The 121,167-nt window shown below is 43.8% G+C and overlaps 1 protein-coding gene, 1 long non-coding RNA gene and 1 other non-coding gene across 7 annotated transcripts; 1 reads left to right on the top strand and 2 right to left on the bottom strand.

Annotated features, from left to right (window-relative positions):
* Positions 1-1,726: 1,726 nt before the first annotated feature.
* SMURF1 (SMAD specific E3 ubiquitin protein ligase 1) lies at positions 1,727-108,785 on the top strand. 4 transcript variants are annotated; one of them, XM_042921064.1, is made up of 18 exons: positions 1,727-2,066; positions 79,093-79,131; positions 80,298-80,406; positions 81,693-81,826; positions 81,992-82,057; positions 83,326-83,401; positions 85,342-85,583; positions 86,305-86,389; positions 87,974-88,120; positions 89,453-89,651; positions 91,399-91,502; positions 99,655-99,769; positions 100,538-100,716; positions 101,895-102,032; positions 103,057-103,177; positions 104,086-104,287; positions 105,754-105,829; positions 107,351-108,785. In XM_042921064.1, exons 1-18 carry the CDS (start codon positions 2,012-2,014, stop codon positions 107,448-107,450), a joined length of 2,187 nt encoding a protein of 728 aa, XP_042776998.1. In that variant the 5' UTR covers positions 1,727-2,011; the 3' UTR covers positions 107,451-108,785. The 4 variants fall into 4 exon arrangements, with proteins under 4 accessions (XP_042776998.1, XP_042776996.1, XP_042776999.1 ...); XM_042921062.1 differs by having other exon boundaries at positions 105,745-105,829; XM_042921063.1 differs by lacking the exon at positions 1,727-2,066 and adding an exon at positions 3,149-3,707 and having other exon boundaries at positions 105,745-105,829.
* LOC122210384 lies at positions 41,700-41,806 on the bottom strand. The gene has a single exon (XR_006198034.1). It is a non-coding gene; the product is annotated as a U6 spliceosomal RNA (small nuclear RNA).
* On the bottom strand, positions 103,963-118,044 carry LOC122209327. Of its 2 annotated transcripts, XR_006197555.1 has the most exons (5): positions 117,356-118,044; positions 116,316-116,785; positions 110,061-110,113; positions 104,867-105,125; positions 103,963-104,567 (listed from the first exon to the last, which is right to left on the bottom strand). It is a non-coding gene; the product is annotated as an uncharacterized LOC122209327 (long non-coding RNA). The 2 variants fall into 2 exon arrangements; XR_006197556.1 differs by lacking the exon at positions 110,061-110,113 and having other exon boundaries at positions 117,356-118,043.
* Between the last annotated feature and the right edge of the window lie 3,123 nt (positions 118,045-121,167).

Here is a 121,167-nt window from a genome sequence, read left to right as displayed (position 1 = left end):
GGTTAAATGACAACAGCAATTACTTGTTAATGAGTAAATGAAATGCCTTTCAATAACCTCCAGAAGTGACCTCCTGCCTCAGGTGTTGAGGAAACAAATGATCAGGAAAAGGAAGGCCCAGACATCTAGGCAGGTGAGAAAACAGGAAGGTTAAGAAATGGAAAGATTTTAGGGCAGGAATAGTTGGGGATCAGAACAGGGGCCACCACTCAGGTAAGCAGAGAGAGAGAGAGAGAGAGAGAGAGAGAGAGAGGTTTAGCTTGGTTGAGAAAGAAGGGACTTCTTGAATGTGGGAATGAAAAGAAGGGTGAGATACTGGGGTGGACTGAAAGAAGAATGGAGATCACTTGGAGGTGAGGATTAGAGACTCTAAAAGGATTTATTCAGACCCCAGGGACTCACTCATAGTGACAGTCGCCTACAGAGAAACTGCTAGATTCTGGGACTACTGCTCTGTTGCTTGTATTCTTGGATATTTCGCTAGAATTATTGAACGTTTGAGCTGCAAGTGGGCCATAGAAATGATCTAGGCCTGTCTTTTTATTTGAATGACTGAGGCTCAAGAAGCAGCTTTGAATCCAGCCCAGCACACACTCCCCTCTCACTGGGCTCAGCCTGAGGCAGGGGGGCATGTCAAGGGGCGCTAGAAAAAGGGCTCTAGTCTGAAGACTGTGACTCCAGGAAAATTCCCTGGCTGCAATGGCTCAGAGCCTGGTTTCCTTAAGACACAAACCAAATAAAGGCTTTCAAAGAATTAGGTAGTTGGTCAAAAACAAATTTGGTAAACACGCCCAGCTTTTCCTCTCTATTAACATAGTATTTCCTCTCCATTACAGGTTAACAAAGAGAGGAGTTTGTTGGAGAAAGCCTAACGAGATTTAGTTCTACCCTGCCACTCGGGAGGAGGGGAAATGTTAGCTTTTAGTCCTACTGTGCAAGTCTGATAGGGGGAAGTGTTAGCGGAAGGTAGGCTGTAAAGCTGCCTTTGTGTTGGGTTGAATTGTATGCAGATTGGATAATCACAAACATCTACCTCTCAACTTTATCCTTCTCTCCCATCTTGTTTACCGTGGCCATAAATGGCACTTCCTGCGATTCTGGAGACTTTGTCATGGGTCAATAGAGCGCACTAGTTGCACAGAACACACCTAGGGGACTGTGTCTTTGAGAAATCTCTCCGTTGAAAGTGCATTATTTAAAAGCCCTTTGCTCAAAAAAAAAAGTGTTGCATGACTATTTGCGCAAGGTGCTTGGTGTAGTGACAGGCCACGGTTTCACGTAATCCTCTTTTCAATAGCTATCGGGGGCCCCGAGGCTTGAGACACAGACCTGGAAAATCCATTCTGTCCGCATCTGCAAACCCGTTCCCTCGGAGAACGTGGCGAAGACCGAGGGTAACGGTTCGCGGGCCCAGGCGGACCCCGTTCCTCTTTCCGCGGGCCTCCAAGGCGCGCTCGACTCCCAAGTCCCGAACGCCTTCGCTCATCTCCCAGCGGGAAGACGCGGGAAGCCGGGGGCCCCGGCTCCCAGAGTCCGCGCGCCCGAGGCTGGGCCGGCAACGCAGCCCCGCAGCGCGCCCCGCCCCGGCGTGTCCGCGGGCGCGCGCACGCACGCAGGCGCGGGGGCGCACGGCGCGGGCGCGCGCAGGGCCGGGCCGGCACGGCGGCGGGAGCGCGCGCGGCTCCGGGAGGCGGCGGCAGCGGCGGCGGCGGAAGCGGCGAGGGCGGCGGGCGTCCGGCTCTGAGGAGGTGGTGGTGGTGGCGGCGGAGGCGGCTCCGGACTGGGCTCGGCTGGGAGCGAGCGAGGGTCGGGGGCGCCGGGTCGAGCGCGGATCCCCCGGCTCGACCGTCCTCCCGCCGCCCGGACGCCTGGGCCGCGGAGTTTGTGTCCCGGCTCGGACCCCGGCGCCCAGCCCGGAGCCGTAACCTTGAGGCGGCGGCGGCGGGGCCGGGCCGGGCCGGGCCGGGGGGCGGCGGCGCTGGATCCGCGGCTGCCCGATCGTTGGCGGGAGATGTCGAACCCCGGGACGCGCAGGAACGGCTCCAGCATCAAGATCCGTCTGACAGGTACGGACGGTGGGAGGCCCACCCGCCCCCCCCCCCCACTCTCCCGACGCCCCCTGGCGCCCCGCACGGCCCCCCAGCAGCCCCGGAATTTCCCGCAGAGCGCCCCGGTGGAGTGGCCCTCCCCCACGCCGGCCGTTGTCCCAGGACCTCGTCACCCCCCTCGGCGAGCGCCCCTCGCTCCTCGCTCCCGGCCCCGCCCCCTCGCTGCTCCCGGCCCCGCCCCCTCGCTTCTCACCCCGATTCCCCCCCGCGGCCCTCTCGCTTTCCTCCTCCTTCCCCCACCTGCCCCTTCGCTTCTCCCCTCCTGCTTTCACCCCTCCACCCCGGTCGCCCCCCTCCCTCATCCCCGCCTTGTCCCCTCCGTTCTCCCCCTCGTGGCCCCGCCCCTACTCCTCATCTCCCCCCCCCCTTTCCTACCCCTCGCTTTCTTCCCTCTCCCCTTACCTGCCTCCTCGCTTTTCCCTCCAGGCCCCGCCCCTTGCTCTCGGTCCCGCCCCTCGCTTCTCACCACCTTCCCGTCGTCTCCCGCTCCCCTGTCTGCCCTCGGACGTGCCCCCTAGCTTCTGCCTCCTGCCCCCGGCTCTCACCCCCTCCCCCACACTCTGTACCTTCCTCCCGCTACCACCCCCCCACCTGCCCCCCGGCTTCTCCCCTCCCGGCCCCGCCCCTTTATTCTCCCTTGGCCGGGCTCCCTCACTTTCCCCCTAAGCCCCGCCCCTCATTTTCTACCTAGTCCCTCCCTTGCTTATCTCCCGGCCCCGCCCCCTTGCTTCTGTCTCGCTGCCTCCACCCTTTCCTTCAGCCTCGAATTCCTCAGTCCTATCTCGTGGCTTCCCCCGGTCCTGTTCTCCTCACTTCCCCGCTGGTCCAGACCTCTTCGGTCTGCTCCACTTCCTTTCTCCCTCAGGCCAGGCCACTATCTACTCCTGACCGTGCTTCTTCAATTCTTTCCTTCTCTGCATTGCACTTTGCCGTCACCGCCCCCCCCTCCTCCCCCAGCATCCTTGAGCCCTGCCGAGGCGCTGAGGGACCCCCGCCCCGCCCCCCACTGGAGGCTCTGGCAGCTGCACTAACGCAGGCTCCTTGATTCGCTCGCGTTGAGTCTTTTCAATGAAATGCCCGCGTCTCCTAGGAGCCTCTGTAGTGCCACCTTCAAGGGTGAGCGCGAGGCTCTGCGGGCCGGCGACGCGCGGGTTTGGAGGAGTGTGGACGCGAGCTGTCTGGGGGAGGCGCCCCTCGCTAGCGGGCCCCGGAGATCCCGGGCCGGTCTGCGCCCTCGCCCGCCCCTTCTCGGTGTCCTCAGGGCTTAGGGCGCTGCGGCCGCGCCTCCCAGCTCAAATTCACACCTGAGGCGGGATTGTAGGGCTGCAGATGCGGTTCTGCTGCGGGACTTTCCGAACTCGAATGTTTCCAGCCCTGGAAAGGAAATTAAAAGTTCAGGCTAATTCCTGACTGGGGCTTTCCCCTGGATTTTTCTGTTCGGTGGCCCGTGTGGTGAGGATTCCGAAGTCAGAGTCTGGTCAGATCCTTTCACAGACAGAATGAGCATTTTGGACACTTTATGCGTAACACTAATTCGTCGGTAATAATCCATGAAAACAACAATGGGTGATCGTTCAAAAACTAAAGTTTCCTTTGAAGGTACATAGTTGTTGCATGATTTTTTGTTTGTTTCGAGAGAAGAGTTATAATTTTTATTTTTGTATAAAGATGTCACATTAGGTTATGATGAGATGATATGTTCAGATCAGATGATTTGGACCCAAATCCAGACCCTGGTTTTGTGGAGTGACAGCCATATATTCCAGGGATCTTTACTTCTGGGGAAACATCATCCTTTATTCCAGGACTTGTAGGAAACACTTCTCACTATGGAGATACAATGTATAACATTGTTATTTTTATGGTTACATGAAAGCCATGTTTTTGACTTTGTGATGCTTGTAAAACTTTAATTACTGACAACTTTAATTTGATTCTCATTTACAGTGTAAACTGTAGTTGACATCAGATTGGTTTCATTTTGTTAAGATCAGAAGTAACTGACTTCATGAGTTTTGGTAGAAATATGATTAATGTTTCAGAAGGAATAGGTTCTAATGAGAGTGTGTCAGGTGTAATATATATATTAATCAAGCCTAATTGGCAGGTCTGGGCCTTTCCCGTGTGAAGGGGGTGGGGGGGACTTGGTTTGTCCTCCCAAATTATTTTTGGATTCAGAAATTTAGGTGCCACAGATGTAGAAATGCTTTGGAGAGTTTTGGATGGCATTTGATATTGAAGGCTCAGGTAAAGGGTGTTGTTTCCAAAGCACCTTTTCCCTTCACCCCTGGTGATGTTATTGGCGGTCTGAGATGATCTGTGAGTGTGGTCATCCCCGCAACAGGATGGAGAGTTGAGTGGTCATTGTAGACCCACGTGCAGTTGTCTGTTGAAAGTTCATTTATGTTGTAACGTTGGAACCAGATATTTTGTTGAAGAGGGGGTGGTTTTGGCCTCCTCTTCAAGCTTTCAGGGGCAGTTTGAACTCCCTTCACTTCTGGCCTGTTGGATAGCCATCTTGTAAAAGTTGTATGCTTTTGTTACAGGTTTCAGAGTTTATTTCTACCTGTGATATTTGAAAAAAATATTTTTTAAAAATGAGGGACATTCCAACCAGTCAGTAATATCACACAGAGCATAATTCAAGGCGACATCTGATGGCATGGGAGTTATAAAAGAGCATTTAGAACTTTGGGGTCCACAGTTGTATTTGGTGATGAAGAGAGCATTGGATTTAGAATTAAGAGACTTGAGGGGCACCTGGGTCGGTTCAGTGGGTTCAGTGTCTCACTCTGGATCTCAACTTGGGTCTTGATTTCAGCGTCGTGAGTTCAAGCCCCACATTGGGCTCCGTGGTAGACGTGAAGCCTGCTTAGGAAAAAAAAGACTTGATTTTGTTCAGCTCTATCCTAAACTGCATGATATGGAACCAATTATGTGACCTTTTGGGGTCTCAGTTTCATCATATAAAATGAGATTTCAACTTAAAAATTTTATTTAAGTGTTTATTTATTTGGAGAGAGAGATTTAGAGAGTGAGCAGGGAAGGGACAGAGAGAGAGAATCCCAAGCAGGCTCTGCGCTAACAGCTGAGCTCGAACTCACGAGCCATGAGATTGTGACCTGAGCCAAAATCAAGAGTCCAACCGCTTTACTGACTGAGCCACCCAGATGCCCCGAGATTTCAACTTTATTCTAACATCTTTGATTCTCCATTTGGCTACCTACTTATTCTAAATTATGTTGGGTACTTATGCTTTGTGTTATTAAATCTCAATGCTGATATTCAGAAATTTGTGTTAAAACACAGCTCTTATGTTTGATTTATGCTAAGCATTAATTTTGTGTATTGATTATGATATATTTTTTTTCTTCCTCTGGAGCCCTTTCAGCTTTTGAAAACTATTGAGTAGTATATGGAGCTGCTTTGGAAGCCTGGCCTATGTAGTAGAAGAATATTTGAGTCTTTATATTTAAAAGAATTTAACTTTAATGAATGTCTTTGTGATGTTTTAACAGGAAAATAGTTTTTAAATAGTTTCAGTAGGTTTGGGGCATAATATGTGCAAAATCAAAGTGATCTTAACATTATCTTGCAGACATTTAGAGTTCACTGGCAAATCAAACACTTCGGAAACCGTTTTAAGTTCAAGCAGGATTTGCAAAAACTTTTGTTTCTTATGTGGTACACAAATGAATCCCAGATACATTATTTAGGCCACTTTGGGTAAAAGAATGGAATTTTGGGCTCTAAGGGTTCCACAGTGCTCTTCAAGCAAATTAAATTTTATTCCAATGTTAACCAGTTAGTTGAAATAGCAAATGCCTAAACTTTTTTGGGTATTTAGGCCTTGAAACACTCTCAGACTTCCTTGTGTTTTTATATCTTTTGAAGCGTGACTGCGTGTTGCAAAGAGAAAAATTCTAATTCCAAGTAGAGAGAGGGGAAGAGGCCTTCCTTGATAGCATATGGAAATGGAGGCTATTTTTAAAGTTGTAGCACATGGAAAGTAAGGCCGACTTGGGGTTTGGCGTCCAGATGATGCGACGTGGAGAGAAACAGTTGTAGTAATAACTGTTAATAACTGTAATTGATCAATAACAGGTGGTCTAATTGATTTGAAATAGTCTGTTTCTCTTAAAGGTTAAGAAGGCTGTTAAGAGAGTTCCCTTTATTGGTTTATGGCAGCAGAGAACCTCGCTTATGTAAGGCAGGCAACACTTTGGTTTTTAACGACGAAACCGGGATAAGCTGGCATAAGTCATCAGTGTTTAGCCCTGAGCTGCTTCTGAGTTTTCCTCGGGCTCAGCCTCAGGTTTATGAAGGTACTGTGAAGGCACTTCTTTGGCTGGATTAATGCTGGTTAAGGGTGTGGGATGTGCTACCTCAAGTAACTATTGCAAAACTTAAGCTTCAGTTTTACTTGAAAAGGAATCACATTCTGCCAAATATAGGTTGTATTTGTGATTTGACCACATTGGAGAGGTCTTAAGAAAAACCTTCCCCCCCCCCAATCCGTTTTTTAAAACTTCTTGACCCCCTAACTGACCTGAGAGACGAAATACCTTGTACACTTTATTTCTGTCTATAGCTCGATAGTAATTGTAGTGATATCCAACTAGAATTTTTGACTTCAAGTCTAATTATTTCAGTTCACAACTCCTATTTCTGCAACCATAAAAGTGGTGTCTGAACTTTGAGTTTTTCCTTCTAGTCCCCAAATTTTCATTTTCTCTGTTTGGTCGAATTTGTCGGGTTCTGGCATGTTGTGCTGTGTGTAAGGGGAGGTTCTGGGGGCTGAGTCACTTGGGAAGAAGTATTTCCTCATGAATTAAAAAAAAAAGACTGACCCATAATATTTCAACATCAGCTCAATGATCCACTTAACTAAACTGGCTGTTTTGTAACATGTTTGTGGACACTGGTTAAAAGTTAAAGTAGCTGAATTGTGCATTTTATTGAGTGCCAAGAGCAAAAGGGAAGTTCAAAAACCTTCGGAAATAGATGAAATAATTTAGTATCCTGGCAGTGCTCTGATTCTCTGGTTGAGAAACCCTAACTTTTAGGATTCTTACTTGGATCAAATTGTTGTAATTTCAAACCGTTTTAGAGGTTAAATATTTTTAAACCAGTAGAGAATTAAAAATATGTGGTTATTTATTTATTTATTTTATTTTTGTCACTGAACAACCTAAGTGACTGGTTTGCTTGTTGCTCTGTAAGTGAATGTTATTGAGAGACAACCCCTAATTTAAATTGGCTTGTCATCCACCGCATTCTAGCTGACCATGTCCCTAAGGCATGCTACTTAAAGATGAGCTGGAAAGCTCTGTTGAAAACACACACACACACACACACACACACACACACACACACACACACACACAAAAGCACCTAGCCATGTGGACTGGAAATATCTTCTTTTTAAAATGTTAGAATTACTGTTGTGTCTATAGATGCAATGTAATCCATTTGGATATTTAAACTAAGTGGAATGTTGTTTCCATGCTTCCGGATTAAAGTGGGGGGAGGTCTTTTATTGTTTTAAAACAAGGCTTAAATAATGTACAATCAATGCGCCTGGTGACGCGCCCCAGTCTCATTCCAGCTGTGTTCACCTCCATTGCAGCTGAAAGGAATTCTAATTGGCTGAGGAATGTCAGCAACATCGTGTATCACTGAGCATGAACCTATTTTGCCGGCTGCTGGGTGATGCATTTCAGATGTTTTCAGCTCCCGAGTCCAACTTGGAGGTTGCTTTCAGGAGTCTGGAAGAGAACGTTGTGAGACTGCGGGATGTAGACAGCGGCCTGCGTTTTTCTTTGTACGTTGGGCATTCGCTAGGTTCTCTAAAGGCCACGCACGGTACTTTCTTGTGGCTTAAACACTGACTCGGGGAGTCAGAAGGTCTGAATTTGATTTTTAACTCACGGAAGTGAAGAAAGGGGGTGGGTGGAATTACAATCTTTTAGACTCCGTTTGCCTGTCTGTGATGCAAGATACCTGCCTTTGCATGTTGCACAAGGACTTGATGCGGATTAAATATTTTGATGCGTAGTTATGGGTTATTTATAGGGTAGCCTGGTGTAAATAGAGGGCCATAGGTTCCTGTTATTTCTTATTCCCAAATAATTATGTCAGTGCTAACACTAATGGTATGCTTTGACACTGAAGAAAATCTATAAAACCTATTGATAAACATGAAAAGTAATACTCAAGAACAAATTGTTAAATTCTCTATGCATTCAGAAAGTTCCCTGGAGAAATAGCATTAGTTGCCAAAGCCAGCCTCATCTTTAATTGTGAAACCTTGGAAGCATTCCCATTAAAATCGGGAACAATACAGGGATGTGCTCTGTCAAAATTGTTATTAACTAGAGAAAGACAGCAGAAAGCAAAATTGCTATTATTTGTTTTAGAAGTCCAAAAGAATCAGCTGATAAACAATTATAAGCAATTAAAAAGACTTAAGTAGTTGGATAGAAAATTTCTCCGTGAGAAAAAAAATGGATAGAAGTTGATATGCAGAGACAAACTAGGAAAAATAATTTGCAGTCTATATGAAAATGAAAGTCTAGCTTCTTTAATATATAAAGAGCTTTCAAAATCAATTAGAAAAAGGCCAATAACCTATTTGCAAAGAATACAAACACTTCAGAAAAGACAGAGAATGGGTTTCAAACATGGGAAAAGATACCCAGCCCTACATACCAAACAAAATACCAGTTGAAACTGGGAGTGAAACAGTTTTTCACTAAGCAGATTGGCAGAGACCAAAGAGTTTGAAAATATGTTATGATGACAAAGGTGTGGAAAAGAGGAAGCTCTTTTCCACTGTTGGCTGAGAATGTAAATTGATACAATAGAGTAAGGACAGCAGCTTGGTACTATCAGATAATAAATGTCTATGCCTTTGATTGACCAATTTTGCCTCCAGGAATTTTTCTTACAGATATATGCAAGGGGCGCCTGGCTGGCTCAGAAGAGCATGAGACTCTTGATCTTGGGGTCACGAGTTTGAGCCCCACATTGGGTATAGAGATCACTTAAAAATGAATAAGTAAATAAGTTAAAAAAACATCTATGCAAAATCATTGCAGCATTGTTTGAGACTAGGAGAGAAAACAACCTAAATGTGCCATTAATAGAGCACTAGTTAAATCAATTATGTTATATACCCAAGGATGTGTAGCTGTTTAACAGAATAAGATTGTGCTTATAAGATTCTGATACAAAGCACTTTCTAAGACACATTATTGTGTGGGGGAAAGAGATTCAGAGGAGTGAATGTTGTAATACTATTTGAGTAATAAGTAAAAAATAAAAGGGGAAATTTATTGACCTATTTGTATAGGGTATCACTGCAAGGGTACTGCTGAAAATACTGATTGTGATTGTCCCTGGGGGAGAACCAGGGCCTGAGGATCTGGGTGAGAGGGACATGTTTTCACTGTATTCCTTTTGTACTGTTTGATCTCTCCCCTCTTTCCTCTTGAGAATAGATTGCTTTTCAACAATTAAAAATGTTGAAAACAAAAAAAAATCTACAGCTCTTAACAATCTCTTAGGGCAACTAGTACATTGGTTGAAATTGTTTTCAAATGCAGGTGTTCTGAAAATTCAAAATAATTGTGTCAAATATATTTTAAAAGGCTAAAATAGTGTCTAAAGGCATATAGCCATGCTTATATGTATTTCTTCACAGGAAGATTCCTGGGTTCTGGAGAGTGAAAAATACTCTGCATACTTTGTAGATCTGAACAAACTTTTTTCCCAGAGAATATGTTTATTCTGATACTTAAACACACACACAAACACACACACACTCACACACAAATTGTTCCCGCATGAAACTAAGTAAGCCCAAATTTTTTCCAGATTGAGAAATCTGGTCCCGAAATCAATCTTTTTTCGTTCTTCTTTTCTTTTTGGTTTTCTTTTCTTTTCTTTCTCTTTCTTTCTCCCTCTTTAAAAATTTACCTTTTTCGGGGCGCCTGGGTGGCGCAGTCGGTTAAGCGTCCGACTTCAGCCAGGTCACGATCTCGCGGTCCGTGAGTTCGAGCCCCGCGTCAGGCTCTGGGCTGATGGCTCGGAGCCTGGAGCCTGTTTCCGATTCTGTGTCTCCCTCTCTCTCTGCCCCTCCCCCGTTCATGCTCTGTCTCTCTCTGTCCCAAAAATAAATAAAAAACGTTGAAAAAAAAAATTACCTTTTTCTTTTTTTAAGATTTTAATTTCAAATAATCTCCACACACCACGTGGGGCTCAAACTCATGACCCTGAGATCAAGAGTTACATCCCCTCCGACTGGCCAGCCGGGTGCCCCTGAGATCTACTTTCTATAGTGAGCCCTTTGAAAGATTGGGGTCTTGGTTCTAAATAACAGTGCTGGTTTATATCATTTATTTGGAATATCATTTGGGGTTACCTCTGACCTATTTTCAGAAAATAACCTCATCCCTAAAGTGGGGACAAAAATGCTAACTTGCATAAACCAGCATCAATAACTTGGTATTTTCCCTAAATATTTATGATCAATATTTGCTTTAAACTTTTTATGGGCTTGCTTATTAATTTTAGCTGTGCCTAAAGAAGAACTAACTGACTCGATAAAAGTAGAAAAGGTTGTAACCACCTGTCATTTATTGCCTTATAGTTCTCCTAGATCTTTGGGATAAAAAGTCTAAATTTTACTGAATTGTATCTCTACATATATTACCTACAAATGATAGATTTGAGATTTGCTTGATGCTTGCTCGTACATGTCAATAATAGCAATGCCTTCTCTGTCTGCGTTTCTTCATTTCCAAAGAGTTCTCAAGTATATTTCCTCACTTGAGCCAAGCTGTCAAACCAAGCCCCAAGAGCGTTGTGTGTTTTGTTTTGTTTTGTTTTGTATGTGTTTTTATTTCTAGGTTAAAAAAGATAGCATGCAACTTGTTTTACTCTTTAAAAACACATTTTACAGGACAGAAAAGGATAGTTCCTCTTGTCCTAAATGGATAATCATATCATGTGCAGTTACGGAAATACTCAGAAACACACTTAATCTAACTATAATAAATTCATATACTTTACAATATCAATAATCCTATGCAGGAGAAGGCCTACATGTTCTCATGGGATGTTGATTTAACTCTCCTTAGCCTTCAGTGAGGATAATCCACAAACTCACAACATTAGGTAAGGTGTTTTCTGTTTGTTTGTTTGTTTTTTTTTTGTAAGGTAGCCTTTTTTTTCCTCCTTGATTGTGCAAGATTGGAAAGGTGACGTTCTTGTTCCCACACACACCTAGTAGACACCTTCAGCTTTACATGTCCCAGTCTTCCTGATTTTCTCCTCCCCAGAAACCTTCCTGTCCCCAGTCTTGCTCGCTTCATTAAATCCACTCAGTTGCTCAAACCCCAAACCAAGACATGTTGTCATATCCTTTGTATCTAACTCCTCAAGCCCTCTCGTTTCTGCAGCCATGGTTCATCTGGAGCATGTCTTCTCTCTATGCCCCTTGCCTCTCTCTTAGTTCAAGCTGCGAGCATCTCTTGTTTGGACAGCTGCCTTGTGCCCTTTTCGATTTGAATGTGACTTGCATCCAAAACCATCCTGCTACAGCATCAGCTATTTCTCGATTTCCAAGATGTTAAAAGATTAACTACAAAAGCCCTCATTTTCACTTCTTCTAAAGGGGAGCTGGAAAGAGATTTGTTCACATTGTCCTTTCTCTTGGCTAGGACAGCTCCATCACCGTCTGCTTCGGTGTTCACTGCCTCTGGCTTCAGCTCCAGGAGCATTGGTGAAGATGGCCGGGTGTCTTTGTCAGGGTCGTGGAGCTTCTCGTGGTCGGATGATTTAGGGGTGGACACTGGCAAATTGAACTGTGTACAACCACGGAGGGAGATCAGGAGACCGAACTAAAGACTACTATTTGAAAGAACCGAGAAGGGGAAATAGATAGTCTTTATGGTTCAGAGCGCGCATTACATTCTCTTGCACAGGAGCAGCCAGTTGTCTCTGGATAGCTCATGATTTTATCCCCACCCCCTTGCACGACAGCCATTCCCCAAGGCGCTCTGATCCTAGTCCACACCATCTTAGTAAGTGACATCGTTGACCAGGTAGGGTATTCACTGAATTTTACCCTGCCTCCTTTGTTCAGCCAGTTTCACGTTTTTATTTCTGCCATGTATTTACAATACCACACTTCATGACATTGAGGGTTTTTTTATTAGTTTTTAAAAACAAGATGCTTTCAGATGTAAGTGGTTTAAACCCTAGCTTAAACTGGTTCAATAGAAAGCATTTTATTCAGTAAGTTAACTGAAAAGTCCAAAAGTAGTTTCACTGTATGACAAGGACCCAGTTTCTCTTTGGTTCTCAGTGCTGTGACCTCAGAACCATTCTTGGCTGTCTCTTTTTCTCGTGATCAAAAGATGGCTCTAGATGCTCCCATAGTGATTTCCTTCTGGCTTTAACCAGCAGAAATGTTAAAAGTCCACTTTTCCAATAGTTCTTTGCTGGAGTAGAAGTCCTGGAGTTGAATCCTCTTGTTGGGTTGGCCTGATTTGGGTCATGTATCCATCTCTGAACCAACCACTGTGGTAAGGTTGATGGGATGTGCCGGGTGGGCAGTTAGGATCCATCTTGGAATCTAGTAATGGTGTTCGTCCTACCCAGCATACAGGACTGGGACATTTTGAGGGAACAGAAAAATGGATGCTGGGAAGGCAACCAACAACTAACTAGATGATACCATTAAAAAAATGTATAATTCTGGCTTTGTGTATGCTGAACATGCGGATGAGAAAGCTACCATTTAATGAACTTCTGAAAAATAAGTATGCCTTCTTTGTGTGAAGCAAAAGATGTATTTCTGTAAAGGTGCCAAATATTTTTGCTAAGAGTTAGGAATGGTAGCTTTATATGTAAACTTACCCCAACAAATGTTATTGATTTATGTTATAGAATGTTTCTGGATTGTTGTGTTATTTGGGACTATTTCAAGTACGAAGACTTAAACAAAATTCAGGTACAGATTCTAGAAATTCTTATGTCATTTCCCTAGAGATGATAGGGTATTTTTTGAGAGGGGAAAAATGCATGTTAATTATTTGTTCATTGAATTCAGGATGAATAGAAAGGAAAAAAATTGTTCTTTATGCAAGAAAATAATTTTTTATAAGGCAATTACCAATCCTTCTTTATAATAAAGTCTTTGAAATAATATCCATTGTGATACTTGGAGCCCTGCATTTTCTTTGCCATTTTCCTAAAAAACAGGGAGGGGGGCTTATAAACAGGCTTAAAAAATGGAGGGAGGGCGCTCATGGCTGAGCTTTGAACCCATGTTCCAAGGAATGGTTGGCGCTCTCATCGGGAGTTCTTTCCTCTGTGGAGCCAGCCAGGTAGGGTGGTTAGGAGCTGGGCTGGAGCCAGCCTGTGCCTTTAGATGAGTGACCTCATCTCTAAGTTTTCTCAGCTTAAAAAAAAAAAAAAAAAAAAAAAGAGGGTGGGAAATAGTTGGAGCCACTTTAGAGTTTATGAGTATTAAATGAAATAATCCACATGCAGTGTTTGGTACATAGTTATATGTTCGCTAATATTAATATTGTCCTCTTTCAGTGAATCTAAGGTGACTTTGAAAGTCACACCATTGCCTTATGTACCACTAAAAAAGAAACACTACAGCATGATTCATTTGAAGATTTCAGAGATGTTAAAATAAGAGAAAATGTCTTCGAATCAATGGTACACGGTATTATGGCTACTCTGACTTGCAAGTCCTGGAAATTGTGTGCACACCCACAAAGTACCACAAAGTAATGCCATCTGTCTTCAGACTGAAGACACGGTGTGATCTGAAGTTTCTCTTCGTTTTGGTGTTTGTCCTAAGCTTATGTTGGTGTTGGTCTCATGTGTTGCGATATTGGTGATTTAATAATTGCTACTTCATTCTGTAGGTTTAGTAATGGATTATACAAGACCCATGATAGGCTTGGAAACTGGTGCTTCGCTTTCTTCAGCGCTTTAGAAAAAAATGGAGATAATGTTTTTGGAAATCATCAAAAATTGGTTGGATAACACTCATCAGAAGTTCAAGGTAGCTGAAATGATAGTGCCCGGAACGTTTTAGAACAGCACAGGTTGTTGGCAGAGAGCCTGCTTAGGAAGGCGCCTTTGATACACGCAAACACATTCAGTTTGGAAGGCATAATATTGATATTTGGAAGCAATGCGTGGTATTTGATTTTCCACTAAAATTTAAATGTGGAAGTACATTGTAGAGTTTGAGCGGTAGTCACAGGCTCTTTAAGTACCAACTTGGTGCAGTAAAAAGTTGCTATGTGATACGCTACGCTGGAATTTAGAGTAAAATCTATGAGGATAGCACATAGCCTCGATAGCGTGCTGTTTCTCTTGGAGCCTGATATTTCGGGTGTTGTGACGGGAGCAGTGTAAGCCTGTTCTGGCTCGCTTTCTCTTTTTTTAGGTCTATTTTTGATATTAACTTTGAAATGAATCACGGAAGTCTTTTTGGAGACTTGTCATACCTGTTTACTTATTGCATTATTTATGGCTTACTTCACGAACTGAATGTCAGCGGGGTTCCACTTTTGTTCACGACAATTGCAGGAGAGGAACAGATGTGCCGATGGCTTACCTCGAGCCTCGTCATAAGCCCCAGAGGCTGTCCTCAGGCACATCTGGCACATGAAGTATTTAAATAGTATTTGAGGGTGTTGGTGATGATTTTGGAAAAGACTCACTCTGCGCATTCCATAATTTCATGCATTCTGAGACAACAGTGTGTGTTTTCTTTTTGGAAACCCAGGTTTGGCTTCTGGATTTTGTCTAGGGTTCAGCCTAATGGTAGGGAAAGAAAAGTTTTTATGTTTTATTTCAGACAAGGAGTTTGACTTTAGGAAATGGTACCTCTGTTGAAATACCAACAAAAAATATTCCCAAAAGGAAACAGTTTATCAATGTCAGCACTTTTCTTATCACCTGTACAGTAGCGATGTTTATGTTTAGAATAGACAGGAGCCAGTCAAAATCTCTCAGCAAGGCTTTTCAAAAGGGTATGACGATGTCGGTGTTACTCCAGGTGTTTAATTTCAGGCAGTGTGAGTCAAGGATTTGGCGTTTCTTATATTAGAATAGATGAGACTTTATTCAGAAAAGAAAAAGAAAACAACTCATTAACTTGAAGTGTATACATCACAGCCTAAAAACTTCAGTCGGAGTTTTTAAATAGATGATGTACGCGTATGATATAAAAGGGTATTCATTAAAAATAAGTCTCCTACCCTCCTTGTCCTTTGTCAGCCAAGAACTTGCCTCTAGAGAAGTAGCTGTTATTATCATCGCACTACTGGTTTCTCTTGGATTCTTCCAAAGGGTCTCTGTTCATTTCCCTTTGTCCCCCGCCTCTCTCTTTAACACAGATGACAGTATATGATGTGCACTTGTGTTCACCTTGCTTGTTCACATAATATAGATCAGGGATCGCTCCATTGTCCGTACACCCAGAGCTGTCTCTGTAGCAGAAACATCTCTGTTGCTTAGGTGGGGCCACGTGACTTGTTCTGGCTAGTGAAGTGTGAGAAGTGATTTGTCCCACTGTGGGGCCAAAACAGGAAGAGCCTCCAGCTCTTCCGTGGAGCACTGGGGACCATGTGGCGCATGGTGGGGCCTTTGTCAGCCTGGGTCCCTGAATGATTACGTGGCACGGAGAGTCCCCTTCTGCCCTGGTCCATGTACTCCCCGCCCCCCCCCCCATCCCGCCCCGACAATGACAACACAACCTGTGTTGGACATGTAGTGCTGGCAGGGAATAAAACCTCTGTTATGTTCATTTGTTTTTACATCATGTCAGTCTTTCCTGATTGGTGTTGCCTATTTCTTTTTAACAGCTGTGAAATACGTAGCACCAAATAAACCCAGTTCAGATTATCATGAAAGAACAAAAGGGCATCTCAATAAAGAATAACCATTTTAGAGGCGCCTGGGTGGTCCAGTTGGTTAAGCATCCAAGTCTTGATTTCGACTCAGGTCATGATCTCATGGTTCGTGAGTATGAGTCCAGCATCGTGCTCAGCACTGACAGTGTGGAGCCTGCTTAGGATTCTCTCTTTCTCCGTCTCTCTGCCCCTCCTCCATTTGCATGCACGAATAAATAAAGTTTATTTTATTTTGAGAGAGAGTGGGGGAAATGTCAGAGAGGTAAAGAGAATCCCAAGCAGGCTCTGTGCTGTCAGCACAGAGTCTGAAATGGGACTTGATCTCACAACTGTGAGATCCTGACCCAAGCCCAAATCAAGAGTCGGTCGCTTAACCCACTGAGCCACCCAGGTGCCCCCAAAGAATAATCATTTTAAATAAACAAATACCAGAGAAATTGTGGCTACAGTGTGTTACTACATCATTGTAGCCTATCTATCCTTTAAGGGAATATATATCTATTGAAAAATACAAAGGAGAAATAAGCACTTTATTATTTGAGTGAGGCTTCATTCTTTAACATTATAGTTTATAATTTTTGCATCCGAATTTGGTATTAATTTTCTAGTCAGATTATTTTGAAAGGAGGGTAGGCACCGAAGTCAATTCACTGTGTTACTCAGGATTGAGCACAATACTTACAGGTGTTAAGGATGAGAGAAAGGTTACAAAAATAGTCTCTACCCAGAACTTAACAGTACAGTAGGGAGTGAGACAGGCACTAGAAACAGTTAAGCATTAAAAAAAAAAAAACAAAGGTGCTAGATTGAAAAGACAGCTCCTTGTGGGCCACAGAGGCCTAGCGCTGGGGAGGCCAAATTTGAAGTCGCTCTGGAAAGATCTGCATGAGACAGAATGGGGCAAGAGGGTGGCCAAACAGAGGGAACAGAGGACACAGGCTTCAGTGACAGGCCGAGGGGTCTGGGTAGCAGTAGAGAGATTTGATCTGGAACTGACCTGATAAATTCTGATGTGTAGAAGGGGGTCTTTTGTGTCCAGAGGGCAGCACAGGATCCAGTGAATGTAGTACCATGGCTAAGAGCCAGCCACGCTAGAGGCCTGTGCTCCAATTCTGGCTTTGCCACTTTCTAACTCTAGAAAGTTCTAGAAAAAGGGTCTGCAGGGTAAGTGCTTAGAGAATGACAGTTGTGATGCCTACTGTGTGCAGCTGCCTCTTGGAGGGGAACTTGGTAACAGTGAGAACTGTCTAATGAGCGAATAAATTCGGCCCCTTCACAAAGTGAGTGTTGCGTGTTGCTGTTTTATGCAAATACTGGATGATAGTCTTTCTAGAGGCTTTACAAGGAATCCTTTGTGGGGGCCAAGTTTAGACTAAATGGTCTACAAAATTTCTTTTTAACAAACATTTATTGAATAACTACTAGGTGCTAGGTTGTCTGGAAAGTAACATACTGGACACCAGGAAGGGGTCAGAGACCAGATGAAGGGAAATACTTGTTGTTTACCCAGTCTGTGCATTGTTACAAAGTTAACGTCAGACTCCCTGTATGGCCCTTGAAAAACCATTCCAATTGGGTGGGTGTGTGGGGGGGGGGGGTCGGAGATAAGTGTCTGTGAAGCAAGTTAAGTGATGTAAATACTAAATGATCTTGAACATCCTGATAAAACACAGCAGGTGTTCAGGGAAGGCTGCCTTAGCCTTTCCTCTGATGTGCTCACTTTAGTATCTTGCTGGTTTATTGCAACATGCTTTCTGAAAATCCTTCTTAGAAGTTCTAATTGGAGCCCAACTATGGCTCCTCCAGTATGGATGGTAAATTCGTGTTTGTGGAGTGATTTTTTTAATCTTTTTTTTTTTTTTTTTTTTTTGACACTGGAACTATTTCCATTTACAGTCAGGTACTGTTTAAAATCTTTTTGCGGGCAAAATAGGTTAAACTTAAAGTGCACGGGAGGGAATTCCTCGAGGTGGGGAGGCAGATCCCGTGGAAGGTCCAGGGCTCTTGCCCCAGATCACTTATGCTGGGGGCTGTACAACCTTCACACCCTGTTTGGAGTCTCTCCAAAGAGATTCTAGATTGAGAGTCTGACAAATGCCAGCTTGAAGCTTTAGTGTTGGGACGTTATTCTTTGGAGTGCCTCTTCTGGCCTTTGGCTCTTTTTATGGAAACTAGGTCAGGTATACAAACTACATCCTGTGGAATTCTAAGGTGAGCACTGTGGTTGGATGTGGGTTTTAGGATACACCTGACCGGGGTTTCCTGTCCAGATTTGCTGTTCAGGATTGGGGTCACTCTGGGCAGTAATGATGAAGCTTTTTGTCAATTATTGAGGCTTTTACTACTCTCCAGGAAGGCACGATGCTAGGCACTTCTCACGAGTTTCCTCTCAGTAAACTTACTTAGGTAGGTACTACTCCTGTCCTCATTTTGGAGACTGTGGAGTCAGTCCTCCCAGTTTCCCCGCATACCAGTGTCCTTGGGCAAGCCCTGCATTTCAGCTTTAAGCCTCAGATAAGACCTACCTCCTAAGGCTGTTGCAAGGAATAAATGAAGTAATTTGGTGCCCAGCTGTTGCCCAGCATATGGTAGAGGCTCCCTGGCCTAAGGCTTCACTGAGTTATCTTGTAAGTGGATTAAAGGTGACGGCTTCGTGAAGTTAACTTTGCTTCTTACTTTCTATGTTGGCGTAAACGTTGTTTCTGAAGCTAGTTCTTTTCTTCAAATTAAAATCGCCGTTAAACGTCATTCAGTTAGGAGCTCACTTTTTCAGCCAACCTTCCCAGAAAGTGATCGCTTCAAGATTGTTTATGGAGGGGGCAAATGGCACTGGCATTATTGTGACAGAGATGAGGAACAATATAAAAAGGAAAGTGAATCTTCTCAAATTTCCACCACCTCTTACTAACTTAATATTTTTTATTGCCGTTTCCTACTTGGTGTACATTCCTATTGATTATTTACTAAAAATCAGAATAAACTGTGCCTTGTTATTATGTGTCATGTATATTATCACTGTAACATTACTCGGTAATTACACTTCTGAAAAATAAATACAGCTGACCCTTGAACAACATAGGTTTGAACTGTGTTGAATTATATATATTATTATATATAATAAACGTAGTACAGGACTGTAAATGTCTTTCCTTCCTTAGGATTTTCTTAACTTTCTTTCTCTAGCTTACTTTATTGTAAGAATACAGTATATAATACATATAACATAAAAATACGTGTTAGTTGACTGTCTATGTTATCAATAAGACTTCTAGTTAATAGGAGGCTACGAGTAGTTGTATTCTGGGGGGAGTCAGAAGTTACACAGAGATTTTCAACTGCACAGGGATAGGGGGTGTCAGTGCCCCAACCCCCCCATCCCCTCATTTCAAGACTCAACTGTAAAATTTTAGTGATTCCCAAAAGTTTGAACTCACCTTTTTTCCCCCTCTTTTGTTAAATGAAGTATAGTTGACATACAATATTACATTAGTTTCAGGTGTAAATATAGTGATTTGACAACTCTGTACATTATGCTGTGCCCACTACAAATGTCGCCATCATCTGTCACCATACATACAACGCTATCACAGTACCATTGACTATATTCCCTATGTTGTACTTTCTCCCTATGACTTCCTCCTTCTTGTGCTTTCCTCTCTCCTTCACCCATTTTGCTCATCCCCCATCCCCCACCCCCCATCCCCTTTTCCCTCTGGCAACCGTCAGTTGGTAAAAGTTGGAGCATTCTTGGTTCAGGCTGTGCCTGTGCTGTTTTTCTATTTGGTTTGGTCCTCAGGCCTCATCACCACCCTCTCCGTGTGAAAGAATGGTATGTTCTATTTAATGGTATCATGAAACTGGTTACCCCTCTGAGATAGAGCGTTTTGTGGTTCCACTTAACCCAGCGTTTGAACTCATGAACCAAGTTTAGGAGAGAATTTGCGAGCGTAGATAATGGTTGGGTCTTGGAGACATTTTTAACAGAAACCGAGTGTGACACCAGTGGTTAGCCAAAAGACACAGGAGAAAGGACGTGAAATCGTGATTATGGAAAAAGAAATATGGTTGATGTCTGTGATCGAGTCCGTCCTTTTGGTAGTGCTGGGCCAAGGACATTAACATTTCAGAAATACTAAAAACAGGTCCCTGTAGCTGTTTCCTTGTGTCCCACCAGCATCAAGCAGCCGTCTTGGAGGAGTTATGCGCAGAGGCGATGTTAGTGGACACTGCTCCCCTTCCGGCTCCCTGATTTCCACAGGGGGTAAACGACATGGGGAGCTCACTGGAACCATAGTTTCCCTGAAGTCTCAGGAGCTTGTTTTGGGTGTGGTGCTCTCTCCACCATTTGTATAGTTGCCAGACTGCTATGATTTTATCACTCAGTAATGTTCCAGGAGGTTTTAGTGAAAATCTAAAACTGCCTGCCCACCCTATCAAGTGGAGTTTGAAAGAGGTCTCTTGGGAGAGGATAGACCGAGTCTTCTAAGTGGTCTGTGATCCAGAGCATTTCCTGGGCTATGTGTTTATCAAGGCTGAGCTTTACTTCCAAACTAAGCTTGAGAAGAATCTGGGAATGCTTCCCAGCTGATGGGGGGTGGGGAGAAGAGGAGGATGCAAGGCGGAAAGAACAGAGAAAATTTCACTCTCTTTTTATCTTTTACACAGTTATCTGCTGAAATCTGTCTACAGATACGGCTTGCAAAATAGAACCTTTCTGGGGTATGAAGTAGGATAGGCTGTTGAATGTTAACTTTCAAATTATATATAGTATTTTAATTTTATTGGGAGAGTGGAACATTGGGAAGATTAGTTTTTAAATGGATCAGACAAGGGGCGCCTGGGTGGCTCAGTCGGTTGAGCGTCTGACTTTGGCTCAGGTCACGATCTCACAGTTCATGGGTTTGAGCCCCGCAGCGGGCTCTGTGCTGACGGGGTGGAGCTTGGTTGGGATTCTCTCTCTCTCCCTCTTTGCCTTTCCCCTACTCATGCTCTCTCACTCTCAAAATAAATAAATGGATCAGACAGACTCACCCTTCAAGGTGAAAAAAAAATGCCGAGGAGAGAGGGCTATCTCCCTGTTAATTGCCATTAATATCAAGCCATCCCAGTGTGACTGTTATCTCAGAGTTCAAGGTCTAAATTGACACACTTGGGAAGAGTGAGGTGTTGGGGAAATAGTAGTGTTAAGTAGGTGGTTTTTCCTTCCTGTCTGACTCAGTGTTAGAGAACTCTTTTTAGGCAATATGTTGATCTTAATACTTCGATGCTGGACTTAAGTCATTACAGACATCCTGGTATATACAGTAGTTCCTAGCTCTCTTAGTAGAAATCTCGTAAAGAAAACCTGTCTCCCTTATGTCACTGCTTCTCTCCCTAAAAGTTTCTGTAATCACTACTCCTTTATCAAAAACTAAGATGTTGGTGGTACCAGAAGAAAATTTCTTTGGCCTGAATAATTCTAGCTTCAATCCCTCGATGATGACACTTTTATGTGTATTTTAAATTTGTTGTTTTCCCCCCTTACTGTGCTGCTGTGCGTGTGGGTTTCCTAGCTGGAGAGGCTGGCATTGGTGGTGAAAGACTTCGATCTAAATTTAGATTCTTTTTGGAGGTTTCATAGAATACTTCCTTAAATTAAGTCACAGACCACAAAAGCAGCTGCTATGTGGGGCTTCCAGGTTTGGTGTTGTTTTTTTCCCCCCGTTCTAGAAATAAAGAAGATGGGGCAGGAAGGGACTGGCTGTCACCCCCAGCTGCTTCAGGGGGTTCTGTCATGGTAGCCAGAATCACTAGCAGCTTCTGTGGTGAATTTAAAGGTTAGGAGGCAAGATTTGATGGTAATCCAACAGAAATGGGAAACAGTCACCAGTCCAAGGAAGTACGGCTAAAACCAGCACTTTGTCTGGGTTGTATTGTAGGTAGTGATGGGTAATGATAGGACTTCCTTGTGTATGCTTGTAAATGTACCTGGAGACTTAGAAGCCATGAGTTAATAAGCCAGTACATTTAATTTTTCCGGAGAACAATACAGCTGCAAGATCTTTCAAGCTGAAAGAAAGAGTTGAAAGGGGGTCGTTGATGACAATCATGGGTGTGCTGCACAATCTCCCTCTTTCTCCCAGAGTCCGAGAAAACATGTTTTTACATCCTTTCAACATGGGCCACCTTACTTGTTGGTGCCCACAGGCCCCAGCTGGAGAGCTTGATCTGAAGTGGAAGGAGGGAGGAACCAGGCTTCCCTGCCCCTAGGGAGTCAGGGAGCCTGAGGACGGCTTCCTGGGCAGTATTTGTAGCTGGACCAGCCAAACTCAGGCTGGTCATACTGAGGCTGTCACATACTCAGACAGCCATTCAGTGTCTGTTGTGCAATCATCACACTATCCATATGCCCTTATATTTGGGATTTGTGTAATTATATTCTAAAACAGTATACCAGTCCCTTACATTGTCAAACACATGTAGAATCTCATTCCCACCCCGCTTTCTCCCCCAGTGTGGGTCAACAATCTTCCCATTAGTGTATTTTCATTATATAACCACCCCTTTATTTAAATATTTCCCTTTTCACAAAGGTCAATTTGTTGTTGTTGCTGTTTTCTGGCAGGGGTTGGGGAGGATCTATACATGGAGCAACATGTAGACTGTACAAGATGGCTTATTTTAAAAAGGAAGTGTTTTCACACCAGCCCCTATCCTTGAAGTTCTTTTCCCCAGAGACAGTCTGGTGGTAACCTTCTTGTTTATCTTTGCAAAGGTGTATTAGGTAAAAATGCTTATATATTTTTCCTCTCCCTGCACACCCCTTCTTCTTTAGGGGGAACATATACTCAGTTCTATGCCTTGCTTTTTCACCCAGTAATATATCTTGGAAAGCTTCCATATATATCAGTCTGATTGATACATACTGGTGTCATGTATGATTTAGTGGCTTTGGTACATTCCCAACGTATAACCGTCATCACTGTCGAACTCCAGAACATTGTCATCATCCCAAAAAGGAAATCCAATGCCCACTGCGCAGTCACTCTCCATCCCCCTCACCCCCCCCCCCCCCCCCCCCCCACCAAGCCTCGCCCTGGCAACTACTAATCTGCTTTCTAGCTCAATGAATTTGCTGATTCTGGGCATTTCAGAAAGATGCAGTCCTATACAATATGTGGCCTTTTTTAGTCTGGCTTCTTTCACTTAGCATAATGTTTTCGAGGTTCATTCATGTTGTAGTGTGTATCACTACTTCATTCCTTTTTATGGCTGAATAATATTCCATTGGATGGATGGACCACATTTTCTATATCCATCAGTTGATGGACACTTGGGTTGTTCCCACTTTTTGGCTGTTATGAATAAAGCTGCTGTGAACATTGATGTGCAAATTTTTGTGTGAACATATGTTTGCAGTGTTCTTGGATATATACCTCAGAGTAGAAATGCTAGGTCATATGGAATTCTGTGTTTAAAAAGCAACAGCTAAATTGTTTTCCATAGTGGCTGCATCATTTTACCATCCTCCCACCAGCAGTGTATGAGGGTTCCGGTTTCTCCACATCTTAGCAAACGCTTATTCATTTTTTCTTTCTTTCTCTTTCTTTCATTCTTTCTTTCTCTCTCTTTGTCTCTTTCCTTCTCTCTCTCCTTCTCTTTTTCCTTCCTTCCTAAGAGTTAACTATTATAGCCATCCTAATGTTACTGTGGTTTTGATTTGTATTTCCCTAATGACTAAAGATGTTGAGGGTCTTTCCATGTGCTTATTGGCCATTTGCATATCTTCCTTAGAGAAATGTCTACCAATTGTGTTGTTTGTATTTTTGTTTTGAGTTATAAATTTTTTTTAAACATATTCTGGATTCTAGACCCTTATTTGGTATGATTTCCAAATATCTTCTTCCAATCTGTGGGTTGTCTTTACACTTTCCTATAGGGTCCTTTGATGCACAAGATTTTTTAACTTTGATAAAGTCATTTATCTGTTTTTTTTAATTTTGTTGTTTGTGCTTTTGGTGTCGTATTTAAGCAACCATTGCCTAATCCAAAGTAATAAAAACTTTACCCCTGTGTTTCTTCCTCAGAGTTTTATAGTTTTTGCGGTTAGATAGAGGTCCTTGATTCATTTTGAATTGATTTTTGTATATGTTGTGAGATAGGGGTCCAAATGTATCCTTTTGCAAGTGGATATTTAGGTGTTCCAGCACCATTTGTTGGAAAGACCATTTGTTGAAAACCCTTATTGATTGGACTTGGCACCTTGTCAAAAATCATTTGACCATAAATGTATTGCTGTATTTCCGGACTCTGAATTGTATTCTGTTGGTCTAGAATATCTCTTCTTATGCCAGTTTCATACTATATTGATAACTATTGCTTTGTAGTAAGTTGAAATAGGAAGTGTAAGTCTTCTAATTTTATTCTTTTTCAAGATTGTTTTGACTTCAGGATCCTTTGCAATGCTGTATGAATTTTAGGATGAGCCTATTTCTTTTTATTAATTTTTTTAATGTTTATTTATCCTTGAGACAGAGAGACAGAGCATGAACGGGGGGAGGGTCAGAGAGAGAGGGAGACACAGAATCTGAAGCAGGCTCCAGGCTCTGAGCTGTCAGCACAGAGCCCAACGCGGGGCTCGAACCCACGGACCGTGAGATCATGACCTAAGCCGAAGTCGGACGCTTAACCAACTGAGCCACCCAGGCGCCCCGAACCTGTCCATTTCTATAAAAAGGCAGGTGGGTCTTGATAGGAATTGCTTTGAGTTTGTAGATTAATTTGGGAATTATTTCCATTTAAACATTATTGAACATTACAATCCATGAAAAGGGATATCTATTTATTTAGGTCTTTTAGAATTTCACGTAACAATGTATTGTAGTTTTCAGTGTCTAAGTCTTGTACTTCTTTGGTTAAATTTATTGCTAAGTATTTTGTTCTTTTCAATAAGGTAAAGTGGCATGTTAGCTTTTTTTTTGGATTGTTCGTTGCTAGCATATAGAAATATAACTGATTTTAGTATGCTGATTTTGTGTTCTGCAGTTTTGTGGAGCTCATTTATTAGCTTTCATAGCTTTTGTGTGGACTCTAGGGTTTTCTGTAGATGAGATTATGTCATATGTGAAAAAGATAGTTTTATTGTTTCCTTTCCAATCTGGATGCTTTTTTATCTGGCAAGAGTAGACATTCTAATCTTAGTCCTGTTATTAGGGGAAAACCATTCAGCCTTTCATCACCAAAGATGATGTTAGCTGTGGGTTTTTCATAGCTGCCCTTTTCCAGTTGAGGGAGTTCCCTTCTGTTCTTAGTTTGTTGAGTGTTTTTATTTTTTGTTTATCATGAACAGATATTGGAATTTGTCAGATTCTTTTTCTGCATTAATTCAATGATACTGCAGTTTTAAAAATTCTGTTAATATTATATATTACATTAAATGATTTTTTATTGTTCAGCCACCCTTGCATTTCTTGGATAAAACTCACTTGGTTCTTGTATAGAATCCTTTTAATATGTTATTGTATTCAATTTCCTGGTATTTCACTGAGGATTATTTGCATTTCTATTCACAAGATTTTGGTCTGCTATGTCTTTGTCTGACTTTGGTATAAGGGTGATAGAGGCTTCACAGGATGAGTTAGGAAGTATTCCCTCTTCTAGTTTTGAAAGAATTTAGGAAGGTTGGTGTTAATTTTTATTTAAATGTTGGGTGGAATTCACCAGTGAACTCATCTGGTCCTGGGACTTTTCCTTTTTGGATGTGTTTTGATTACTGAATCTTTACTTGTTCTAGACTTATTCGGAATTTGCTCTTTCTTTTCTAGTCAGTTTTGGTGATTTCTGCGTTTTTAAGATTTTCTGCATTTCATCTAGGTTTTCTAATTTGTTGGCATACAGTGTTTCATAGTGTTCTCTTATCCTTTTCATCTCTCTAAGATCAGCAAGAATGACCAATCTCACTTCCATTTCTTATTTTAGTGATCTGAGTAGTCTTTTCCTTTGGTCAGTCTAGCTAAACATTTGTTGGTTTTGTTGACTTTTTCAAAGAACCAACTTTTTGTTTTGTTGATTTTCTTTTTTAATTTTCTACTTCACTTATCTCTGCTCTGATCTTTATTGTTTCATTCTGCTTCCTCTGGGTTTAGTTTGCCCTTCTTTTTCTAGTTCATTTAGATGGAAGGTTAGATTATTAACTTGAGATCCTCCTCTTTCAATCAATGTAGGCATTTACAGGTATAAATTTCCAGTTCTTTGCACTGCTTTTGTTGCATCTCCTATGTTTCAAAACGTGGTATTTTTATTTTCATTTATCTCAAAGTATTTCCTAATTTACCCTGTAATGTTTATGTGACCCATTAATTTTTTAAAAGTGCATTGTTTAACTTCAACACATTTGTGAATTACGAATTTCCTTCTATTATTGATATCCAACTTCATTCCACTGTGTTTGGAAGGGATACTTGGAATTATTTCAGTCCTTTAAAGTTTATTAAGACTTTTTGTGGCTTAATGTATAGTTAATCCTGGAGAATGCACTTGAGAAGAATGTGTTTTTTGCTGTTGTTGGATGGGATGTTCTATTTGTCTGTTAGGTCTAGTTGGTTTGTAGTGTTAAGTCTTCTATTTCTTTGTTCTATCCATTATTCTAATTCTTCTATCCATTATTGAAAGTGGGGTGTTGATACTTCCAACTATTAATGTGGAACTTTCTTTTTTTTCCCTTCAATTCTGTCAGTTTTTCCTTTGTATATTTGGGGCTCCATTGTTAGGTGCATATATATTTATAAATATTTATAATTATTTTATCTTCTTCATGAATTGACTCTTTTATTATTACATAAGGTCTTTATTTGTCCCTTGTTACAGTTTTTGTCTTAAAGTCTATTTTGTCTGATATTAATTCATATAGCCACTCCAGCTGTTGAATTTGGTTACTGTTAGTGTGGAATACCTTTTTCTATACGTTCACTTTTAACCGATTTGTGTATTTGAATCTAAAATGAATCTTTTGTGAACAGCATATAGTTGGATCATGTTTTGTTATCCATTTCATCCATCTCTGCCTTTCGATTGAAGAGTTTAATATACATTTATGTATTTGCTGATAAAGAAAAACTTCTACCAATATCCGTGAAGCTTTTACATTTGTGTTACATAGCCAATTATACTAAGGAGACTATAACCAGGTACAGCTTTTAGACTTGGGCTTTATTGTCGGGTCCATAGTGAAGAAAATAAAATGCTAATTATTGTCACTGGCCAAAAAAAAAAAAAAGTTACAAAGATGTCTATTATTTTTTTAAAAGCTTTTGTTTTTAAGTAATCTCACACCCACTGTAGGGCTCAAACTCAACCCTGAGATCAAGAGTTGCAGGCTCCTCTAACTGAGCCAGCCAGGCCCCCCTGCCATTTTGATATTGGTTTTCTGTATGTCTTACGTCCCTTTTTTTGGTTACTCTATTCCTCCATTACTGCCTTATTTATGTTAAATTGCCTGACCATCTTTAACGGACATATAGGGTGTCTATAATCTTGTACTTTTACACACGATGCTGTAATGCATGTGTGTCAGTTTACCCATCAGCAAGCCTATCTGTGGATAAATTTCTACATTTGGGAATTCAGCTGCTGCTGGAGCGATGTTAACAGAAATAGGGAAACAGGCAAGAAGCCTCTTTTTCTTCCTCATCTCTCACCCTCTCTCTAGAACTTTGCATTGCAGAAGTGAACAGGGAGCCTGCCAGCATGGGATCTGGGAGTCCTAGCCCCAGTATCACAGGATGGAGTATAACAGAGTAGGGAAGAGGAGAGAACATGGGTAAATAGTTGCACATAAGAAATCGTCCTATTCCAGGGGTGCTTGGGTGGCTCAGTTGGCTAAGCGGCCAACTCTTAATTTTGGCTCAGGTCATGATCTCTCGGTTCGAGTCCATGTCAGGCTCTGCACTCATAGCAAGAAGCCTGCTTCAGATCCTCTGTCTCCCTCTTTCTGGCTTGTGGCTTTTCTCTCTTTTTCTCAAAAATAAATAAACGTTAAAAAAAATCATCTGATTCCCTTAACATCTTATTTCCAAGGGTGCAGACTGATTTTCAACTTCCTAGAATTAAGTGAAATTAGGTTCTTAATATCAATTAGAAGAAATTAATCTCTTCACAACACAGGTTTGTTAATCTTGTAGATTGAGAATCCCACCCATGGTTCTTAGTAACCCTCTCTCTTGATTTAAGCTGTGTATATTACTTTAGGCTTACAGTTGTGTCTTTAGTGATTAAATTGAAAAAATGACTCTGGAAAGTGATGTGCATCTAATGGACAATGCTTCTGTGTCCTTTTCAAATCTTGGATGAGCAGGAATGCTATCAGTTTCTGCATTAGTCTATTGGACAACATATTTCAAGACTTAGTCATATCTTGCCTTCCTTTTCTCCCAGGTTCTAATTTATCTGCCATTATCAAATAGCATGCCTAAGAGAAAGTGATTTATTGCATGTTTTGGCATCTATAGAACAGTAGAAATGTCTCTTGGAAGTGGAAAAAAATTTCATCTGGTGGGCATATTCTAGGGTAACTGTATTTTTTGTTTCTGTCTGGAACAATTCTGTTTTAAACCTGCTGTCCTGGCATAATCAATAATAGTACCCTTTCTTTTTCTAAAACGTGCCGTAGTTTGGTTGATACGGTCACTGGATAGGAAACTTACCCATCTGACTGATGTTTAAGCCATCTTCTCTGGTATAGTTCTATTCTAGGAAATTTGAAAACTTAGCCTCTGAGATGTTAGCTGTGTCATTCATTGGTCACCATGTGGGGAAGTCATACAGAGAGAGTAAAATCTGGGGTTGAGGTTAACAAGAGGGGCCTGTGACTGCATATGTAGTTGCATAGACATAACATATAAGGATCTTTATTTAACTTATGTGCTTTCACAGGATTTAAACACATACCTCCAGGCATGTGCACATCTCTAAAAAGAGGGAGAGAGAAAATCCCAATCAGGCTCAGAGCCTGACGTGGGGCTAGACCTCACGAACCATGAGATCATGAACCTGAATCGAGATCAAGAGTCAGATGCTTAACCCACTGACCCACCCAGGAACCCTCCCCCTTTTTAATGTTCACTTATTTATTTATTGAGGTGGGGAGGAGGGACAGAAAAAGAGGGAGACAGAGAATCCCAAGTAGGCTCCGTGCTGTCAGTGCAGAGCCCGATACGGGGCTCGAACTCACCAACTGTGAGTTCATGACCTGAGCTGAAATCAGGAGGTTGATGCTTAACCAACGGAGCCACCCAAGCATCCTGGTGTTGTTATTCTTTATTAAAAGAATGCTTCTTTTCAAGATGAGAGATCCTATTCATCTTTTAAAGATTGAAAGTCCTTGTTGGGATGAGCTCTGGGTGTTGTATGTAAGCCAATTTGACAATAAGTTATATTAAAAAACAAATTGAAAGTCTTGAGTGCAAGGGTGTAACAGGGAATGCCTGGTATGGACCAGCTGTTGAGACTCCACACAGCAACAATGGCCGAGTGTTCTTTAGGTTGTGAGCAGGGTTTGACTTTCACTGTGGTTTGATTAGCTCTGTTGTTAGTGCCTTTCACACATTTTCATGGGATTTTCTTAAAACTTTTTAAGTGAGTTTAGACATGTCTATTATGAATCCTTTTTTTTTTTTTTTTTTAAGAACAATTTTGAAAGTGTTCTCAGGCAAATTAGAGTGACAACCTCAATTTTCCTCCTTTTCACTCTTTCGGGATATTTGTCACATATTTTCTGGGCCAGGTGTAGATAAGTGCAAATAAATTTTCTGTTGAGGTGGACAATCATGTGTCTCACTACCCCTGTGTTGTTACTAATACTCAAAAGAACAAGTGCGATTTCATTAAGGGTAACCTCTTTTCTCTGGGAATACCATTTGGTGCCACTTTGGAATTGGCTTTGGAAAGGCTGGGACCAGCTTAATATTGCTTGCTTCCTATAACTGTATGCTATTTGGCACAGGCAATCTCGCAAATCGAACAGAAAGATCATCTCCGGTGGAAACTGTTGGAGGTCATGTGTATGCAACTTTCTCTGAGTTTGAAGATAGTTGTTTTCCTGTTTTTAGTTGTCTTATATGCAAGGGATTTCCAGGAACTCCTAATGAGTATGAATCAGAAGGAATCAACCAAGTCCAATCAGAAAGACCTCAAGGTGGGTTTTATTTTGGGGGTGAGAGGTGATGGGTGCCTGGCTGGCTCAGTCAGTAGAGCAGTAAACTTATAAGTTTATTGCAACTCTTGATCTTGGGGTTGTAACTTTGAGCCCCACTTTGGGTGTAGAGTTTGCTTAAGAGGAATATCTTTACAAAAAATAATAAAAGTGAGGCTTTAGTTTTCTGAAAAGAATGCATTCTTTCAGATGCTCCTTCTGGCGAGGGTTCCTCATGGTGGCAGAGGACTTCATGTGTCAGGTGGTAAGGGTGGATTTCATTTCTACCCCTTCCTACAGATGGCACAGGAGGGCTCCTTCTGTGTTTGATCCACAGGTGGTGTGGGCAGGGAGTTGTCTTTGTTGATGCAGGAATCTTCTTTTCCCCAAAACTTATCATAGAATCAACGGTAATAGTACGTTAGTTCCATTTGGTTAATAATTACAATTATTTGGATTTCTTCCTGCCATTTTCCACATTTACTTTTCCAATATGGGAAAAACTCAAAGGGAATATTTCATCTTCACTGTAGGAATGAGCAGTAATTCAGAAAATGCAAAGAGCTTCTTAGCTTTGATTTAATCCATAAATGACTTGAGGAAAACCAAAGAAGGAAGATAAGAGATACAGAAGGCAATGGGATTCTATTTTGAGAAAGAGAGCATGAGCTGGGTAGGGGCAGAGAGAGAGTGGGACAGAGTGAAAGAGGGAGAGAGAGAGAGGCCCAAGCAGTCCATGCTGTCAGCGCAGAGCCCGACGTGGGGCTCGATCCCATGACCTGAGCCACAATCAAGAGTCGGATGCTCAACCGACTGAGCCACCCTGGCACCCTGGCAATGGGTTTCTTAAAGTGAGAGCTGACCACCTGTCTGGTTTGCCTGCAGTTATAACCCTCACTGCTTACTGTGGTGGTGGCCAGAGTTTCGACTTTTTCTTTGTGGTTCATATGACCTTGTGTTCCCAGTATTTACCAAATGTTTTAAATAGTTTTCCAAAAAATTTCCTTGTTCATTTCCCATAGTGTGCACATTCAGACCATAAAAGGACCTATTGAGATACATGTTAAAATTCCACAAATGATAGTGTCTCTTAATGATAGGTGTTGAGATTTCTATTCACAGGGATTTACAGTAGCTTAATGATAAGCTAAATTTTTCTAGATCTTTGATATTTTCCCTTTTGCTTCTTTGGGATAGTCTCTCTCGATAGATTTCCACAGCCTGCTTCCCTTAAGCTCAGTCATCATTAATGGAGCAACTACTTCTTGCGATAACTTTTTTCTGTATGGTGGAGGGTACCAAGTAAAAGAAGAGAATTTATCAGATGTAGTCTCTGCTTTCTAGAACCTTACATTGGGAAGGGATGGATGGGGAGAAAAAACTAGCAGATTGTAATTCATGCTCTACTGGAGGTAAACAGAATCACAGGACTATGGGGGCAGGCGGATTCATTCCATCTGGATAGGCTTGAGGGAGGTGTGTGGGGATTGTGGCATTTGAGATTGCCATTTCGTTCCTGGATGGGAATACGCAGGTGGGTGTTGGGTTCGGAGGGTGTTTTAAATAATGGAAACCGCTTGAGGGAAGGCTTAGAAACGGAACAGCACTTGGCATTTGTTCAGGGAGGAAGGGGAATGATAGGTTGTTTTGTTTATTTTTATTTTTTTAAATGTTTTTTATTTATTTTTGAGATAGAGGGAGACAGAATGCGATTGGGGGAGGGGCGGAGAGAGAGGGAGACACAGAATCTGAAGCAGGCTCCAGGCTCCGAGCTGTCAGCACAGAGCCTGATGCAGGGCTTGAACCCACGAACCGTGAGATCATGACCTGAGCTGAAGTCAGACGCTTAACCGACTGAGCCACCCAGACGCCCCATAGATTGTTTTAGGTACTGGGATCATACATAACATAGTCTTAGCAGGAGAAGCCACGGTAGAAGATGAAGTACTTACTGGAGTTCATCTATGTGGGAAATCTCCCTTTGCCATTTACATCCAACTCTGACACATAATAATGAAGATGTAATATGAGATCATAATTAAAAAATCTGTCGTTATGAGACAAAAATCAAGAAGCAGTATATATGGTGGTTGAAAACATAGGTTTTGAAGCTGGATTGCCTGGGTTCAAATCCTGAATAGCTGTGTGACCTCGGGCAAGTTACTCAGTTTCTCTGATGCCTCACTTTCCTTGTGTATAACATGGGGATAACAATAGTGCTTACAAATTTATTGCCACGATTAAATGACTAGCAGGTAAGGTATTTACAACAGTATATAAATATTACCAGTTATTAGTAGTAATAGTAGTATTTGCAATTTGATTTTTTTTTCCTCTGAGAAAGATTGGATTGGTCTTTTTATAGATTATATACTCTGTGTAATTAATTGTAGCATCCCAGGCCTATAAGTGTATGAAGACTCTCAGAGCAGAATTTTCACTGGGATAAAAATGTCTATCTTTCAGAGAACTTCGGTGCTTTGCACTAGAGCTGTCTGGTTTTACCTACTCCTTCCTGGGACACAGCTGACTTGAAGAGGTTGGTTGGTGGCGTCATTATTTGTGTGTGTGTAATGGAATATTATGGGAGAGAATGTTATCGTGTGTATCAGGAAAGTGCTTTGGTGACAAGTAACAGAAACGGACTTTGGCTAATTAAAGCATAAGAGAATTTATTGCAAGACTGTTGGGGACTCACGAATGGCCAGGAGGCTGGGCACCAAAGGTGAGAAGCCTAAGGTGGCTCAGGTGGCCGGGAGGCACAAAGGCCATCTCCTAGGCTAATGGCCTGGTCTGTGTGTGCATAGGGTCTCTGTCCCTGAGATTTAGGACGTCTACCTCCCAGCCGTTCTGGTCTCGTGTAAAGGCCTGTTGGAATAGCAGACATACTGGGAATGGTTAAATGCCTGGCTCTGAGGGTCAGAGTACATTGTGGAACAACTGTGTAATGGAATGCACTGTGGCCCTTAAACATAAAGGGTATTTAATGACATGGAAACTGGTTCACGCTTTTTTTTATTAAGCGAAAAAGCAGGTAGCAAAACTGTATGTGTGGGATCGTTATATTTAAAAACTTGATGAAGGAGCTTCTGTTATTCCTACTTGACAGACAGGCACAGAACTGTTGCCTAGTTGGCCCATGGTCACTCGGCCAGTGAGCAGAAGAGGTCGGACTTGAATCTGTAAGTCCGGCCCAGAGCTGGGCCCTTGGGCACTTCATCGCTCGCTCTCTGACATGCACAGAAAGGCTCCACGTGACAACAGGAGTGGAAGTCAGAGCTAGGTGGTGAGATTATGGTGCGCTTTTATTGTTTACTCTGATTTCTGATGAGCATCCGTCACTTCTATAGTGACCCAAATGATTAAGTTATTGTAAAAATGGAAAGTTTTGCAGTACTTTTCTTCCAGCTGAAAAGTTGCGTCCAGGTGTATCCGCTGCAAATTGCTTTTTATATGCAACAAGAGACCCCGATTATCACCTCCATCAATACGTGGGTTTCCCCTGAACTTGTATATGTCCTGCAGTGATCATTGACCATTAATTGGACAGGTGATTAGCATCATCAAAACCAGAAAAATGTTCCTGGGCTTTTAAACTCTGTGGCTCCTGCAATTTCAAGATTACATCAAAGCATTGATAAAATAGTTTGTGTTTTAAATGGGAGATTCAAATCTGTGAAGCTTTTTAAGATTTGTGTTTGTCACGTCTTGGCACGAGTTTCTCGTTTGTAGTCTAGTTATGAAAAGACTCTGGTTTCCATATGTATTTTTAAAATACTCTGAGTCATGGCTCCAAATGAGTAATAGACATTATATCTGTATTAGATTTCTGCTGTGTCATACCTCCATGTGAAGCCAGTGCCTTCTTTGAGTGCTTGCAACAGCCAACACGGAATTTGGCCAAATGGTATTCATTTCACATATTCTTCCTGGTGCTTTTTTATTTTCAGAAATTACTGTTTGGGAATGCAAATGTGTGTTTGATTTCACAGGTTGCTTAGGGAAAGGGCCCGTGTGTGTGTGCACGTGGGCCCATATGTACATGGCGCTGTGAGTGGCGTGTGCACACTGATTGCGAGACGCGCCGTTACAGGTGCCCCTCGATGAGCAAAATGCTGAGAGTCAAACAGTGACGTGGCTTTCTTATGATCTGACATTTTTATTTTACAGTCTTGAACAGGTAGCTCACTGAAATATAGATTTTTATCGTGTAGTGTTCTTGTGCGTTATAATTAAAACGAAAAAGCAGGAGAGATGAAAGAATTCCTAAGGTATCTTCATATTCAGTGTCCATCTCTCCTCAACCGTTTGGCACAGAATCACCGATATTTGTATATTTCCACATGCTGTGCCATAGTGTTGACACTGACACTTTTTCAGAAGGATGGGCTATTCTTAGCTCCCCAAGTTTTAAAAACCACTTCATTGAGATACAACTCACATTTCATACAGTTTACCCATCCAGTGGGTTTTGGTGTGTTACATTAGTAATTTTTACAAATTGTGGTAAAAATATCTAACAATTTACCATTTTAACCATTTTTAAGTATACAATTCAGTGGCATTAACTACATTCATAATGTCACCACTGTGTATTTACAAACTTTTTTTTTTAAATCATCCCAAACAGAAGCTCTGTGACCATGAAGTCATAACTGCTCATCTCCACTTTTCTCAGCTTCGTGGTAACCTCTCATTTACTTCCTCAATGCATTTGCCTGGTGTAGATATTTCGTAAAAGTGGGATCATACAGGGGCACCTGCGCGGCTCAGTCGGTTAAGCGTCTGTCTCTTGGTTTCGGCTCAGGTCGTGATTTCGTGGTTCCTGGGATCAAGTCCCACATTGGGCTCCGTGCTGACGGTGCAGATCCTGCCTGCATTTCTCTCTCCCTCTCTCTCTGTCCCTTCCCTGCTCGTGCATATGTGCACTCATGCGCTCTCAAAATAAATGGACTTAAAAAAATAGTGGAATCATATAGTATTTTGTCTTTTTGTGTCTGCCTTCTTTCAACTTAGCATAATGTTCAAGGTTCATTCATGTCTGTGTGTCAGAGTTTCCTTCCATGGTATGACTGAATACCACTTCATTGCACGGGTATGCTGTAATTCGTTAATCCGTTAATCAGTTGATAGATACCTGGGCTCTTTCCACCTTCTGGCTATTGTGAATAACGCTCCAGTGAACATGGGTGTACAAGTATGTATTTGAGCCCCCGCTAACAATTCCTTTGGGTATATACCCAGGAGTGTAATTGCTGGGTCATATGATAGTTCTGTGTTTACCTTGTTGTCTAAGTTTTACTACTGGTGCTTTTTTTTTTAATGTTTTAATTTTTTAAAATATTTATTTAGCACATGTATGAGCGAGAGAGGGGCAGAGAGACAGGGAGAGAGAGAACCCCAAGCCGGCTCCACACCCAGCAAGGAGCCCATCACTGGGCTTGATTCCACGAACCAGGAGATCATGACCTGAGCTGAAATCAAGAGCGGGATGCTTGGGGCCCCTGGGAGGCTCAGTCAGTTAAGCGTCTGACTTCGGCTCAGGTCATGATCTCACAGTTTGTGGGTTCGAGCCCTGCATCGGGCTCTGTGCTGACAGCTCAGAGCCTGGAGCCTGCTTTGGATTCTGTGTCTCCCTTGCTCTCTGCTCCTCCCCCACTCACATCCTGTCTCTCTTTTCTTCAAAAATAGATAAATATTTTAAAAAATTAAAAAAAAAAAGAGTGGGGCGTTCAACCCACTGAGCCACCCAGGCACCCCTAGTGCTGGTACTTTTGATCGCCACACGCATCCAGGCAATGACAACTGTATCCCAACTGTCACTGGCTGATTGTAAGATGCATCTTGATTTCAGAGATGTTAATATGTAGGCCTTAGAATTGACGAAATATTTATATGTTGATATTCCATAAAGCTGGATACTTTTAAGGAAGTGGTGGGTCAACATGCCTATACTAGAAGATTCTCATCTGAGTATATTCTTAAAAATCGTTTGTAAAAAATACAAGTTCTCCATTATAAAGGAATATAGCTGGTTTGTATGATATTTGGGGCAAAACCCAGAAAAACATGAAGGGAAAAAGTAACCTGCCCATTCTTTCTTTCTCTCAGAAATACTGCTATTAATCTTTTACTCTGATTTTGTTTCTCAGTTACTTTTCTAGGCGTACGTGTTTTAGTTTATATTCTTTATCTTTAGGATCCCTGACAAAAGTAATATATATTCAATTTTATAGAATATTTTTATTTTTTTAATGTTTATTTTAAAGAGAGAGAGACAGAGCATGAGCAGGGAAGGGGCAGAGAGAGAGGGAGACACAGAATCCGAAACACGCTCCGGGCTCTGAGCTGTCAGCACAGAGCCCGACACAGGGCTCGAACTCATGAACTATGAGATCATGTCCCGAGTTGAAGTCGGATGCTTAACCAACTGAGCCACCCAGGCACCCCAGGGTATATTCAATTTTAAAGTTACAGTATTACTTGGTATAGGAGTTTGAAATGTGAGCCTACAGGGGCGCCCAGGGTGGCTCAGTCCGCTAAGCATACGACTTCAGTTCAAGTCATGATCTCACGGTTTGTGGGTTCAAGCCCTGCATCAGGCTCTCTGCTGACAGCTCAGAGCTGGAGAATGCTTCAGGTTCTGTGTCTCCCTCTCTCTCTGCCCCTCCCCTGCTTGTGTTCTGTCTCTCTGTCTCTCAGCAATAAATAAATGTTAAAAAAATTTTTTTTAATTAAAAAAAAATGAGCCTACAGATTTTGTTCTGTGCCTGTATCAACATTTCTTACTATCATTGTTATTATGTTCTATTGTCATGGGATCGTATGAACACTGTTTTCGAATGTTTTTCAGATTAGAAACAGATCTACTGTGTGTATAAGGAGATCGAACGATGTCATTTTCTTTCATCCTTAATTAAAATTTTTGGTCTTAAAAATTGAATATCTGCATTTGGTAATAAATAAAATGGTAAAGTAGTACCGAAGAGATTAGGTTGAAAAATTGACAATACCTTTTCCTTCCTTTGTCCGCGCCCCTGAGTTTCCATCTTTAGTTCCTTTGGTAACTCCAGATAATACAAATACACTTCTCAGTGTTTACTTAATTTTGCAGAATGCTGTGACTCTGCTGTGAGAACTTCCAGGTTTGTGTAGATTCTGCTAGAAGATAGCTGCCATCTGTAGTTTTAATTTTTCCATCACTGCCCCCTGCCCACTTTTGTTTGTAAGTATCGCACCTGCACATCAGACCAGCACATAGTCTCTGCTCTCAGTGAATTTCTACCAGACCGTTTACTCCCTAGTCCTTGTTTTCTTTAATCACTGAATCCAGAAATTTATCCCCACCCCACCCCCCGCCACCGCCATACAGCATGCCTTTGTTATAATATTGATTTGGCTACAGTAGATAAATTCTCTTTCAGAACTCCTAAGAGACAAATGTATGGGATGTTAGTACTATGTACAAATAACAGAAAAATATTATTTATTTTTATTTTTATTTTTTTTAAACATTTATTCGTTCTTTTGAGAGACAGAGAGAGACAGTATGAGTGGGGGAAGGCCAGAGAGAGAGGGAGACACAGAATCCGAAGCAGGCTCCAGGCCCTGAGCTGTCAGCACAGAGCCTGACATGGGGCTCGAACCCACCAACTGTGAGATCATGACCTGAGCTGAAGTCGGATGCTGAACAGACTGAGTCACCAAGGTGCCCCTAAAGAACAGAAAAATATTGAGATGACTCCATTAAAATGTTAGTGACATTTTAGAATAAGATATAAAAATTGCAAGTTTCTGTTTATAGAAAATCATATTTTGCCTGTATTTTGTGCAGAGTATAGATTTAAATGGTATCAAAATTCATAATCCTAGTATGCTCCTATAAAAGGAGCCAACTTATGGTTCTTTATCTTTTTTATTTCAAATCCACCCCATAATATATGTATTTTTATTTCCCCACCCTCTCCAGTATCATATTAAAATAGTCTTTTAAGCTTGTCTAGACATGGGAATGCAAACTAAGAAAAACGAAGTTACTGTATATTTTTGTATATATTATTTTCCTCTGATGTAAAATTAAAATGTTTGGATCTTCAGATGTGGAGTTCACACTTCTAATGCAAAAATTGATTGCACGTCATACAATACATATATCTATTGCGTTTCAGCTTGAAATTTAATTGTGCATGTCTCCTGTAGTGTATTTAAAAATTTTTTTAAATATTAAATATTATTTATTTTTGAGAGAGAAACAGAGTGTGAGTGGGGGAGGGGCAGATAGAGAGGGAGACACAGAATCTGAAGCAGGATCCAGGCTCTGAGCTGTCAGCACAGAGCCTGCTGTGGGGCTCAAGTCACAAACCTCGAGATCATGACCTGAGCCAAAGTCAGATGCCCAGCCCACTGAGCCACCCAGGCGCCCCTCCTGTAGTGTATTTATTTGCATGTTTAAACCTCTGCACAAGTATGAGCCAGGAACATAGTATCCCACTATTTAAGTTAGTGGAAATGGCATGTTAACATTGCTGGAACATTGTTACTATGACTGCCCCTCCCCCCGCCCCCAATTTCTTTAGGACGTAATAGTAGCATTGTTCATTGGTAACTTTTCAGAAGATTGAACTGAGTTCTAACATGAAAATAAATGGCAGAAAAATTAGAGTGCAGTTAAAATTTGGTTACCTCTTCATCTAATTGCTTAAAAAAAATTTTTTTTTAATGTTTAATTTTGAGAGAGAGAGACAGAGCGTGAGCCGGGGAGGGGCAGAGAGAGAGGGAGACACAATCTGAAGCAGGCTCCAAGCTCTGAGCTGTCAGCACAGAGCTGAACTCAGGGCTCAAACTCACAAACTGTGAGATCATGACCCAAGCTGAAGTCGGATGCTTAACCAACTGAGCCACCCAGGTGCCCCATAATTATTTTTTTTAGTCTCAAAATCACTTTACTGGGGTGCCTGGGTGGCTCAGTTCATTAAGCGTCCGACTTCAGCTCGGGTCATGATCTCATGATTTGTGAGTTCAAGCCCCGCATCTGGCTCTGTGTTGGCAGTGTGGAGCCAGCTTGGGATTCTCTCTCCCTCTCTCTCTCTCTGTCTCTCTGTCTCTCTCTCTCTCTCTCTCTCTCTCTCTGCCTCTCCTCTGCTTGAACTTTCTGCTCTCAAAATAAATAAATAAACTTAAAATCACTTTACTAAGTAAAGATTTCTTTGGCCTGCCAGATTTATCTCTAGCCATAGTTTCTTGGATTTGATTTGAAATTTGATGAGTATTATCTTGTGTCTGTCTTTGATTCTGAATATTCTTGTTGCTTCACAGAGTCTATCTACATTTCTTCTCTCCTTCAGTCCACATCGTGCAGTCTTCCTTGTCTAATCTTTGAGTTTGGTCTGTTTGATCATTGATAGAATGTGTCCCGTATTAACTTATAAACTATTAGTGGGAGCTAATAATTGTCTTCTAACAAAGATCTAAAACTTATTCAGATAAATGTGCTTCTTTTCATGCATTCCCCAAGAAGGCTGGATATATATATATATATTTCTATAATGTTTGGCTCAGAATTTGGAACTGTATTTTTATTTATTTAGTTTTATTTAATTTTTATTTTTTATTTTGAGGGAGTCCAAGAGAACGTGAGCAGAGGAGGGGCAGAGAGAGAGGGAGAATCCCAGCCAGGCTCTGCGCTGTCAGCACAAAGCCCTACTTGGGGCTCGAACTCATGATCCGTGAGATCATGACCTGAGCCAAAATCAAGAGTCCGAGGCTTAACTGACTGAACCACCCAGGTGCCCTGTCACTGCATTTTTAAATTGAGGTGCTGGTTGCTCTCTTTCTTACTAGATGAAGTGCAACATCTTTCCGGCACCAAATTCACAGATTTCCTGCTATCTGGCTTGTTAACCTCGGTGTATTTTAAGTGAACGTTTGAGTACGTTAACCTTAAAAATAAAAGTTGTTTTACCAGCAAAAATAGGTTTATTTGGTAATAACAGAGAATTGCATTTCAGGACAGACAAGCTACAATAAAGCCATAGGCCAGTCCAACAAAGGACAAGAAGGTTATTTTATGGAGGAGAAGGAGGAAGTTGAGAGGAAGTCCAGTGGAGAAAGGCAGGAGTTCAGGGTGACGATTTCTCATGGGCCGAGTTGCTGGGATGGTCCATTTCTTGTAGGAGATGCAATGCATATTTCAGTGTTGGGGCCTGGAATCCATGATTCTTTCCTGTCAAAGATTCTTCTGTTAACGGTCTGTAATTGACATTGAGTGGTGTCCCTCTAGCCTCCTCTTCTGGCATCCTGAATCCACTTTCGTGGGATTTCCCTTCATTAATTTTCACAAGTATTTATAAACTTAGTTGTTAATAATGACCCAGGACTGATTGTTAAAAATACAAGGCAGAGACTCGTTTAGTTTCAAGCATCGTTTGTTTCAGTCCCTCGGAAACCATTCTGGTTCAGTTGTTACAGCCCACGTTTTCACCATGTACTTTTCCTTAGCCCACATGCCTGAATAGCTCTGGACTTCGTAAAAACAGACTGTTCACGCCGAAGAGATTAACCTGACAATTTTAAGATAGATCTTAATTGCATATGTTTAGAAAGAGAATAACATGTTGGTGGTATTTAAGGTGAAAAATCTTCATAGAGTCCTATCTCTATGCTGTCCATCCCACCTTTGTGATGATTTTCTGGTTTAGTATTTTTCTAAATAATTTTTAAGCTTATTGGTAATAGAACAAAAAATAAGCCATTGATGCAGATGCCGATCTAGTTGATAAACCACAGGTGGGTACTGTCTTAAAAATATATACATGTGTAACAGCTTTATTGAGATATAATTCATGTGCCTTTAAAAGTATACAATTCAGGGGCTTTTATTATATTCATAGTGGTGCGTAACCATCACCATGTCTTGTTTTAGACCAATTTTTGAAGTTTTTTTTTCCTCTTTCTTTCTTTCTTTCTTTCTTTCTTTCTTTCTTTCTTTCTTTCTTTTTCTTTGCAGACGGAAGGAGAGAGTTTGCAAGTAGGGGAGAGGGCAGAGGGAGAGAAAGAATCTTAAGCAGTCTCCTTGTTCAACACGATCCTGATTGTGGGCTCGTTCCCATGATACTGGGGTCATGACCTGGGCCAAAATCAAGAGTTAGACACTCAACCGACTGAGCCACCCAGGGCCCCCCCAACCTTTAAGTTCTAATTTTAATCACCTGGTGCTCACTCCTTAATCCCGATCCCCTATTTCACTCGTCCCCCCACCCGCCTCCCCTCTGGTAGCCATCAGTACTCAATAAATAGTTAAGTGTCTTTCTTTGTTTGTCTCTCTCTTTTCTCCCCCCTTTGCTCATTTGTTTTGTTTCTTAAATTCCACGTATGAGTGAAATCCTATGGTATTTGTCTCTCTCTGACTGACTTATTTCACTTACTTAGCATTATACTCTCTAGTTCCATCCATGTCATTGCAAATGGCAAGAAAACAATGTAGAAACCTTCATAGGTGTGTGTGTCATCCTTGTGCAGGGGCCGTGCTAATCTTCTGTGTATCATTCCAGTTTTAGTATATGTGCTGCGGAAGTGAGCACGAGCATTTTCATGGCCTAAAAAGAACTCTGTACCCACTGGCAGTCACTCCCCATATCCCCTCTCCCCGGCCCCTGTAATCACTAATCCGCTTTCTGTCTGTATGGGCATTGTCTGTTTTGGACGTTTCATAACGATGGAGTCATACAATATGTCATTTTTTCTTTCACTTTAGGGAAGTCTTCAAGATCACCAATTCCTTTTTATTGTTGAATAACAGAGTAATATTCCACTGTGTGGGTATGCCGTATTTTCTTAGTTCATTCATCACTTGGTGGGCATTTGATTTGTTTCACTTTTGGGCTATTGTAAGTAATGCTGGTGATAAAAATTCATGCACACGTTTTTATGTAGACCTACATGTTTTCAGGTCTCTTGGGAATATACCTAAGTGGGGGAATTGCTGGGTCATATGCTACTCTGTGTTCAGCATTTTGATGAACTGCCAAACTATTTTCCCAAGTGGCTGAAACGTTTTACAGTCCCACCGGTAAAGCTTAAGTGTTCTGATTTCTCCACATTTTCACCAGTACTTGGTATTGTCATTTTTATTTTAGCTATCCTAATGGGTGTGAAGTAGTTAGTGTCTGTGGTTTTGATCCATATTTCTCTAATGGCTACTGATGTTGAGCATCTTTTCATGTACTTACTGACCATTTGTATATTTCCTTTTGAGAAAAGTCTTCAAATCCTTTGCCCATTTTGAAATTGGTTGTCTTTTTATTACTGATTTTTAGGAGTTTTAAAAACATTTTTATTGAAGTAATCAATGTTATATTAGCTTCCAGTGTACAGCATATTGAGTCAATAATTCTGTATGTTATTCAGTGCTCACCACAATAAGTAAAGTCCCCATCTGTCACCAAACAGCATTATTACAATATTATTGACTATATTCTCTCCTGTACTTTTCATGTCTGTGACTTATTTATAGCTGGAAGTTCATACCTCTTAATCCCCTTTAGCTATAAATAGATATCTTTACATCTATTTTTTATTTTTATTTTTTTTAGTTTATTTATTTATTTTGAGAGAGACTACATGAGTGGGGAAGGGGGGGGGGGGGAGAGAGAGAGAGAGAGAGAGAGAGAGAGAGAGAGAGAGAATCCCAAGCAGGCTCCACTCTGCCAGCACAGAGCCTGATGTAGGGCTCAAACTCAAAAAGCCGTGAGATCATGATTTGAGCCGAAATCAAGAGTTGGATGCTTAACTGAGCCCCCCGAGCATCCCTCTTAACATCTATTTATATCTACATAGATAAGAGAGGCTTTTTAAATATATTCCATATACAAGTCCCTTATCAGACATTTTCCAATAGTTTTGAAGTATTCTGTGGATTGTCTTTTTACTTGATAGTGTCTTCTGAAAGACAAAACTTTTTAATCTTGATCAAGTACAATTCATGTATTCTTTTGTCACTTACACTTTTGGCATCATATCTAATAAGCAACCATTGCCAAACCCAAGATTGTAAAGATTCAGTCCTATTCTCTTTCTGTAAGAGTTTTATAGAGTTTTTTTCATGTTTATTGTGAGAGAGAGTGCGCGAGCATGTGCCAAGTGGGGGAGGGGCAGAGAGCAAGGAAGAGGGAGAATCCCCAGTAGGCTCTGAGCTGTCAGCACAGAGCCCACCCAACACAGGGCTCGATCCCATGAACCATGAGATCATGACCTGAGCCAAAATCAAGAGTCTGATGCTCAACCTACTAAGCTACCCAGGCACCCCAAGAGAGTTTTATAGTTTTAACTCTTACATTAACTTTGGATTATCTACTTTGAATTAATTATTATGTACAGTATGAGGTTAGGCTCCAGCTTCATTCTTTTGCATGTGGATATCCAGTTGTCTCAGCACCATCTGTCGAAAAGACTATTCTCTCGTTAACTTATGTTGGCACTCTTGTCCACAACCAGGTGACATAAATGTAAGGATTTATTTGTGGACTTCCAGTTCTGTTCCATTGACCTATGTATGTTCAGCCTTACATCAGTCCCACATCAGCTTGGTTATCATAGCTTGGTTGTGAGTTTTGAAATTGGTAAGTGTGAATCTCCAACTTTGTTCTTTTTTTTTTTTTTTTTCAAGATTGTTTTGGCTTCTGGGTCCATTGAATTTCCATGCAAATTTTAGGATCAGCTTGTCAATTTATGCAAAAAAAACCCCCACCAAAACCAGATGGAATTTTGATAGGGATTGCATTGAGTAGATGCTATCTTATTTTAAATCGTCTACCACATCTTTACGATTGATTACATTCAGCTTCTGGAACAGTTATTGGGAGTATCCATTGAAGATTTATATCTTGATGGATAAATCAGTGCATATCCCAAACTGGCACTACCTATATATTGACCCCCTTCCTTGGTTTCATTATTTGAAATGTGTATGTGGCATGCTCTGGCCAGGGTATTTGCTTAGCAGGTTTTTTCGAAACTCTTTCCACTAATGTTTTGAGATGAGTGAAAATGTGAAAATGAAGACAAGGAAAATCTGTGAGAACCCAGATTCTTAAGGATCTTAGCTGTATATTAGGATGGTGTGAAAGGCATTGGTTATGAGTGTACATGATAATGTTGTGGCTTCTTCCTCCCCTCCCCCCACCCCGTCTTGAGGAAGGAATTGTCTCAGGAAACAGAAAAGCACGTTGTAAGCAACTTAGGTATTTTCCTTCTTGAGTTAGTTCAGTCCAACATTGTTTTTGTTTGTTTGTTTGTTTGTTTGTTTGTTTTACTATGCATAAGGTTACTGTGCACTAGCTGCTGCAGGGGGAGGAAATCGAAATAAGATCTCCCTAGACTATTTAAACAGCCTCCAGATGGGTCAGTCTTCCCGCTTCCTGCCTCTTCCCATCCATTCCTTCTCATTTTCTACTCCAGTACCAGAGTTTATAGCTTCCTAAAAAAGCCAGTCTGATCCTGTTTGGCTCCTCATTGCCCACAGGGTAAAGTCCAAATTCTTGAGCAGTTGCTGGTGAGACCTTTTCTAGTATGGCCCAGCCCTTTCTCTGCCTCCTAAACCAACATCCCATAGAAGCACACCCTTGTCCCTGAATGTATCAGCCTCTCCAACATGTCCTCGTACATGTAGGATGACCTCCCTCTGTGTCTGCACAACCTTTTTCACATTATACATGTCTTTGCTGCTGCCAAAGATGAGAGGCGGAGACTCAATCACCTCTATTTCTCCAGTGGCACAGGGCTTGGCCAAAGCAATTCTTAAATGTTATTTTAATTTTTTGTAATATTTAATTATTTTTGAGAGAGAGAGAGAGAAAGAGAAAGAGCCTGAGTGGGGGAGGGCAAAGAGACAGGGAGACACAGAATCTGAAGCAGGCTCTAGGCTCTGAGCTGTCAGCATAGAGCCCTAGAGTTCTAGCCCACGAACTGTGAGATCGTGACCTGAGCCGAAGTCGGATGCTTAACCAACTGAGCCACCCAGGCGCTCCTTAAATGTTATTTTAAATGAAGGAGGTAGAGTAAACTGCTCAAAGGACCTTATAATCTTAATGGACAGGGAAGATGTTCAAAGGGTTGAAAATCCCTAATACATGGCTGGATGGAAAACTGTATTATGCAGTTAAGTTTATCTGCAGTTTCTCTTGACCAGATATGGTACAGACATGAATCTGTCCAATTTTAATCAGTCACAAAGCTTATTAGTGTTCAGTACACTTTTTTTTTTTTTTAATTTTTTTAGTGTTTGTTTTTGGGAGAGAGAGACAGGGTGCCAGCGGGGGAGGGGCAGAGAGAGCGAAAGGGAGACACAGAATCCGAAGCAGGTTCCAGGCTCCCAGCTGTCAGCACAGAGCCCGACACGGGCTCGAACCCAGGAACCGTGAGATCATGACCTGAGCTGAAGTCAGATGCTTAACCGACTGAGCCACCCAGGCGCCCCTGTTCAGTGCACTTTCTAGGTGCACTGTGTCATTTTCTGTTGCTGTCCTTTGTTCCATATAGCTCCAGGCAGAGTATTTGTGAATAGGGGGCTGATGTGTGGTGACATGGGACAGAAATATGCATCAGTTAGTGATGAAAACAAGGAAGTGGAGTGTTCTGTGTTATAGGCCCAGTCATAAAATGTCAGAGTTCTAAGAATTATTCCCTTTACATTGTAAGACCACCTGGCATACTGTGTTTTATGATCTCTCTGCCTCTTTCTTTGGTTAGCATGTTCATAGATGTCCTTCTAATGCAACTGCTTTTTGTAATGTCCATAAGGTATTCTTTTGGAATTAAAATATTATAGTTTCCCTTTCCCAACCTCCATTTCTTTACTAAAAATAAGGCAATTATCTGTTATATTTTATTTTTTTAATGTTTTATTTATTTTGAGAGCGAGCTCCTGCACGCGTGCAGGGGAGGGGCAGAGAGAGAGAGAGAGAGAGAGAGAGAGAGAGAATCCCAAACAGGCTGCATGTTGTCAGCACGGAGTCTGATGTGGGGCTTGAATTCACAAACCATGAGATCATGACCTGAGCCAAAATCAAGAGTTGGACACTTAAACCACTTAACTGACTGGGCCACCCAGGTGCCCCCATTTGCAACTTTTCTAATAAAAATTTCGTATGTAACATTTTATGGGTAATGATCATGACCTCTGGTTATTTAAAGATGTGAATTTTTTTATGTTTTATCACAAGAAGCTAGCTAATGGAGATTTTTTTTTTCAGAATTCCTGTGCCATCTTTTTCTATTACTTTTACTGTATTTTATTTAGTTTGATTGGAAACATAGCCTTTTAAATGGCATGTGTTGAAAATATTAAGCCAAATTGGTTGGGATACTCTTTGGACATTGATGTACTCAACAAAAGATACTTTCAATATTCTGTTACTGTTCTTCTTAATGACTTTTGAGAAATTGTAAAAATGCAGTTTAAATTAGAGTTAGTAGGTATTGATTTTTTTTTATTTTTTAAAGTTTTTTTTTTAAAGTTTATTTGTTTATTTTGAGAGAGAGCACAAGTGGAGTAGGGGCAGAGAGGGAGAGAGAACTGAACCCCAAGCAGACTCCGTGCTGTCATCGCAGAACCCGATGTGGGGCTCGAACTCAAAGAACTCAAAAACTGTGAAATCATTCCCTGAGGTGAGATCAAGAGCCGGTCACTTAACCGATTGAGCCACCAGGCACCCCTGATTTCTTAATCTTAATGTGATTACCTACTGGTGGGTCCTCTGCCCACTTTTACAGTATGGGATATCAAGCCCCAGAAAGTAACTAAATTTTAATTTTCAGCTATGACTCCACTGTGCCCTTTACATTAGAAAAATAGAGAAATAATTTAAAAAAATTTTTTTAATGTTTATTCATTTTTGAGAGACAGAGAGAGACAGAGCATGAGTGGGGAAGAGGCAGAGAGAGGGAGACACAGAATCCGAAGCAGGCGCCAGGCTCTGATCTGTCAGCACAGAGCCCGATGCGGGGCTCGAACTCACAAACTGCAAGATCGTGACCTGAGCCAAAGTTGGACACTCAACCGACTGAGCCACCCAGGTGTCCCGAGAAATAATTTCTAAATTTCCTTTTAAGTACTGCTTCAGCTGGATTCCACAGATTTTGATGCATTAATTAAAATTTTTTCTTTCCGTTCTAAATATTTTTTTATCCCCTCCCTTAAGATGTTCCCTTTCACCCATGAATTATTTATAAGTGTGGTGTTTACTATTCATGTGTTTGGAGGTTTTCCTGTTACCTTATGTATTGCTTTGTAGTTTAATTCTGTTATGATCAGAGAACCTAATTCTACAATTGCAATTCTTTTACATTTGTTAAGATTTTTTTAATGAATGTTCCATGTGTGTTGAAAAGAAGGTGACACTGCTGTGGTTGTGTGGAGTGCTCGATGAATGTCTGCTCGATACAGTTAGTGGAGGGTGTTCAGTCCTCTTGTGTCCTTGCTGACCTTCTGTCTGTCAGTTCTGTCGATTACTGGGAGAAGTGCTGAAGTCTCCAGCTGTAATTTTGGATTTTTCTATTTTTCTTTTCACTTCTGTCAGGTTTTACTCGATGTGTCTTGAAGCTCTGGTGTCAGATGCATACACATTTAGGACTGTTCTGCCTTGTTGGCAAATTAACCATCTTTTCCTCATGGAATGTCCTTCTTTATCCCCCATGGTTTTCTTTGTTCTGAAGTCCACTTTGTCCAAGATTAATGGAGCCACTCCAGCTTTCTTATCATTAGTGTTTGCATGGTGTATCTTTTCCCCCATGTGAGTGGCAATTCCTCATTCTTTGTATGCTGACTAATTTTGGATTACATCCTCAACATTTTGAATGTTACGCTATGAGGCTCTGCGTCTTGTTTAAATCCTATGGTGAATGTTGATGTATTTGTTTTAGCAGGCGTTGACCTGGTTGGACTCAGGGTGTGTGTTCCAAATGGCTTTCTGTGGGTTGTGGTTTCAGTGTCTCAGTTCTGTGTTCATAACCTTTGCAGTGCTATTTGTATCTCACCTGTCTGTAGCCCGCAAGTGACCACCTGGAGCTTGGCCAGCGGTTTACCCCATAGTTCAAGGGCACTAGACATTTGTATTTGAAAGTTGTCACTAGTAGTCCAGAATCAAGGCTTGAGATTTTCTTGGCCATCCAGCTAATACAAACCTGGGCTGCTCAGAATTCTTACTCCCAGCCTGCTGCCTTTTGAGGGCCGGCCCAAACTTAGATACTGTTCACCAGGACCCCATCCTTGGCAGTTAACAGATTCCAGCGCTCATCCCCCAAGTCCTAAAAGGGCAACCTTTTAGCAAATAACTGAAGGGCAAGATGCAGCCGGACTTCTTGGTTCTCTCTGGGTCAAGTACTGACTTGAATTAGGGTTCAGTACATCCTCCCTACCTTGTTAGCTATTTGGTGCTTTTAGGAACATGCTTGTCATATTCTCACAGCTTTTACTGTTTTCAGCAGATCGATTTACCTCATCTGCTGTTACCAGGCACTGAAAATACTGATGGTTTTTAGTATTTTTCCAGTTTGTGAATTAGATACAGGTTGTTATAGGTTGCATTTTGACCCTCCAAAATTCATAATATTAAAGTTCTCAGTCCCCGCTGTATCTCAAAAGGTGGCTTCCAATTCCTGGGGCACCTGGGTGGCTCAGGTAAGCGTCCAACTTCAGCTCAGGTCGTGATCTCGCGGTTTGAGTTTGAGCCCCGCGTCGGGCTTTGTGCTGACAGCTCAGAGCCTGGAGCCTGCTTCGGATTCTGGGTTTTCCTCCGTCTGCCCCTTCCCTGCTTGTGCGCTCTCTCTCTCTCTCTCTCAAAAATAAAAAAAAGAAACATAAAAAAAAAAAGGTGTCTTCCCATTTGGAAATAGGTTCATCACAGATGCAAGGTGAAAGGGAGTCAGGTAGGCCCCTAATCTAATTATGACTGGTATCCTTATCAAATGGGGAAATTTGGACGTGACGAGCCATGTGAGCATGACATGCCATGTGAGCATGAAGGTAGAGATCAGGAGTTGCGTCGGTCATCCAAGGAACACGACAGAGAGCCAGCAAACCCCCAGATGCCAGGAGAGAGGCGTCCAACAGATTCTCCTTCACAGCCCTCAGAAGGAAGCGACCCTGCAGGCACCTTGATCTGGGATTTCCAGTCTCCAGAAATGTGAGCTAAATTTTCTGTTGTTGAAGCCCCCAGCACCTGGTAGTTTTGTCACGGCAGCTTTGGCAAACTGATGAAGAGACGGTCCTTTCTCTAAGCTGAGATCTTTAAGAAAATATCTTCTTTTTAGGTCCTGAAGTTTAAGTGAGCTTTTTGTGCTATAATGGAATATTTATGTTCATGAAAAATCTTGAATCCTGCAAATCATGCACTAAAAACAGTGTCTTGGTGGTTCAGTCAGTTAAGCGCCCGACTCTTGATTTTGGCTCAGGTCAGGATCTCATGGTCATGGAATTGATTCCTGCATTGGGCTCACGCTGCCTGCTTAAGATTCTCTTTTTCTCTCTCCCTCGGTCCCTCCTCCCGCTTAGGCGTGCAAGTGTGCGCATGCGCACGCACGCTCTCAAGAGAAAGTGTCTTACAAGACGAGTAAGGAAGGTTGTGGCAGATCTCTCAAGATGTATGCTGCTTAGTAATTACTAGCAAAAGCATAATTGGTACCTCAGTTGATTACCTGGACCAGAGGCAGAGGTTGCTAAAATGGATACTAAAAGTATACAAAAATAGCAAAGTGGAAATTCTAGCAATGCTTGAATTGGTGCATGGATAGTGGGTGTCTGACGATGCAAACACAAGTCGAATTCGGAGCCAGTGGCGCCGCCCTCACAGGGAGCGTTGACAGGAGCCAATGCCACAGCCCAGCTGAGTGAGACCTTGGCCTGGCTGTGGCCCCACCCCTCTGGGGAGTGAGGCCCGGGTGCAGGCTCCCGTTCGCAGCTTGCTTAAACTACAACTTGTTGCTAAGGCAAGTTAGGTGAGGGCTTTTTTTTTTTTTTTTTGCTTGCCTGAGATTTTGCGTAATTCCATTCCCTCCCCTTCTTTGCTTTGGAAACTCACAAATGAATCGGCGACGCTTCCATGCTGTAATGATGTCATTCCCACTTACCAATCAAACATGAGTTCATCTGTGTTACAGAAACTCGCAGAACAGATGGTATTTGAATTGAATTCCCTTTTGTATTCTCCACATTCACCTGTTAGTGTCCTGTGCAGCTGCCGAGGTTAACGTGACTTAAACGACAGGAATTTAGTCAGAGCTATAAGTGTTTTAAAAATGAGTTGTGGAGGGGTGCCTGGGTGGCCCAATCAGTTAAGCATCCGACTTCGGCTCAGGTTTTTATCTCACGGTTTGTGAGTTCAAGCCCCGCGTTGGGCTCTGTGCTGACAAGCTGGGAGCCTGGAGCCTGCTTCAGATTCTGTGTCTCCCTTTCTCTCTGCCCACCCCTGCGTTCTCTCTCTCTCTCAAAAATAAACACTAAAAAAATTTTTTTAAAAAAGAGTTGTGGAGTTATTTAAAAATTGATAAGTATTGCCCTCAACTTGTTAAGTTTTAACATTTTCAATTAATAGGAGATATTCTCTTTATGATCTACAAAGCTACTCGTTGTTATAAGAGGGATTATTTGTGAATTTTAAAAATTATTGTAATTTATTATTCCATCACTATTTTATTTAATTGATGTCTGTGTGCACAGAAGATGGGGGTTCCAACAACTGATGGGAGATCCTGCAAGCTTTCCATGTAACTTATGCTCACTTTCAACCTCTAGATGAATTTTAGTTTGGTCTGATTTGTAGTTCTAGTATTTTTAATTTGCTGTCCTGAAATATTTAAGGTTACTTTTAGGTAACAACTACTGGACTGTAATTTTGAGATATATGTAATTTCAAACAGCTTTCTTCAATTATTTTTCATCTCATGCATATCAATTGGGCTACTAATGAAACTCACAATTTGACTTTTGTTATCTGTTATTTTTGAAAATTCACATTAATGTGTTACAATGTAGAAAGACTATCAAAGCTTTAATATTTTGACTGCAAAACTTTCATTTCAGCAGATTATAATCATTTCATAATTGAAAAATTGGCTTATCTCAATTTAACCTAGGGTTATATACTTGGCTTTTTTTTTTTAAGTGTATTTGTTTATTTTGAGAGAGAGGGAGGGAACATGAGTGGAGGAGGGCAGAGAGAGAGGGAGAGAGAGAATCCCAAGCAGGCTCTGCACTGTCAGCGTGGAGCCTGACATGGGGCTCAAACTCATGAACCATGATGTCATGACCTGAACCTGAATAGAGACTCAACTGACTGAGCCACCCAGGCACCCCCATTTAATTGAAGTATACATACAGCAGAGTGTACATATAGGACAATATATTTTAGAATTTGTTTTAAATGAAGACCATGTCTTCAAGAGTAGTCCTTTACATGAGGAGAAGAGAAGTCAAATTGTGCTTAGCTTGGCATAAAATGATTTTTTGCATGAGAATTTTAGGAACGAAATGACAAAAACTCTTCAAAATTTGGGTGCCTTTTCTGTAGGGCTCTGGTGATTTGGGTAATAATTTAATGTTGTTATAGGGTATTTCCTTTGGTGTATTTTATTGAATTTGGGGGAGTGAATTCCAGGGAAATCTTTGTTTTCCGGGACGAAACACAATACATCTTTGTGGTGGTAGGACTGTCTGCATTCTGTCCTAATTGCTAGAGCTAGAGCTAGAGCTGAGAGCAGAGAGGAGGTTGGCTTTGCAGTGAGAGGAAAGGAAATTTGACAGTATTGAGAATGCCAGATTGAAGGCAGCTTTAAATTTGATTAATTCGTAATTCATTTTGGGAAATGTTTTCTGAATATAGGGATTTCCGAGATTAACAAAGCTGCTTATAATTCTGGAAGTAGGAAGGAACAGCGAGTAACGGCGTATATTTTTAGTGTGTAGCTTCCATTCCCCCTCACTTTTTTTTTTTTTTTTAAATGTTTGTTTATTTTTCAGAGAGACAGAGGGAGAGAGAGCACAAGCTGGGGAGGGGCAGAAAGAGAGGGGAACAGAGGATCCAAAGTGCATTCAGGCTGACAGCAGAGAGCCTGATGTGGGGTTTGAACCTCCGAACTGTAAGATCATGACCTGAGCTGAAATCAGACACTTAACTGACTGAGCCACCCAACCCGCCACCCCCCCCCCCCCACCCCTCGCCGGTAATTTTAACAAGTAGGCAAATTCACAAATACAGAATTCATGACTAATGAGGTTCAGCTACTCCAATGACTAGGATTGGGTCCTGACCCCCACCATGCAATACATGTATTGTTATCTTAAGCAAGTTCGCCTCTCTATGTCTGTTTTCATGTTTGTAAACTGGGGATAAATATTACCTACACCAAGAGTTAGTGGATTGAAATGAGTAAAGTTGCTGTCACATTGTCAGATAAACAGTAAGTCCTTGATGAGTAGTAATGTTAGTAGTAATTAGTAAGATAGTTAATTCTAACAGCAACTGTCTTTATCGCGTGCCTGTTCTGACGCTCACAGTAACCCTGAAAAGTAGCAAGTATTATCTCTGTGGTACAGATGAGAAATTGGAGGCCCTGAGAGGTTGGGTAGTGTGCTCCATGCTACCCATCTGCTGACTAGCTGGGCTGCAATTTGAACCCAGGCCTTGATAATTTCAAGTGAAGAAGGATTCTGTATGGCTTTGGGTCCCTCGTGATCCAGCTAGGATGGATCTGTACATCCGGGTGAGGGCGGAGGTGATTAGGCAAAGACGACTGTCTTAGAAGGAGGGAGCTTATGCTTCCGGCCCAGAGTGGGAGATGTTAAGGAGAGATAGAGCCCAGAGTGATCTGCATGACGAGTCTTGGACTGCAAAGACAAAATTATCATAACATAGATTGGGGTAGAGGCCAAAGGAGGCTCCGAAGAATAGAGGTCTTAGCCTCAGTTGGCATGAAGACCTGGGCAAGGACCCCTTATGTTTGAGGGAGGCGATGGACCCAGAGATGGGTCCTTTCTTTGGGTGGTTTTGGAGAAGGGCTTCCCGTATTCACACAGTTCGTGTTTGTGGGTGGAGTGAATTGGGAACCATCCCAGTTCTCAGAGCCCTAAGGGCCTGGCATTTTGGGAAGTAAAGGCCTCCGAAAGGCAGTTTCCACTCTCCCCTCGGACAGTGACACGTTTTTCTGAGTCAAGGCCGAGCTGAGTGTTGTGAATGCCCAGACTCTCGGAGAGACACATGGACATTTTCCATCATTTTCTACTTGTAGTCTGCAAATGGTTTTCAGTAGACTACAACATAGCAATTTGAGAGGAATGCTTCATGGTGTTCTTGTGGAATGACTGTGTCTGACATCTGGTTCAAGTTCGGGGGATATGCATTGCGTAAATTTCAAATTGTTTTTGTATTTAGCATCCATATAAATAAATGAATAAGTAGTCAAAAGCCAGGGTGGTATTTTGGGGATATGTTTTTCTTCATGAATCCTTGAGAAGCTTGTCCACTGAGGTTATTCTGTGTATACAGTCAGTACCATTATAAATTTGGAGCAGGGGCTGGCAACCTTCTTCTGAAAGGCCCAGATAGTAAATATTTTATGCTTTGTGGGCCATATGGTCTCTGTCACAGCTATTCAGTTCTGCCATTGTAGCCACAGACACTTAGTAAACAGATGAGCATGGCTGTGTTCCATTTAAACTTTATTTACAAAAACCGGCAGAAGGCCTGTTTTTTACAAAAATTTGGCCTACGGGCCATGGTTAGCCAGTCCCTGGTCTAGAGCATAGCTGTTACTTTAAGACATTGCTGACTCCTTTGTAGGGCTAAACCCTAGCAGAATTTTGTGTGTGCAGCGTTTAAAAATTTGCAGTGTAACCTTGGGCAGCGAAAGTGACGTTATATAGAAAACTTGTCATCTCTTATGAATTTTGCTCTAAGAAAAAGATTCTAAACCAAGATATTACATTTATGGGACGTTTTTGGTTGGTGGTAGGAAAGGAAAATTGAAATTAAATACCAGGAACTGTAACAGCTTACTCACATTTCACCAGTTTTTTTTCTGTTACGAATTGTGCATTTAATGATAAGCTCTGGGGTATTTAATGTCTCAGGACAGAAGGCAGAGGTTGCTAATTAGTTTTCCCCTAAAATTCATTGCCTTCACTCTCCCCTTTTCCATCTTTCCCCCTCCCCACCCTCCCACCCCCCACATTGGGTTAGAGAAGCTGCCTGTAAGGGGCATGGATTTATGTGGGAAGAAGAGATGGGGGCGGCACGGGGTGGGGGGGGGCTGGCAACAAGCTGAGGTAGTGGTAAGCTTCAGGGAAAGAGGGGGCAGGCTGGTAGCTCTCAAGCCCTGAGCAGTGTGTTTGACCTTGACGGTTGCTTTAATCATGATCAGTGAGTAGAAGATCCATTTTGTGAGAGCTTTGTTCTAATGCCCCCCTCTCAAAACACCTGAGATTATACCCAGACCCCTGCACCACCGGGTCTAGGTCACAGAGGAGTCACGTGTTCGTGTGCAGCTTCTGCTGGGAAAAATGGTGCACGTTTGAGAAGCATCAACTGCTCTCCACCTGTTCCTCACCATCTCTTTCCTCCTCTTCTTTTTTTTTTTAAATTAAAAAAAATATTTGTTTTTGAGAGAGAGAGAGAGAGGGACAGAGTGTGAGGCAGGGGAGGGGCAGAGAGAGAAGGACACACAGAATCGGAAGCAGGCTCAAGGCTCTGAGCTGTCAGCACAGAGCCTGATGGGGGGCTTGAACTCACAAACTGCAAGATCATGACGTGAGCTGAAGTTGGACGCTTAACTGAGCCACCCAGGCACCCTCCCACCATCCTTTTCTAAACTGACTTTTACTAATTTATGTTCATAAATTTTTTTTTTGTAGTTTCCAGTCTTCATAAATTCATGTGGTTTTTTTTTTCTTTTCAGGAAGTAAGCTCGTTTTTACATGCTGTCAAATGAAGGCCAATGTCCTTTAAGCAGTTATAATAATATTAGCATATGAAGAATGAGCCCCTTCCTACTGCACACATACCATCTATTTGGAGATTTAAATTGAGCAGAAATTAGTAGTGTGATAAAAAGATCCATGTAGGTGGATTTGCAGAAAAGTTAACCCAAAATCTTATTACAGGTGAGTAACAGGCAGAAAATGTAGACTTTTGTGTCCATGCAAGTGCCAAATTATTCATGGGATCATTGCTAGTTTACTTTTCAATGTGATTTTCATGAGTAGGGTAGAGTTTTGAAAGGTTTTGAAGACGAAAAACCCAGATCATTGTATTTTAAAGATTCGATTTGTGTAAGTGTGTAGATCCTCCCTGTGAAACGCAAGCATTGGGCACGTGGGTCCCGTGATACGCCTCCTTCCCCCTGCACACCCCATCTGATTTCTGACACTGCGTCCTCTTCATATATCCAAAACTTGTCGCTCTTTGAAGTTCAGCCTGTCTCACCTCCACAGAAATAAGCACATGCAACCCAAGCATCCCCACAATAATGTTCTGTTTCTCTGCATTCCGGTCATCTGCACAGCTCATTTGGAAGTTCGAGTCCATATGGCAGTGTTTGTTGAGCAAGATGTTAGTCTTAGATTTACCTCTGTCATGGGTCCTACTTTCAATGAGTTTATAGTCTGTTTGAAGACTTATGTAAGTAACCAATAAAAAGTGTAACTTGACAGGGCAGTACAGGATAGGGGATGGCTGATGGAGGAAGAGAGCCTTGAACTTGAACTAGGCTCAGAGGGAAGCAGAGATCTGGATGGTGAAGAGGAGGAGGTGGTGGTGGGAGGGACCCCAGCAAAGGAGTGGGGGGTAGGGGGATGGGGACATGCAGGGGGGAGGGGCGTGGGGCAGGGAGTAATTTGTACTTCACTTTGGAAGTGGAGTTAACCTCAGAGGTTTATGTGTAGGGGAGTTACATAATGAAGAGTGTTCTATTCATTTATCCAACAAATAATTACTTCATGATTCAAATGAATCAGAGAAAAGAGATGCCAGAGCCTATTGTAAGAACCCAGACATGAGACCAGAGTCGCCTGGAATTGAGCAATGGCGCTGGGACTGCAAAGAATAGATTTAAGATACTACAAAAGACGAATTGATATGACTTGATGAGTAATTGAATGTTGGTTAGCAAAAGTGAGCTGCTTTGCACTATTGTTTGGTTTTCCTGTTGATACGTTTTGTTTCTTGAGTTAAACTGTAATCTCTTTTGGGACAGACACTACATCATCTACTCCTTTCGTTGTAGCTGGCCATTATCTTTTTAGCCCCGCCTGAAGAATTTATTTAACACGTATTATTGCACACAGTCTGCAGAACATGTTAAACAATGACCTGTAACTTACCAATAAGAGAAAGCTGAGACTGAAGGGTTTGTCTTACAAAACACAAACAACACTTAGTCCTCAAACCACTAGTGCATTTAATATTTTACTTGCAACATAATGGTCATGCCATAAACTCTACCCTTTAAATTCTACAAGTCAGGGGTGCCTGGGTGGCTCCATCAGTTAAACATCCAACTCTTGATTTCGGCTCAGGTCGTGATCTCATAGTTTGTGGGTTCGAGCCCTGCATTGGGCTCTGCAATGACAGTGCAGATCCTGCTTGGGATTCTCTCTCCCTCTGTCTGTCCTTTCCCTGCTCGTGGGCACACACTCTCTCAAAAAACAAAACAAAACAAAACAAAAACAAAAACTACAGTGTTGAATGTAGTATAGGATGTTCACAGAGTTGCACAATCATCACCATCTAATTTCGGGATTTGTCATCACCCCCCCCTCAAGACAAAGCCCACATACTGTGGCAGTCAGGCCCTGTCCACTTTATTCTCAGCCCTTAGAGCCACTAATCTACTTTCTGTCTCTATAGATGGCTTAGTTTGTTCAGGCTGCCATAAAAAAATGCCACAGACTGAGTGGATTATAAACAATAAACACTTATTTCTCACAGTTCTAAAGGTTGGTAAGGCCAAGATCAAGGTGCTGGCAGGCTCACTGCTTGGGGAACGCGGCTTCTTGGTTCATAGATGGCACCTTCTCGCTGTGTCCTCACACAGCTGAAGGGGTGCGGCAACTCTCTGGGGTCCCTTTTATAAAGCACTAATCCCATTCCTGAGGCTCTACGCCATGACCTAATCATCTCCCAAAGGTCCTGCCTCCAGCTACTGTCATGTTGGGAATTAGGATTTAACATAGGAATTTTGAGGAGACACATTCAGTCTATAGCAATAGACTTGCCTATTCTGGGCATTTCATATAAATGGGATCATGCAGTTTGTGGCCCTTTGTATTTGGCTTCACTCACTCAACATAATATGTTCAAGGTACATCCATGCTGTAGCATATATCCTATATCAGGATTTCATTCCTTTTTATGGCCGAATAATATTCCATTGTATGGAACATACCACATTTTCCTTATTCATCAGATGATAAGCATTTGGGTTGTATCTACTTTTTGGCTATCATGAATAATGCTGCTATGAACACTTGTGTGCAGGATTCTGTTTTCAATTCTCTTGTGTGTACCTAGGGGTGGATTGCTGGTTCATATGGCAACTGTATGCTTAACAGCTTGAGTAACTGTCAGACTATTTTTCAAAGTGACACCAAATGGTATCTTCTTATAGTTTTTATTTGTGTCTCCTTGATGATAACTTGATGTTGAGCATCACGGACTTATTGGTCACTTATATATCTTCTTTTTTTTTTAATTTTTTTTTTACATTTATTTATTTTTGATAAAGAGAGACAGAGCACAGGTGGGGGAGGGGCAGAGAGAGAGGGAGACACAGAATCCGAAGTAGGCTCCAGGCTCCGAGCTGTCAGCACAGAGCCCAACACAGGGATCAAACTCACAAACTGCGAGATAATGACCCGACCTGAAGTTGGATGCTTAACCAACTGAGCCACCCAGGTGCCACTTATGTATCTTCTTTGAAGAAATATCTATTCATGGGCACCTGGGGGGCTCCATAGGTTGAGCATCAGGCTCTTGATTTTGGATCAGGTCATGGTTCCAGGATTCTGGGATTGGGCCCCACATTGGGCTCTGCACTGAGTGTGGACCCTGCTTAGGATTCTCCCTCCCTCCCTCCCTCCCTCCCTCCCTCTCTCTCTCTCTGTCTCTCTCGATAGTGTCTTTTGAAGCAGAGAAGTTTTTAATTTGATGAAGTTCAATTTATATATTTTTTACTTTTGCTGCTTATACTTTTGATGCTACATCTAAGAAATCACTGCCTAGTCCCAGGTCATAAAGATTTATGCCTACAATTTCTTCTAATTTTTGTGAATGTTGTGAGGTAGGGGTCTAGCCTCATTCTTTGCATGTGGATATCAAGTTGTCCCAGCACCATCTGTTGAAAAGACTGTTCTCTTCTCATTGAACTGGCTTGGGACCACTATTTAATTTTTGTAAGTTTGACAACACATTCATGAAATAAGGTGCAGACATCTACCGTTTTAACAGATCAAATTTAAGGTTTGAATTTTACAGAGGTTGCTTAAATTAGTGGTGACTGTGGATCTGAAGAGTTTTGGGACTTTTTCATACAACACTGTGAGAACTATCGATAGTGTCCTGAAACTTAAAGTCCTTTCCAAAGCCACAATAGTTGCAGCCAGGAGATGTCTGGCCACCCATCTCCTCATGTCTATGGATTGGCTTGGTGATACCCCCGATATCTTCTGATGACTCTGGTTTGCAAATCAGTAAGGATAACTTCAAAGAATTTGTGTGTGGAATTTTCACCAGCTTAGTAGGAGTTTAGGACTCTTAAGGTCCCAGAGGTGACCAGTTCCAGCTACATGTGCAAGCTGCAGGTGTTTAGGACCCATGGTTAGCCAGGCTTGCTGTGGATTGCACCCTTAGGATCTGGGCACTTGCATCTACCACAGCAGACACAAATCTGCAAAATGACAAAATAGGGACTAGCCATGTACCCAGGCTGAGGCTTTATTGGGTTAGTTGGGGTTAAAGAGGCATGGGAACACGGGGAGCAGGTGTACTGCCTGCAAGCCTGTGTTCTTCTGCATAGCTTCCAGTGTGCCATGAGCCATCCACCTGGTAACTGATGGCTGCCACGAAATAGAAGGGCTACCCATGGTCTTCTATGTGAAAGATAAGACTTTTCATTAAATATTAAATATTTAACTATTGGGTGGTATTACTTCCCAAGGTGAAGGAGCAGTATGGCTACTCAAAATAACTTTGATATATTTAAGCTCAAGGGCACCTGGGTGACTCAGTCAGTAGAGCGGATGACTCTTGACCTTGGGGTTGTGAGTTTGGGTCCCATGTTGGGCATAGGGATTACTTTTAACAAAAGAAAAAAAGAAAAAATTAACCCGAATTTGTAAGACATAAAAATGTGAAAAATAAAAAAATAACGCAAGGGGCACAGATAGGGAGAAAATACTTTCGGAAGCTATAACTGATAAAAGACTGTTAATCCAAAATATAAAAAGAACTCTTAAAACTCAACAACAAGAAAAGAAACAACCCAATTAAAAAATGGCAAAAGACCTGAATGAACATCTCACCAAAGATCTAAAGATGTCAAATGGGCATATGAAAAGAGACTCCCTATCATATATCAACCAGGGAAATGCAAATTAAGGCAACAGTGAAATACTACACACCCATTAAAATGGCTGCAGTCCAAAACACCAGTGCCACCAAGTACAGGCAAGGATGTAGAGCAAAATAGGAACTCTCGTTCATTGCTGGTGGGGACGCAAAACGTCCACACAAGAACTTGCACACAGATGTCTGTGGCAGCTCTGTTCGTAATTCCTAAAACTGGGAAGCGACTGTGATACATCCAGACAAGTGGACTATTATTCACTACTAAAAAGAAATGAGCTATGAAATCATGAAAAGACACAAGGAACCATAAATGCCTGTTACTAAGTGAAAGAAGATCTGAAAAGGCTACGTACTGTATACTTGCAGCTATATGACATTCGGGAAAAGGCAAAACCCACAGTCAAAAAGATCGGTGGTTGCCAGGAGTCAGCAGGGAGGGAGGGATGAACAGGCAATGTGCAGGAGTATCAGGACACTGGAACTCTTCCGGATGCTACTAAAATGCTAGATACATGTCATTACAGATTTGTCGAAACCCACAGGATGTACACTACTAAGAATGAACCCTGATGTAAAACTGTGGACTTTGGGTGATCGTGATGTGTCAGCACTCTGGTGAGGGATGTTGATAGTGGGGTGGGGGGTGGGCAGGGAGGATGTGGGAAATCTCTGTACTTTCCATTCAGTTTTGTGGTGAACTTAAAACTGCTCTAAAAAAGAAGGTCTCCCCCAAGTCAAATTCAGGTAGGGTAGATTTACGTGTCAAAGGCAGGAAATACTTCAGAAGTTCAGAGAAAGGAGCAATTGCTGTCGGTTTAACAGGGAAGAGATAGGGTATCAGCTGTAGCCCAAGAATGAGTAGAATTTCTATCGCCAGACAGTGGGTCCGTGCATGTAGCCTCTCAGACCCTGGGTTTCTTCACAGGGTTTGTGGAAGGATTATAGGAGATAACGTAGGTGAAGTGCTTGGGACAGAGCCTAGCATCAAACAGGAAGTAGGGTTCTTCAACAGATACCGAGTGCCGACCGTGTACCCGCACTATTGTGAAGCCCATATTATAGGTCAGGAAACATTGGTTAGATGTCATAGAGGACAGCATGTGACACGAAAAAAGGCCCAGAGGTAAAAATTGCCATGTTGTCTAGAAACAGTTAAATGAACCGTATTTAGGTGATAAGGTTGGTAAAGTAAATCAAGAGAAACCATATGTTGTGCTTTGAACGCCAAAGAAAGCAGTTTGTAGACAGTGGAGACCCTTCAGATACTATCAAAAAGGATTTTGACAGTGTTTTAAGAACAACTGGATTCGAACCAACAGAGGAAGCAGGGATTTCAGTTGAGAGGCTGTCTGAACAATTTTGAAACCATCGCAGCTGCCTTTAGGTGGTTTGCTTAATGGGCAGGTGACTTAATGTGTCACTCTGAAATGCACTTGGTCAACATTAGAAAAGTAAACAGCAGAAGCTTTCTTTCCCCCTCCCCCTAGTTTAATATTATGGCAGTCATGGCAAACTTTGTTGCAGACCAACTTAATAGGAGTTAGTGTTTCTAAGCAACCACCAGTGTATTAACAGTGTCTTTGACATTGGCCTGGGGAAATGGAACGGTCTTTCCTTTTGAGATAAATGGGAAAGTAAAACATGCTAAGTTTGTTTCATCTACCTGATAGGATTTGTTCTATGTGTCACTCTCTCTTTCTCTTGTAACATTTTTATTGAGATAGAATTTGCATCCTATAAAATCCACCCATTTGAGTATACCGTTCAGTGGTTTTTAGTATATTCACAGACTTGTACAACCATCACAACATGCAACTAACTGTAGAACGTTCTCATCACCCCAAAAAGAAACACTGTTACCCCTTAGCTGTCATCCCCACCTTTCCTTTGCAGCCACTAATCTACTGGAAAAGAAATTTAAAAACCATTCCCCTTAAAGTAATACAAAAACATTTAGCAAGACTTGTATGCCAAAAACCACAACAAAACACCGTTGAAGAAAACCTAGGTAAATGGAAAGACGTCCTATGTTTATAAACTGGAGACTTAAAATCGTTAAGATGGCAGCACTCTCCAGATTCCTGGACGGATGCCGCACAGGACCTGCCTATCCAAATCCCAAGCGGCTTTATTTGCAGAATTTAACAAGTTGATTGTAAAATTCATATAGAAACGCAAGGGATCCAGAATAACCAAAACAGTTGTGAAAAACCAGAACAGAGTTGGAAACACACTTTCCACTTATAAAACTTACTACTAAGCTATGGCAATCGAGACAGAATGTTGTCCACGGTAAGAACAGACACATGTAGATCAATGGAATGGAATGGAGCAGTCCAGAAATCCACACATTTATAGTGAATGGATTCTTGACTGTGCTGTCAGGATGATTAGGTGGGACGAAAGAATGGTCTTTTCAACAAATGGTGCTGGGACAGATAATAAGTGGTAGTGAGGAGGTGGAGAAGTTGGAACCTTTATACACTGCTGGTGAGTATGTAAAATTGTGTGGCCACTTTGGAAAACAACTGGACAGTTCCTCAAAATGTTGGACATAGAGTGACCCTGACCCTGCAATTCACCCCCTAGGTATATACCCAGGAAAATTGAACACAGAGAGACCCTGTGACCCCCCAGTTCTCCCGCTAGGCATATACCCAGGAAATTTGAACCCATCAGTCTCCATAAAACCTTGTTACACGAACGTGCATTAGCAGTGTCATTCATAGTAGCCAAAACAGCTCTTGAAATGTAGTAATAACAATAATGTCCATTATCTGATGACTGGCTAAGCAGAATGTGGAATATCCATATAGCTAAATATTATTTGACAACAAAAAGGAATGAAGTGTCGATGTTTGCTACAACATGAATGAAACTTTCAGGATGAAATGGTAAACATTATGCTGAATGAAAGAAACCAATCATAAACGACACATGTGTATGATTCCATGTATATGACATGTTCACAAATGCACAGAGACAGCAGATTAGTGGTTGCTGGGGACTGGGGAAAAGGAGAATGGGGAGTGGCTACTGATGGGTCAGGGCTTCTTTGGGAAATGATTAATATATTGTGAAATTAAATGGTTGTGGTTGTACAACTGAATATACTAAAAACCTATTGAATTGTATTCATACTTTATTTTCTTTAATAGGTTTATTTATTTTGAGAGAACGAGTTGGCTATTCCAGGGGTAGAGGGGGAGGGGCAGAGGATCTGAAGCGGGCTCTGTGCTGACAGCAGAGAGCCTGATGTGAGGCTTGAACTCACAAACTAGAGATCATGACCTGAGCCAAAGTTGGATGCTTAACCGACTGAGCCACCCAGGTTCCCCTGTATTCATACTTTAAAAGTACAGTTTTCATGGTTTGTGAATTATATCTTAACAGGTTGGTGTATTTTAAAATGTACACTTAATGAGTGGCAGTTGGGTGTCTCAGTCGGGAGTCTGACTCTTGATTTCGGGTCAGGTCCTGATCTCACAGTTTGTGGGTTCCAGCCCCACGTCGGGCTCTGCATTTGCAGTATGTAGCCTGCTTGGGATTCCCACCCCTGCTCTTTGACTCAAAATAAGTAAACATTAAAAAAATAAAATGTATACTTAATGAGGTACCATTACTTTACGACTGTTTTCCTTTCTCTAGTTAGAAGAGTTGCCTTTTTTTAAAAAAGTCATCTTTGTTTACTTTTAAAAAAAATACATGTTTCTCTAGAGTATTTTGGCTTCTTTGTGTTGTATGTCAATTTGTCACCATAATTATACCTTTTCAAAACACACTAGCAAAATATGATGCCGTGTAGAGCTTGGGCTTCAGACTCAAGATTTTCCTCCTACAGGCTGGGTCTTGGGCAAGTAACTTAACCTCACCTAACCTTGGTTCCCTTATCGGTTGTGAATACTAGGTAAAGTATCATCTGTAAAGTGCTATTAATAGTGTTTGGCATAGAGTAGGCTCAATAAATATCAGAAATTGTGGTCAGTCTTACAGTTAATAATTATTCACTTTACCCCTAGATATAAGTCTGCACCAGGACATTGCTTCCCACAAAATCAAACCTGGAAACTTTTTTGAAAAATAAGTACCATGTTTATTTCCCCCCTGGTTTAAAAAGAAGATAAACGGGGGGAGGAGGGGGGAGTACCAATAAATCGTTTCGATCTGTTAAAAGGGTAATGTCAAAATTTCTCCCAATCCAAGATTCTACAAATACTATGCGATTCTTCTCCAGATTTGTTAAGTGAATTTCTTCCCTCTTCAGGTTTTCCTTCTTCTTTCCCTCTCCTGTATCTATTATCTTTTTCTCTTTTTTCTGGGACTGATGAGATTTAGTTTTACTTTTATTTATTTTTTAAGTTTATTTATTTTGAGAGAGAGAGAGAGAGAGAGAGAGAGAGAGAGCATGAGTGGGGGAGGGGCAGAGAGAGAATCCCAGGCAGGTTTTGTGCTGCTGGCATAGAGCCTGATGCCGGGCTTGAACCCACGAAGCTGTGAGATCATGCCCTGAGCCAAAACCAAGCGTCGGTTGCTTAACCAGCTGAGCCACCCAGGCGCCCTGAGATCTCTTTTTAAAAAGCAATATATAAATAAATACGTCCTTCTCATAGAAGAATACAAAAGTCAGGCCAAAGTCCCTCTAGTCCATTAGTTCCTAGCCTGGTATTCTCCCTGTACCATCCTCTGTCCCCTCGCTGGCCTTCCCTACCCACTCTCCTCAGGTTACCATTATTTACTTTTTGTACCTGTTCACTGTGAGTCAGTGGGGGCTGTTTTCCATATAGTCAGTCAGCTTTCTTGGCTGATAGGGGTTCTGCTGGTGTACCATCTCATGGAGGCACAGAGATCACTTACCAGTTATGCTGTACTTTGGCCCAGAAGTGACACACACCACTTCTGCCAGGAGTACTATGGTCACATGGTCCCAGCCAACTGGAGGGAGCTGGGAAGTGTAGTCTTGCATTTGTCTTAAGGAAGAGGAGAACCAGATACGGGGAGCATTATGGATATCTACCTTGGTCTGCCATTTTCTTTTCTTTTCTCGTCATTTCTGGTTTTGATGTCAGCCTCATGAACTTGGTTGGAGTGGCTTCTCTTATTATAGGGTGGGAATTATCTGTATCTGGAAATCTTGATAGAATTCTCCTGTAAAACTGTCTGGGCTTGATGCCTTATTTTTGTGGGGAGCTTTTCAATTACCGTTTCACCTAACTATGAGTAGTGGTCAGGGTTTTACTACTCTGGGGCCCAATTTTGGCAATGTATATGTTCCTAGAAGAGTTTCCACTTTAACCATTGGTTTAAAGTTGCACCTGTGTACTACTGCAATTTGTAAAATTTAGTCTTTGGGTTTTATCTCCTCCTTTTGTCTTTGCATGGGTCATTTATGCTGCCTTTCTTTTCTCTTGAGCTTACTTAAAAAAGATTTGTTCATTAAAAAAAAAAACTAATTATTTAAGAGCACTGGCTTCTGATTTTATTGGCAACTCTTTTCTTTTTCATTAATGTGTGCTGTTATCTTTATTAATTCCTTCTTTTCACTGCCTTTGGATTATTTATCTTAAATTTTTTTTAATGTTTATTTTTGAGAGAGAGACACACACACAGAGTGTGAGCAGGGAGGGGCAGAAAGAGAGGGAGACACAGAATCCGAAGCAGGCTCCACACTCTGAGCTGTCAGCATAGAGCCCCATGTGGGGCTTGAACTCACGAATTGTGAGATCATGACCTGAGCGAACTCGGACGCTTGACGGACTGAACCACCCAGGAGCCCCTTTATCTTTTTTGAGTTGGAAGCTTGGTTCACATGTTTTCCATCTTTCTGGGTTTTTAATGAATGAAGTTAAGCCTATGTATTTTAACATATAGTATTTTTTGTTTTCATTTGATTGTAAATAGCTTCTCCTTTCCACTTTGACCACAAGAGTTATTTAAAAATAGATTTAAAAATTTCCAGAAGTGAGGATTTGTTTAGGCTATATATTTGGTGTGGATGTTTTATTACATTTAGTGAATGAATGTGGACTGTTTATCAGCTTGGGAAATTTGTTTAAGTTTCCTTTGTAGCTTAGAACACAGTGCGCTTTTCTAAATTCCACGTGTGTTCGAAAATAATGGGTATTCTCTGTTTTAGAAGGAAAATGATTTTATTGAGTTTATTTTCTCTCTCATGATGCAACTTCTGTAAACATTTAGTGATTCCTAGTTATGTATTTCTTTCTGCAACTGGGATTTCCTGCTTCTCAGTCAAGGTGTGAGAGGGATGGAGGGATGAGGGAGAGACGTGCTGCAGGAGAGCTGTTATTCTGTGCGATGAATGAGCTCTGAACTTGAACCCCGCCCCCCGCTTCTGCCCACACACCATCCTGTGTCCCAGAACCACACTCTGCAGTCAGTCCGGCAGCTGGAGGCAGAGCCTGGCCCTGGGTCGCTGGCTCCCATTGGACAGTGGGCATGCCTGACGAGGAACCTTGCCACAGTGACTCGCCACTCCTGTGGCCATGCCTGGGATGCCACAATGTTGGTCCCACCTTCTGCAGTCACAGTCACCTGCCTGTGGCTGTGTCATCTGTTTATGGCTAAAGTTTCCCTCTTTTTCTTGTTTGGTCTCTATCTTTTAGAGGTTCCTTTAATTTGTGTGCAGAGCTATGTGTATGTGTGTCTTATGTATCTATTTCATCATTCCTATTGGTTTTGGAGGAAGGGGCAGACAGCAGTGTTGTGTTCTGTCATTCTGGAAACCTAGTAAGTAACATGTCAGTTTTATTCAAGTTGGAAGTGTGGTGGGATTCTATTTCTTTCCCTTTGTTTTCTTTTTCTTTCATTCCTTTTTTTTTTTTTTTTTTTTTTTTTTTTTTGAGCATTTTCTTACTTTTTGTCACTACAAGATGCTCACAAGTATATATTACATGTCCTGGTCCTAGAAGCATACATTTCTCCATGGAGCCTTTTTTTCTTTTAATGGTTGATGATAGTAGAAATGTAACATTTTGGGGTGCCTGAGTGGCTCAGTTGGTTAAGCATCGTACTCTTGATTTCGGCTTGGATCTCGATCTCGTGGTTTGTAAGTTTGAGCCCCACATTGGGCTCCACGCTGACAATGTGGAGCCTGCTTGAGATTCTCTCTGCCCCTCCCCTGCTTGTTTGCTGGTGTCTCTCAAAATAAACTTAAATTAATAGAAAAAAGAAACCTAACTTTTTCCAATTAAATATACCGATTATCTTCTCATGTCGTTCTGTATTCTTGTCCACCACTATGACTTTTCTTACTTTTAAAATAACCTTTATTGAAATATAATTGACCTAGAGTAAAGTGCACTCATTTTAAGTGTATATATAGTTCAGTGAGTTGTAACAAATGTATGGCACTCATATAACCACCACGCAAGTCAAGATCTGTAATCTTTTCATTACTCTGGAAAGTTCCTGATGACCTTTTGCGGCTAGTTTCCCCACCTGGCCCCTGGACCCAGTGACCCGGTGATTTGCTTTTTATAATGATTAATTTTGCCCATTCTAAAGTATCATATACATGCAGTCATATGGTATGTACTCTAAAGTGTTTTTAATGCTACTAAGATTTACCCATGTTTTGACTGTATCAGTAATTCATTCTTTTTTATAGAGATACCACCATTTGTCTGTTCACTTGTTGATAGATGCTAGGTTATCATTTTAGTGATTATGAATAAAACTGTTGTCAGCTTTCACGTACACATCTTTTTGTGGCTATTATATTTTCATTTCTTTGGACAAGAATCCAGGAGTAGAATTGCTAGGTCACAGGGTACATGTCTACTAAACAGCTGTCCAAAGCAGCTGTTCTGATTTACACTTCCACCAGCTATGTCTGAGAGTTGTTCTTCTACATCCTCGCCAGCACTTAGTATTGTCAGTCTTTTTAGTTTTAGCTATTCTAGTGGGTACCGTAGTGACACCTGATTGTGGTTTTCAGGGGCATGTCACCGATCACTAGTGATGTTGGCCATGTTTAATTGTGCTTACTGGCCATTTGATATCTTCTTCAGTGAAGTGTCTGAGTTTTCTGTGACTATTTTTTTTCAATTGTTTTTAATGTTTATTTATATCTGAAGAAGAGAGAAACAGAGCATGAGTGGGGAGGGGCAGAGAGAGAGGGAGACACAGAATCCAAAGCAGGCTCCAGGCTCCAAGTTGTCAGCACAGAGCCCGACGTGGGTCTTGAACTCACAAACCATGAGATCATGACCTGATCCGAAGTCAGATGCCCAACCAACTGAGCCACCCAGGTGCCCATTCTTTGCCCATTTTTAAGTTGGGTGGTTTTTCTTTTGATTATTGAGTTGTAAGAGTTCTTTATATATTCTGTTTACAAACCTTTTGTCAGATATATGTATTTTGAAGATTTTTCCCTGACTGGGGAAAAGTGCCTTTTCATTTTCTTAATGGTACCTAATGTTTAAGTCTGTGCTCCATTTCAAGTCAGTTTTTGTGTATGATGTGAGGTAGGAGTTGAAGCTTGTTTATTTTTACCCTAAGGATATCAGATTTATTCTAACTGCATATCCCATTTTCCAGGCTGGAGAAGACTATCCTTTTTTCCCCCTCATTGAATTATCCTGGCACTTTTGATGAAAATCAATTGATCTCATACCTATGGGTCTATATTTGTATTTTCTGTTCCATTGATTTTTATGATTGATTTATAAATATTTAAGTGTACAGCTCACTGAATTCTCAAACTGAACACACATGTGTCATTAGCACCCAGATCAAGAGACAGAGCCTGGCCATATCTGACTTCAACAGTATATATTAGCTCTGTGGATTCTGTGTTCTGTGTAAATGGCACTGTGTATAACATCTGCTGTGTCTTCCGTTCATATCGTGTTTGTGAGATTCCTTCCTAATTTTGTGTGTAGTTGTGTTCATCTGTCTCAGTGCTGTATAATACTCCATTTTGTGAATACAACTTCATCGTACTCTTGATAGATGTCTCATTGGTTCTTGGTCTTTGGTTATTGCTAACTGTGCTGCTACAACCATTCTATGTGGTGAACATACGTGTGCATTCCTGTTGATTCTATGCCTAAGGGTGGAATTGCTGGATCATGATTGATCTTTTTTTTTAAATTTAAGTGATCTTATGAATCCAGTGTTGGCCACATTGAATTGAAATTTTTAATGTAATTGTTATCTTAACACTCAGTTGTTGTTTGTTTGTTTTTTTTAATTAAAAAAAAATATGTATTTATTTTTGAGAGAGAGAGAGACAGAGTACGAGCCGGGGAGGAACAGAGAGAGAGGGAGACACAGAATCTAAAGCAGACTCCAGGCTCCGAGCTGTCAGCACAAAGCCCGATGTGGGGCTCAAGCTCTTGAACCGTGACATCATGACCTGAGGCGAAGTCGGACGCTTACCCGACTAAGCCACCCAGGTGCCCCTACTTAGATGTTTTAAATGATTGAGATACCTTAATTTTCTGTATTTATATCACTGTTACTCTCTCTGGCTTTTTGGTTCTTGCTTATCAGAGTCTATGTTTCGTGGCTGTCGATTGTTTGGCCAGCTCTACATGAAACCCCTGTCGAAGCCCCTCTCTTACCTGGGGGGGTAGTGGGGGGGGGTGAGGCCCGTCTGTGTGGAAAGTAACAGACAACTCAACCATATGGTTCCTAACTAGGAGCAAGACGAGGGAGTAGATTGCTGGTGGTTACGAGCAGCAATTTTCAGATCAGGCGAAACTAACATAAATGTAACATAAAATTGTCAGCTATTTATTTTGCCAAGTCACTGGTGAAACTATCACTATTTTCTCTTACCTCATTTTCATTAAGGATGGGATATCGTAATAGGAAAAAATAGAGAAAAGACCTAACACCAGAACACAGGACAGGCATTTAAAATGATTTAGTTCCCTTTTACAAAAACCACACCATATTGTCCTCACTTTTGCATTTTGGCACTAGTGAAAGTGTTATCACTGAGTGGCATTCAGGAAATACTGGCCTGAGTGGCTTCACCGACAAGGGGCCTTGCCTGGACTGTGAAGACTGGAGCTCAGCGAAGAGAAGGAGGCTGTCGAGTGGGTTGAGTGGAATAATAATGGCGTAGAGGTGGTAACAGTTGGGGTGGTAGGAGGCGGTGATGAACCAAGCTATACTTTGAAGAATGGTGGGAAACACAAGTGATATGAGGGAATGGAGCACTTCTGAACCCAGGGAGAAATTTAGATTAGCGGTAAAATATGCATTGGAATAAAATAAGCCATTGGAGCTTTTGGAGCCTTGGGACACGCAAATAGCGTCTCAGAAGGTTGATGTTGCTGTGGCTGAGTGTCCTGAAGAGGGAGGGCGCCATTGCTTTTCCATTGAGCTGTGAGTCAGTGAAGCCAAGAATGGGAGAGCAGGTACAAAAGTAGGGGAAGGGGCAAATTCGAGAGCCCTGTAGGAGAAGGAAAAGATAAGACTCGGTGACACGTGTAAGTACAGGAGCAGGGGGGAATAAAAATGACAGCCAGAAGTCTCTAGCCTTGGCAAACAGAAAAACAGTGGAAGTATTGACACAAATTAGAACGTTTCTTGGGACACATGGGTGGCTCAGTCGGTTAAGCATCTAACTCTTGGTTTTGGCTCAGGTCAAGTCATGGTTTGTGAGTTTGAGCCCCGCATCAGGCTCCTCATTGCCAGTATGGACCCTGCCTGGGATTCTCTCTGCCCCCTCTCTCTGCCCCTACCCTGCTCTCTCTCGCTCTCTCTCGCTCTCTCATTCTCTCTTTCTCAAAATACAGAACCTTAAAAAAAGAAAGAAAATTTCTAAAGTTGGTTATTATAATAAAGTACTAAATTTGTGCCATGGCCACTCATCCTGGGGGTGGGTGAAACCACAAGCGGTGTTTTAGGGAAACTGCCTTTGTCAGCGACCTAGTGAAGAGGGTGTATTACTAACTGAAGATACCTCAAGTTAAAACTTGCATGCATTTCCCGACGCGAAGTGGACATTATGTAATTTGCTCTTATCCCCAACATGAGGAGATTGTGGTATGTGATTAGGAAATTATGGAATGTAAGAGACAAGATGTGTCCACAGTAGAGGGGCAGCCAGGAGTTGGGAGTTGAAGCCACCACGTTGTGGTCTATGCTGAAAGAAGTAAGCTTCGTTTTTCTGTCCATCGTTGTATCCTCAGAGCCTCACACAGAATTGGTGTCTAACGTATTTGTTTAAAAATGAGTCGTAGTTCCAGATAGAGTACGATTTTATGCTGTGATAAATTACATTTCATCATTTTATCTCCTAGAGTGGGCAAGATCACAAAATTATTCTAGTAGGAGAAATCTTATTCCACTAACCAAACTAGATTCACTATGGCCCAAAATGATCTTTGCACAAAGTTGAGGCAGGATGATCTTTGCTGACTCTATTGAGACCTTCTCCACTTCACGATGTCATCAAATTCCACTAGAATGAGCCTTAAATTAAAACATCGCTAGTCTTGTAAATATGAGCGAAGATTCATCTTTTTGAGATGCGAGCAGAATTCTTCCATTCAGAAGCAGCCCAGCACCAGCACCTTAGAAACACGAGGGCCTGGAGCTGGTACATAATGTTTGAGGCTGGAAAGGCAAGGTAGGTTGGGGTCAGAACATGACAGATGGAATTTTGCAATGGGAAGCCAGTATGGAATTTTTAAACAGGAAAGAGATCAGAGGTTTAAATTTTGAAAAGAGTACTTGGTGATGGCCGATGTTGGGGACTTGAACAAGGGTAGAGATGGTGAGGAGTCAAGGCATTAGAGAGAGATGGAGAAGGAAAAGCATAGATTTCTGGCTTGTGCAGCTGTTGCGCGTAGCTGACCGTCTCTGAAGTAATGGATTCTGGGAGAGTAGGAAGTAGAGTAGGAAGGTTTCAACTTCAGTTTTGAACATTTTAGTTTGATGTGAGAGCCTTTGAGACTTTCAAATTGTGGGAAAGAAAAGAGAAGTTGAAGGGAACAGAACATCGCAGGTGCATTTGAAGAGAGTTGAAAATGATGGCTGATGTTAAATTAATGGAAGAAAATTAATAGCTCTCCTATATCCAAAGAACAATTAGAAATTTCAGTGAAAGGGACACTCCCATTCACAATAGTAACAAAAAGACAGTTCAGCATAAATGCAATTAGAAATGTGGAAAACTTTTATGACACACTTTAAAACATCACTTAAGAGCATTAAAGAAGAATGTAATAAATGGATCAATGTACTGCCTTCAACAATAGGAATACTTCATATGGTAAAGAGATAGATTCCCCTCAAATTTATTCATGAAGTAATTTTTTTGAATTTGCTCAAAATGATCCTAAAATTAATTTTTTTTTTTTTTTTACCATTTATTCACTTTTTGAGAGAGACAGACAGAGTGTGAGCAAGGCAAGGGCAGAGAGAGAGGGAGACACAGAATCCAAGGCAGGCTCCAGGCTCCAGGCTCCAAGCTGTCAGCACAGAGCCCCACACAGGCCTCGAACTCATGAACCATGAGATCATGACCTGAGCTGAAATCGGACACTTAACCGACTGAGCTACCCAGGCGCCCCAAAATGATCCTAAAATTTAGTGGGAATGTTAAGCATGTGTAACTAGCCAGGAGAATCCTAAGCAAAGAGTAATAATGAGATTTCAGGGGCATTCATTTTCTACTCACATTTCCAAGTTTTCATTTTTTACAAGTATTTTTGTAATTACAGAAACAAAACAGCAAGCCGGAGCTATAAATTATGATCTATCCACAGAAAAGACGAAAAAGAGAGGAAGTGTGTGTATGTGTATTTCCATTGGGAAGGAAGGGCATAAAGATTATATTGAAGAAAAAATATTACTACTGACAATATAGAAATAAAAAAGGATTATCAGGGAATGCTGTAAACAACTGTATGCCAACAAATTGATAACCTGTGTGAACTGACAAATTTCTAGAAAGACACAAGCTACCAAAGCTGATTTAAGAAGAAATGAAAAATCCGAATAGATGTATAAAAAGTAAAGAGATTAGATAAGTAATTGAAAACACTTTCCACAAGAAAAAGCCAGGTCTACATGGCTTACTGGCAAATTCTACTAAATATTAAAAATGAATACCGGGGTACCTGGGTGACTCTATTGGTTGGGCGTTCGACTTCGGCTCAGCTCATAATCTTGTGGTTCATGGGTTCGAGTCCCATGTTGGGCTGTCTGTTGTCAGCGCAGAGCCTGCTTCAGATCCCGTGTCCCCCTCTCTCTGCCCCTCCCCCATTTGTGCACACATGCGCACTCTCTCTTAAAAATAAACATTAAAAAGATGTTTTTTAAAAAAAAGAAAAATGAGGGGGGCCTGGGTGGCTTGGTCGGTTGGGCGTCCGACTTTGGCTCAGGTCATGATCTCACGGTCCGTGAGTTCAGGCCCCGCGTCGGGCTCTGTGCTGACAGCTCAGAGCCTGGAGCCTGTTTCGGATTCTGTGTCTCCCTCTCTCTCCGTCTCTGTTCATGCTCCTGTTCATGCTCCGTCTCTGTCTCAAAAATAAATAAACGTTAAAAAATTAAAAAAAAAAATTAAAAAAATAAAAAAAGAAAAATGAATACAATTCTTCACCAACTGAAAGAGAAAGAACAGAAGAGTCCACTTTTCAACTCATTTTATGAGTCTTTATCACCCTGATACAAAATGAAAAGGAAAGGAAATCTATAGACCAATATCTATTATGAATATAGACCAAAAAATGTTGATAAATTCCTAGCAAACTGAATACCAGCAGCACACTAAAAAGATGATGCACCATAACCAAGTGGAATTTATCTCAGAATGCAGGGTTGGCATACCATCTGAAAATCAATTAATGTACTACCTCATACCTACAGATACAGGACAAGCACTAAATGATCATCTTAGTAGATGCAGAAAAAGTATTTGACAAAAGCTAACAGTGCTTCATGATAAAAACACTCAACAAACTAGGAACAGAAGGAAATTTCCTCAACTAAATATGGGCATTTACGAAAACCCCACAGCTAACATCGTACTCAATGGTTGAAAGTCTGAATGCTTTCCCCTTACAATAAGGACCAAGATAAAGGATGTCCACCCCTTCTATTCAGTATTGTATTGGAAGTACTGGGCAGTTAAGCATGAGAAATGAAGAAAATCAAGAAGTAAGCTAGATCTGTAGATGGTATGATCTTACATACAGAAAATTCAAAATAATAAAAGTATTAGAGCTAATAAATGAATTCAAAATTGTAAGATACAAGTTGAATATACAAAAATCAGTTGTATTTCTGTATACTACAAATGAACAACTTGAAGGGCCCCTGGGTGCCTCAGTCAGTTGAACATCCAACTCTTGGTTTTGGCTCAGGTTGTGATATTGTGGTTCATGGGTTCAAGCCCCATGTTGGGCTCTGCGTTGACAGTGTGTAGCCTGCTTGGGATACTCTCTCTCCCTCCCTCTGCACCTCCTCTGCTCACTTGTTCTCTCTCTCAAAATAAATAAGTAAACATTAAAAAAGAAAAAAAAGAAACAATTTGAAAATGTAATGAAGGAAACAGTTCCATTTGCAATAGCATCTAAAAGATTAAAATACAGTACTTAGGAATATGTTTAACAAAAGAAGTATAAAACTGATACTCTGAAAATTATGAAACAAAGTTAAAGAAGACTTAAATGAAAGAGGGGGGCATCCCATGTTCATGGAGTAGAAGATTTAAGCTTGTTAGAATGACACTTACTCCCCACATACACCTGCAGGCTCAGTGAAATCCTTTTCAAATTCCATGCTGGCTTTCCCTCACTGCCCTTCCAAAATTAACAAGCTGATTCTAAAATTCATGACAGTTTAACAGATCCAGAGTAGCCAAAACAATCTTGAAAAAGAATGAAATTGAAGGAGGACTCATGCTTCCTAATTTCCAAACTTACTATAAAGCTAATGGTAATTACTGTGGTCTGAATGTTTATGTTCCCCCTCCCCCCAAAGGTGACAGTATTAGTAGGTGGAGCCTTTGGGAGGTACTTAAGTCATGAGGGTGGAAATTTAAAGAATAGGATTACTGCCTTATAACAGATTCCAGAGAGATCTGTAGCCCCTTCTGCTGAGGATATACAAGAAGTCTGCATCCTGGAAGAGAACCCTTGTCCAACCGTGCTGTCACCCTGATCTCAGACTTTCAGAACTGTGAGAAGTAATTGTTTTTTATAAGCTACCTAATCTGTAGTATTTTGTTATATAGCCTGAACAGACTAAGACAGTAATCAAGACAGTGTGGTCATAGTATGAGGAAAGACATGTAGATCAACGGACTAGAATTGAAGGACCACAGATAAGCTCTCAAATTTACAGGGAATTAATTTTCAGCAAGAGTCCAGACAAGTCAATGGGGAAAAAATATTCTTCTCAGTAAATGGTGCTGGTATAACTGGATAGCCATCTGTCAGGGAGTGAAGTTGGCCCTCTTCACATCATGCACAAAAATGAACCCAAAATAGATCATAGGCTAAATGTCTAGTTAAGAATTGAAAGTGTAAAAGGGCGCCCTGGGTGGCTCAGTTGGTTAAGCAGCCAACTCTTGGCTTCGGCTCAGGTCATGATCTCACTGTTTCACGAGTTCAAGCCCTGAGTCAGGCCCTGTGCTGGCAGCACAGAGCCTCCTTGGGATTCTCTCCTTCTGTCCCTACCCCACTTGCACTGTCTGTCTCTCTCGAAATAAACTTAAAAATTTTTTTTTGTAATAAAAAAGAACTGAAAGTGTAAAAAAGCTAAAAGTGTTAAAACTCTTAGAAGAAAATAAAGGAGTAAATTTCTAACACCTTGGTTAGGCAAGGCCTTCTTAAACATGACCCCAAAAGCACAAGCGACAAAGAAAATAGATACATTGGGCTTTCTCAAAATTAAAACTTTGTTGCTTCGAAGAACACCATCAAGAAAATGAAAGCCCACAGAATGAGAGAATATTTGCAAATCCTGTATCTGATGAGGATATCTTGTCTGTAGATATCTACATATTTAGAATGAAGAATTCTCACATAAAAGGGCAAATAACCCAACTTAAAAATGGGCAAAAAAAAAAAAAAAGTTTTAAATAGAAATTTCTCCAGAGAAGATATACCAGTAGCCAGTAAGCACATGAAAAGATGCTCAAAGTCATTAGTCATCAGAGAAATGCAAATGACAACCAGAGAGATGAAAAGCCACGGAGACAGTAAGTATTAGTGAGGGCGTGGAGAAATGGGAGCCCTTAGACACCGCTAGTGGGAAGATAAAATGGTGCGGATGCTGTGGAAAACAGTCTGACACGTCCTCGAAATGTGCAGCATAACGGCTCGTAGGTTCCCAACAAGAGAAACAAAAATCTATGTCTACACAACAACTTGTATGGCATTATTCATAGTGGCCCCGAATTGGAAACAACCCAAATGTCTATGAGCTGATAAATGGATAAAGAAAATGTGGTCTTTCTGTACAGTGGAGTATCGCTGATTCATGCTACAACATGGGTGAACTTTAAAAAACCTGCTTAGTGGACAAAGCCAGTCACAAAATACTGTGTACTGTATGATTCCGTTTATATGAACTGACCAGGATAGGCACATCCACAAAGACATAAAGTAGATAAGTGGCTGCCTAGGAGTGGGGTAGAGGGAGTTGAGGTTTAATGAAGAGTAATTGCTGATGAGTAGGGGATCTCTATCTGGAGGGATGATGAAAATGTTCTAAAATTGATGGTGATGGGGTGCCTGGGTGGCTCAGTTGGTTAAGCGTCTGACTCTTGATTTCAGCTTAGCTCATGATTTCACAGTTTGTGAGATCGAGCCCCACTTTGGGCTCTGTGCTCACAGCATGGAGCCTGCTTGCGATTCTCTCCCTCTCTCTCTGCCCCTCCCCTGCTCACGTTCACTCCTGTGCGCTCTCTCTCTCTCTCTCAAAATAAATAAACTTAAAAAAATAAAATAAAATTGATGGTGATGGTTGTACAATCCTGTGGCCCTGTGAATATACTAAAAAACCACTGAATCACACACTTTAAATAGATGAGCTGTATAGTGTATGAATTATATCTGATAATGCTGTTATACAAAAAATATATTAAGTGAAAAGTTTGCAGAGCAATATATCATATGAATATATTAGAATGTTTATAGTAAAACACTATATTCTTGGGGTGCCTGGGTGGCTCAGTTGGTTAAGTGTCTGACTTCGGCTCAGGTCATGATCTCATGGTTTCTGAGTTCGAGCCCCACTTTGGGCTCTATGCTGACAGCTTGGAGCCTGGAACCTACTTCAGGTTTTGTGTCTCCCTCTCTCTCTGCTCCTCCTCTGCTTGTGCTCTGTCTCTGTCTCAAAAATAAATAAACATTAAAAATTAAAAAAAATACTACATTCTTGAAAATTGGCAAAATTTGTGAAGCACTCTAAAAGTGCCATTGGTGTATTTTCCCTTGATCTGGTAAGCTTTAATCATGTGACAGATTAGGTGACAGAATTTCTTCACAGTAATTGATGCCACCTCATTATTACAATAATAACAGTAGCTTTAATTGTATTCTGTCTCTATGCCAACATTGTGCTAAATTCTTTTTTTTCTTTTAACAAAGATTTTATTTTTAAGTAATCTCTACATTTGACGTGGGGCCTGAACTCACACCCCAAGATCAAGAGTCACATGCTGTTCTGCCTGAGCCAGCCAGGCACCCCCATGCTAAATTCTTTTTTTATTTTTTTAATGTTTATTTATTTTTGACAGACAGAGACAGAGCATGAGTGGGGGAGGGGCACAGAGAGGGGGAGACACAGAATCCGAAGCAGGCTTGAGGCTCTGAGCTGTCAGCACAGAGCCCAAAGCAGGGCTTGAACTCATGAACTGTGAGATCATGACCCAAGCTGAAGTTGGACACTCAATCAACTGAGCCAGCCAGGCACCCCTGTGCTAAATTCTTTTTTTTTTTTTAATTTTTTTTTTTTTTAACGTTTATTTTTGAGACAGAGACAGAGCATGAACGGGGGAGGGTCACAGAGAGAGGGAGACACAGAATCTGAAACAGGCTCCAGGCTCTGAGCTGTCAGCACAGAGCCCGACGCGGGGCTCGAACCCACCGACCACGAGATCGTGACCTGAGCCGAAGTCGGACGCCCAACCGACCAAGCCACCCAGGCGCCCCTGTGCTAAATTCTTAATATGTATTTTCTCATTTGCTTTTCACAGCACTTGATGATGGCCCAATATTTTCTATCAATCTCCCCTTGCTTTCTATTCTCTAGCATTTGCAAAATTGTCTTATTTATTAGACTATCAAGATGCACAGCTCCTTTTGTTGCTATCAGCAGGAGCTATACAGGTAAATATTATAGGTCTTCATTTGAATTGGCATTCATGGGATCCTATGCAGTCATGAGAGCATATTGATAAATCCATTTCTGTGTGTTTCAGATTTCAAGTTTAAATTAAAACATTTTAGGGGTGCCTGGGTGGCTCAGTTAAGTGGCCGACTCTGGCTCAGGTCATGATCTCATGGCTCATGAGTTCGAGCCCTGTGTTGGGCTCTGCGCTGACAGCTTGGAGCCTGGATCCTGCCTCAGATTCTGTGTCCCCTTCTCTCTCTGCCCCTCTCCCGCTTGTGCTTTCTCTCTCTCTCTGTCTCAAAAATAAGTAAACATTAAAAAAAAGTAAAAAAAAAATTATATTTGTTATGGCTGACTCCCAATTGGAGGAGAAAATACTTTTTAGTTGCTTGTCAGTTTGTGTGTGTGTGTGTGTGTGTGTGGTGTGCTACTAAACTTGAAAGACATCATTGGCAAAGATAATTTTTAGAATTTTTTTTGTGTTGCAAATATAGACTTGTGTCTCAATTGTTTGTGCTGATATAACAGAATACCATAGACTAGATGGCTTGAACATTTATTTCTCACCATTCTGGAGGCTGGAAAAGCCCAAGATCCAGGCGCTGGCAGATTTGGTTCTTGGTGAGGGCCCACTTCTGGCATATAGACAGCCATCTTGCTGCGCCCTTACATGGAGAACAGACCGAGAGCGAGCTCTGTGGTCTCTTCTTATAGGGCACTAATCCCACCTTAAGGCCCCACCCTGATGACCCCATCTAAGTGTAAGCACCTCCTATAAAGGCCTCTTGCAAATGCTATCACAGTGGGGTTAGGGCTTCAACACGTGAATTGAGGGCCAAGGGGTGGGTCCAATACAACCCAGTCCATAGCAACTAGGTGCGATGAAAATCTTCTCCATAAATGCTAACCCTAGCGTTTCTGTTTGTTTTCAGTGTTATGTGCCAAGAACCTTGCAAAGAAAGATTTCTTCAGTAAGTACACACCCGCTTTTGCTCTCTTACAGTATTAGTATTCTTCACATATTTTTGTAATTTGAACTTAAAAAAAAAAAAAAAAAGGACAACACTGGACATACTCCCCTCAGAGTTCTGCCTTCTACCGAACGGACCCATGGTTTGACAAACTTCATTTCCAAGTTGGCAACAATGTGGAGGCTTCGAGCTCCTAGGCTTCGAGCTCCTAGCGTTATAACTCATACAAGAGAAACTGTCTCACTCCCTGTTCCGGCCGCACCCTGTCTTCTCTGTCTTTCCAGCCCTGAATCTGTTGCTTTCTGCTGGATGAAGTGTTCTCAGCTCAAATACACACGAGACGTTTTTCTGTAAAAGAGCTGGGTTTGAGTCAAATTGTTAGTCCAATTTTAGAAATGAAATCACATTTTAAAAGCCTCATAATTAAAGGAAGTGTAAAAACCAGAGGGGATCTTTTTCCGAAGGAAGAAATCACCCCTTAACTGCAGAAATTCGCCACTATCAAGTCGGTGCCTGCAGCATGAACTTCTTCACTCTCTGATCCTCATAAGAATGCAGCTCAGTTCTGAAGTGGTATTATTCACACTTTAAAGGTGAAGAAACTGAGGTTCACAGGCCTTATTCAAGGAGCTGGGAACCTCCGGAGTAGTGGTCCCCATCAAGCATGTCTCTAAAACCCTTAACTTGCCACCTCTCTGATCCTATAAATCTGTGCGACTCATACACCAGCATTTAGGAACCCACCTAATTAAGACTTGGTGAATACTTGGGTTCGTAGATAAAATAGACAAAGCCCAGTAAGTAAGATTGCTAGGTGTTATTTTTTTAGCAGGTATAAATATAATGAATTATAGATCTCTTTTCTTCCATTTAATTAGCCCAGTTGGTGATCATCGGAAATGATTCTAAATTTAAGCCTATTTTTTGTAGTTTTAGCCCCTAAAAATCTGTGGTGTCAGACTGGGTTGCCTTTCTTAGAAAGCTAAATAGAAATAACTTATTTTGCTGATCAAACTAACCCTAAATTAGAGAATACAGTGCCCCAGGGTAAAGTTCTTCACCAAATTAGATGATCTCAAAGCTCTCTGTAGCCTGTAAGACTGTGTTCTGTGTCACATGGATGGATGTGTAGTCTCATCCCGGTGTGGCCGTCTCCTCTCCTTTAGGACTCCCCGACCCCTTTGCAAAGATTGTGGTGGATGGATCTGGGCAGTGCCACTCAACGGACACTGTGAAAAACACATTGGACCCAAAATGGAACCAGCACTATGATCTGTGAGTTGAATATTCTGTTAAGCCATTTGGGGAGCACCAGGAATCTAGCTTTCAAGAGAAGCACTTAATAATAAAATAAAAATGATTACTAACTTCTCACTGATAACCAAATGAATACATATTGCCTAATTTTATTGTATACTTGAAAGTTCTTGCATTTGACGTGTTCATAGATTTTTATGGTTTGCTTCCATACTGTGTTTTTCAAACTTCTCCATCTCCTGGCCATGCTGACAGGAGAAAAAGGGGTATAGTTCAGGTCCTTTGTATGCTGTCCCCCCCCCCCACCCGCCACAGTGAACCTCTGAAGCTTGTTGTAGAGTTTTACTTTAAAAATGCATTATTATTGGGGCATCTGGCTGGCTCAGTCGGTGTAGCAAGGAACTCTTTGATCTCAGGGTTGTGAGTTCGAGCCCCATGTGGGATGTAGAGATTACTTAAAAATAAAATCTTTTTGAAAATGCATTATTATTGTACATACTTATTATTCAAATATATATTGTTTATATTTCTATTGATTTTTAAAATTTCTACTTTTTAGTAGGAATTATATTTTCTACAAGAGAAGATGAAGTTTGTTGTAGAAAATATAGCTCGGTATGATCGAATGGATGTAACATTCATTCCTAAGATGGATCGCACTTTGAAGACCATGATTTTAGATACACCTATGTTTTCATGGCCCTGCTAAGACAGTGTCATCAAAAGAACACTGAGTGATTATTGGTTTTGTATTAATACAGATTGCACGGAGTCTGGGTGGGATTTTTTGTAACCAGATTCCAAGACTCACTTTTAGTTACACTCAGGAATCCTAAGTGGCTTGGGAGATGGTTGTTGCCCCTTTTCCCGAAAACTGCCCTCTGGTTGATTTGCATGAAGAGTAGGTGGAGGTAGAAAGCACTCTTTAATGTGCTTTGAGTGCATCTGTGGTTTATAAGTAGGCCCTTGCTGCAAACTAGTATTCTACGTTAAGCTTAATTGGTGAGATTTTATGAATTATGTCATCGTCCTTTGGAACTATAAAAATATAGTGAATCTCTGTTATAAGATGATTATCATGATGTAGTTAGGCACGTATGCTTCTTACATAACTGGCTGTTGGCCTTTCCCCAGCCCCTTGAAATTAGTAGATGTGTATTTATTGAGCACCTGTTATGTGTGGGGTATATAGAGCCAACATCATTTTAAAAGGATTCCTTTGTACTAAGAAGTCAATCAGATGAAATCTCAACGAGCTATCATAATTCAAAGAGGCAATTAAAAAGGAATTTGTATGTTTTCAGATATGTTGGGAAAACTGATTCCATAACCATCAGCGTGTGGAACCACAAGAAGATTCACAAGAAGCAGGGAGCTGGCTTTCTGGGCTGTGCGCGGCTGCTTTCCAACGCCATCAGCAGATTAAAAGATACTGGATGTAAGAACCAAAATGCTCTTCTGCCTTATAGTACAACTGAAGAAGGGTTATGAGGCATCTTTTCGTTTTGTTTTTTTTTTTCCTTTTGAATACCGAATACAGAATTCCTGCCCTCCTCCCTAGTTAATATTTCCCTGGGTTAAGTTTTGAATTATTTGTTTGCAGACCAGCGTTTGGATCTATGCAAACTAACTCCCTCAGATACTGATGCAGTTCGTGGCCAAATAGTGGGTAAGAACTTTCTCATCTGTATAAAGAGATGCTTTTTCAAAATTTAACATTCAGCTCTCCATCACCGAGAAAGCACACTCGGGCACTGACCGTGGTGACATATTTTCAAAGGACGAGCCACATCCGGGGCCATCTTTTCCGCGCTAGAAACTTTCGTCTTGTGTGGTTTTATTATTTTATTGAATTCTCTTCATCCTGTCATTCCAAGTTGAGTTAAAATGACTAGGCTACAAAAAGATTTCAGGTTATAATTTTTAAATATAATTTTAATCACCACGTTAATAGACAATTAATTTGCCATGGTCTTAACCAAGTGTAAGTGAGAAGAATGGTGGCCACATGTACCAGAGTTGAGAAATAGTTTCTTCAGGAAGACCTGTAATATGCATAAAAGGCAAAGATGACTTCTGAAGACTTCCATGTGATAGGATTTTATAGAGTCAGGATTGAATTCTTTAGGATAAAAAAAAAGATCAAATGTGCTAGTGTTACAAGTGTTGACTGGAGGTGTTCCATAGGAAGTGATTTATTTATCTGTTAAGTGACTTGTTCTGTTATCCACCCCATTTCATTAGCATTTTAGGGTAATTCAAATGTTGCCTGTGTGCACTGCAAGGAATCGGAGAAAACCTAGTATTTTAGCAGTGTACCGGAGTGAATCACGACCCCAAATCTTTTAGGTATTGTCTTGAATATATCTGACCCGAAATAAGTCAACAGTGGGTATGCATCCTGAAAACTATCATAATGAGAAAGTTCTCACTTAATGCTTTTCCTGTTTGCGATTTCTTTTTCTCTGTGGAGTGATGTGCCAGGGGAAAAACGAGTAACTAGAAGCAACTTTGTAAACGGCTTTGTTGTTCACAGTAGGGATAGAGAATAAATATTTCAATTCATCTAGACTTTGCAGATACTGACAGTGCTCTCCGTGTCCTTATGAAACATGGGTCAAGATCTTCTTAAAAAGTGAGGTAACTTAGAGGAAGTGAATACCGGGAATTTGTTATTTTTACGGAGAGCGTGAAAACACAGCCTCTCCTCCACATTTACAAGGAATGTTCCAAACAGTATGCAGTGGTGTAGAGCTAATGTAATGGAGTAAATGCTTCAGACATGAAAGCACAGGACTAGCTGTGTTTATGTATATACATGTGCCTCGCTTTGTATAATAATATTGTACGTAAGTTACACCTTTGCAATGGCTCACTGTATCACACCTGTATGGAATGCCACTGGATTTTAATGCAAGACGTTCTTTTCTGTTTTAGTCAGTTTACAGACACGAGACAGAATAGGCACTGGAGGGTCTGTGGTAGACTGCCGAGGACTGTTAGAGAATGAAGGGTACGTATCCCCGTGGCGATGCCTGCTGAGTTCTCTGCTGCCTTGGGCTCTCACTCTCTATGAAACAGCCTTCACACCTTTGTGCCGAATGCTTGAGATGCAGTTTGGGATAAAACTGGGGTCCAGTTTCCTTGTTTATAAAGGAAGCTGTAAAGACTAGTGGGGTTGTGCCCCTAAGACTCAGGATCCAATTTAAAGAGGTTTGTGCTGGCCAAAGATGGGAGTTTGAGCATCGGTAAGAATTATAACCGTAGGGGCGTCTGGGTGGCTCAGTCAGTTAAGCCTCCGACTCTCGATTTCAGCTCAGGTCATGATCAGGTCTGTGAGATTGAGCCCCATGTTGGGCTCTGCGCGGACAGCACGGAGCCTACTTGGAATTCTCTCTCCCTCTCCCTCTCTCTGCCCCTCCCCCACTTGCTGCATCTGTCTCTAAATAAATAAATAAACATTACAAATTTAAAGAAAGAATTATAACTAGTGGATTGAAACAAATCAAATATATTAAAATTCTTGAGTTCATAACGACACTCAGCAGAAAAACCCTAAAACACACACAGAAAAACTTAAAAGCTCATTGGTCACTATCACAGTTTTGTGATCCCCAGTGCCTTAATGGAGCTGGGCAGTAACCATTAATAGCTGCTAAAACAGCACAAAAGAGAGTTAATCTGACATTAACACACCCCTTGGAAAGAGGACCGAGAAATTGCTGCCGAACACTAAGCAGCATCCAGGAGGGGGCGCTCCGGAGAGTGTAGAAGACAACTCTTCAACAATTACGTTGGAAGAGAAATAAAGAGGAAGAGAATCTACAAATTCATAATAAAAGAGACTTAAAGAGACATACCTACCTACTAAATGCACGTTGGGGACCTTGTTTATATTCTGAGTAATGAGACAATTGGCTGGGGAAATTTGGACACTAGTATTTGATGATATTTAAAAAATGAGTGTACTTTTTTTAGTCACGATGATGGAAGAAGTCCTTGTTTTCTCAAGACATAAGCTGAAGTAGTTAAGGGTGAAATGGAAACACTTTGGGACTGGTTTCAGAATAACCTGGCAGAGGGGAGACACTGGAGGAGTAGCTGTGAGATGCCCATTGTTGTAGCTGGGTGATGAGTTTGGGGGGGTTGTTGAGATAGTCTCTCAATTTGTGTATATATTTGAAAGTTTTCAATGTATGATTTTTTTTAATGCTAATGAGGGAAAATAGGTTTTAAGGTGAATAGTCTTCAAAAAATAGCCTTTAAGGTGAATTGTCTTCAAAAAAGTTTAGGAGGTAAAGATTTATGTTAGAGAGCACTTAAGGTCATTGCTGTATTTATGTAACCTGAAGTTCTACTAGAGAGTAAAGTAACAAGGAAAGTGGAGTATGGATTCGACTTTATATATATATATGTATATATATAAATATATAAATGTTTATTTTTGAGAGAGGGAGAGTGAGAGAGCCGGGGGGGATGGGCAGAGAGAGAGAGGGAGACACAGAATCTGAAGCAGGCTCCAAGCTCCGAGCTGTCAGCACCCCGACGTGGGGCTCAAACTCACAAACCATGGGATCATGACCTGAGCAGAAGTGGACGCTTAACTGACCAAGCACTCAGGTGCCCCCGTGGATTTGATTTTAAAGCAAGAAATATGAAATTTCATTTTGCGAGCTCCTTACAGTACAAGGTTGGGTTTTTGAATCATTCAGCTCTCCCCGAGGATGAGATCCCGCCCGTGGCCTCTATGGCACTTGACAGATGGCTCCCTCTGGCTGCTTGTTCCTCATGAAAAAGTCTACCTTTCTGTTTAGATGGGACAGAAGGAATCTCGTACAGCTGGGCACTTGGGGGCATCTATCTTGTTGAAGAAAAGCACAGTAAACGGGTGTGGTTTTGGGCACTTGTGTTGGGCCGGTGTTCCCATGTGTGCTGTGCTGCTCTCCTTTCTAGAACTGTGTATGAAGACTCAGGACCTGGAAGGCCTCTCAGCTGCTTCATGGAGGAGCCAGCCCCTTACACAGACAGTACTGGTGCTGCGGCTGGGGGAGGGGACTGCAGGTTTGTGGAATCCCCAAGTCAAGATCAAAGGCTCCAGGCACAGCGACTTCGAAATCCTGAGGTCCGGGGGTCACTACAGACACCTCAGAACCGTCCCCACGGCCACCAGTCACCAGAACTGCCCGAAGGCTATGGTGAGAGAACCCACCCAGCCACACCGGAGCGTGAGCGGCAGGGTTGCATTTCTTAAGCTTTTTTTAGTAACTTGTACGTGCGGAAACTGTGGACATTTGCAGAGTGGGGCCGTGCGATGGTCGTGTCAGAAGAAAGCCAAGTAAAAAAGGTGGTGATAAATCTGGTGCATCATGAATTTGTCAGCAATCACTCCAGTCTCCCAGTTTAGCAATCGTGTGAAAATTTTAGGCAAATGAATACCAAAAAAAATCCAAAATGATGCGTGGGCTGGATGAGGGTGGATGGAGCGTTCAGTAATTTGAATGTGGGAAGCTCGGCGTCGGGTACAAGGGAAAGAAGGGACGGAAGGGATCATCTGACCGCCGCAGAGAGGAGAACCCGGTGAGGGAGGAATATAATTTAGATGTGCAGAGAACAGCAGAAGTGAGAGCAGATGGAGGTGACGGGGCCAAGGTGAGGTCAGCACCAGGATGGAAGGGACTCCTGGGGTGTGGCCAAGTAAGGAGATCGCTGCCTCCGCAGGTGTGGGCAGGAAGAAGTGAGAGCCGCCCAGATACTTCCATGGGGCTTGTCAAGTGGGAGGTCAGGCGGAAGCTACCCACTGTCCTTTCCTCCCTGATTTTAAAGAATATTGAAAGGAAGCTTAGACTCTGTGCTTAAGAGGGTTCGTTGAAAACTCTTTGGAATTGAACTAATTGCGCCCTCTGATTTCTTGTGCAGAGCAAAGGACAACGGTGCAGGGGCAAGTTTACTTTTTGCACACACAGACTGGAGTTAGCACGTGGCACGACCCCAGGATACCAAGGTACGTTTGCTACGGACGTGCACCGTCAGCGCCCCTCCGCCAGCACTTCTTCCCTCACCCCTGCCCTCCGCGACAGGGAGCACCCCTGGGGCTTGAAGGAGTCATCCCAGGGTCTTGGACCCAGGCTCTCTGCTGCCCCCTTCAGACTCCACGTGGTCAGTGGGCGGCTACTGTACCGCCCGGGGGTCCTTTAGGAAGCAAACCTGTGTCTTGAGATCAGATCATGTAACTGAAAGAGACCCTCGCTCTAGATGAAATCACACGTGCCCTTGCTTGAAAAGCCAATAAGCCCTTCGAGATGTGCTGTTCCCATTTTACACTAAAAATACCAACGATGTATTGATATCAATATTGATATCATTTCGGGTGATGAAATGATAGCACATCTGGGATTTGCTTCAAGTAACTGGGGGGAGTGGAGGGGGGATTAGGTTTGCAATAGGGTGACGAGTTGATAATTGTCGAGGTTGGTTATTCATTAGTGGTCTCTCTCTACTTTTTTATATGCTTAAAATTTTCCATAATAAAAAGTTACAAAGGAAATGTAAAGACTCTATTACCCTTTCTCTCTTCTACTTTACTGTCCCTCTTGCCTCAGTCCCTTGGGGACCATTCCTGGGGGAGATGAAGCTTTTCTATGCGATTTCCTTCTACAAGGCCATACATCTGAGCCCAGGTCAGAGAGACCCCCGCCCCTCCCCCACCCTGTAATGGAGTTAAGTTTCTTCTTTTTTTTCTTCGTTTTGCTTTCCTTTCCAAATTTTGTTTTGTTTTGTTTTGTTTTGTTTTGTTTTGTTTCAGAATAGCATTACTACCTAATAACATTTCTAGTAATGCTCACATCCTTTTTATTCATCACTTGTTTCATCTGAGAAAGACTTCTTGTTGCTGACTTTCCAAGTCTCTGTTGAATTTAAGATTCAGTGTCTATAATTAGAATGGAAATATTGCCTGCAAACGAATGAGGTGTCTCTAGTACCCGCTGTAAGAAACGTCAGGCTTTGTGCTGATTAGACAAGCAACTTGGCCAGTAATGTTGTGTTCCCATGTGGCCGGATTGTACTGAGATCATTCACCAAGAGGTTAGAATCAGAGACACGCGTGTAACAAAGGCAAGGAAAGCACGAGAATGCCGCTTCCCGGTGCTGCTGTTCTGAACTGTGAGATTTTGAAGGGATGTCAGTCTATCCCCTTGAACTTGCGCTTCTGGGAGCCTTTCAAGCGAAGCCACCTTTGTGACCTTGAGCATTTAATTTAACTTGTAAATTCAGATGGTTTTCTGACAACAATCATCTACCTCCTGCTACTCGGCCCTCTTTCGAGGAAGAAACGCTGTTTCCCCGGGTAGACCATGAGCCGTGTTCCCCATCAGGGTCATGGGCTCCTAGAGCTCCATTTTTGTCTGTCGGGTTTCGCTGCCACCTGCAGCACGGAGTCCTGGACTCGGTGGGAGTTTGGCGTGAGTCGTGCCGTGACTGTCCCTCTTAGCAGAATGGGACTCCTGTGGTTCCTCTTGCTGACATTTTGGTTTCGTGCCTCCACACTCAGATGGACAAACCTGTCTGTTCTCTTCCATTTCGGCAGAGACCTTAACAGCGTGAACTGTGATGAACTCGGACCACTGCCACCAGGCTGGGAAGTCAGAAGTACAGTCTCGGGGAGAATATATTTTGTAGATCATAATAACCGAACAACCCAGTTTACAGACCCAAGGTTACATCACATCATGAAGTAAGACTTGTACAGAATCTTTGTAGATTTCTTACGCTTGTAATTTAATGTTTTCTACTAATATTTCTCTTAATTTATCGACTGTGTTGTTTATTAGTGGAGGTTAAGTGTAAGCAAAATATAATAAATGTCTGGTGGACAGTTGCGGGTTTTTAAACTCCCAGGACAGCCGTGAGCAGTTTTGTTTTGTTTTTTTTCCTTAATGTTTATTTTTGAGAGCGAGAGCATGAGTTGGGGAGGGGCAGAGAGAGGGAAACACAGAATCTGAAGCAGGCTCCAGGCTCTGAGCTGTCAGCACAGAGCCCGATGCGGGGCTTGAACTCACGAACTGTGAGATCATGACCTGAGCCGAAGTCAGAGGCTTAACCGACTGAGCCACCCAGGCGCCTCAGTTGTGAACAGTTTTGAAACTGTATTGTTGCCGTCTTTTCTTGCTTGCAGCCTAAATAAAAGTCACTGAGATGACAGCATTAGGCAGTACAGCTCCATTTTCAAAGCTTCCGCACGTGGCTCTCTGAGGGAGTGTGTGGCCCTTGGCGTGAGAGCCCCTGAAACCAGGCTCTTCCTTAGTGCCCGCTCGTCGCCATCTGGACGGGCTGCCGCAGTCCATATTGCTGCTTGCCAGAGCCTTTTCCTGGGCCCGTCCTTCCTGGATGACTTGGACCTGGGAGTTATCTTGGATCCCACAGTCAGTGCTCTGGGTCTGTCGTGTTCTCAAGAACGTAAGAGCCCCGTGTGGCTCTTCTCACCGACACCTGACCTTAGGGGCCAAACCTGGACAAGACGAATGCCACTTCATCCCTCTACTAGTCCTAGTCCTTGATTTTGCTGGAGTTTTGTGAGTGGGCTTAGAAATCTCTTGGTCGTGAAAATGAGGACTAGTTCCCATTAGATTGCACTTGCCTTGTTTGCTCTTGTACGATAACCTGCTCGTGAAAGTCTTCACGTCAGCTCCATTGAATTTTGACTACCAAGGCGCATCTAGTAATGCATCGGTCAGTCTCTCAGATACATACCAGATGTGCGATAAATGACAGCAATTTCTGTTTTTATTTACAGCAGTGATAAGCTGTAGTGATAATCCAAGCAGTTGCTTGGAACTGGGGTATCTTCTTGATTGAAGCCATATTTGGACCTCTGTATTTAGGCCAGTGGTGGCCACCGTCAGCGTTTATGTGTCTTCATACATGGTTATGTCAGCAGAGGGAACATCTCTTCTTGCAGTTCTGTGTGATGAGCTCGCTTCTCAGTCCCTCACCAGTGGGGGGCATTGCTTGTGGCTCCCTGGGCCGCTACTTTTGGGGTGACCTTGATGTTTCTGTTCTTCTCAAGTCACCAGTGCCAACTAAAGGAGCCCAGCCAGCCGCTGCCATTGCCCAGCGAGGGCTCGGTGGAGGATGAGGAGCTTCCCGCCCAGAGATACGAGAGGGATTTAGTCCAGAAGCTGAAGGTCCTCAGACACGAGCTTTCGCTTCAGCAACCCCAAGCTGGTCATTGCCGCATCGAAGTGTCCAGAGAAGAAATATTTGAGGTATGGAATTCGGTGCGACCAGCAGGGAGGCATAGACTGTTAAACCCTGTTGACAGACAGCAGGTTCTTTCTGTTTGGTGTTTCGGGTACCGATTGTATCACTCAGCGAATTGCAGGGCTTTATCAGGACCGATGGCCATATAGAGAGACAGACTGGACTTCCTCCTGTGGTAGGAGTTTAAAAGCTAGAGAGCTTCTGAAACAAAAATATAGAGACTCACACAGAAACTAGCACTAAATAACACTGTAAATCCTCTTCTGTGTGCCGGTTATATATTCCTGCAGTCCGCATGGTTTCTCCAGAACCAATCCCTCCTTCTGCTTCTTGCCATCTCACCTAAGGGCATCGCCTCCTCAGAGAAGCTTCGGGGCCCAGTGGCCACTTTATTGTGTTTTCTGGAAATGGGAAGATCCGATGGTTCCTGGAAAGGGTTGTCTTTCATACAGCTCCCCTGTGGGATCAAGGCCACCGAACAGGCGGGACCTCCTGTAGACAGGGCCCTTTTCTCAAGGCAGGTGATTGGAAGGTAAAGTCTCGGTGATGTTTGGGCTGCGTCCTGCCTGCCTTTGTGGAATCATGGGCAGGAGTGATCAAAAGAGGCTGGGTGAGACCTGAACACGGAAGGTGAGGACACAGCGGCAGGCAGCCCAGTGCCGTCCTCACTGGGCACTGAAAGCACCCAGGGCCATGTTCGATGCTCGGGCACAGACGACGGTTAGGCGAATGGATGGACTGGCCAGAATGGCCATTGAGCAGGGAGAGAAAAGAGCTGCATTCTTCACATTTTGCTGCTAGATCATTTCCACTCAGCATCCCCTTTCCCTCTTGGGATGGGAAAGCTTGAATTACATTAAATTGAAAGCAGGGGAAGAGTCTGAAGTGCCTTATCACTGAAAATATCTACAAGCGTTTAGCTAGTTGCACTTAAAACTCAAAAAAGTAGCTGAAGGTTAGGCTAGCCGCCTGTGTTCTGTGTTTTGGGTAAGCTCCCATAGGTCTTACTTTATTTAAAAAAATTTTTTTTTAAACATTTTAATTTATTTTTCAGAGAGAAACACAGAGCGCTAGCGGGGGAGGGGCCGAGAGAGAGGGAGACACAGAATCCGAAGCAGGCTCCAGGCTCCGAGCTGTCAGCACAGAGCCCGACATGGGGCTTGAACTCACACGCTGTGAGATCATGACCTGAGCCGAAGTCCGACGCTTAACAGACTGAGCCACCCAGGCATTCCCCCTAGATCTTACTTTAAATACTTTTTTGCTTTTTTTGACTCCCTGGAAATTATGCGATTTTTCACCTCAGATACAAAAACAGGCTCCGAATTCTTTTACTATTCAGATTCTCCAGTGACATCTTCCTTTTGGTTACAATACAGAAGTCGTTCTTAGTATGGCCTCATTAAAATCAATTTGTGTAGAGAAAATGGACTCTGGTGAGGATGTCTGTCCCTAGGCCTTTAGCGATTGTGCTGAAAATGTGGGTGTGCGTTTCCTTTGGGTACGACGTTGCCCGGCACGAGCTCCTTGTTCCTGAGGGACACCCGGGGAGATCAGGCGACAGGGGCTACCCCACATCAGACACTGGACATCAGACCAACATTCGGACTAGGAATCAGATGAAACTCAGATTTAAATGACTATTTATCCTGATTCGGGCTCCATTACCAACAACCTTGAATCTCTGTAGAACAGTAAGAATGCGACCCGTTCTTCTCTCTGACGCTTTTTTTTTTTTTTTTTGCCGTGCAGGAGTCTTATCGCCAGATCATGAAGATGCGGCCAAAGGATCTGAAGAAGCGACTGATGGTCAAGTTCCGGGGAGAAGAAGGTTTGGATTATGGCGGAGTGGCCAGGTGAGGCTCTCGGTCAGCCCCGCTTCATGCTGGGCGTGTCTCCGCATGGCATTCGGTGCTTCTGGGAGTAAGGGTTTGTCCGGGCTCTGTGAGCATGTCCCGAGAACCACCGGAGGACACATCTCCTTCTCCGTTATTTTGTGGAAAGATAGGTTTAAACTTTTCAACTCCCCGTCCCCCCACTGCTTCATCTGGCAGCTCTGAGACATGAGAGGCCTGCTCCTGAAATTAGTCTGGGAGGGAGGCAGCCTTACTTTTCTCAGTAGAGGACTTTCAGGGTGGGAGAAAGGCATGTAAATTGCATTTGTGTCAAAGGAGTTTTGTCAAGTGAAATGCTGGTCAAGATCATTCGTGCCAAGGACCTTAAGAGTAGAAGAATTAAAAGCTGCTATTTCCCGTCCTGCCTCTTTTCACCTTTGAGACCACTGCCTTTTAACACTTTCTTCCGATGGGTGACTTTATGTCACTAAACTGATCAAGTTCAGGCATAATCCGTTGACTTCAGGATTTATGGTCACAGACACAGATAGACTGGATCTAATTTAACACTGTCACTTCCTAGTCTGGCGCCGTCACGATTTTTAGATCTTCCATCATTGCCCTGGTAACTTGACATGATGTGTTTTCACCATTGTTTGTTGGTTTGTCAACTGGACACATTGTCTCTTGACCTCTTTCTTCATAAGCAAGGATATAAATACTTTTGACTTCCCCTCCAGGAGTCCTTCTGCCCTCCCCTCCTATGTTCTGTCATCCAGGGTTGGAGATTTATAGTCTGTTCTGTAGCCAAAATTAAGTAGCTCCCCCTGCTTATCTACCTAGTCTTTTTGTGTTGAAAATCAGTACATTATTGGGGCACCTGGGTGGCTCAGTCAGTTAAGTGTCCGACTTCGGCTCGGGTCATGATCTCATAGGTTCGAGCCCCATGTTGGGCTCTATGCTGACAGCTCAACCTGGAGGCTGCTTCAGATTCTGTGTCTCCTTCTCTCTCTGACTCTCCCCTGGTTGCATTCTGTCAAAAAAAGAAACATTACAAAAAAAATTTGACTTTAATTTGAAAATCAATACATTGTTTACATTACTAGGACCATGTAAATACTGTTCACCGAGGGGGTTGAGTGGTTTCTAGGATTTTTGCCTTTAGAACAAATTTTAATTTTCCAAGAATTTCTTCATCTTTGTCTTCTTCTTTTTTTTTTTTTTTTCAAAACCAGGCTTTGTCTTTACTTTGTCCGATTAAGCTTGATCTTTTGCCTCCCTCCACCCCCCGCCCCCGCTTCCCCCGCGTGTCTCCCTCGTGGACACTGCCCAGTCTGATTGGTGGTTCCTTAGGTCTTCTGCACAGTCGTGGTCACGGGCATCACTGCTTTCCCGGGTTAGAGCATGGTTTTGTGGATCCTGTAGTTCCCTCTTCCTTGGTTTACTCCCTTGTGTTACTGGACTGTACCCTCAAGCAGCTTTCTTAGAAAGGACGTGTGGGAGGTGAATTTTCCAAGGTCTTATGCAAAATGTTCATTTGCAGTTTGCCCTTTTTATAGATTTCTAGGAAGAAAGTAATTTTCATTCGGGACTTTGAAGGCATCGCTGGCCTATCTTCCGGCACCCAGCGTCACCGAGCAGTGGTCTGGAGCCAATCTGATTTTAGTCCTAACTTCACCCAAAGCGGTTTGGGCTCATCCAGGACCACCCGTCACCCTAGGAGTCTGCCACCTTGTTTCTGTTCTTTGCCCCCCTTCCCATCCCTGCTCCCTGCTTCTGCGTCGTCCGCCGTCACGATTACCCCCTCGCCGCCCTTTCGGCCTGCTGCCCCTGCCTGGCAAACCCCGCCTCTGAACAGTCCTGTCCTCGGGCCCAGAGGGTAGCCGGGGGGCGGTGCGCTCCACGCTGTGGCCTCTCCCACGCTGGCGCCCACGAGCCCCGGGAGGTCCCTGCGGCCGGTGCAGCCATGCTGTGCTCCTTGCGTCCCCGCCTGTGCGCCCCCCCGGGGCCTCTGCCTCGGCCCCGACACCTTCACCCTCGGCTGCCGACTTCGCCTCCTCTGCCGCTGACGACACACGGCCCCAGTGGAGTCTCTCCACCGCCACCGAGTATCTGTCTGCCGGCACCTCTACCCACGTGGCCCCGTGTTCCCTGCACGGCCCCCTGTAGGAGAGCCACCCTGTCCCCCGCACAGTGCGTGTCCTACTCTCATTTCGCATCCGCCTCGCTTCCTCACCGTGTTCCTTTCTGTGGAGTCAGTCTCCGCGTGTGTGCGCTAGGACGGCGCCCTTCTTGAACCTTCCCCGGACGCGATCCCCTTCCTGTCTACACGTTAAGGAGGCACTCGAGGCAAATAAAGCAAAGAAAAGAGAAATTCCAGGAAAAACACAAATTTGTTCAAAGGTGCTTCTGCCTCAGTCATTGACCTGTTTGTTCTCAAGCAGGAGCCCTCGGGGGACTTGTGAGCATCCCTCGTCGTGCTCCCATGTCTCTTGCTTCCTCTCGACACCGCCCCTGCCCCGCTTCCTCGGATGCCCTCCTCGGCTTCCATCTCCCCCAGACCCTGCGATGACTCCTGGGCCTCTACGTCCCCTGGCCTGTCAGCGGAACCTGACGCCTCTGGTCGCTCCCTATTCTCGAAGCACTTTTTCCACTTGGTTTCCGGACGCCACCCTCTCCTGGTTTGCCCCCTGGCTCCCTGCCAGTCCTCGTGCGGGTGCTCCTCACCCGGAGCATCGGCGGCCCCCGGCTCAGTCCTGGGGTCGCCGAGGGCACCCTGGGTTCCATCTGTATGCTGCTCCCGTCAACACCACACTTGCTTGCCCTGGGCTCTCCGTGGGGGTTTCTGAACCCTTCTAAGCCTGATGGTCCCGAATCTCTGAGGGCCCCTCATCAGCTTCTCGTTTGTCCCACCTCAGTGCCCGCCCTCACCCCCTCCCCTGTCGTCTCCCAGGGCCCGTGTCCGTGGTCCTCAGCAGACAGCGCTGCCCTGACCGCATGTTGCCCTCCAGCTCCCTGGCCCCCCCGCTCGGGGCCTATCTGTCCTATCTGTCGTTGTTCCTCTGAACGTGCCCCCTGCTTCTCACTGTCCTGCACAGGCTGCTGCTCGGCAGCAGCCGGCGTGAGCTTTTTGGAGACTCGGCCATCGTCCCCTGTCCCCGAGCCCCCAGCTGAACCCCTGCAGGTGCTCCAGGCTCGACCCTGGCTGCTCCCCCTCAGCTGCTGCACTCTCGCCGCGGCTGCCTCGGGCCTTGGCCTTCACCTCCCCTCTGCCTAGAGTGTCTCTGAGACCCTCATGTAGCCCATTCCCTCTGTTCCCTTGGGTCTGCTCACACGCCCCCCGAAAGGGCCTTGTCTGCCTCCGAGATCCCGAGATCCCTGGCCCCGGTCTGCTGCATGGCCCACAGTCACAGAGCGTGCGCTCGGAGCCGTCCCGTCCTCGCTGAAACCCCAGTTCCCATCCCCTCCTCGCGGAACCCCCAGCTCCTACGAGCACCTGCCACGCCAGCGTACCTCCCTCCTGGATCAGCCGAACCAGCAGCGGCTTCTTGCTCAGTTTCCCCTCTTCTGTTTCCCCGCTTTGCTCTTTCTGAAATGCCAGTTATGCAGATGCTGGACTCCCTGGATGGACCCTCCAGGTCTCTCTTTTTATTTCCCATCTTTGCTTGTTTTCCCCCACCTTCTAGGAGCGTTCAGCTTCCGGTGCTTCAGGATTTTTTCTTTACGTGAACAAAAGTGGTGATTCTAGACAGTCTATTTGATTTTACTCGCTCATCTCCGAGTTCCTACTTTTCACGAGGCATAGTTGACACACGATGTTACATTAGTTTCAGGTGTGCAACGTAGCGTTTTGAAAAGTCGAACACTCTGCTCGCTACAAGCGTAGCCGTCATCTGTCACCAACAGGGAGCGCTCTCTGACCTCCCTCTTCCCTTCACCCATTTTGCCCGGCCCCGCAGCACCCTCCCCTCTGGCAGCCATCAGTCCTCCGTATTTATGGGTCTGTTTCTGCTTTGTTGTGTGTTTAGATTCCCCATAGAAGCGACATCATGTGGTGTTTGTCTTTCTCTGACTCATTTCACTTAGCATCATACCTTCTAGGTCTATTTGCGTTGCCACACCCGGCAAGATCTCCTTTCTTTGGTGATTAACATTCCATCATGCGTATATACATCTCTTTATCCGTTCATCTGTCCACGGACACTTGGGCTGCTCCATAGCGTGGCTCTTACAAATAATGCTGCAGGAAGCATAGAGGTGCATATATCTTTTTGAATCAGTGGTTTCATTACTTTGGGTAAATACCTAGTAGTGGAGTTACTGGATTGCATGGTATTTCTAGTCTTAATTTTTTGAGGAAGCTCCACACTGTTTCCCACAGTGGCTGTACCGCTCCAACATTGTTTTCACTTTTTATGTGATCGTAACATACTAATTTATTGATTCCATTGCAACAAAATACTTTAAAAATTAAAAATTTCTTACCTATGATTGAATCTTCACTTGATTGAATCTTTAAAAAAAAATGTTTTTTTAATGTGTATTTTTGAGAGAGAGACAGAGCGTGAGCAGGGGAGGGGCAGAGAGAGAGGGAGACACAGCATCAGAAGCAGGTGCCAGGCTCTGAGCTGTCAGCATAGAGCCTGATGCGGGGCCTGAACCCACACACCATGAGATCGTGACCTGAGCCAAAGTCGGACGCTCAACCAACCAACCAATGCCACCCAGGCGCCCTACAGGATTGAATCTTCTTAAAGGAGAACACCCGTAAAATTTGTATGCTCTTGTAAGAATTGTGTTTATTTATTAACCATTAAATATTGAGACTCTACCATGTACTAGGTACTAGAGATACAGTAGTGAGCAAAGTAACATGTTCTCTGTCCCCTTCACCCCTCCAAAGTCCCCATCCAAAGGCGTTCTCAATCTGACGAGGTACAGGCATTAATTAGAGAATTACACAAATACATGTAAAACACCAACTCTGGTTAGTGTTAGCTAGAAGTCACGATCTGCCCTTTGGACCTGGAGAAAATCATTCCTCCACCTTCTTTCCACTCCTGTCTCTGCCCTTCATCCTCCTGCCCTCGGCTGCTCCTGAGTCCACCTGCGATGAAGGGCACAGAAAGGCACGCATGTCCCCAGTAGCAAGCTCACAGCGGGCACTGGCTCTCCATGGGAAATGCTTTCCCTTTCAAGACTGTCCCAGGGACGCCTGGGCGGCTCAGTCGGTTAAGCATCGGGCTCTGGCTCAGGTCACGATCTTGTGGTTCGTGAGTGCAAGCCCCGTGTCGGGCTCTGTGCTGACAGCTCGGAGCCCGGAGCCTGCTTCGGATCCTGTGTCTCCCTCTCTCTCGGCCCCTCCCCTGCTCACACTCTGTCTTGCTCGCTCTCAAAAATAAATAAAAACATTAACACAAACAAAAAAGACTGTCCCAGAGTTCTTCCTTAATCATCTCCATGTTGATTCTAGAAACCATCTTTCTTTTGGCAAACGTAACTTCTGTTTGCCCGTGATAAAGCGAGTTCTGTTTCCTGCCAAGTGGATCAGGCTTTCTGTCCCCCTTTTTAGGTGAGGAGCTTCCTAGTTAGATGTTCATGTTTGCCCCAACAGTTCACATCAGACTACTTGCATCTTCTCTTCTCTGCTATTTCCTTTACAGTCTCAGGAATTCAGGACCCTAAACTGTTCCAGCCTACCATCCGTCTTAGCGTGGCTGTGTTCTGTATCCCCAGGCACGCATGTGAATAGCTTGGTTTGATCTGACGGGGGTTCTGTTGCTTCTGCATGTCCCAGTTTTTATCCAGTCTTCCACACAGAGAGGCCTTTTTGGAGGTCCCTTGGTTGACACGGTGGTCTAGCGGAAAGAGCTGTGAGTCCTGGGTTTCCTAGTCCAGTGTGATCTTGCATTGTTTCACCCCTCAGATCCTTCCTCACATCTACAGGGGATCAGACCTATCTCAGAGAGCTGCAGAGAGATTTAAATCACGGGTGTGTGTGTGTGTGTGTGTGTGTGTGTGTGTGTTCATCATCTGGCCGATGAGAATCAGTCTACACTCACTTCCCCGGTGTTTGGTTCTCAACCATTTCCTGTCTCGTTAAAAATCCCTTTTGCCTGTATAGTTAGCTCTCCCCTCACCACTTCCTTAACATCCCTAATACGCCTCCCTCCCTTGTGCGTGACTCGGTCAGAATATTTGCTTGTGTTTTGATCACTTCCTGTCTAGACGGTTGCAGGTCCTCAGCTTTCGAAAAGGATTCCTCTCAAACCCAAACTCTCAACCTTGGTCTTATAGCCGGGAAATTCTGCCTTTCTAGTAAAGAATTGTGTGACATTTGGAGTCTCCTGGTTTCTGCCAGTTCCTTTCTGTTCTCTTGAGTTCGATACGTAATCTTGTTGCAGTCTGATCCTTTCTGTGTATTGTCTTGGATCCTTTGCACGTGTGCTCATCCTTTTCCTGGTTGATCTCAATTCCATGCCTTTTGTGTTTGACAGAGTAAGAAATTCGAGAATAAAATCTGGGGCTGCTGTCTTAAGGAAATGTATCCATTAGGAAGGAGTAGAAAGAATAAAAGGCTCACTGTAGAAGTGACACAGGTGTTTGCATAAGCTTTTTCCCGGTCCTGGGCTCCTCGCCCCTGACCCTGGAGCCAAATCACACAGATGCTGTTGAGAGTGCTTGTTTTGCCGGATTGTTTCTTTTTAAATTTTATTTATGTATTTTTTTTATTTTTTCAAAAAAATTAAATATAATTGTCAAATTGGCTTCCATACGATTGTTTCTTAAAAAAATTTTTTTAACGTCTATTTATTTTTGAGAGAAAGAGAGTGTGCACGTGAGCGGGACAGGGGCAGAGAGGGGGGACAGAGGATCTTTAGTGGGTGGGCTCCATGCTGACATCAGAGAGCCCAGTGTGGGGCTCGAACTCACAGAACTGCGAGATCATGACCTGAATTGAAGCTGAAGTCAGACGCTGAACCAACTGAACCACCCAGGCGCCCCTGTTGGATGTTTCTGATTTGGGGCTTTTTGTTTTGTTTTGTTTTTTAATATATAATGAAATGATTGGAATATAAAGAAATTCCAAAAATAATTTATTCTTATGTATCTTGTCCAGATTTCAGAACTCATGAAATTATATCTTGTTATGGATTCAGCTTGTTTTTTAAAATTATAAAAATGATAAATGTTTATGACAAAAGGTAGAATCAACAAGATAGAAAGTCATAAAGGGTAAGGGCGCCGGGGTGGCTCAGTCGGTTAAGCGTCTGACTTCGGCTCAGGTCATGATCTCGCGGTTTGTGAGTTCGAGCCCCGCATCAGGCTCTGTGCTTATAGCTCAGAGCCTGGAGCCTGTTTTGGATTCTGTGTCTCCTCCTCTCTCTGCCCGCCCCCCCCCCCCATGCTCATGCTCTGTCTCTCTCTGTCCCTCGATAATAAATAAATGCTAAAAAAACTTCTTTTTTAAAAAAAAGTCATAAAGGGTGAAAGTCGTTCTCAATCCCTGTCTGCCTGGACTGCAAACTGTTTTCTCCTGACTTAAATGTGAATAACATGTTCCTGTCGGAAATGTAAAAACTCTCTAGCAAGAGGCAAAAGAAAACTGAAGATCCCCCAGAATGCTGATTCTAAAGTTAACTACTGTCCAAGTGTCTGTGTAAATCCTCTTCCTCCTCCTCTTCCTCTCTGCTCTGCATATAGATCTTTCCTGTTTTGTGTACGTACGCGCGTGCACGCACACCCTTTATAAGTAGAAGGATATGACCGCTCTTTATTGATTGCTCTTTTGTCCATTAGAACCACACGATTGACATCATCACCTGAGATCTGGTCTTTGCAGAGTCCCAGAGAACACCTTAGCTGAGGTTCTGGCAGGCTGATGAGTCCCCCTGCTGAGAGCACTGCCCGTAGCAGGTGGTGCTGGGTGAAGCCCACCGCCCTTCTTCCTCGGCTTCGGAGCCCGTGGGAGTTTGGGCCAGAAAAGCCATTTCTCAGACGACCGGACGCAAGTTGTTACTTCCTCAGACTAATCTGCCCGATCTACACCTTCTCTCAGGGCCTGGTTATCCCGCAGTGTGGCCTTCTAGGACCCAGGGAGTCGGTCCTTTTGGTAAGACCTAAACTGGACACTTTCACACATATAAAATGGTTGTCATTTTGTTGTTCCTAGGGAGTGGCTCTATTTATTGTGCCATGAAATGTTGAATCCGTATTATGGACTCTTCCAGTATTCTACGGACAACATTTACATGTTGCAAATCAACCCGGATTCTTCGATCAACCCCGTAAGTACCCATGAATAAAGAGAGGGCGAATTGGAAAGTTCTTTAACTAGATTTCCAGGTCCAGTGTCAGTCCTTGGTTTATCCATTGTGGACTTACTCAGTCTCTGGTAAATAGACACTGAAAGGTAGAGCAGGAAAGGGAAATGGGGTTTTCATTAATTCTGCTTATAATTCCACCTGGAAAGCAGAGATGTGAGGTTCCCCAGTTAAAAACCAGAACAGCTCTGGTTTTAGAATGATTCTGTTACTTGGGTTGTCCATTATTTTCCTCTATGTTCCTCTTTGGTTTTTTATTTCCTTTGGATTTTCTTCTCTTCTGCTTTCTCCTGGGACTCAGGGAGAATTGCCCCCTGCTCTGTTTGTAGTGCAGTGGGGAAAACGGGGGGCCGGCTTCCTGGGCGCCTGGCACTTAGAAGCGCCTGTGTTGGTTTGATTCTCTGTGGCTGCCCTGTTGAAATTCTTAATTTTTGAGCAAAGAGTTCTGCATTTTCCTTTTAGGCTGAGTACCACAAATGATGTAGCAGTTCTGAGGCCATGTTTGAACGAAGGGCATGTAAAATGTTCAGATGATCTATACAAAACGCATGCTCTGAATTTTGACTACCTAACTAGACTTCTTTCCTTTGATCGTGAGCACAACCTGTGAGCAACTGAGTCAGTGTTGGGTTGCCCATCGGACAGGTCTCCCAAGAAGCTTGGAGAAAGCACAAGGTATCCACCCTGGCTGGTCATTTTTCTAATAAATGTGTTCTCTGGTGCCCCCTACAGGACCATCTGTCTTATTTCCATTTTGTGGGTCGGATCATGGGTCTCGCCGTATTCCACGGACACTACATAAACGGGGGCTTCACGGTTCCCTTCTATAAGCAGCTACTGGGGAAACCCATCCAGCTCTCTGATTTGGAGTCGGTGGACCCAGAACTCCATAAGAGCTTAGTGTGGATTCTGTAAGTACCGACTCACTGTTCAGTTAATGGAAAATGCCTCACCCATCTTACTGTCCACCAAATACAATTGTTTTGTGTGCGTGTGTGCGTGCATGTGAATGTTTGCGAGGGATGGGTGTGAAGTCAGGAAAGAGAAGTAAAGAAAATGCTGTTTTACAGCCAAAAACATAAAAGTGGATTTAACAAGAAATACTCAGTTGACTTTCTTCCTTCATGACGTTTGGCCAGTTTCACTTCATAGACTAATTTCTTCCTCAAATTATTAAGGTCTGGCCACAAAATTAATCCCCAGGCCTGATAGGTGGGTGGCGGGTTTTGTTTTGGACTCTCCAGTGAATCTTGAGACGGAAAGCACCCAACACAAAATTAGTGGCAGAGTATTTGATAGTAAGAGAAAGTATCAGGAAAAACTATATTTAGTCGACTTTGTTTTAGAATTATCCTAGAACTCTCTTGGAAGCTGTCAGCACAGTCACGTGGTAACCGCAGGGGTTGCGGGTCCTTGTGAACGAGCCGATTTCACAGAGGGAGAGATCCAGGCTCTGCAGGGGGAGAGCGAGAGGGGGAGCTGGAGCCAGCTGCACCCCAAGCGCCGGTCGGCCTCACTTCACGTGCCCCGGCTGGAAATGGGTAGTCCGGGGGGGTTAGGGCCTCCATCCTGTACAAAGTCGTTTACTCTGCTTGCGTCTCAGCAAATGCGGGGGGCGGAGGAGTCCACTTGAACTTCCAAGGGCTACTTTGTTTGAATGGATGCATTTGGAATGGCTGCCTTAAAGGAGGGGTTGCGAGTGTTTTCTAGGTGTGTCTTCTGCAGGTTGCTTTTCCTTTGACCCCGTTTCCTCTTCGTGAATCCTTCTGTTCGGAGACTCAGTTTACAAGGCAGTCAGGCCGCCGTGTCTCATAAAATCCCAGAACGAGAGAGCTACCATCACCTCCCTATGAATGAGGGAGCCCGGAGTCCGGGCACATGCAGAGTGGAGCTGTGGTACCCCTTCAGTACCCGCACCCCTGCCCTCACACGTGCTCTGGGCCCTAGGTTTTCCTCTTACCCCCCCCTGCAGCTCTGGGGTGACGGACAGGAAATGCCGTCTTTCTCCCGGAATGTTCCGTCTAAGGTTCTGTTCGCTGCTGCATGCTGGCAGAGGTCTGACATCCATCTTGTGTCTTAACTTCAACAGAGAGAACGATATCACCCCTGTGCTAGACCACACTTTCTGTGTGGAACACAATGCTTTCGGGAGGATTCTTCAGCATGAACTGAAACCCAATGGTCGCAACGTTCCTGTCACAGAGGACAACAAGAAAGAATATGTCCGGTAATGTTCTGGGGAACCTTGGAGGTTGCCAGCGGGGACATCCAGGTGCCTGGGACCATCTGGGCAAGGCTGGGTTCACATTTAGGTTGTCGAGGCTCCTTGGCTGTTTGAGGCTTCCCTTCCCTGCCGGCACCTGTGACCAGAATCCCAGGAACAGAACAGACTTTCAGCCACGGTCGGGTTCAGTGGTGGGGGCTGTGCACAGAGGCGCCCCTAGTGCCACCGGAGCCGGCCCGTTGAAGGGAGGATAATGACTCCAGAGCCCAAGCTGGGGAAGGGATTGCAGGTGACCTCCCAATTCTGGGTGTGAAGGTGGTGAACGCAGGACAGAATAGAAGCCTAGAAGTTTCTTTGAGATCAGTCTCGAGGAAGTCTACTCCACAGTAGTTTGTTCTTCTTTTTTTCTTTAATGTTTATTTTGAGATAGAGAGACAGCAGACAGGGGTCGGGCAGAGCGAGAAGAGACAGAATCCCAAGCAGGCTCCGCGCTGTCGGTGCAGAGTCTGACGTGGGGCTCGATCCCACAAACCCTAAGATGGTGTCCTGAGCTGAAATCAAGAGTCGGACCCTTAACCAGCTGAGCCGCCCAGGCGCCTACCTCTTCAGGCAAATAAACGGCCAGTCGCTCGCACTGGGGAATTGGAAGCATGCGGGCGTGTGCGTGTGCGGAGGCTGCCAGACTGGCGCATGTTCTCACGTATCCTGTGTGTTATTTTCAGGTCTACTTTTCAGTTATGGTGCTTGCTCTAACAGGTCAGGTTAATTCCTACAGCTATTTTTAGCGAAGCATCAGCATGTGTAAGGGCCTGTGCTGACTTATTTTTAACCTGATACTGAGGCTAGGCAACGTCGGCCGGTGGGGGTTTCGTCCCGTCTGCCCCCACCTCCGCCCCCGCCTCCCGCCCCAAGGGGAGGCCCGGCAGGCAGGCTGCCAGGTTCAGGTGTCAGAACCTTCTGTGGAGAAAACTTTTTTTGTTTCATGAACCATTTGATGCTGCCTCCAACTTGTGAATTTGTTTCTCAGGTTGTATGTAAATTGGAGGTTCATGCGGGGGATTGAAGCCCAGTTCTTGGCTCTTCAGAAGGGGTTTAATGAACTCATTCCTCAACACTTACTGAAGCCATTTGACCAGAAGGAACTAGAGGTACGTGCTCACCGGGCCCAGCCAAGGAGGCATTAAAGGGCGCAAATGAGATCGGTGTTTTCTTGTTTTACAACCTGCCTGCAGAATGAGGCTTGTCTGTCCCCGCGGCAAGGCCAGGGGTTTGTCAGGGCTCCCGACTAGCAGGCCTAGAGCGAGCGGGGTGTCGAGGGCGTCTGAGCCTGTTTATGACAAGGACAGGTGTCTGCTTGGCAGCAACGAGTCCAGATCATTCTCCGGACATTGTTCGGGGTGTCCTGTGGCTTATCCTCATGTTCAAGATCTCCAGCCGTGGCGGTTTCCAAACCCCTCCCACGTATTTACCTCGGATCGAGGAAATTCTCTCGAGTATAACCAGATTCTCCCACCACGTCAACTTTGTGTTTCTGTTCTAGCTATTATTAGACTCCGCACAAAGTGTTATTGTCTTCTCGTGTCCCGCTTCGCGTGTGTGAACATAGAGACTCATTCATCCCTTACCCACGTCCGTGCCAAGTGGCTCACGGCTTTGAAATCCTTGTCTTTCTGCCGCAGCGAGGCGCCTCTGTGGGCGGGCAGCAGCTCTGGGTGGGCCGCCCACCCGGTGCAGAAACTCGCACACCACTCCCCTCCCAGCCCTGCTGTGACGGCCCCTGGGGTCCCGGGGAGGTGGCCCCATTTTACAGTCAGCCCCTTCAGTCTCGCCGGTCGGCCCTTTGGTACTGACTCCTCGCGGATGAGGAGAGCAGACCTAGTTGTAAGAAAAGGCGCTGTTGGGAGCGTGGGCCCGTCTCCCTCTCCGCTTGTCGGAGTCTCTGGCTAGTTTATTCGGACGCCACGAATTCCCTCCTTTCAGACGCTGGGAAGCTGGGAGGCTGCCATGACCCGGTCTGTACATCTGAGAAATAACTTGCCTCTAAACGCCTTCGCAGCTGATCATAGGCGGCCTGGATAAGATCGACGTGAGCGACTGGAAGTCCAACACTCGGCTGAAGCACTGTGTGGCCGACAGCAACATCGTCCGCTGGTTCTGGCAAGCCGTGGAGACCTTCGATGAGGAGAGGAGGGCCAGGCTGCTGCAGTTCGTGACCGGGTCCACTCGGGTCCCTCTCCAAGGCTTCAAGGCTTTGCAAGGTGACTGATGTGGAGGCGGGGCTCCTGGCCCCACGCGTCTCCGCCAGGCACGTCCCCTGCCAGGCCACGGCAGGAAGAGCTGGACCGCCGTGGTGGTGTTTTCCTGAAACGTCTCCTAGGAAGTGGCGCGGCCTGTGTTTTCTCGTAGCGAACGCTGGGGGCCGCGGCCACCCCCACCCCCGGGGGCCCTCTTGTTGCCATTCTCTCTGCCGGTCCCCCAGTGCTCCGGGCCAACAGTGCTCCGGGGGTGCTAGCCTCTGCCCAAGCTGAGAGGAAATACCTGTAGACGCAAAGGGGGCGAGAATCTCAGCACAACAAAGCCCAGCTTCCTGTCAAACCCACCTTTCTCGGTGTCCCTGCAGGCCACGTGCCCAGCAGGCGGGGCGTCATCTGGGGCGCGCAGCTGTGGCGGGTGCTGGCCAGCCTGGTGCCCGCCCAGGGCTGAGTTGGGCGAGACCTGAGCGAAAAAGAACCCCATGGAGCCGGTCCCTCCCCCACCCCTACAGAACCGGGGGACAGAGGGAGGGTACAAATAGCAGCAAGGCTTTGGGGAAAGAAATTAGAGGTTCTAAAGTACACCATGGATTCGTTCCTGAGTCTTCTGGTAGCAGCCGTCTCACTGCAGCCCTGAGGTGAGAGCGGCCCGGCCTGAGTGCCAGGAGATGGAGTCTCCTGCTGCCGTGTTGGTCATGAGCTCCAGGGGTCCTTCCTGAGCCTCGGTTTCCTCCTCTATGCAGAGGCACTGCGTGAGAGGCTCCGCTGTCTGGTGTAGGTACCTATCCCCTCTCTGGTCCCTTCCGACGCTGATAAAAAACCTGATATCCAGATTTTGGTAACCCTGAGAGCCAGAAGGAAAAAGGTGAAGAATGTTAGTATGTTAAAATGTAGCAGATGGACCTTTGCATGTTCCTAGAGATAGCAGGTGTATTTCATGTAGAGAACATTCCCTGTAGACTTTTCCAGATTTGAAGGACTTCTTTGAGTGACAGAAGCTACTTCCATCCCCCTGGGCTGTTGTCCTAGGTGTTTGTGTCTTTTTCTTTTCCCACTGTCCCTCCGCCTGGGGGATTCATGACCGTGTATCGTGCTTTTGTCATAACCCTGCTGTCCTCTGCCAGGGGCGGGCCCACTTGCTAAACATTTTGTTTAAAAAAAAAGAAAAACCGTCACTGGTGATTTAAGGATTTTGTCCTTCAAATATCCCCACTTGAGTGGGCCCACGGCCAGGGTCCAGGAGGAGAGCTCTCACGCGTCTCTGCCCCTGCGATTTTCTAGAATGGCTGGGATAGGTCGCTGGACGGTCAGCGTGTCCTAACTCAGGTGCAGGCTATGCCGCCGCGTGAAGCCCACGACCGTCCGGCAGGACGACCTGCCCGGGCATCGGGCCGAGGGTGTGGTTGGCAGTGGGGCCCGGGGCCCGCCTCTGAAGTGCATTAACTAGAATGTTGTCTCGTAAGGTTCTACAGGCGCGGCAGGGCCCCGGCTCTTCACCATCCACCTGATTGATGCCAACACAGACAACCTTCCGAAGGCCCACACCTGGTAAGGACCTCGCTGTGGCATCGCGGGGAGCCTGTCCCTGTGCCTGCCACCCCGCTCATGACTCCCCGTGCTTCCTTTACCTGCGCCCCAGGACACCTGGCCGTGGAACCAGTGTCAGGTGGGATGAGTGCTTGGCAGTGTGTCACAGGAGGGTTATCAGAAGTCTCTTTCGTGAAACCGGTTTTGTCGTGAGATGTGATTAACGGCGGCTGGCACTCGGCAGCTCCAGCCTTGCCTTTGCTGGGCCGCGCGTGTGCACACACGTACCTCCCTGCGGGGGAGCTGTCATTTTCAATCCGGAGTTCCCAGTCTTTGCTTCCTGTGTTTTCCTTCTTGGAACTTGGTGATGGGTGCATCTTGCACATTGAAAACTTCTTAACTTTCCTAAATTTTAACATCACTCATACCTGTAGCAGATGATTTTCCCTTGCGGTTTAAAAATCAAGTCACTTACGTACGCTTTGTCTCAGAAACCACGTATCAAAAAGACCAGCGTGTCTAGTTCGCGAGAGCCGGTTCCTTGCCATAGAGATGTGTAACATTGCAACAGAAGCTTCCTGATTGGGAACCCAGGGGTGTGGGTTCAAGTGCTTACATGGCCAAGGCCCTACCGAGGCTGTGGCGCCCAGCCCCGCGTGGCCGTTACAGACACAGCATCGTGTTGACCCACGGCAGCCGCTTTCTTCCCTAGGACTCTGCCCTTTCATAGTGGAACGTTTAGAATAAAATGGATGTGAGAACTGTCCTCAGATGCTGAAGTCCCAGCTTCAAGAAAAAAACTATCACACGGTTTAGCCCAGTTCTTTCTTGACAAAAACCATCCTTAACTGCTTGACTGCTAGTAATTCAGTAGGTCACTATCTTGGTCAGAATTTTCTATGTTTTGACTTATTAGGAGAGGATATCCTTCTTAAAGGATGCCTTTTCTTTCTTTCTTTTTTTTTTTTTTTTTTTTAATACAACACTAGAATTTCTCCAGGGAAATGTTGATTCATCTCCTCCTATCAGAGATTTGACGTTTTACTAGTTTTGAGATAATAGTTTGTTTCTGCAGGAAACATCCCAGACTGCCCCATTTGGTCTCAGGTCAAGTCACGGAGGATTACACAGACAGGCAGTGGATTGTCAGCGGTGATCTGACAGTCGGCCAGTCTGGATTACGGTGGTCCACGTGCGAAGAAGACAACCACCACTGCATCAGGAAGGATCTTTGTCCTGATATAACCAGGACATAGTAATCGGTTTAATTTTGGCTTTCAAGATCTTAGGACTTATTTTGTTCTGTGTTCCATGAAAAATCTTTGCTTTCGAAACAGAAAAGCACGAGGGGGGAGTGGAAAACTTGCCTGTACCCCCCACCCCAGCTGGGCGATGAGATGCTTGGCCCCATCCGCCTGTATACTCACACGCTGCTAGCTCGAGGCCCTGAATGCTCTGCTCCCGCCTGCCCTTGTCCTCGAACCAGGGCCTAGGTCCAGATGGCCCCAGCAGTGACTCTGTCGCTCTTTTGTCCTCTTCCAGCTTTAATCGGATCGACATTCCACCTTACGAGTCGTACGAGAAGCTCTACGAGAAGCTTTTGACGGCCGTGGAGGAGACTTGCGGGTTTGCCGTGGAATGAAGAGAGCAACCAAAGGCAACAGATTCTAGCTCACGACCACCAGACCAAAAGCAAGCTTTCTGTGCGCCTCCTGCGAAGCTGGCTGAGGCCCGGGAACCCTAGATGACCCGAGGGAAAGGGTTTTCTCCCCTCCTTTTCGTTGGGGGAGCGAGGGGGGTGGGGGGACTTTGGTTGGCGGCTCCCACCCATATTTTCCTCCTTTCTGACAGTGATCCCCGCCCCCTACCCTCCCCCCCCCCTTCCATCGCCCATCCAATAAAATGCAGCCAGGTTTAGCATTTGGCTTCGGTCACACAGGATACCCTGCAGCGACTGTAACCCACATGGTTGGTGATAGGCTCACTGCCCTGTGGTCTTTATAGGAGGATCGACCCACAAGTTCTGGAACTGAGCTTGGCTTACTGAGGGTTTGTAACCGGTAGCTCTTCTGTCTCCAGACAGTCCTGAGGTCCCTTTTCAAGTTCTGCAGCTCAAATTCCAGTCACACCCTAGCAGCCTGCTCTGGGAAGCAGATTAATTTCTAACTGAAAAATAACCGTATTGTCCATTGGAATTCTGCCCCAGCAGGAAGCTTGCATCCAAAGTGTGCTTCCCTTTTGGAAAAGTAAAGGAACTGGGGCAGCTTTTGCTGGAGGCCTGGGGTATTTTTCAGGGGATCCTGGCTGAAAAAGCTTGCATAGAGAAAAATGATCTTTCCTTTTAAGAGTCCCTTTTGCCACATTATCTATCTAGCTTGAGATATTTTTCCAGTGAAAATACCACGTAACAGAGCTTATAAAAGAACACACCAAACCAGCCTCAGATCCATGCGGCCAGTCCCGGGCTGCGGCTCCCCCACCACGTGTATGTCGAGGAGGGTCGGCTGGGTCACTTGAATACTAACCAAGTGTTGTGCGCAAGTTGCTAAGAGCTGAACTAACAGAATTCTGCTGTTGCAGCTGCTGGCTTGGTGCAAAGTAGCCTCACAGGGAGAGAGGGAACGGGCCACCCCACTGACTTAAATCCACCCCGAGTTACGGTTTTACGAAGAGTAGGGCGCGAACGCAAACCCGTCGGTGGAGGGGACCCTTCACCCTGGCTCATTCTGCTCGTTTCCCGAGTGTCGGGTGGAGACGCGAACAATCACTACTACTCAGTTCGCTCGCCCAGACGTCCTCACGTGGCGAGCAAGGCCAAAGCAAGCCTGGACCCTGAGTTTCCAACACCGTTTTCCAATTTGCACAGAAGTTCAACAGTATTTGAACAAGGTGGTTTGATTTGCGATGAACTTCCGTGAAGGGCAGCAGCCAATCGTCCTGTTTGGTTTTTTGTTGTTGTTTTGTTTGGTGGGGGGGTGGGGGGGTGGGGGGCAAATGCGGGGTAATTCATCAGGAAGACATTTCACTGTTGGAAGTCTGCCGTTGGTTTCGGAGTTAAGCGTTGGGATCCAGCTGCAGGTCTGAGGTGGGTCCGGAAGGCTTTCGGGTGACTCTCTTTTTGTCACGGATACCTCCGGAGCTAGGTGGGTTTGGAGGCGAGCTCACCCTTGTGGGTCTTGCCGTGTGGTTCTTCGGCTTGCCCCGAAGCATTCTGTGGCTGCCGTGCGGGAGCTCGGGAACCCCTGGGAGAGATAGACCCTCCCTCGGAACACGAAGTTCGCCTGGTTCGGTGGGCCGTGGGCTAGCGGCTGTGGGTTCCAAGAGCTGTGAGAGAGCGCGCGTCTGGCCGCTTACGGAGGAGGTGCCAGGGTAGAGAGATGTCAAGGGTGACTGCTGCAGAGGAGAGATTAAATCCGTTCAGGAAGTCCAGGCCGTATCATGGGCTTGGACTGTCAGAAGTTCTGCCTTGCCCTCGTCAGGCTTACCCCGAGTCTCGCTCGTTTACCATCGTCCTTCAGAGGGCGTTCTAGAAGCTGGCTCCCCCTGACTCTCTAGTCCTCCCTCGTAACCTTCCTCTGCTAGAGTAAGGAAATGTCGGCTATGGCCCTTCCCCCACAGAGGCCTCCTCTCGAAGGTGCCCCTCAACCCCCCAGTGTGAGGAGGAGACCTCCACGGAGAGCTGAGGGCACATCCAGACCGAGCGGGGGAACCACGGATTGTTCCTGTGGTTTGGCTCAGAGCTGCAGGAATGAGCGGGGAGACGAGGGTCTAGCGGGACTGTGGCACGTGGCTCCTGTAAGACGATCTTCCTGCTGTCGGGAGGAACAGTCCTTAGAACCCGCGCCTGCCAGCCCCATGCTGCCCGCGGGTGTCAGGCGTGGGCCCAGCAGGCGGGACTGGCCTGTAAGGCGGGGCTTTCCTCCCTCACCAGTCGTCCTCGTCAGCTGTGTGTTACAGTGGGGCCTGAAAGAGCAGAACTTTCCAGAGCCCTGGTTTACTCTCGCCAGACAGGCCCGTCAGTAGCATTGCACTTCTAGAACCTTGGATTAGGCCTTTTGAACCACGGAAAGAGCAGTGTGGCAGACAGTGGGTAAAAGCTCCCGATGACTCCACTTTGGGTCCACGTGGACCCTGTTCCCACGAGCTCTCGTTTGTGGCCCTTGGTGATCCCCAACATCCCCCGCCCCCGCCGTCCCCTTCCCACCCCTTGGCCCAGATGCTTCAGGGGCCCGACTGGCAGGCTTGCCCTCACCAGCGGTCATCAGCCGACCCTCAGGGATGCAGCAAACCACCGCTCTGCCAGCGCTGTAGGAAGGAGAAACAAAGGGGCTGCTTGGGGGACACAGTCAGGGCAGCTCTCCCCGAGGGGAGACTCTGCCCGCCAGGAGTCCCGTGCTCCCCAAGCTTGCTCGGCCGCGTGGTCCCAATTCAGGTGAGGGGGTCCTCCACCCTGAGCTGTCAGGAGTGGCCTTCCGCAGAGAACCCGCCCCGTCCCCCCGGCCCCGTCCGCAGCCAGGCGCGTGCCGCACGGCAGCCCTCCCGAAACATAGTATGAATTTTTAAAATTTGTTTATTTTTGTTTCTCAACCACTTTATAATGTATTTTTTAATTTATTTTGTAATGTCTTGTTTTTAAGTATTGCTGCTATCCTTGTTATTCTTCCCACTGTTTTTATTGCTGATTTATTTTGTGAAAATTGTACACTAATGTTCCGTTTTATGTCAAAATCAAAAGTATTTAAAGAAATACTAGTTCTATTTAATGTGGTTATGGAACCAGCTGGAAACACAAAAACAAACAGTGATTGTACAGCAGGCTGGACCCAGGAGGTCAGGTTCATTTTGTTACATATGCAATAAACTCACGACTTTACATTTTTTTGGCGTCTGATACTTTGGTGTGGAGATGAGATTCCTTTTTTTTCTCTCCAGTCCCGCAAAAAAGAAAGTCAATGGCTTGAAATACTGACAAGGGCCTTCTAGGGAAAAAGGACAGACTTCAGAATTGTAGAAGGAACCGAAAAAACACGGCAGGCAGTTGAAAGTGCTCTACCAAAAGCAGAAACTTGTGGGATCGAGAAGTTTTTGAAGCTGTTGACTGGTTCCTCACATGCTGGTCATGTTTGTTGGTTTGCATTTTTATTTTTCTTTTTTGGATATTTTTATTGTGGTAAGCTACACGTAGTATCTGTCAGTGTATCCACTGGTTAAGGTCTACCTCGGTGGCATTAAAACACTCACAATATTGTATCACTGCCAATGTACCCCAACTTTTTCATCCTCCCAAACTAGAACCTAGACCCACTAACCAGTAACTGCTGCTCCTCCTTCCCCCGACACCTGTCCTACTTGGTCTCTGTGAACCTGCCTATTCTAGGTACTTCATGTAAGTAGAATCATAAAATATTGGTCTTTCCGTGTCTTATTTCACTTAGCGTAACATTTTCAAGGTCTACCCATGTTGAAGCATCTATCAAAATTCACTCCTTTTTATGGCTGAATGGCATGCCACTGTAGGAATGTACCACATTGTGTTTTTCCGTTGATTTGATGGACACTTGGTGGGATCATTTTCTTTGTTGACTTGACCCAGCCATGATACCCAGAAAAGGCATTACAGAGTAACATCTTTGCGGTCTTGGATTTCTCTCAGCAGTGTTCCGCAGCTCTCAGTGCGTAAGTCTTTAGCCTCCTTGGTTAAGTTTATTCCTAAGTATTGCATTCTTTTTGATGCTATTTTAAATGGAATTGTTAATTTTCTTTCGAGATTCTTCATTGTTAGTGTCTAGAAACACAACTGATTTTGGTGTGTTGGCTTTCTAGGCTTCAACTTTGCTAATTTAATGATGTGTGTGTAATCTTAATGTTGTCTACATATAAGATTGCATTGTTTGCAAACAGTTTTATTTCTTCCATTTGAATTTGGATGCCTTTTCTTTCTTTTTCTTGCCTAATTGTTCTGGCTAGCACTTCCAGTACTATCTTGAATAGAGGCAATGTGAGTAGACATCTGGTCTTGTCCTGACCTTAAAGGAAAAACTGTCAGTCTTTCACCTTTGAGTATGATGTTAGCTGTGGGATTTTTCATATATGGTTTTCATCGTGTTGAGTTATTTTCCTAGTATTGCTAGTTTGTTGGGTGTTTTTAACATGAAAAGGTATTGAATTTTGTCAAGTGGTTTTGCTGTGTCAGTTGAGAGTATTTACTTTCCCTTCCGTTCTGTTAATATGGAGTATTAAATCGATTTGTGTATACTGAGTGATTCTTGCATCCTAGGAATCCTCTTTTGTCATGATGTGTATAAAACTTTTATTCTATTGTTGGATTCGACTTGCTCATGTTTTGTTGGGGATTTTTTGCATCCATATTCATGAGGGATACTGACCAATAGTTTTCTTGTAGTGTCTTCATCTAGCTTTGGTATCAGGGTGATGCCGGCCTTCTAGAATGAGTTAGGAAGCATTCCCTCCTTTTTTTGGAAGAGTATGAGGAAGATTGGTGTTGATTCCTTAAATGTCCGGTAGAATTCGCTGATGAGGCCATTGGGTCCTGGGCTTTTCTTTGTCGGGAGGTATTTGATTACTGATTCAATCTCCTTACTAGTTATAGGTCTATCCAGACTTGATATGTCTTCATGATTTAGTCTCCGTAGGTTGTGTGTTTCTAGAAATTTGTCCATTTCTTCTAGGTTAACCATTTTGTTGGCATATAGTTATTCACAGAGCTCTGTTATAACCCTTATTTCTGTAAATTTGCAGTAAGATGCCCTCTTGTGTCATTGAGTCCTTGTCCTCTTCTCCCACTGCAGGCATCTAGCTAAAGGTTTGCCATTGTGTCGTTTTTTTGTTTTTGTTTTTTTGGAAGAACCACCTCTTGGCTTTATATTGGCTTTCTCTATTGTTTTCTGTTCTCTATTTTCTCTCTGCTGTAATGTTGTTTCCTTCCTACTGCTGGCTTTGAGCTTAGCCTTCCTCCTTTTCCAAGTTCCATAAGGGATAAAGTAAGTTGTTGATTTAAGGCCCTTCTTCTTTTTTAATGTAAGCATTTATGGCTCTAAGTTTCCTTCTTAGCACTGTTTTCAGTTCGGGTATGCTGTGTTTTCACAGTCATTTGTCTCAAGATGGGTTCTAATTTCCCTTGCGATGTATTTATTGCTTGGCTTTCACATACTTATGAATTTTCCTTCCGTTATTGGTTTCTAGCTTCAGTACATTGTGGGAAGAGCAAATATTTTATATGCTTTGTCTTTTTAAATTTTTTGAAACTTGGTTCGTGGCCTCACAGAATGTCATTTATTATGGAGAATGTTCCACGTGCACTTGAGGGAAATGCATATTTTGCTGTTGTTGGATGTTGTATATATGTTGGTTACGTCCAGTTGGTCTGTTGTGTTGTTCAAGTCCTCTCTTTCCTTACTGACCTACCTGGTTGTTCTAGAGTCCAATTACTGTAATGTAAAATTTCCATTTTGCCCTCCTGTCTTTCAGTGTTTGCTGTGCGTGTCTCAGGATTTATCTGTCGAAGTCTGTTGAGTTTCTTCAAGTTGTATATTAATTTCTTTACTCAAATTTGAGAAGTTTTTGTCCATTACCTCTTCAGATAAGTTCTCTGCCCCTTTCTCTCTCTTTCTCCTTTTGGGAGTCCAAGAGTGCATATGTTTGTCTGTGTGGTGGTGTCCCATAAGTCCCTTAGGCCTGCTTCACTTTTTTTTCCTTTTTGCTCCTCTGTTTCAGTGATTTCAGATGACCTGTCTTTGGGTTCACAGATTCTTTTCACTATTCAGGTCTGCTGTTGAATCCCTTTATTGTATTTTTTCAGCTCCAGAATTTTTTAAAAGATTTTATTAATTTAATTTTAATTTTAATTTTATATTTTATTTTGAGAGAGAATCCTCAGCCGGTTCCATGCCCTGCACAGAGCCTGATGCAGGGCTCAATCCCACAATTCTGGGATCATGATCTGAGCTGGAATCAAGAATCAGATGCTCAACCAACTGAGCCACTCAGGAGCCCCTTAATAACATACATAACTTTTTGATATTCTCATTTTGTCCATATATCAGTTTTTTGATTTCCTTTAGCTCTTTGAGCATATTTAACAGTTATTTGGTTGAAGTCTTTTCTAGTAAGTCGGATACCTATGTTTCTTCAGGGATGGTTTGTGTGGTTTCTGGAGATAAAGATTTTGTTTCTTTGTGCCCTGTTTTCCTGTCTCTTTGTATGCCTTGAGATCTTTGTTGAAAAGTAGTCATTTGAAAAAAACAGCCCTGTCTGCCCAGTCTTTGCACAATGGCAGGAGACCTTCACTAAATTGCAGGGTGTGTTCTAAGACTTGTGATCAACCCAGGGTAATGGCTTAAGTCTTGGGTCTTTTATGGGCACGTGTTACGCCTGGGCCTGTACTTCCTCCAGTCCCCAGCCTGTATACCTGGCTGCTTTTCAAAAGTCTTAATTTTCCAGAGTCTCCCCCCAGCTTCTTCTCAGAACCTTAGATGTTACTGTATTCTTCTGCCCATGAGAGCGTGCCCCAGCCCTCCATGGGTCATCTTTCCCTGTCTGAACTCCAAGTCAGGCACAACAGAAACCCCAGTCCCCTGGGCAGTCCACAGACAGGTCAGAACATTGCCAATGAGTTCTGCTCTCCTCCTTCCAGCACAAGGGAGGAAGCCAGGAGGAGGCTGCTTCCTCCCAACCACACGTTGTCGTGCCAGGAAGGGTTGAGGCAAAGGCAAGTAAAACTGCCACAAAATCCCCTACCATTTTGACCATGGCTTTTTCTCGATTGGGCGTTCGCCTGGTTGCTGTAGATTTTGGAATGATTTCCAGAGGTCCCATAGTTATTTTAGTCAGTCTGTAGGTCCTTTTATGTATTTATTTTCAATGTTTCCATGGGGGTAGCACAGGCCTGGAGCTTCCTACTTGGCCGTCTTCAATCTCTGCCTTTTGATTAGAGAGTTGAATACATTTGCATTTAGTTACTCCTAAGAAAGAACTTGTTTCTTCCATTTTATTGTTTTTTACGTGCCTTATGGCTTTTTTTGTCCCTCACTTCCTCCACTGCTGCCTTTTGCATTTGATTTTTTATAGTGACATTTTGATTCTCTTCTCATTTCCTTTTGTGTATATTCTATAGATATTTTCTTCGTGGTTACCACAGGGATGACACTTAACATCCTAATGTTACAACAACCTAATTTATGCCAACTTAAATAGCACATAAAACTCCCTGATCCTGAATGGCTCCGTCTCCCCCTTCTGTTACTGATGTCACAAATTACATCTGTTTATAGTTAGGTTTTGTAATGCATGTGCCTTTTAAATCCTGTAGAAAATAAGTGGACTTAAACCGAAATTATAATAATAACAGCTTTTATAACTGCCCATGTATTTACTTTTACTGGAGAGTCTGATTTCTGCTTACAGCTTTGACTTACTGTATCCTTTCATCTCAAATGGAAGGGCCTCCTTTAGCATTGTTTGTAAAGCAGTTCTGTTGGTAACAAACTCCCTCACTTTTGAAGAGCAATTTTGCTGGATATAGAATTCTGGCACCTTCTTTCATCAATTTGAATAAATCAACCCTCTGCTTTCTGACCTTCAAGGTCTGATGAGGAATCTGCTCATCTTCTGTGGATTCCTTGTATGAGAAAAGTCACCTCTCTTGCTGCTTTCAAGATTCTTTGGTATGTCCTTGAATGTGTTCTATCTGGAATTTATCCAACTTCTTATAGTTGTAGATTCATATCTTTCATCAAACCGAGAAGGTTTTTGGTCATTGTTTCTTCAAATATTCTTTTGACTCCTTTCTCACTCTCTGTTCTTTTGGGATTCCCACCATCTATGTTTTTCTATTTAATGGTGTCCCATGGGACTCTGGTTCTGTGCACTTTTTTTCTCAGTTTCAATTGTCCTATCTTTAAATTCATTGATTCTTTCTTCTGCTTTAAAATGTGTTTTTGAACTCCCCTAGGGGATTTTTCATTTTAGTTATTGCACCTTGCAGTGCTGGAATTTTCTTTTGGTTCCTTTGTATAACTTCTGTATCTATTGACAATTTTTTATTCTTTTTCAAGTTGGCTCCATGCCCAGCACGGAGCCCAGTGCAGGGCTTAAACTCAAGATCCTGAGATCAAGGCCTGAGCTGAGATCAAGAGTTGGACGCTTAACTGACTAAGCCACCCAAGCACCCCGATATTCTTATTTTTGGCCACATAACAGCTCACCTGTCTTACCTGATGGTCAGAAACAGATGGATAGATACAAAATGCCCTCAAGAGGCAGAATGGCAAGACATGGGATTGAATCCTGGCTTTGTAATTTGACCTTGAACGTGTTACCTACCTTGTGCCTTGGTTTACTCATTTGTCAAATGGGGAAAACATCATCTTTCTCCCAGGGGTAGTGCACCATTGAAATATGTTGCACACAGACAAGCTCTGTCATAACGGATCATACTCTTCTGTCATAATGTTCATGTGAAGCAACGCTTTCCACATGAGAGTCTTACCTTTCTGCATCTTGCTCCCCTCGCGCACCTTGGGCACAGGATGGCCGGCTGCTGCTGCTTCTCCCCATCTGGCCAGGAGCTGTCCTGGGAACCTGGGCAGCCGCTGACAGAAAAAACAGCTCCCCAGGGGATGCAGAGAACTCCGGCAAGGGCTCCCTGCCCCCCAGTGCGCTGGATGGGAACCGGAGTCTCCAACCATCTTTCGGGGCCCTGGGCCAGGAGATGGAAGGATTAGGAGGGGTTGGGAGAGTCTTGAGTTTGAATCCTGCTCCAGTTCATAACCATATGACGTTGGGGGGATTACTTAATTCTTGAGCCTCCGAAAGAGCAACACAGGATTCTCAAAACGTTGACAAATGACTCGGGTGAGGTGATGCTGTGTCAGAAGAGTCCTTCCGTCTGAGGATGGTGATGTCCAAGAGGGGCCTGCAGGAGGCTTCTGGGCCCCTGGAGATGCACGGTTCCTTGGTCTGGGTGGTGGTGAGGGAGTGATTACAGATGTTAAGAGTCAAGTTGTTTGCTTAGTGAAACAGGACGGGCCCACCCTCAAACCTGCAGCCACAGCCTGTCAGAAGAGACCCCTGAGGGGCATCTGCCCTGTTCCTCCTGGAAGAGACCTCCTGGTCTCCACACAAGGGCTGGGACCCCAGATCCAAACCGCCTCAAGCCCTGGACAGAGGAGCAGTGCCGGGTGACCTGGGGAAGACTCTGTGCCCGCATATGGTCTAGAAACCCCACCCCACCATTCTTTCATTTTCTGTACGGGGCTGTGCAAGCTCCCCAGCTGACACTCGCCCCGTCAGCTGCCCTCCCTGGGAGCCCTTCTCCGCGCCAGCAGCTGATTGCACCCCAGCGGCCTTCCCACGGCTGTGCTCTCTGCCACCAGGTGACCTTTGAGCTGGGTGGGGGGGGGGGGGGGGGGAGGGGTGCCTGGACGCAGGGGCGGGCCGGACACAGGCCTGTCCAAGTATCTGCACCTCCCCAAGACCACCCCAGTGCCCCTGTACTGCCCTCTTCCTTTTGCCCCCTTTTCCACTCACCACACGCAGAGGAGCTGTGAAAATGTCACCGCAGGGCACCCTCTCTGTTCCCACGGAAATGGAAGGATGTGGGGCGGACTCGCCTGTGGCCTGGCAGCTCAGCCAGGGAGACTCTGCTTCCTCTCAGGGAACCTGCATGGAGCTGCTTGGGGGCTGGCCAGGGCTCAGCCTCCCGGGACCCAGATGCCCAGCGCCAGCCGTCCGGCCCCCGGGAGGAGCACTCGGCCCCCCTGGAGTCCCATTGTGACATCAGCATCAAGGACTTGTGGGGTGGGTTCAGAATCAGGTTTCCTTGGTCACAGCCAGACCTCACATTCCTGAGACATGAACACCGAATATCCCTCTGGCTTTTAAGGGACCCGTAGTGCAGTCACTTGTGTGGGACCCTCCAGAACCCCTTCCACAAGCCTCTCAATTCAAAGCCAGACCCAAACCAGGAGGGGCCCGTGAGCAGGAGTCTTCTGTGCGCACTGCAGGGCAGGTAGGGCCTTGGGCCCCAGAATGATGCAGGGAAGGAAGGGTGCTGGCCTGGCTGGCACGCCAGCCCCCGCGGCTCACAGGCTCATGTGATAAGACACACGTGTCCTGAGCCCTTGCGCTGACGGGTAGGGCCGGGGTGACCCGAACTCCAGGAACCACCTGTGGCCCCCGGGGCCCTGTCCACCTGCCCCAGGGGTTCCTCTATGCTGTGGGTGCCAGGGGAGCACCCGGTGGCCTCCCGACGGCTGCAGTGCTTGTCGCCATGCTGGTCATGGTGCCCAGTGGTGACACGGTGGCAGGGGACCCGAGACGGATCACTGGGGGAGATGGCCACAGTGAGGGTCATACTTGATTGTTCATCACGGAACGCCTGCTCTGTGTAGACAGGACAAGGTGCCCTCCCCGGAGGAGCTCAGCTTTACACCCAAAGAGTCTAGAGGCCTTGGAACAAAGTTAATGGAAGCCAGATGACCAGAAGAGAAATCAAGAAAAATGAATCAAATCTGGAGGCCATTCATAAAGATCTGGAAAGCTCCCACTCTGTACTTGGGCTTCATGTCAAGTTTCAGAGGTGAACTGAGCAAAGAGAAATCTCAGCATGTGGAACAACGGAGCCGTCAGTCGTTGGAAGACGCCCCCAAACACACTCAGTGGCGAGGGGACTCCAACCAAAACGGCCTCCAAAAGCCAGCAGAGGAATGAGCCCCAGGAACGCCCGGATTCAGCAGTGTCCTCTCCAAGGAAGCAGAAAGCCTCTTTCAGAAGCAGGAGAGGGGCTGGAAGAGACAAGGGTCAGCACATCGAACGAAGAGTCAGACAAACCCAGAGGGTTCACGGGCCCGGAGTCCGGTTCAGTTCCCCCAGTGACACTGGCCACCTCCAGCCTGTCCTGCAGCTCAGCCCCAGGAAGTCTTGGCCAGTGTCATGGAGAGGACACGGAGGGAGGGGGGCGCGGGTGGGACGGCTCCTTCGGGACCTGGAAAGCCCACAGAAGGCAGGTCACGAGGGGTTTGGAAGAAACTGACCGATGCGGCTCAGTGAGATGCTTTCACAAGCCTTGAGAAAAGACAAAACCACGTGTGTGTTAGAGTAGCAAGGAAAGATAAAACCACCAGTGCTCTTACAGGTTACATTTAAACTCCCCAGAGAGGGGCGCCTGGTGTGGCTCAGTTGGTTAAGCGTCAGACTCTTGGTTTCAGCTCGGGTCATGATCTTACGGTTCGTGAGTTTGAGCCCCGCACCGGGCTCTGCGCTGACAGTGTGGAGCCTGCTTGGGATTCTCTCTCTCTCTGCCCCTCCACTTGCTTGCGGTCTCTCTCAAAAATAAAGTTAAAAAAATTCTTAAATCCCCAGAGAATGCTTCACTGTAGTCACACACACGAAAACACGGTGATGGATACACACATCAAATCATTATGTCGCATGCCCTGAATGAATACAATGTTCTGTGTCAGTCGGGTCTCAATAAAATTGGAAAAAATGAAAATTCATAAACTTGCATAAAAAAGTTCACAATCATTTAAAAATGTGTCAATAATAACTCACATATGAGAGTTATAGGATCTTCTGGGGTTGAAACAATATTTTTTTTGTGGAAGTATAGTTGACACAATATTACATTAGTTTGAGGTATACAACGTAGGAACTCGATAACTCTAGACGTCATGCCGTGCTCCCAAGTGTGGTTACCACCTGTCATCATATGACGCGATCACAGCACCACTGACTATACTCCCTGTGCTGTGCCTTTCATCCCTGTGACTTACTCATTCCATAGACGGGAGCCTGTACCTCCGAGCTCTCCCCTTCGCCCATTTTGCCCATCCCCCGTCCCCAGGGTTTGAAAAATATTCAAAATGGGCTTGGTGTTTACCTGATGGGGCTGGTGTAGTCCGAATCACTGCTTCTAGAGGAACCAGGTTCTAATTCTAGAGACAGAGAACTTACATTAACTCGTGATCACCTAAGAAAGCTTGTGCTGGGCATAGAACCTGGATGCCAAAAACTTCCCATTTTCGGGGCACCTGGGTGGTGAAGCGTCGGACTTCAGCTCTAGTCTCATGCTCTCGTGGTTGGTGGGTTTGAGCCCCACCTCGGGCTCTGTGCTGACAGCTCAGAGCCTGGAGCCTGCTTCAGATTCTGTGTTTCCTTCTCTCTCTGTCCCTCCCCTGCTCACACTCTCTCCCTCTCTCTTTCAAAAATAAACATTAAAATTTTTTTTTAAACTTTCCGTTTTCTTTTATGATTCCCTAAATAAAGTCACAGATAGTGAAAGTTAGGAGTTCCAGCAGAAACTGCAAGAAGAAATGAATCTCCACTGACCATTTAATCAAGAATGAATTCCCTGTGTAAAGAGAAAGGAGAATCTTTCTGCAGCAATTTAGAAGATCAGACACACATGTGAAGAGCTGGAACCAGGTCAAGAGACCAAAATTCTTCCGGAAGCGTCAGAAATCCTCAATGGCCTCTCTCAAGGCCAGCTCATTTCCCATGAGGGAAACACAGTAATTTACAAGAAGGTGAGGCAGACTTCAGACAAAAGTTACTCAGAAGAAATGAAAAGCCTAACATATGTCTCTAATGTTTCTGGCAAAGCATCTGGCAGGGGCTCATGAGGCCCAGCAGGGAATCCTCTGGAACCAGACTCCTCAGGAATAAGAAGGAACGTGGGGTTGTAAAGGTGCAGGGTCCAAGTGTAACCACGTCCCCCACAGGCTCAGGCCCGCTGGACAAGAGACCCTCCACTGAGTGCGTCATCCTCCTGAACCCAGGCCCAGACGCACAGACACTCGTCTGTCCACAACAGCTGGCTGAGATGCTGGACTCCCCTTCCGACTCAGGCGTCACCCGGGAACAAGAGGTCCCAGGGACTGAGACCAAGAGCACCCGTCCTTCCCTTCGTTCAGGAAAACGAGGATCCTGCCCTCCAGGGATTCTCTCCTCCAGCGGTCTTTGCTGGCCCAACACATACTCCACAGACGATAGAAATGTCTACATCCGGTGCTGGATTCCACCTCTGTCCACACGGTCCGAGGTGGTGATTTGCCTTCTAACGCAGCAACCGGACGGTCCAGGACCTTACCTAGGTAGCTTTATCTCTGCACTCAAGTAATTTTGAATTTTTTTCTCTTTTAGCCTCCTTGCTTTTTTAGTTCAGAGAGTATATATAGTGGGGTTCAAATTAGAATCTTGATAAAATTTTTCTCAAATAAAAAATTTTCTGTTATTTATGATTAATAACAGAAGAATACTCAAATGTGAATCTTAAAAGTTAAATGATTCCACTTCATTCTATTTGAAGGTAGTATTAATATAGAATTTTTGTTGTTACT

This window comes from Panthera leo, chromosome E3 (genome assembly GCF_018350215.1).
Source record: "Panthera leo isolate Ple1 chromosome E3, P.leo_Ple1_pat1.1, whole genome shotgun sequence".
NCBI lineage: Eukaryota > Metazoa > Chordata > Mammalia > Carnivora > Felidae > Panthera > Panthera leo.
Note: the sequence above shows the minus strand (reverse complement) of the source record. Positions and strands in the feature narration are given on the sequence as shown.

Coding starts and splice junctions, on each gene's coding strand:
- SMURF1 (XM_042921062.1), top strand. CDS start 2,012: ATGTCGAACCCCGGGACGCGCAGGAACGGCTCCAGCATCAAGATCCGT. Junction 82,058..83,325: donor AGTTCGTGGCCAAATAGTGG/GTAAGAACTTTC, acceptor TTTCTGTTTTAG/TCAGTTTACAGACACGAGAC. Junction 89,652..91,398: donor CCAGAGAAGAAATATTTGAG/GTATGGAATTCG, acceptor TTTGCCGTGCAG/GAGTCTTATCGCCAGATCAT.